Raw genomic sequence first — 144,179 nt, forward strand, 5'->3', positions numbered from 1 at the left:
AAGACTCAAAACCTGTCAGGTCTGGGGCTTCTGATGCCAGAGATAAACACTCTTCTGGGCACCCCTGCCACCACCACCTCCTGTTTCAAGGACGAATCTGAAGATGAAGCAGCATTTTTTATGATTTTTTTTTCCATCCTTACATGGGAAAGTTTAGGACAAACTTTTCACACTCTCCAGATTCACCCTGTGAAAACAGAAAGGCAGCAGGAAGGATAAAATCTAACTGAAAGCGTATTTCTTTTAATAAGTCTTCCGCCACACACCTTCTCTTTGCCTCTTGCTGGCATCCAGCAAGAACAGGTTTTACCCAAGCAGCCACTACTACTCAGCTAAGAACGAAACATGAAAAAGAGAAACCTGAGTTTTTTTGTTCACCCCAGCAGACCCAGCCACCAGCAGATCCCTGCCATTCCTGCTCAGCCCTGCCTTCAGCAGAGCAGCTAGATCTGTAATCCTGCCCCTCCTTTGCTGCAGCACACTTATTTCTTAGGTCTAAGCCATTAGACTGGAATTTGGAGGCACTGGGTGCCTTTTTGGAACTGTTGGCAGTGCTGTGGGTTTCTGGATAAATAATCTTGGGTGGCAGATGCTGCTCTGGCATAGAAAGGCTCCTTTGCCTTGCACAACACGGGTGATGTCTGAGGTGTGCTGAGCTGCTGCAGCCCTGAGAGAGCTGGCAGGGGACCTCTGAGAAATAGCACTTGAACACGTTATCGTTGCATTGTAAGGGGATGAAACCTGTGGGATCACAAGGCTTTGGAGCTGGCATCAAACAGGAGTATGGGGCATCATCTGGGTAAAGGAAAAGAGTGAGGATTAGAGCAACATCCAAGTAGCTAATTTAGATGTTCTCCAAGTGAACCACAATGCTCTTTTTGTTTCAAGAATCCTCTTTTAATTTCAAAGTGGACCTGAACTAAAATTTTTTAAAAAAATATAAGTACAAAGAAAGAAGTGAGCTTTTTTTATCAGGCTTATGTGATCCCAAAAGACTGGCCAGTGGCAGGTTGACCCAGCCAGTGCCTTCCCACTGATGGTTTGGGGTTTGTTTCACTGGGAAAAGCTGCTCTGGTTTCTTTGATATGGGGTTTTTTTTGTATGTTGTTCTCTGATTTCATTCCAGAAAATTATACATATACAGAAAAAACTCTCATTTCATCTCCCAGCAACTCGCACACCTCCTGGCCACTTGTGCCAACACTGTGGTCCCTGGGCTGGGTTTCCCACACAAGCCAAGGTCCCATTGCCCTGCGACCTGCAGAGACACACAAACCAGCCCTCTCCTCCACAGACCTCTGAGTGCCTGGAGCAGGACCAAGGGCTCAGCCTGACCAGAGATTGGCCACACAGGGTGGTCACATATTTAGGTTTTTCTTCGTTAAACCACTCACCTGCGGCATACACTGGAGCAGGGAGGGAGGCCAACACCGCTATTTGTTTAGCTGAGCCAGACTTAAACCACATCAAGACTTTGCACACTCTCACGAACAAACATCCTGGGTGTGATAGGGTGTGATGTTCCTTTCTCTTTCCACGTTTTCTAAGCACCTTTCACGGATGCTGTGGTAAAGAGCAACCCTGTGAGACTCACCCATCACCGCAGCTCTCACGTGGAATGTGGGGTTGTGACCAGGGACTGCCACTGCCTCTGTCCCCGGGAAAGTCCCCCAGGCAGTTAGGATTAATTATTAACCTGATTTATTGCTGAGTTTTGGAAGATGGAGCAGAAGTCATGTACTGGCCAGGTCTGACGTGGGACACCAGGAAAGACAGCCACCTCCACAGAAACCTCCCTGCTTGCCCATGTTAACAGAGCCATAAACCAGACCTCAAGCGGGGTGAGTTATTTTACTCATTAACCCTCAGTGCACCGTGGCTGTTTCCCTCCCAGCACCTCTGCCAGAGTGGGGCGGTGCTGGCTCCCAGGTGGATGCAGGAGAAGGTGTTCTGCCTTCCCAAAGTCAGCTGCTCCATCCCACTCCATCGGCCTCGGCAGCTCACACACTGAAACACTGGAGGCTGCTGAAACACCTTGAGCCACAGCCGAAAGAAATGCCCACTGCCCTGCTTGGAACTAAACACCGTGGGATTTGCATGCTTTCTTCTAAAAACAGAGGAGGAAGTTGCTTTGCAGGATGATGGCTGGGAGAGTTTCCCCCCCCCCCCCCCCTTGGGGGTCCCCGAGCTGCTGTTGCCCTTCGCAGACCCAACCTGCCTCTGGGCAGAGAGTACAGTGCTTGTGGCAGGGACACAGACCCCACAGCCACAGTGCTGGGCAGGATGGGGTGAGACCCGAGTGCCACAGGCTCAGGGAAGGCAGGGGTGTGACACAGTGTTGGTGGAGGCAATGCTGTGGCAGCTGGGTCCCCAGGTGGGATGCAGCCAGGGCTGGCAGGGAAGCACTCTCCTGGTCTTTGTGCCAGGAGCCACAGGAGCAGGGCAGAGGCAAGCACTCTGCAAATCTGGGTGAGCAAATCCTGGGGCTGGATCCACCCAAGGATTTGTCTCCTTGGGCTGCCCCTTCCTCAGTTTCTCCAGTGTAAAGGTCCCCTCAGCCTCAGGGCTGCTGCCCAGTGGAGATTCTGCCTCCTTTCCTCTTTGGATTGGAATCCCTGGGACACCTGGGTCTCCTGGGGAGCCCAGTGTGGCTGTGCTGTTGCTTTAAAGCAGCAGCTGGATCCAGCTGTGACTGCAAGTAACCCTCACCACAGCCTTGCCCAGGCCTTTTATGCATTTTCCAGTGGTTCCAGAGGCGCTTGGCGGCAGCGCGCAGGGGAAACCGGACTCACGCTGGCAAGCAGGGCTGGGAGGGGAAAGGGAAAACATTTCCCTTCCCAAAGGAGCAGGGGGAGCCCAATGCTGTGGCTCAGGCAGCAGGAACGGAGGGAGCAGACCACTGGTGGGGCTGCCTCTGCGGTGTGATGCAAACAGCCTCGTGGCTGGATGCAGCGAGCCACAGGCCCGGGCTTGTCTCTCCCAGCCTGGTGTGCCCCTGTGAGAAGAGCTCACCCCAACGTGCCTCAGTTTCCCCCTTGTAGATCAATCAATTCAGCCTCATGCAGAAAGCCCCAAGATCTGGGTTTGTCCCAAGAACCTGTGCCAGGATGGCATCCAGGCACTGAAACAAACAAGCCCATGAGGACACAGAATGGAGAAAGCCAAGAGGGATGGGAATGTGGGGTTGAGAAGGGAGACACTCTCATGATGCCCAGACACAGAGAGGAAAGTGGAGGAGGATGGTGCACTTGGCCTTGAGAAGGGAAAGACCTGTCCTCTGAAGGGGATCACTTGCATCCCAGACCGTCTCAAAGAGCAAAGGTGGAGGAGAGGGCACCAGGAGGGAGAAGTTCCCGGGCTGGAGTGTTGGAAAAGCAATGTCACACCAGAACCCAGGAGCCCTGCCGGCAGAGATGCTCCTGCCCATTGCAGGGACCATGGGCCTGTCCTGCCCAGCCTCGCCACCCTGACTGTCCTGCAAAGCCAGTCATGGGCACAGGCTGAAGGTAAAGCCCTGGCTGGGCATCAGCCCAACAGAACTGCTCTCCCAGCCCCAGCCTGGGAAGCGTTTGGCTCAGGGTGCCGTCACACTGCACTCGCAGCCCTGGGAAGCTTGGCTGCCTGGGGACTGGCTGAGGCCCAGAAGCCGTGAGCTGCAAGGCAACGTGTTTTCCGTCGGGCAGGAGAGCACTCGCGAAGTCTCTCATGAGTCAGATGGAAAGGGCGGCTCAGGAGTCACCTGAGCCCAGCGGCTGCCTGCCCACAGCCCCTCTCCAGCCCAAGTGGAAAAACATACAGCCCCAGCACAGCACATGCCTGCTGAGACCCCAAGCTCTGGCTGGGCCCCCTCCCAGGCTGGCAGATGCAGAAATGCTCACATTAGCCTTTTTTGGCCAAATTGGTTTAGGAGGGAGGCAGAGGCGACTCAGACATCCCTGGCTCTGTGGTTCTGCTGGTCATTAATCATCACTCAGCTGCTGCTCATCGCCAAAACCTGGGCTCTGCTACAGCCACTGGTGGATCTGTCTCTAACAAGAGAGAGAGAGGGAGAAAGAGGGCATGCAGAGTACAGATTTCCCCTCTTTGGCTGGGGCTACTGGACTGATGCCACAGCAAAGCTCCCTGTTTCTGCATGCACAAGAATGGAGGGCAGCACCCACAGTGCCACCCCCAGGCAGGCACACACCTGGCACAGAGGATGACCTTTGCATGGGCATTGCTCCCCAGCCCAGCTCAGGATGTTGGTGGAAGAGGTGACAATAGCAATTTGCTAGCCTGGGAGTATTTGAGCCATAAGAGAGCCCTCCAGAGAGGAGAAGAGAGTCGGCACACCCAGACACATTCCTGAGGTTTGGTTTCCATGGTGGGATGTTCACCCGACGGTGAAGTCATGCTATGCTGTGGGCTGAGATGGCCAGTGAGTTAATGCATGGATCCAGCTCCTTCCCTGATTCACAGCAGGCGCAGCCACAGCCCTGTGCCATCCGTTGGCCTGATGGTTCTTACGTGGCTCTGGCGCTTCTTGTGTCTTGGAGCAGGGAGGCTCCAGACACTGCTGCTGGGTTGATCCCTGCCTCACCATGGGAAAACAGCTCCTGCAGCAGGGTGGAGGGACAAACTGATGGCTCTCCTGGGTCCTTCCAGCCCACTTGTATCATCCAACTGTGCTCCCCATCATGTTTTACTTTGCTTTCATCCTACTGCTGCCACTGATGACAACAGGACAGAAAAGCACCACCCTAAGAGGTCACTCCTGCAGGGCCAAAGCCTTGGGGATCTACCCAACATTAAGGAGAGGTGGGGAAGGATGGAGAGCTGGGCAGCATGGAAAGAACAGGATGGAAAGCCCATTGGTCCTTGGGGAGAGGTGGCAGGGACACTCCCTGGTACCAGCAGCTCACAGTGCCAACACCAGGCACGTGGCTGTGGAGTTCAGCGATGGGGCTCCACAGATCAACAAACCAGAGGTGCGGTGGAGGAACTGGCTCTGGGATGGCAGCCAGTAAATTGATAGGATTATTCCCAGTCTCTGGAGTGGTTTTCTGCAGGTCTGGAGGTACAGAAATGTGGCCAGTCTGCCCAGGGCCATCAGATGCCCTTCCCATTTGCTCAACTGTGAGACTCTCTGCTTTTGGGCTGTGGCTATTTGTGTCAGAGGGAAATGTCTTAGCGTGACTTTTCAGCAAAGATCAACTCCCTTACAGTCCAGTCAGCTAAATCCCCATTAAAAAGCATATCCCCTTAGGATGCATCTCCTGATCAACCACCACTGCAGCACTTTCTGGACACACACTTTCTGCACCAGAAAGTGGCAGCCTCCTGCTGTCCCCAGCAGCTGTGGGCTTGAGGACAGGGGCAAGCTGAACCCCAGGGAGACTCTTCTCTTGCCCACATGCTGGTGTCTTGCATGAGCACATGATGCCCCTGGAAGCAGCAGGACACGTCTAACCCTCAGACACATCATGGGGGTCCTCTCTGGGTGCTGGCACCCCCATGCCAAGGCTGTTTGCTTTTGAGATAGACTCAGACTTTTCCACACATGCTTGTGTTCAACCTAAACCAGAAAACCCTCCCTGCTTCTCATCTCACATTCAACCAGGCCCAGAGGTCCTGGCTGGGACCACCAGGAAGCCACTCTCCTTTTGGGACTGGCCCAGAGCTACCAGCAATATCCTCTGCTCCAGGAGGTGACAAGCCACCTCCTGAGTCTGCCACAGCAGGTGACATCCCTGGGGAGCAGGAGATGATGCTGAGGATGTGTAAGGTGCTGGCACAGCCCAGCAGTCGCCTGGGTGTGTATCAGCCAGACCGGGAAGTGCACAGCCAAAGTGAGCCAAAGAAAACCAGCAGCTCCAGAGATGTTTTGCACCAACCAGGATGGAGTCCCAGCCCTGCAAACCAGCACTGGAGGAACTGAAAGGTGACACAAGACAGCTCTCTGTCTTGAGGACCCCACGAATCTTTCCAGGGCTTTCTCAGCCTCTCCCTAGGCTTTGTTTGACACCCAAAGCCACATGAAGGTTAAGTGAGGTACCTGGGGTGCAGACAGATCCAGCCTTCACTGCCCCCTTCCTGTTCTCATCCCTGACCCTACACAGACACCCAGGTGTGACGCAAGGGTCCCTCAAATCCCTCTGCCCTGAAAACACCAGTTCCCAGCCTTCCTCCTTCCTCAGGCCCTTCAGCCTCCACTCCACGCTAATGATATTCGTTTCACCACCTTTTCCTGGGGAAAAAGGCCCCTCCTGCAGCAGCTCTCCTCTGCTCTTCTGCTCTCCTCCGACGGCTCCCAGCTGCCCTCCAGCGCGGGTGACTCACGCTCAGCACACACTGAGCCCTTTCAGCAGCCCTCGGCCCCAAACAGTGTCCCAGTCTTCCCAGCGCCGGCGTGCCGAGCCCCCCCCAGCACCCGCTGCCGGCACAGGCTCCTGGCCAAGGGGAGACATCCACGCCCTCCCTGAGAGAGCGGCTTTCACGGCTGAGAAGCCAAAGACCTTCCCGGAGTAATCTGGGCCAGGATGAGGCACAAGCAAGAGGTCGACCGACTGGGATGGACTCACAGCCCAGGTTGCTTTGAGCAACAGCCAGCAGTTTAAAAAAATAAATAGATGTATTTGAAAAGAAAAAGGTTTACAAGCTCCTAACGGGACCATTCTTGGCTTGGACAGATGAAACCTGCCAGGAATCTTTTCCTCCCTTCTGCCTTCACCAAACTTCCTGTGACCAACAGCAGGGCTCTGTCTGCTGTGTGGGGATGGGGCCAGAGAAGGGGCCTCTCTGTTCCCCAGCTCCCAGCTGGCAGCAGGGTGGGCACCACCATACAAACCACCCCTTCACCTGGAAACGTTGCAAAATCCTCCATCAGATGAGCCACTGGAAAAGCCACTTGCAGTTTCTCAGGGCTAGAGCTGTGCAGAGAGCGAGCTGGAGGCACATTGCCTGCAGGACAGCACCATCCCCTGCGCTGCACTGGGTCCTGCTTGTGCAAGAGGACTTGTTGCCTTCCCCAGAGACTTGTGTCTAATAGCCTGGGGTGAAGTGCTGGAGCCTGGGAAAGTCCAGGCACGCAGTTGCAGGGCAGTGGTGCTCAGGTGTACCCCAAAAAGAGCCTTACCAACCTGCCACAGCCTAACCCCAGGGCTTTTTAGCTGTCACAGCTCTCCAGTAAGGCATGCACAGCTCAAGGGACACAAAGAGCAAGGTGAACTCTTGTGACACAGCAGGGAGGTGCACAAACACAGCAGAATCCTTCGTGCATGAGGCTGCACAAGTGTCTTCTGTCTCTTTCCTTCCTGCCTCTTGCTGCCCTTTTCACCTGTGATTTCCTGTTCAGTTTGCCAAAATGCCCAAATTACCCGACCAAACAGTCTCCTCTGTCTGTTGGAGGAGATCACCATCACCACAGCTCTCAGTGCAGACCAGATGAAGGGGCTTACTCACCCTCACACCCTGGGCAGCATCACGGGGTCACCAATGCTGCTGAAGCTGCGCTGGCTTACACCTGGGGAGCATGTGAACCTTCATCAAGCTGAGCTCCAGGCTTGGAAACAGGGCTAAAGGGAAAATCCTACAACTCTGACTGTGCTAGACTGCAAGAGGCAGTTGAACAGGCTTGAGGGGAATTTCCACTTAGGGTTTGCTACTGACTGACAAGCCTCTGCTCTTACCCAGGCATCTCTCCTTGGAGGGCTTGTTTATTCTCTTCCACAGGTAGGACCAGAGAGGTAAAATCTCAGAATCACAGTGGGAGGAACGTGGTATCTGAAGGGCTGAGATGTTCATTGCAGCCTCCCTCCCCTCTGGGTGTTTGCCAGGTTTCGGTAGCAGTGAAGTCCCTCTTCAGCTCCTATTGCCACTGAAACCACCACAACAAATGCAGTGAGTTTTATAAGCCTGAAGAGAGGCATGAGGGTTTTGCAAGCTGTGCTTAACCTGGGAAAGGTCACCTAGAAGTTGCCCTCCTGGCCATGAGGTCAAGCCACCTGTGTGTGGACACCAGCACCAGCAGCCACAGGGGAAGGAGGTGGCTTGTCACCAGATACTGCACGATGCCGTGGTGAGAACAACCCACAGAGCTGAACTGCCTTGGAGTAGATGGCAAGTGTTGCTACATTAGGCTGCAGAAACAGCACAGCAAAACCTTTTTCCACTTCTTTCCTCCCCAGTTGTCCTTCCAACATTGCCTGGGTTTGTTAAGGAGTGGGGAGGATGGATCCTATCAACCCCTCAGCACAGTCCAGAGAGTGAATGGGTAGGAGGAGACTCACCATTCAGGGGCAATGGCAACTGTGCCAGATGTTATGATGCCAAAAGGGGGGTGGTGGCAGTCACAGGGGAATGGTTCATGGATAAGGTTTAAATATATACAGAGCCCTGAGATTCCTACAGCCCAGAGGGACCACATTTCCCAGGCCCAGTGTTGCTGAAGTGTGGAAAGGGCCAGCGAACATTTCCCACACTGAAGCCCTGCAGGGCACTGTTGTGCTGGGGTGGACAGGGAAGGAGAGGAGCCTTGCCCCTGCTGGCAGCTCCATTCTGGGCTGGTCCCACATCCCATGTAAGTCCCAGCGTACTGGAGCAATCTGGAGGCACCTGCCACTTGCTCCCAGGGCTGAGGCAAATATCTCCACTGCTCCCACTGGCCTTGGGATCAACCATCCAACAGCAGAGCCCTGGGCCAACCCTCAGTGCTGCCAGCAAAATTATCTTCAATGATTGCAAAGGGAGAACCAACACATTTCACACCCAGGAAACACAGAGATTCTTTTCTCAATAATCTGGAAAAGCAATTGATATATGTGTGGAGGAAGGGGAGAGGCAGAAGAAGGTATTTATGGAGCTTTTATTCGTCACTGACTCCTGCACGGCCAGGCTGGGCAGCTCTAACCTGCTTGAACCCACTCCTTTGTGGCAGAATACATTGTTTGAGTAATACCCACCAAAGGCACTGATGCAACAGAAACCCAACCAGATGCTGCCTGCGTAAAGCAACGCAGCAGGGAAAAAGTAAAATTCAGGTAGCAGCAGGAAAAAAGCAAAATCCAGTCTGCAAGAAAAAGGGACAGAAAAAGGGACGTGCAGGAGGAGAGGCGTTGATCTGGTACTTTGTACCCCATTAGAGGCGTTGATCTGGTACTTTGCACCCCATTAGCTGTGGGTGGGACGGTAGGAAAACCGAGGCTGGGTGTGCAGTCTTTGGCGTGGGTTGAATGTTCAATGGATGTGGAGGAAAAGCCAGATCCCGTGTAACAGCTCTCAGCTGATGTGGGTACAGCACGGGCCAAGTTTATGCAGATGCAGGATCAAAAATTTCGCAATTTCACTGAGAAACTAACAGTATGTAGGAGATTCCCTCCTGAAACACAGGAGTGGGGAAGACAGGCAGTTGTCCTGACAAACACAGTCTATTTCTAGCTCTCAGGGTCACAAATGTTAAGTTCAAACTGCGTCTGGAAAGGATAATAAGCAGAAGCTAGTACTGATCATGTTAACCTTTTAAATCTCCAAACAATTTCCAGCCACAGCCCCATAAGCACAACACTGCAGGTCTGGTTCCCCCATCTCCACCCTCACTACCCCCAGGGCAGCCCTTGCACTTTCACCCTGCCCAAGTGATTTCACTCTGCTGCAAGAACACATGAGATGACACCAAGGGATCACAAGAGTCACCCCCACCAACATGAAAAGGGACCCTCAGGTTAAATAATAAGGATTAAAGCAGGACTCCCCCTAAAACTTGATCTATCTTTTTGGCTGTTGCCCAGCGGCCACCCAGCCCAGCTGCTCACACCCCAGCAAGGCTCAGGGCAGCCCCACATCTTCCCTGCTCTGTCTCTTGCAATCTCTTCATCTCCCTTGAAGCAGATGCAAAGCTCTCTCAGGCTGGAAGGAGTTAAAATAATGAGACCCTTTTAAACTATCACATTTGCATTTCAGACAACCACAGGACACTGGAGCCACAAAGGTATTTCTCAACTTCTTTGTGATGTGCAAGTTCTGAAAGTAGGTGTGGTGGTTAAGTTTCCATTCCTGATTCTTACCTTTACAGGAACAACCTTAATTTCATATTGATTCAGCCCTTACTGCACCAAGACTATCATATGACCTTCTCCATGGCTAAGCCTAATACAAACCCATTGGTACATACACACCTCCACACAGGTCAAACTCCAGAATCCTGCATGCAAATGGCACTGGGTAATAAACCAGGCTGAAATGCAGCTGTCATGTCCATCTGGTGCTATCTTAGGAAACCAGAGCTTTTTGCTTCTTTGCTTTCCCCTTCCTTTCATTTCAGAGCCACATGCCTGCACAGAAAGTCGGGCACAGCAGCAGCCTTTGGAGCCATTACAGCTCTATCTATGGCATCAGTTCATGACAAGACACAGAAGAAAAGCTCTTCATGATTAAAATACTGATATTCTGCTCCTTAGGGCTGAAAAGGAGCCTGCAGCAGCTCAGGCTGACTTGGAAGAGCTGCTGCAGTAGCAGGAACCTTTGCTGAACTGGTGAAAAGGGAACCTCACCTCTCAGTGCAGTACTGCTCTCCTCCATTCTGTCCAACTGGGGGTTTAAAGGTGCCTGCCAGGAACTCACTGGAGATGAGCAGATGACAAACAGCCCTCACTCCTTTCAGGGTTCTATGCCACCTCCTCTGAGATCTCTCCACAGGTGTTCAGGAAAACCCAGTTTCTACTATCTCACTGGCCTGTGCCCAGTGCCTCCTCACACCTCACACCTCCTGCTACTGCCACCCACCCACTTCCTCTGGTGCCCAGCTGCACTCAGAGGAGCTTCTGCCTGTCCTGAGTCTTACTGTGCTTCCACTCATCACATCTGATGGCCAGTCCCACGCAAAGCACGACGAACAGACCTGCACCTGCCCTGGCTGTGGCAGAGCTAATTTTATCTATAGTAGCTGGTATGGTGCTATGTTTCGGATTTGGGACCAAAACAGTGCTGATAAGGCAGGGATATTTTAGCTGTTGCTTACACAACATGAAGGCCAGTTCTGTTTCTCATGCTGCCCCAGCAGTGAGCAGGCTGGGGGTGCACAAGAGGCTGGGAGGGGACAGAGCAGGGACAGCTGACCCCAACTGATCAAAGGGATATCTCAGACCGTGTGCCAAAGTGCTCAGCACTAAAAACTGGGAGAAAGAAGGAGTTATGATGGTTGTCTTCCCAAACACCAGTTATGCATGATGGAGGAACTGTTCTGGCTCTCCCAGAAATGGCTGAACTCCTGCCTGCCCGTGGGAAGCAGTGAATGAATTCTTTATTTTGCTTTGCCGGTGCACACAGCTTTTACTCCACCTATTGAACTATCTTTATCTTAATCCACAAGTTTTCTCACTTCTACCCTTCTGCTTCTCTCCTGCTTCTCTCCCCCATTGCTCTGGGCAGGAGCGAATGAGAGCAGTGTGGGGCTGAGCTGCCCACTGGGGTTAACCCACCACACACCCCTAAAGGCTGTGGTGATAACACCCCCTCCATCATCTCCAGCATGCCTAAGCAAGGACATATTTCCCCAGGAGCTGATTTCCTAGCAAGGACAGGGTATTCCCGGCACAAACCACACTCATAGCCCAGAGAAAAGTCATTCAAAGCAGCACGTGGGTAACACCAGTAACCGTGCCAAGCTGCAGGACCAGTCAGCTTTGCAGAAGATAACACAGCTTGAGACTCGCTGCTTTGCCCAGCACAACTGTCCATGTTGGGAGAAAGAAGCAAAAGACTCTGGCAGCTCATCTGGCATCACACTGTCCCATTCCCATTGCCCATGAATGGTTTGAGAGGTGTCTGATGAAGCCCAGAAGTCTCAACCCTGGACAGGTAACACTTCAGGGCTGAGTTGCACTGAACTGTTCTCACTAGGAAATGGTTTTGTGTACAGTACTGACGTCAAAAGGTAATGAGAGATTTTAATCAGTCCCAGCGCAGAAGGAAGGAGATTCCTGTATAATACCAGAGATTACCATAATACTCTCATTTGAGATCTCTTTGGGATCAGGTCTGTGCTGCAGGAAGAGGCTGTGGTTCAGGTGAAAGGAAGGGGCTACAACCAGCAAGAACCAAACATCCAGCCAGTTTTCAAAGAGCTCCAGCCTGGGACAAGCACCTTTCAAAGCCTCCCTTTTCCTCTGTAATGCATGAACACGATCCAGCCATACGGAACAATTCCCATTGCAGGGAAAAATAAGGCAAATCCCCCTCCAAACAAAACAAAAAGTTAGAGCAACGGAAGGAAGCAGAGACAGGAAACTACAAGGACTTTCTTCAGAGAGGCCACTGCTGCAGGATAAAAGGACAGATTTTTATGCATGTGCTGAGATTCCTTCTGAAACTTACTTTAGGCACCTGAACAAAACTTACCAGCTTTGCACAAAGGTTCAAACCATCCCCTGCTGCCAGTGAGGAGAAAACTATCTGCCTCCTGACAGCTGCTCAGGGGAAGCTTGACTGGGTGGAAATACAGGACATATTTCCTTTTCACTAGCAATGAATAATGAAAATAATGAGATGTAGATCAAGGAAATATCTTTTTCAGATTGGACTCTACAGACACAAATGTGTTACTGTCACCAGAAAGGTGTAAGATCACTGGATTGATTATGGTTAAAAAGCCTTGGTCTCTGCCCTGTGCATGGCCATGACCCAGGAGCCAAGTCACCCGCTAAGATTTGAGATGAAATCGGTTGTCACTGCTGCCATTTCTGGGTTACTTGGGCAGTGACACACAACTGCTGACACTGGCTTCTGCTTTAGTTGTTGTAAAGGTGGTTTCAGAGAACCTTGGGAGCCCCAACAAGATTTGTGGAAATTCACAGTGGTTCAGACCCACCTTTCTGTAACTCTCAGCACAGCTTTGTGAAAACCTGCACCCTCACCACCTGCATCTTCAGAGTCACAGGATAACAAGGGTTAGAGAGAAAGAGCCTTATAATGCCTCTTCTTGCCCCTGCCCAAAGCACACTGAAGTTTTAACCTACAATATGGGAAAGAGCCATTTAGCCACTCAAAGTTTTTCATCTATGTGGAAAACAAAATGGGAAACCATCCTCTGCAATAGCCAGGTCCTGAATTTGAGTGAGATGATGACACTAAATGTCAGGCCAGCTCCAGGTACTAATTTCTAAATTTTGGGAGAAGCAAGCCCAATCCTTCTTGGTGTTACTGTGTACAGGCCTAAAAGCCTTAGTTGTGGGCCACGCTCCTCATGGCCTCACATAAGCACTGAGGTTGACTATGAGCCATGAGACCAGTTGTGATGGCTCATAATTCATGATTTGGCCCAGTTGCAGTGCGGCTACACTGGTGCAGGTGCTCTGGACAGACCCAGTCCCTGGATCTGGGCAGAAACAGGACAGTGGTGGCTGCTGCAGCCAGTATTGCTGGGGCATGGAGTGATGGGACCCTCAAGAACTGCTGTTGTACTCTGCCAGTGGATCATTCCCTGAGGTGGTGGCTCATGACTAGGAACTCCCTGGCATGGAGCTTTTGGTATGGTTAGACAGGGTGGAAATTTTGGCTGTTTCAAACAGCCCAGTTTCCACAGGCCTTGAGGATGGAAGGGGTTTGATCGAAACAACTGTATTCCTCAAGTGCCAGAGCTGCTGTGTTTCATTTCCCAGCTGCTCACTTGGATGAGGAAGAAATAGAAAGGAGCCAGTTTCATGGAAAATCATGACAGGCCACGATCAGCCGAGTTAACAAAAAAAAGTCACCTGCTTCAGAAGAGCCAGTCCAGTAGGATACTGCAAATTCAGACCAGGGGGAAAGCACTTGGAGAAAAGGGTAAAATTTTCAGAGAGACATCCTGCTTGACAAAGAATTCATTTGGTGCTAATGGTTCTGCTTCTTGATACCAGCATGAACCACGCTCCCAAAAGGCAGTGCATGAGCACACACGAACAATACAGTGATTTGTTCTCAGGAAGCATTCAACCTCTGCCAACAGTCAACCGGATCCAGACAATGGCGAGGGCAGTCAGACCGGCACATGGCACACCAAAGGAGGAGCTGTATCACTTGGCACAGAGCTGCTATTTCCAGCACTTACATCCCATCCTCATGCTAGCTCAACTTTTTCACTCTTCAGAGGAGGAGGACTATGTTCCTGTAATGAAATCTGGATCTACAAGGGCGAGAATTTTTCCTTGAGATCAGTAGAGGGAGGTGTCCTCGACTCCTGAAATCCCTCAGCAAGTGGTCTGATTTGCAAATGGCCTCAGCATTCGAAGCTGTCAGCTACAACTCAATATAAAAGGCACCTTAAACATCTACAGCACAAACCTTATGGTTTCAAGTATCCACTAATTTTTATTTGTCCTGTTTACTTGCTTACTTAACAGAATTAGCTCTGAGCATTATTAAAAGAAAAACAAATATGATGAAGTAACACTTTAAAGACATTTTAAGTTGAAAACCAGCAAGGCATATTGGAAATAATTTTTTAAATTAAATACGGTGCCAGGTCACTGAGAGTGAACAAAACAACTGACATTCCCTAGATCTGTTGACTTAGAATTATATCAGAACAGCATTTCCCATATTTGAAGAAGATAAGAACAAAGCACTAAAGCTGTCACCTGGATTTCTTCCTGCTTATTTGAAGGATTCTCACTTTCACTGCAACAAATTACTGCCCTACTTTCTTGGAAACTTGGACCATATGCCAAGCACTGCTGAGAGAACTTGTACTAAAAGGAGGACACATTCCAGAAAGTTATTAGATGTCCCAGAGTGTGCCACTGAGCCTGTTGTTCAGAGAGCACCAGGTCCTCAAAATGCGGAAATTTGGATCATGATCCTGTAACTGAATACAATGCCCTTCCACTGCAGGGCAGAAAGCAGCCCAGAGATGGGAAGAAACTTGCTTTGAAACATCAGATCCCAACCACTGACAACATGCCAGGGTAGAAGAATTACTGGTCTGATAATGCAGTAGGGCAAAGTTCTATCTTCTGCACCTAGAAGTTGGTTTCTTTTTAAAATCTATTAGCAGCAGATTCCCACACAGCTTGGCCAGAACGGTCTGGTCTTAGTCTGTTTTGTTTGTCTTGCAACATCTTGCTGTTTCTCACCCTTCATTAGGAGTCCCACTGCTTTTACAACTTCTATGAATAGCTGAGGTTGGGAAAGTGCAGCACAGCCTGGAGAAGCCCATATGGCTCAGTCACAGAGTATTTTGGTACTCAGTTCCCACAGGGTCAGTGGAAGTTTGCAAGGCTCCATCTATCCCCTCTTTGCTGGCCGTGCCCACACACCTCCTCAAGCTTGGTGGGCCACACTGCACAGCCAGGGTGCCTGGCAGGGCTCACACACTCCTTCCTTAGATTACACTGAGCAAGGTGCAACTCCAGCATTTCCTTTCTTGGGAAAGGGCTTGTTCCAATGTTGAGCCAGACTGCAAGCGTGAGCACGGCCCAAACTGCCAAGAAGCTGTGTCTCAAAGACTAATTCAAGCCCCAAGCTAAAAGGCAAGCCTAGATGTACTTAATGACCCGGGAGCAAGGCAGCCTGTTCGCTTGTCTGCTACCACTACTCAAAGACGTGCACGAACATAACGCAGTGCTTTTTATCTCTACACTGCAATCTCCACCATGATTTATAAAGACTAGACAAACTTTGTTTAAAGGAACCAACTCAAAGCCAAACCAAGCAACCACTGTCCCTCCCCATCACAGCAATATTTTCCCTTTCAGAGAACTTCCTTGCTTGTCTTTCCCTACACACTTAAATCATACAACAAATAATACTTCTGACACCAAACCAATGTCGCTGGTGGCATCCCACATGCCTGGGCTCTCCTCATGAGAGACCACGAACAATGAGTGGCTCACACCTGCTTTGCAACACTTCTGAGTGAACAACGCTACCTCTGCAGAGGCAGGCCAGGCTGTACAGAAGGGAGCTGTATTTTCCACTTAGATGGAGATAAAACTGTTGGAGACAGAATTTGTCAATAATAAACCAGAGTGAAATGTAAAGAAATGCACACAGTGGAAGTTCATGAACCCCAAAAAACAAACATGTCAGAAAGAGAAAGAAGGGGGAAAAAAAGTCCCTTTAGAAGCATTTTTATCTAGTCACTGACAGATAATTTTAAAGCATTTGTACAGAACGATGGTTCTATGCAAACCTATATATACCTACACAGTTTGTCTCAAATAACACTGTCCATAAATATAATTACACAATATACAGAAGTTACATCCAAAAGGCATGGTAGCACCACACAGAACTTTGGTCCCAGAAAAACTTCACCTGCAGATCTGTGTGTCCTATGCAATAACTGTACTTGCTTTTTGTAATCGAATTCACAGCCAAAGTGCAATCACACCCTCCCGTTGAGGCAGCAATTTCCACTGCTCCTGTTATGAATTTACCAGAGGGGTGTTGAATCTGGCAGCAGCCTCTATGTGGCTTATACAAAAGACACTCAACAACTGTTTAGTGAGGTGCTGAATTTGCTATGTGTGTGCTACTGACCTGCATTCGGGGTCCTCTCCCCCCTGAACAGTGGAGTCCTACGAACAAAGGCAGAACTGACATTTTTCATTAGCTTCAAACCTTCCTTCTGGCATCACAGGGGCTTTTTGTGAATAAGACAGGGAAAGGAGGACATGTTATTTCCTTGGCCTCTCAAATTAATGCTCAGCTGATAATTATTTCTAAGCATATCCACAGTTTCTCTCAGGCATTTGGAAAATGAAGTCTCTCATGCATTAATATAAAAAATACTCTCTGTTTTCAAACTCCATACTCACACGCCAAAACATATAAGAGTTGAACATGGAAACATATACATATACAGTTCTGCATTGCAACAGGCCTGAGTAAGAAACACACAAGCACACGTACTTCAGCTTGTTCCTTTCAGTCCAATTCAGCAAGATGCATTTTGGTTTTTCACAAATCTGCTGGAGCAGTTGTAGCCATACCTACCAACCACCCTCAGGTGACTGGAAAGGAGTGATAACATTTTGATCTCAATTCATTATAAAATCAGTGAGGTTTTGAGGTTGTTGCTTCCCCCACCCCCAAAAAAAAAAAATAGTCTGTACTCAACACTTTTCAAAAGCTGCTCTCCACATCAGAGAATCAGATCTGCTCCAATATGAAACTCAGCACTGCTGTAAAATAAATAAAATTCACTGCTGGAGCATTCTGTGTTATCCGTGTATGCAAATGAATGTGCTTAGCACTTCAGTGTTAACAGCCTGGCCATTGATACCACATGATGGAAAAACCTCTGAATTTCAGAGGAAAGAGAAAAGCTGCCTATCCTGGAAAACCACAAGGTGAGCTTTTATGGCTTTTCCACTACTGCCCTTTTGTGAACCAGAGGACATTTTCCCATTAATGGTGTTGATCAGCTCTGAGAGGAGGCAGATGGATCTAAGCACAGGTCAGCGATTTTCTGTGATTTCTTTGTCTAACATGGGGATCAATGTGATGGGGGCTATCCAGTGTCTCTAGTCACTTCATGTCCTAGGTAGTTTGGGAGTTAAAGCAACACCCGTGCTCTGCCTGCTTCGTGTTAGGTCTGCAGACACCCTGAAGGTACTGAGTAGTAAATTGTAACTCCCACATGAATTTGACCAGATTTTAAGTTAGAGGGTGTCTTATCCTACAAAACGTCCCAATTCCAATTTAAAGTCTATTATCCAAAGGGGTTTCCTGAACCTGTGTGTGGGAGTCCTTTCTGCAAACATCTGACACTGCATCACTGAACTCAGTGGGTCTCATGGCAACTACATCAGTGGCCTTGGCTCTTCAGTTGCCACAACACACCAAGAGGCACAATTCAAGACCTCGGCAGAAGCACAAAGCTTTCTTCTGGTCCTATGGAAACGACCAGTGGCTTAACAACTCCTCACTGCAGGGGAAGGCAGTGTCACTGCGGGAGTTGCTTTACCTTTCAGGCTGTGTTTGTTTCTCAAGGTGAAACTCCAAAACCAAATCCTTACCTTCCCCCTTTTAATACCGGTTAAAGCATTTGTTTTTGAAGTCTGCCTCCTTTTTGTACATCTCTGCCTCAGCAGCAGCCAAGTTCCAATGTAAACTGCATTTATGTGTCCTAACAGCTGTCACATGAGGGGATGTTACTGAAAATCCAACCTTTAGTGAAGACTTAGTGTTTCCTGGTCACTGTTACTTTTGAGAGAAAGAAAAACAAAGAGCACTAGCTTTGTAATCCACTGGCAGAACTAACTGCTGTGGTTTTTATTTGGTGGAGGGCTTCCTGATCTCTCTTGCCTAGCCAGCACTTCATATTCACCAAAGACCAGCACAAATTCCATGAAGAGAAAACCAGACATTGCTCTGAAGTAAAGAACATAAAAAACCCCCAACAAAGACCAAAGAAGATTGACCACAGTCACATGTAAAGAGAAAGTTGCTTCTGATCTGTTCACATTCTCATGGTTTCTTCTGTGAAGAAGCAAAGCTCTTCGTTCCAGTGGAAAAAATGGATTATTCTGGATTATTCATTCCACAAATGTGTTACAGTAGAATTAAGAAAAAATGTAGAACGAAGGAATAGGAGTAATTGCTGCAGTTAAAGCTGCTGATCAGATCCTCAGAGATGAACATGGATGCTGCCTTGGACACTGTCACAGTGTTTTTCATCTGCTACAGGTCAACCAGAAGCTGATGTACTACTTCAGAGACTACTCCAGTCTCTGGAGGCCAAACAGATCTCACCCCACACCACTGCTACAGGCAGTAAAGGCTCTGTACACTGTCCCTCCTAATGCAGATCCTTTGAACACAGATATCTCCCAACCCATTCACAAAGGCATAATTTAAAAAACAGCAAGTGACAGGCTGGTTCAGCAAACAATATGTTAAAAAGACAGTTGTTTGGTCAGACTCCTCTGCTGTCTCCCTACATACTGTCTCCAAGGGCCATTTACTCTGACACAGAAGGCAGAGAGCAAGAGTTTCTTCTCAAGGTGGCAATGTCACTTTAGAGTAAACTATCAGAGGAACGGGGACTATATCCATGTCCCATATCAGCCCTGGGCTGCTGCTGAGACCTTGAATTGTAATAACAAGGCCCTTGTCTTAGCCAGCTTTAGAGACCACAACAGACGCATCCCATCAGATAATCCCGGAATCACCGTGCGAGGCGAATGCCATGTGGTGTCAACGACATCACTCTGCTCCGTAGGTCACCAGTAAAGCTCATTACAGGAAGCTGGCTCTGTCCTTCAACAATGTGACAGGTGATTCTCGAGGAAAGGAACTGTTCTCACTTCCTGTAGGACTGGCTGCCTGCAGAAAAACAGCAAGAAAGAGTCTGTCAGCTGAAAGCAGGATTTATTACAAGATAGGAGCTGCCTGAGGGCAACACTTGTGCGACCTGTACAGGGACACAAACATCACAAAAAACATGCAGAAAGGCACTTTATCTCCCAGTGCTGCAACTTAAAAATGCAGAACATATTTATGGCAACCCCTTGTCTAGGGACACAGAAAGAACTGAAAAGGAGTCACCAGGGCCCAGTCGCACTCCCGACAAAAAACATTCCTCATTCTTCTGGTAGAGAGTTTTGTACTGCCCTAGCTCCAATGTGCCCTAGACAGAACTTGGTACACTGCAAACAGCTTCAGCATGCCCATGAAGGGTTGCCTGGAATAGATGCAGAATAAGGAACAGGGTAGATTAAACCATTCAACCATGTCCACATGGAGCACAGTTGAAAAGGTCTAAATTTGGAGGTCCCTTTGTTCCCTCTGGAACTCTATGTTCCAGTCATGCTGCCAGTGCCATCCCTGTGCCAGCTACGAAGTGGAAATCACGGTGGGTCTCAGCATGGTTGGTTTTATTTGGAGGAGCTTGGGTTTTGCTTTAAGGTACAGTTTTAGAGCTCAGCTAACAGCAGCTGGCTGCAACTCAGGCAGGAATCCAGCCCCAGGCCTGTAGCTGAACTAAGTACCTGTGCTTCCTCTGCATTCCTCAGGCATTCCGCACACTCCATGCTCCAAGAGGAGCAGTCCAGCTAGTTCAGCTAGGTTTATATAAAATCAACTTGTTTCCAGAAAATACACCTATAATAAATATTAAAATCAAGCTAAAAATGTGCCTCTAAAATAAGTGAGCACAGCAAGTACAATCAGAAACTCATCTTTTTCTCATCATGTCTGTCATCTGTAAAAACCTGCATTTCTCCAGAAATACCAAAAAATCCACAAACTAAAGATAGTCTTCCACTGGAACAGAGTCTCTTGATATGTAAAAACCTATGTACCTATGCAGCAGGCAAATGGAGGCAGCAACTGCTGAAATCTACTGATTGCTGATATCTGTGCATTTGATACCATTTTGGATTTACAGATGAGTCAACCAGGAAATTAAAGGAGCAGTAGCATAGAGCTTTACTAGGGAAACATTAGGGGCTCACCTTGCCTGCACCTTTAAGTAACAGCTGAGAATCACCTTTGAAAACCTCAAGTTTTAACACAGGAGCTTAAAGGCCCTTTTTAGTCCTTTAAAAATCTGGTTCTCATAACCTTCATCTCACTTTTCCCAACCACAAACATCTGTGTGAAAGCCCCAGCAGGATGGACAAGAACTAACAGGTGTTCTGTGACAGCAGACAACAAGGCTGGATACATGTACACAGAGTGAATGGAAGATGACTTGTTTGCAAAATAATTTCTTTGCTATTTTTAGCAGGAAGATTTTAACATTCAATTAGCATCAGTGCTGATGCTAAGTCTGTCTCATGGCACATGTGGACAGATAGAAAATGATAACCTGGAATCCCAAGATAAAAATCTGGAGAAAAGGTAAATGGACACATAGCAAGTTGGGATGCCTGCTATACGTTCAGCTTTGGGATGCACAGATGAAGAAGAGGAATATTGTAAGACATATCCTACCCAATAAAAGTTAGAAGAGCTCAAGAGTCTGGACTAACAAATCACATATACTGAATCCACAGAGAAACCCAAGTGACCTACTTTAATGCAATTTGAAAATAAAATATGTTATGCACTGTGCCACTGGAAAAGGATCTTGCTCCAGAACCAAGATGTATATGTCACATATTTCCTAGGACACACACACCCAGGAATGTAAAGCTGCCCTGGAGAAACTAGAATATGCGGAGGAGTTTTTGTGTGCACACACACAGACACACACACACAGTGCTTTTCCTTTCTTCATCAGGGCTTCTTTTCAACGGGCTAATGCTTTTGGGAATGAACCGAAACAGGAACCAGAGACAGACTCTTGGGTGTTACACCACAGCCAGTCAGGGCAGAACAGTGCTGCTGTCACAGGAAACAGAAAGCACTGATGCCAGAGGTGAAACATGGGGCACATGCAGCAAAGGTTAAGCCGAAAGAGCCGGCAGTATTACCTCAGCACAGGAATGTTCAAGCAAGTAATGTCTAGGTCAAAACCTCCTTCCACCACCAAGGACATTCCCTTCCATTGCGACACCTGTACTGCCTGAATAAAATCACACTATTTCCCTGCACATGCAACTGTGTGGAATGACAAAAGAGTGAGAAACACAGAAGATTTAGGATGCTCTTTCCAGCCCAGTTACTGATTTATTAGGTTATTTCAAATCTCTTAGTTTCATTTTCCATATTAGTAATGAGGAGCTAACCATATGTACATACCTAAAATTTCTTGGGAAGGTATTAGTTATTATGTTTTTGTGAAATGTTTCAAGGTAACAGTTACAGTTAAAGAACAGAATTGATGTTACATTGTGATAAAATAATCATCACTGAACTTGTTACAATGCATTTGAAACACGGATATACATCGCTCCTGCCATTTTCACTGATGGTGGAGACCCAGGTGTATTTGAACCCAGCTAGTCCTATCCACACTCCTGGGAAAAAGCTTATTAATTACTGAAGAATGCATCTTTCTTCCCTCTCCATCCCAAAACACCTCCACAGCTAACACACCACGTGTTTAGTGATGTGTGAGTATTCAAGATCAACATTTCCACTTTATTGGGCTTGTGTTGCCTGGCTTAAAGGAAGCGTCCATCCTTTTCCTCCAACCTCAAATGAAAGCCCTCCTCTCTTTTGAAGCACCTGCAGACTAGTACTGCTTAAACTTTTTCAGGCCACAACACAGCCATGTGGTTCTGAAGTACAAGCCTCCAGAAGAATGGTGACTGCTACAAGCAGCACACTTTGTTTGGCTCTCTGCTCACCAGGCTGCCCTGAGCCCACCTTCTGAACTGCCTGACTCTGGTCTACATTCAGTTGCAGTGTAGACACACCCAGGGATCCAAATTCAAGAACGTTAAACAAGTTACACAGCGGAGTGAACAAGTGTCTAAAGAAAAAGTTTGATGACACCTAGAGAAAGTCTAATCTGAGACCAGAAACTTCCAAAAAAACTTCTGAGAATTTGGGCCACTTTTCTCCACCCAGAGACAAGAAAAAGCATGTCTTGTAACTGCTCACATGACAGCCTGGAAATAAGAGCAGCGTTCAACAGGGTGTAATTACATGGTTGTACATCCTGCAGACGACAAGTACAATGTCATATACTCCTGGCACATTAGTAGCCTACGACCTCATTCCTAACCAGTTTCTACAGTGCTCCCTCCTTTCCCACCCCAAGGAATGACAAATAGAATGATGACTTTTTCCACTTACTCTGTCTGCTCCTTGTGGATGATCCTGAGGAGCTGGGACGGCTTGTTTGTTGGGGTCCAGACTGAGAGAACTGGGGGGCAATGGCTGGGACCTTTCCCTTTCTAGGGCTGGTACTCTGCCCTTCCGGGGTGCGAGGGATCTTAGGTTTGCTGGTGAAGGCTGAGGGAAACTCGCTGTAGGAGGAGATGGAAAGGGTTAGCAATGCATGGAGAAATATGTATGCATAGTAAGTCTGCAACCAAGTGAAACCTGCAGTACATGCTGTGCTGTGACAGCATGACAGGCTGCTCAAAATTCAGGGAGACTGCAAATGGAGAAGAACATGGCACCACAGGTACTGCCCTGGGATATGTACTCACTGTGCAGCCTCTAACCTGGCTCTGCTGACCTCTCTATACTACTCAAACCTCATTCTTTGCACAACAGGATTGAACAGGTTCAGTTAAGCTCCCTGCAAATCAGTAATTGATCTTTAGCCTGTTTTCCATTGTATTTATCACATTCAGTGACTCATTCTGAGGTGGAAAAAATACACAGATATGCTACAGCATAGGAACACATCCTTTTAGGGCACAGACACCATAATTTCTGCCAGGTATAGGTCACAGTTTTGGTAGACACAGGCAGCCTCCCTGGCTCCTGGCTGAGATAAGATCTGTAGAACTCCCTGAAGGCTTTGTCAAAAGAGCAAAAAGCTGTGATGGCATCTATAAAATAAATTCCCTAAGCACACAGGTTCCTTGTTCACACTGAGAACATAAAACATCTGCTGCTATTTCACAGTCTGCATGTGCTGCAAGAATACCATTCTTCAAAATTTAGTCAATAATGTGTGAGGATACACCGTTCTTCCTTGCTCCCAGAATGTATTCTTTCCCAGGTACAAAAATAGAGGCTACCAGGAAATAGCAAGGCTCTAAAATAATTCTGAATCTATATTAATGTTTGCAGTAGTGATTCGATTTTCTCTTAAAACGAGAAAAAGTTGAACTGAACTAATAGTTACATGAAAAAGCTCATCATATTTAAAAAAGGTAATGAAAGAGTCAAACGAGATCCAAAAAGGTGCCATCCAAAGAGCAGTGAGTAAAATGGAATGTCTCCGTGTTACTATCTCCACCAAAAGAACCCTTTGTGACAATCAGAAAGGGTGATTAGGAGGATTTTCAAGATATTTAATCTCTCCTCCTCCCCTGGGAATGCTGCTGAGTCAGTGCTGATTAGCCCTTCCACAGCCCCGCTTCACCTTGCAGGGAGATTTGAGCAAGTGTTCCTTTTGTATTTTAAATAGCATTACTGCCTGTATTTTGCATTTGTATACGATAACAACTGCTCTGCTAAGAACCATCTCTGCAGCCCTCTACCTACGAGTATTATCAGTGTTAACACTTGTCTCACTTCAAAGGAAGAGGTGGCAGATGGCAGCAGAAACATACTAGCAAAACAAACTCAAAAAAGTAAAATCGTCTACATAGAACTCCAAGGCGTGGACCACAGAAATATTTAAATATCTTTCTCTCCATAAAACAGTCTCATTGTTATTGCTTTTTTGTCATTTTACTCACTTCGGTAAAGTGAGCTAATTCAACTGAATTGGTTTTTCAATTCCCTTGTGCTCTTCATGATAATCTTATGTGTGCTATGATATTCTTAGGTAGATAAAAAAGGGAGATTCAACAGCCTCAAAGCAGTTTTTGAGCCACAAATTAGGGGTTTCTTTCCTAATTCAACAATTAGGAGATGAGACAGGAACACACAAAGGTGAATTAGACCATTTTCTCCAAGAATACACTTGGACTTTTGACCAATTTTGCCAGATCATCAGAAAAGCAAAGCCAATACAGATCTAGGAAGGCCCTGCAGTTTAAGATCTTTATTATGATAATACCGGACCCAGTCACAATTAAAAAAAGTGCTTTTTCAATCAGTCACAACTGTAAACTCAAGTCCACTATAAATTTATCCTTGACTGGCTAAAAACCACAATAGTGCTATATTCTTACATGATCAAAATGCAACAGGGAGGGAATAGCAATGCCAGGGCAGCTGCCAATCTGACATAATCATGGAATAATCATTTCTTCCTGTGGAAATTAAACAACTGCAACAGAAATGTCACTGCCAGAGTCTCATTCTTCTCTCAGACTGATTTTGTTGAATTTCACTTATCTCTGTGCAGTTAAATTCCCAATTTATACTGGTAAGTAAGAGGGGAAAGAGCAGTTTCTGTTTCCCCACTCCAACTCAGTCCTCCTTTTCTCATAAATACCTCTCTAGGAAGGTCTTGGTATTTACCTAACAGGTATTTGCCTCTAGGAAGGAGACATTTCTTACAGTGGACAAAACCATGAGCAAAGCAGTGATTTACTAGTTCTGTTTGTTATGCAAACAAATTAAACAAGAGTGAAAGAATGAAAAGGCAGGTCTAGCTATTGCAACATCAACACATTAACAAAAGACCCTTGACATAGAAAACCCTGTGTTGGCTTGGACTGTGTGAATGGCTACATTCCCATATCCGTAACTCGAGGCTGCATTTGGAAATACAATTTACTGTAGGAATTCTAAGGAAGTACTAGGTGAAAAGATATTATCTCCCTCTGCAGGATACTGCACCTGTGCTTTCAGTTCTATCAAGTCCATCCATGACTGAGATTTAGACATACATTTATGAAGAAAAATTAAAGATCACCGGGGACATGCCTTTTTAATAACAGGTTATGACTGTAGAGAAGCAAGTCACCTCACTAAAGTGGGGGGCAAGATGCTGCCAATTTGACTTGTTTTTTGCAAGCCAAAGCCTGAAAAATAATCTCTCTCTCCATCACAAAGGAAGCAATTTGGCCATAAACTTTTCATGGTCTCTTTCTATGACGTGCTCAGCTACTGTTACAATGGAGAACAGAAATAAAACCAGTAATGATGGGACAGAGGTATGACTACTAAGTACTTCAGCCGAAACCAGTGATAATTTGTTGACAATATGTAATTTCTCAGATCTCAGCATGGAAAAATCTCAATTGGGAAAAAACCTCCCAGCCAAACAATCAAAACCACACCAACCACCTAAAAAATCCCAAAACCACACACAGGCATCTGTAGACCTGAAGGAAACAAAATTATAGGCAGAGAGCACTCAGAAGTGCTAGAGCTTTAAGTGACACAAATCATCAAGACCTCTGAAAAATCAGGTCCATAAAGAGCTAGTAAAACCTTTCCTTTAACACATCTCCACCCGTTCTGTGATTTAGTCCTGGAATGTACTTGCTTTTAAAATTTCTCTACACTTACTGTTTAAAACTTGGCCCAATCAAATTCGCTATAGGAAAAAGCTGTTAATGTCTGAAGGACACATGCAGGCCCTGAAAACTTTGGTAAACCTTGGTCCAATTGCTAATGAATTCCTAGTTCTCATCCAATATATAACATCACAGTTGTACACATGACAAAGGCTTCACAGAGGGCTCAAGGTACCAGCAGGATAAGGAGAGCAAGACCTTTCATTTAACAGGAATAATTTCAAGGAAGAGTTGAATCTCATTGCTGGGTGACCTCATAATATTGCCTCCTTTGCTATATCCATCTAGAGGATAAATCAGAGACTCTGGTCAGCAGTGCTAGCAACTCAGAGTGTTTAAACACCCTGAACCCACTTTAAATGCTTCATTTTTCTTCCTTCAGCAAGTTAATTCCTGCCCTGTTCCCACAGTCCTACCTATTTCTTTAATAAATGATTTTTCATGGGCTAGAGTCAAGTCATCTAAGGAAGCAATCAGGAAGTTTTATTTGCAGAAGACTGCGTTGAGCACGCATGTGAAGTTCATTAATAATGTCTTGCTTGAGATTTCTCTCATTCTGAACCAGATGCTTCGAAATTGAACAGCTGCCTCTGGCACAGCTAAGGGTATTTTGTTTGGCAAGCGCCACCACAGCTGTCTCAGGCCAGACTACATCATACATCAAATGACTTCACAGATTGTCTTTACAGCAGCATGGAATTAGCTGGTAAAACCCATCAGACTCCTCTTATAGTTCTAGATATCCTCTGGATAAATCATACCTATACAATTGCCCATTGATGTTGTCCTCAGTGAAGTCTTGGGAAGACAAGATATTGTCATCAGCTGGGATGCTTCGGTCCATTCTTTGGCCTGGTGAGAATACTTCAGATGACTTCATTTCAACTGCTATTTAAAAAAGAAACACAGTTCAGGGAGCAGTTTTCTCTTTACAGTTTTACCAGAAATACAATCAAGTTGCAGTTCCTGCTGTATGAAGAAGTCCTTGAGGTATTAGCAGGCTACTGAGTTAGTGTGGCAGTGCACTACAACTCATCACCTGAGCAAAACAACTGCAACTGTGATACTTCCAGCCCTCTGTGGCTGGAAAATAAACTGGCTGCACTTTGTAGTAGCAATGGGATAGGAGCATCCAGACCATCACTTCACATTTATCAGCTAATGTCCACTATAATTAAAACCACAGCAACTCAACCACTTGCACTTCTCTGTATCCACAGTAACAGGCAGCCACTGCAGACAAAACCCAGTGTTTTACACTTCTGTCAGACTTGCTTTCTTCCATTAATGGGGAAGTGAAGTACAGTCAGTTTGCTGAGAGACACAAGGCTATCAAGATGTGCAAGTTCAATAAATGTTTAGGGAAAATGCCTAGCTCCATTCCTGCTGTGCTCAGGACAGGCTGCCGTCCTGATTTGCTCTCACATGCTGATATGAATGCAGATCAGGTCACTGTCAGACAAGCATTTCCCTGCCCAGCACGTGTTCTGTCTGACATTCAGCATAATAAGTGCAGTAAGACAACCAGGGTTCATCTTTAGTCCACAAGTTTTCTGCTCACAGGAGACAAGAAAGGAAAAGTGCCAGAATTATTGATTTACCAAAGTGACAAAAAGGGAGGACGGACCCAGACAAAGTCAGACCGACCCAAGAACAGCTGAAGGACATTAAGAACTGTTCTTATTTTTAGAAAACAAAATAGGATCAACATTTCCTGAGGTTAAATTTAGCCTTCTTGAGATAGATATGAGCTTGATGATGCTAATTGTTCACATGAAGCTTTTATTCTGTTTTTTCACTCTTGATGTCTTACTATTCATTTCATGACTTGTCTGCATGAAACTGAGTCCCAAAGCATTCACGTGATCCTGGAAAACACATATTCTGAAGTAAGCAGCTTTCTGGTGCTGCAGAACGACCATCAGACCAAGATCAGAACTCAATAAATTGCATATCTAGTGAACAGCAAAGATGTTTGGCAGGGAATGATGAGGGCCTCTAGAAGTAGTACAATTATTTTTACACCTTTCTGTCATGTACTGTTCTCTGCTGTATCTTAGAAGGCACTAGAAGAGAAAGGGTTTATTTTCCATTGTCTTAAATTACAGCCTTTCCGATTTAAATATTACAAACCCCACTGCTCTTTGGAAAACAGGAGCTATCCAAAGACCCAGTTCAATTATCATTATGTAGAATGAAAGTCCTGTCACTGACATAACAACCAAGGGGTCCAGCAGTGCAGTCTCTTTTTTCAGTTCTCTTCTCCTACTCCTCATTTCTAAGTCCCAAAAGATAAGAAAGACAAGCACATATGTCACTGGCTACTTGCAAAAACCCGGAACCAAACTCAGGCAATCCTTCAAGTAGTCTCAGTGTTATTTTATAGCCTGTAAGAATATGTAGAGGAATGTATAGAATTGCCTCTGCCACAGAAAAATTGTTTGTCTTTTCACATTTATAATGCATGTAAACTTGCAATATGCTCTATATTATGACCTCCAAGATTTTCTTACAAGAAAAGAGTATAATCCAGTAGTCTTATTAGTAGCCATCTGCATTTAATTTTGACTGAAAACAGATAAACTTTTAGACATAGGCTGCAAGCAAAGTTCTGGCAATATGAAGCATTAAAGTGGGCAGGAACTTCTTCAGCATGAAGGCTTTGAATCAATATTCACCAAAAATTAACACCATTTACACTGTTGACTTACTGAGGCTCTCTGTTTAAAACTCACAAATCTCTACAAGTAAACAATCAGACAGTAACAGCAGCATAGAAAAAGTGACAGAGATGAGTGAATGCATTTCACTGGCAAGATATTATCAAGATGTGGTTCAGAAGGCATGTTGAGCTCTGAATGGCTGCATAACACGTTAGGAATTGCATCCAATTACACTTTAAAACAGCAAATAGGAACACTTTTGATATCTTCTTGGCTTAACTTCCTTTAAAAAGCATGAGTATGTAAAAATTCATTCTTTACTTTCTTCTCTGTAGGAAAACTGTCAAGTCAGTATGCTTTTGACTAATTTACAACCTTTGCTGATCTGAGTTGCAGCCCTGGGATGAGCTCAGCTGTACTCTAGGTGTTAGTGTGCACAGCAAGCTGAGGACAGAAACACTCATTCCTACACAATAGCAAGAACTCAAGTGCCCATCTTGGTCAGGAGCTTCACCTGCTTCTATCATACAGCTTCCATTCAGCATGTTGTATTTATCAGCTCTAAGGCATTATGCAAGCAAATTCCTGTCTGCAAGGCCTTGGTCACTTTTCTCTGAATCCCTTTCATTTCCTTTAGGAAATTTAAAAAAAATAGAAGAGAAAGTAAAAAGTATGCTCTTCCCTTACTGCTTCAAAGCATATTTTTCAGCAAAGTAAAGGCACACTTTGTTTCAACCTATTAATAATTCTGTCCCGGATATGCTGCGAGATCCTTTATCTAAGATTGATGAACATTTTGCCTTAAATCCATAACTGGAAAATGTTAATGAATCTCTGCAAGAAGGCAGAAACTCTCACATTCAAAGTTTCATGATCTTGTGCATATCAGAAATTCAGAAATCAAGTATTTCAGAAGTCTATACCCTTTTAAATTCCACCACATGTTTCTGAGCTCTCAGGCCCAGCTGAGTTTGCATTCATTTCAGCTGAAGCTGCAAGGGCAGAATCTTTAGCAGCATCACCCACAATGCAACTACACAGCTTCAGGCTGCCCATCCTCCACAACCTTGGATGGTCTGAATACAGTTGCAAATCTAAGCAGAGAACTGCAGCTGCCTTCAACTTTAACACAGAGGTCCAGCCAACAGAGCCTGCAGGTGCCAGCAGACAGTGATTCATTTAGATCCAAACAAGGGTATATTTGATCAAGCAAGGGGCTTTGCCTGTTGGGAAGTGCACTGTCTCTGGGCTGCAGCTCTTTGCCTCGGCAGAGGACATTGCAGAGTGAAATACAGTATCCTTCATGCATCGGAAGCCCTTGGTTTGATCCTTGGTACTTCCACAGGAAACAAGATGGAGCCAGGCAAGTGAAACCATTGGTGTCTGCTGACCACAGATTCACTCAGCTCGAGCCAAAGTCTACTGTGTGCACCAAGGTCCTGCAGACTGACGCAGGGTCTATAAATAGAGGCACATCTCCACACTATAACAAAAAAATCTTAATCTACAATACACAAGCCAGGGCCCCAACAGCTGCCCCAGTCAAGAAAGGCATCAGCAATTAACAACAATATTCACAGACTATCCTTACATGAAGGGGAAATGCAGAGGTCAGAAATGCTGGACTGGCTCCCACCACAAATGGGAGAATGACCACTTGGAGGAGACTGCAGCTTCTCATCCCCATCGTGACAAGAACTGGTATCGTTTTCTGGCCTGGAGGAGAAAGGAGAATGCAGGGTGAATGCTTACAGTACAGTTGCATGAGAGTAAATTCTAATTTCTTCTAATTGCCTGTAATGACATAGTAGATATTGAAATTATTTTATATTTCATATTGCAAACCAGTGCTAAAGACATAACTGCTTGACTGTAGCTCCCCTAAACCAGCTGACATCAGATGTATTTGAAATTAACATTTTTTCCTACTGCAATAAAAGAGCTGAGGAAAGGAAACCGTAACTGGAAAGGAAACCATAACTCCCTGCAGTCTGAAGATTCAAAATACCAGCATGACACTTAAAGAAAAAGACTATAGAAATGGGCCTGAGAGATCTTCAAAAATCAGCTTTTTCAAGGATTTAAGATTCACTCCTGAATATTACAAGGATCTCACTTTAAAGAGCAGTATGCAACACAGACTTAAAACAAAGTAGGTGAGAAGTAGAACTCTTGATTTCACAAGTGAGGTGGATCAGTGAGAAACTGAAGCAGCTGAAGGACAGAACAGGAACACAACTGCTTAATAGTAAGCAATAAAACACAGCAAAATCAAGAGCAGTGCGAAAAAATGTGTGAAAAGAAGTTGGCAGACACAGAAAGTTTCCCTGCCCAATATCAGATTAAGGTAACTAAACTATATCTCTAGTGAAAATGATGCAGTCCAAGGAGGCAGTTAATGATTTCACAGCTCAATCAGTTTCTAAGGAACAGCTAGCAGAATATTAAATAGTTCAATCCCCCTTGAGTGATCTCAGCCAGCGAGTCTTTAAAGAGGAGGAAAAATGAAAAAAATAAAAAGAAAGAAGGCAGCTTTCCAGTATTTCCTGACTCTCTCAGCTCCATACAGCAAGAGCTTGTCCATACAGGGATCCCATGACAATTCATCTGAAGTAACTACAGCCTTGTCTGCACTGGGAAGTCATAGAAAAATTAGCATGGAATAGCTGCTACATGTGCAGTGGCTATTCTGCATTAATTTTCTGTGTGAATACTTCTATTCAGCACTAGAAATCTCCACCCCTCCTCCTCCTTTTGGAGGTTTGAACCAACAACTCAAAGAGATACGTTATAATATCTCCAACTGCTTCCTCTTTCATGATGTTTTTAAACGGAATATATTACGTGGAGTGTCACATGAAGAAATTCAAACAAGTTATATTCACTTCAGTTCTGAATGGAAGCATTTACACAAATTTTTAATGTAGTTAAAAATTAACTACTCTGATGAATCAAAAATTTCAGATAATTCAGATCAACTGTCCTGGATTGTATCAGGTAGATAAGTTGTATATGAGGCAGAAGTGTTTAACATAACTTTTCATCTGATACAAGCCACTTAAATACATCCAGTTCAGATATTGCTTTCAAATCAAGGCAGATAAGATTTTACTGTCTTCCTCTTGCAATAATTCCTAAGCAAGCATTTCCTCATTTTAGTCAATGAATTAGTACTAAAATTAGAACAGCATAAAAGCCATCAAAAGCTTGTTCTTTTCTGCTATAAAACGTAGTTCAAGAATGTCTTCATCTATTCACTCCAGTTTTCTTGTGCACAAATTAGCTGGATAGAAAGGACAAGCTTCTCATTCAGGGTGGTATCACTTGTTTCCTACTTAAAATGTGTGAGCACCAAACACTCATATTATTTCTACCATTTGGCCAGAGCAGGAGGGAAATTAATTTTCAGATATTTTCACCTCGTTAGATTTCTGCCGTTTACATTTTTCCTTCCTAGTTTGCACAGTGGGGCAACCTGTAAAGGCTGCTTCACACCTTCAAACTAACACTTCTCTTAGACCCAAAGCTACCAGAACCAGTATGGCAGAAATGTGTTTTTAATTCATCTCCAGCAGTGACCTGAAGCCGTCTTGCAGAGGCACGAGCTGCACAACTGTTCAGCTGAGGAGATTCCAGTTTCACCAAAATGTGCGTCACTCCAGTATCCCGGGACGCTTAAGCAAACACACTGCCCGGGTAGGTGGTGGTAAAGAGAGGCACGAGATTGCTTCCAGAGGTTATTTCTGATGCGTAAATTGCAGTGCACTACACAGCACCATGAAATAAAAAGCCACTCCCACAGGTCTGCCACCGTTTTTCTGACTTCCCATATGAAAGTCAATTCGTTCTCACAAGCTTGGTTTTCTCTCTGCTTACAAAGCAGGAATGTAATGCTTAGACATTTCAGTGGTAACTAATATTTTTTCCTGAAAAAATACTTTCTAAATAGGCTGTAAGGCTGTCCTAACAGCCAGTTCCACAGAATCAGTCCAGGTCTCCTAGTCCACCATGGGATAAATACTGCACTGGGAAAGTGGGACCTTGAACTCTGTAACACTGACCCCACAGTAAAGTGGCAACATATGTTTAGTCATATTTTAGCTAGTCTAGATTTTTAAGGCCTGCAGCTCTTTTGGAGGACTGCAGGAAAAAGATTAGATAATCACTAAGTTACTAATATGAGCTTATATTAATTAGTTGCTGTTTTCTGCTGACGTACAAACACACAGATTTAACACATAGGGAGAGGTCTTGCAAAAGCTGTGGACATTATGATGGTGCAGAAGGTTGACCACAGTGAGAAAGGACACAAAGTAAGAACACCAAATTCACATTCAGGCTATACCAGGCAGATGAAGTAGATGCCACGTTCAAACAGATGCCATTTTATCCAGGCTAGTACTCAGAATAAAAATTAAGACTGCAAGACAAATTCTGCCCTGGGATAGCCAAAGGTTCTTTTTTTTCTGCTTCGGAAGTGTATGTTTCCTTCATCTGGCTTTTTAAAAAACTAAATGTCATCCGGTCATTTTTCCATGCCCAGATCTGGTATGTTACACTTGTCTGTTCTAAGGCCCTGGTAACCTGATATGTTTAATCCCATACAAACAGTACACCTGCCAAAAAGACATATTTGGATGGCTCAGGAGGGCTCCTACTCAGATCATCTGCTTGTAGGAATGCTAATGCCAGCATGAGAAAGTAAGAGGGAATAAACATGGGCAAGATAAAGTTTCGACCACTCCTTGTCCGAAACAACAACAGACTTCAGTCAGATTCAACTACACCTGTGTAACTACAGCCTGAATCAGTCCTCACTGTCCTCTGTATCCATCTTCCACACTGAAAAGAGGAGGAAATGTATCTTAAGAAAATATGAATGTGAAAGCAAACAGTGGCAGGGGGGATGACATGGGACAATCATCAGTGCTGATGGGTTCTTCTAAGAACCACATCTAACTCCACTGCACTGTTCTGTTTCAGGTTACCAGTTCATTTTAACACACTTGGCTATATCGATACTGTGACTTTTGAGTACCTGTTATTCATCCTTTGTTAGACATGTAGTCTCTCAGATTAAGTATCCACAGAAATGAAAACATGAAATCCTCGCAATAACAGCTGCCTGTATCGTAGCTACCTAAATTTGACCAAATACAAAACTGAATGGAACTGAACGTAAAAAATCATTTAAATTTGAAATCTCACTGGTATTTTACTTCCACGGTCAGGACAGTGAGCAGGACAGGTATCATCTCAGAAATTAAGGAACTCAACTATTTCAAGTATGTGACCTCAGCCAATGGATCTTCCTCTGCCTACAATATTCCACTCCTTTTTTTGAAATTATCTTTAAGGAATGACAAAGGCAATGCACTTTTAGGTAGGGAAGGTTTATTTATTAGGCACTGTTGTGGTTTTCTTCTTTGTTGTTGTTTTGCTTTTTAAAGGAGCTTAAAAAACTCAACTTGGTCTCATTTGTTTGGACTTACATTAGGTAGGCAGTTCTGTGATAACCTGGTGTCACAGGTCTCTGGAGAGGCTCATCTATACTCTGATGGGCACCAGAAAATAGCTTCTTCTTAGTTTTTGGAGTATGAGTCATTATCTGATACACAGAAAATGAACAAAAAAAATAAATCAGTGAAAAGACAAGTAATTGGAGCCACAGAGAACATTCTATAGAAACACTGCATCAGAAACTATATCCCATTCTGGTGTCACTAGATAAAACTGCCTGGAATCATTGTAGGCTCTTCCACGACATTTTATCTCAGGTCATGTTTCCATCAGCAGCATTGGACTCTGGGATCTGGAAGGCATAGAGTTGCATTTACTATAGAATAGTTTGGATAGGAAAGGTCCTTAAAGATCACCTATTTCCAACTCCCCTGCCATGGACAGGGACATCTTTCACTAGACCAGTTGCTCAAAGCCTCATCCAACCTGGCCTTGAACACATTCAGGGATGGGACATCCACAGCTTCTCTGGGCAACCTGTGCCAGTGCCTCACCATCCTCACAGTAAAGAATTTCTTCCTTATATCTAATCTAAATCTACTCTCAGTTAAAAGCCATTCCCCTTTGTCCTGTCACAACATGTCCTTGTGAAAAAGTCCCTCTCCAGCTTTCTTGTAGGCCCTTTTTAAGGACTAAAACCCTACAAAATAAGGTCTCCCTGGAGCCTCCTCTTCTGCAGGCTGAACAATCCCAACTCCCTCAGCTTGCTTTCATAGGAGAAGTGCTCAGCCCTCTGAATATCTCAGATTAGTCACAGCACACTAAATGGCATTCATACAAACTTTATGCTTTTTCTCTTAATAGCTTTTTGCCGCTTGAAGTAAGACAGACAATACTTGATTCGGCATAACGCCTGCAGGAGCAGTTAACTTTTCAACTTCTTTTTTTTTTTTTCAAAATAATTTCAGACCAGCAGAATGTTCCAGTATTAACCTGCTCAGTACTTTGCTTTGTGTGCCCAGAGCGCCACTGATGTAGTACTAGAACCCTAAGGCTGCCTGTAGCTTATTATTAAGCCACAGCCTGACCACGCCCTGTGAAAGGGTAGCTCATTTCCCAGACTTGTTCTCCTGAACAGCAGCTCATGCAGAGACTGTGAAAGATTCATATTGCTATGCGGGTAGCACCTGGCTCTTCAAGCAACAAATCGAAGAAAGCGGTGAAACTACCGAAATTAAACACTTAATCCAGCAAATTAATTTATTTCAATAGTGTAAGGAGTGGTACTTACTCCCAAGTACTCGGTTGTTAGCAGTTTCTCCCCTGCAAGCTCTCCCAGCTGAGGCTGCAAAACCTCATCTTTGTCCAGATCAGCCTCCATGATGTCATGGTCCTCCTGCAACAGCAACACGCAGGTTTGCAAGGAAGCTTTAAAGCTGATAATATGGGGCTGGTACAAATATCTTGGAATCGGTACTTTGGGATATAAATATCGTACACAAAACCCAAATGTAATCAACTTCAAGTAAAAACTACCAAGAATTCACTCTCCAGTACCTATTTCTAGAATAACTATGGGTGATTAATCTTCCATGGAAGCTCTGCAGCTCCTACAGATCAGCAAGCTAGGAAATTTTAAAGTCTGAGGGACTCCTCCAGCAAACCAAAACTAGTAATACAAGAACAAGGCAGTGTTTTGCTGCTAAAAAGAATTCTCTTCTGTCCTGCACAAGATACCCTAAACAAGACCCACTCCACATGAAGAAAATGTGCTTTGCTTTTGAAACAGGTTGTGATAGCAAATGTAAATGATTGTCAGAAAAATTAAATGAGAAAAAGTACAGAAATCATTCCAATAAGATATATTGTAATAGTAATGTAGAGAGCCTGTCATAAACTCCTTTAAAAACAACAACCACTGGACTTCAATGAGCCCCAGAGCACAAAGAAAATGAAAAGCAGTTTCAATTTAGTGAGATTTAGACTTAGCTTTACATAGTCAAAGTAAGAAATACCCTCTGCCACAAAGATTAGCCAATAACATGGATGCTTGGACAGTGCTCTACAAAAAAACCGTGAAAAACATTGGAAGTGTGTACAGAGGAGGTATTTCCTAGAATGGAAATGGCTGATAACCGATTCCAGTCTTTGTCTGGTGCAAAACAAGACTACCATCGCTTGGAACAAGTAGGTGTTGGCTTCCCCAGAGCTCTGCAGGCTTGCCTTTTTTTTCAAGTTAATTGAACTTTGTATCAAATGGCTTAAACCCCATAATTTTTGATTTAGTTATTCTCATTGCTCATCACCTTCTCATTCACAGATGTCAAGCAGAGGTAAAAAGTACAGACACAAAGGGCTCAATTCAGTAGCCCAAGGCACCATCCAGTCCTGCTTTGAAATATCCTGTCTGGTCTTCCACTGTAGCTCTGAAAGGGCACAAGCCTCTCACAGGTCCCAAGTGACATCCCACAGCCTTGTGCAGGTGTTTCTGATGCTGTAGTTAAACTTTAGAGACATTAGATGCCTGCGTGTGAAGAATTGTAGTACTTACAGAAATACTGCCAAAAATACAGTGTTCCAAGGTTCAGAGTAAAATTTTTCCATAATGTATTTGTTCATGTATGGATTTACTAAAAAACTTAATTCTTCTGTACCTTAGTTTTTCTGTAATTTACCAGATTGTTAATCTTCTTTATCCTCCTAAAGATGTATTCTCTAGATGCTCAGCCATAGAAGATAAGGCTGTATAGGACCTCACGAAGATGTTCAATCTGCCTTTCTCTCCAAGGCAAGATAAATTACCATCAGCCGAAAATCTGGGTATGTGTGAAAAATAACCCAGATAATGGGAGAAAGATAAACACTTGTAGACTAGGCAACAATCATCCGTATCAAGCAAAGCAAAAAAAAACCCAACAAAAACTCACACTCCAAAGTCCATAATATATTGTACTGGGGGGGGAAAGGGGAAAATTGCACAGATGAGCTCTATAAATAGGTCTGATGGAATTTTCTTTTACATGGTTTGTTAATGCAGCCAATTTTGCTCCCTGATGTTATTTAAAATAACAGGTAACTGAGCCTAAAAGTGTCCCTGCTCTGTCTCCTTGTACAAAACAAGAACTTTGCCCGACGTGCCATCATTCCACTACTGAAATAACACAATTGGTGCCCTGTTCAGCACTGCTCACAGGCTGCAGCAGATGTTGGCAGCAAAGCCCTGTAATGTAATGGCTTGAAGTCCTGGGATTAAGCTCTCTCTCTTTTGATGTGCTCTCTAGCTGAAGTGTATTTTCACACTGCAGTTTACTGATTTTATTGCCAGGTGCTGAGTGACGGTGGATCAGAGGGTGTCTGATAAATCATCACTGTACAGTTATCTAACACAGCTCCAGCTTGTAACTAAACTTTTGAATTAGAGCTGCAGTATCACATATTCACTTTTACAAGCAGCTTTTTACGATGGTCCAAGTCAAATAAAAAGAAAATGTAAAGATCAAATACTGAAGATAAATTAAGTTAGTATTTAACAGACCAGTCAAGAGAGTATTAAGCACCAGAAAACACACACCGACTGTGGGTCTCAACACACCCCAGATGGCAACGTCTCAAAGCTGGGTATGTGCTCCAGGAGTCAGTGTATCCTGAGCTCTGCTCTAGTGAACTTAAAGCTCACCAGACAAACTCAAAAGCCAATTTATTTCTAATAAGAGTATACACATTTATATTTTTTTTTGGTTTATATGCTCCAGTGTCACACAGCACAGAATCTTAAATTTCTGAGTGTATGATACTCTTAGAAATCCCAGAATTTTACTCTAACAGGCTCAACTGCATCTTGGCCACAGTGTCTAGGAGGAAGTAGTCATTACCGCAAGATTTGCTCAAAGCCAGGAGAGAATTCATCAGTGCTAAATTAAACACAGATAAAAGCAAAAAAATTCATGAAAGGTAATTCTAATAGCAAGGGGAACTTTCACATTCTCTTGGAAACAATAAAAGCTGGGGCAAAACCTGCAAACTAAGGCTCCTAAGAATGTCTGTTTGTTGTTTCTCAAATTCTAAAGGTGTAAGTATCCGTACTGAGCAACGAATGCATTCAGTCTGCAGTAGTTTAAAAGTTAAGTAAAGGCAAGGCTGGTGATAAAGTTTTCCAAAACTTTCGGTTGCCAGATCACCATATCAGATGTTATCACAGAATGCCATCAGAGAACAATAACTCACTGCAATTCCAAAATACAAAAGGCCTCCAAGCACTGAGGTAGTGAGTCAACAAATCTTTGTTTATTTAACAAAGTAACAACATTTTGCTGCCATGTTGTTTGTAAAGTATATTTTCTAAACTGAGGGACTAAGAAACCAGGCGTCCTTGCAGCAGAACAGAATTATAGTTCCCAGGAGCAATAAGGACTTAAAATGTGTTGCAATTAATGTTACACTAGAAAAAGTTTTACACTTTGTTTAACAAGATTTTTTCTTTTTAATATACTGGCAAAGATAATGAAAAACCGGAATTGGACACTTCTCTGTTTCAAAAGCCTACTGTTATTTTTTGAATCAAATAATAAGTGCCAGAAGCCTGTTTTAATCACATGGTAGTTCAGTGGCAAAAACGCATTTCAAAATTATTTGACCTAGAGCCTTGGCTGGGATTGTGAGCAGCAGCAACTCATCTAGAGGGTATGACTGAACAGGAGAATTCACCCTTTCATTCCCAAGAGTAGGTATAGTGATGAAAGTGTTCAACATTATCATGCAATTCAATGCCACACCTTTCAGGAAGGAGTTAATTATCTATGTGCTTTCCCACCAAAAGACAGTATCCTTCAAAGAAGTATACTGAAGTTCAAGCAATAGCACCGCCACCTTGGATTCTCAGGATACATCTAAGACACTCAAAGCCTTGGAATATCAGTTAAAAGGGTGTTAAGCAGCATTTCAAACAAAGGGAAGTTCTAGTGATTAGTCCCCAGGAAGCCAATCTTGCAGGGCAAGCATTGATTTTGGTGGGAGGAGTGGAAAGATTACCAAAAAGTGACTTCAGGACTGCAGGAGGTGAAATAATTACAGTAATCTAATTCTATTTAAAAAAAAGTTAACTGTACCCCCTTAGAACAAAAGGGGGAGAGCTGATTGTTAAACAAAACTTCCTTCTAGCTCTAAACTTAGAATTTCCACATAGCTCTAAATTTAGGCAGTCACAAGGGTGATTAGTTCACTGTGTTCACCAACTATTGTGCCAAAACACAAACTAGATAACCATGTTATATTTACTATGATCTAGTTTCTCATGCTTACTTCATTTTTTAAAATTTTATTTTCTCACAGGACTTATTCCTTAGGTATAATTACTGTTTTTCTTCATTACATTCAGGCAATTTATTAAATATATTTCAAAGTTTCTAAACAGCAAAAGAAGTCACACCCAGAATAGATAGTGATACTTGAAGAAAAAGTGACAACCTGTTTATAAACTATTTTGGTAATAAACAGGTTCATTTGCTTCCTTTATTTTTAACTGCTGAAATGGGTCTGATTGAAAGCAAGATTTCTACTGCTACAGTAACTCCTCACCTCTTCACTTGTGTCAAGCTATAATCCTTTAGTTATCACAGAGGTGGTGAGTTGCCAAAAGAAAACAGCAGGACTTCAAATGAAGAAAAGGTAATGGAAACAGATCCAATTTTCTTACTAAAGCAAGAATAACTAAATAAAAGGAAAAAACAAAACCGAAATCCACCAAAAAACAAAGTCAGGTTTATTGACATAAATATTTTCTGGCTAGAAGGTTAAGGATTTTTCTAAAAGGTGTCAGAAGGCTTTTATACTTACTTCCTCGTCCTCCTCTTCCTCTTCATCATCAGACACAATACCATCATTTAATGGCTCTTCTAAAAAGAAAAAAACCACAAAATTATGTAAGTTCAGTTGTACATGCACAACTTAACAGAATCTCATTATTACCCACTTTGACAAGAGCAAGAGTTAGCTTGCTTCTCATACAGATGCCCCATCCTTTTCCAGACAACTATTGGAATCATTTGCTCCTATAAAGCATTCTAGAAATCACCAAAATCAATTCATATTTTGAAAAATGGCAGAAATATAAACACTCTGGAATTTTTATTTTCTCATAAAACCCACTGTGATGTCTCACTGTATTTACTGACAAGACTTGAATGGAAGAATGTGCATTTGCTAGTTTGTCTGTTTTTCAACTAATTTTTAATAAAAGACCCTACTTCTCCCTACAAACACTTCAATATTATACTGCTTCTGTACATAAAAAGTTAGTACTCACGTAGAATACTTCTTGTAACTTCTAGACAAAATTATTTCCTCGGAAAAAGCAGCCAGGCTTATGCTGGAAAACTGCATTTACTTGGACTCACCAATCAGACAAAGCCTCTTAAAAACACCATTCCCAGGTAGAAGAGGAGCAGTTCCATAACCCTGATGAACAATTTTTGTATGGTGGCAATACAGTGCTTAAATACTTTATTTGTTCTGTCAAAAGCTACAACTGTAATGTCTTTTACAAGCTAGAACTGTAATTTCTTCTCTTTTCGAAAGCCAAAGAAAGCAGTCAAACTTGTTCTATGTTTACTGTATGGAAGGATTTAATCAGAATTAATCTCCTTTTCATTATTTGCTCTCTCTTTTTTCAGCCTTCCTTTCAATCATAAGGATCAGAAAATAGAATAAATATTCTATGTCCTCATACCTGTCTGTATTAACGCAGCATATACGTCAACATACTCTCCAAAAAGGATGGTCTCTGATAAGCCATTTCAGATAAAGCTACACCTCAAGAGAGTAGGAGATGAGCACAGGCAGACCTGGTCCCTAAATCCTGTTTTACAAATTTGTATCACATTTTTGCAGTTGACAGCAGTCTCTCATTACTGTGAGGCCACTGGCATGAAAGTAAACAGTCAAGGTCATTCTATTTACAGTCCCAAAACTCTGGAATTGAGACCTACTCAGCCTTTTATATCTTCTTTATAATTGTAACATAAAAGGAAATTTTAAATGCATCTGACTTTCAAATCCTGACACTCACTATTCACCCTCTCTCAGACCATCACAGTATTGTTATTCTTTGAGCGTTCCAATGCCAAGTGAAAACATGAGCTTTTTTATGGCTTTTGTGAAAGATTTAAAGCTCTGATAGCTGCATCTGTTCTTCTGACCTGAATTGAGCTGCTTGATAATAAATTCAATCTGTCGGATCATCTCTGCGTTTCCTTCCTTGATAACACAGCGCAGAATTTCTTCCATTCCCTGGATGTAGCAGAAAACATTGCTAGATCAGTATTTCATGTGATCACACTGAAAGAGTTTTGTTAGCTAAACCCTCTCTTTTTTTTTTTTTATTGTCAGAAAAAACAGAGGCAGTGTGAAGCAAACCACTGTGTCCAGCTCCAAGTGCACCCTACACAAAAGGAATAAGCTGTCTAGATTGCTTCTAGGTTTAAACACAGACATATCCATGATGAACAGCAAATTTTCTCAATAGATTTGCTGCTTCTGCCTTCTGAACTCAGTACACAGTAGTCGTCAGAACAGTGCAAATTTTCATCCACAGAGACAACAGTGCAAGGTTCAGAGGGAAAACAAAAAAGCAGAACCCACTTTGACATTAAACCTGCTCTCTCTTTATGGCTCCTTATAGGGTTGATGTTGTGTCTTTAATCATTTAAGATTACTTCCAATCCTCTGCGCTCTGTGAGGTAAAACACCTGACAATTATGTCTGCATAACTCTCTGGGTTAGTTCTTCAGATACAAAGACATGCTGCTATCCCAGGAGCAGCTTCCTCAAATCCAGAAGCTAAAACACAGTCATTACCACTAGACTAACTTCCACAGGAGATCAGTTCCCAGTTCTAAAACCTTCCTCCTGCTGCCTTCCACAACTAACTACACCTATACCAGGAAGAAGTAAAAGCAGTAAGAGGAATTCATCCTTTTAGTGGCTACTCACTGGTGCAGAATGAGTTACATAAACGGAAGAAGTAGCAGGGCAAATGAAAGCATCTCCTGGGCCACTTGGAACATACAAAATGCTGGAAGGACACACTGTTCTAAAATATTCTAAGTTATAATTTAGACAGAATCCCTCACACTGCTGGGGGTCCACTTCTGGGAAAAAAAGCAGCAAATATGGCAAAAGCATTTGAGACATACATTCACACTATCCTGAGTATCTTGTGTGTTCCCTTCTCAGAACGTCCTGCTCAGCAGGTGCCTGTGTGGGCCATCTCTGGCACAGGTATTGATCTCCATGCAGCACTTCTTACCATTGCTCTGGCTTTTTCTCGGACAGAAGGGATGGCAAGAATGCTGTAGAGTGCTCCATTCACATATGGTTGGATCTGAGAGGAAGAAATAATCGTATCACTAAGAAAAACGCTTACGCTCATCCCAGTTAACTATAAACAAAATGTAAGAGTGAAAGTGCAGAACAACTACACTTCAGAGAGTTAGGCCAGGCTAGACAGGACTTGCAAAAATTCCCACTTCGGAAGCAATGAACTTTCAGGATGCAAATATACTGTGATACGGATATAAATCAGTATTGCTGTGTGCCAATTTCAAACCTTCTGCCTTCCAAAAATGTATTCTTGCAAATTGACTTAGCCATGGGAAAAAACAAAAAAGGAGAGAAAAAAGGAGAGAAAAGCAGAAAAAGGTTATTTTCTGATAAACACTAGTGGCATTACAAAAAATAGGACAAAGAACAGGGACAAGACCCTGTCAGTATGAACTCAAGACAAGCTTCAAACATTGTAGCCTTAGGCAGGATGATAAAAGCTGTAGCAGCTTCAAACACTTTGCTGCCTGTTACTGTCCCTCAGGAGAGGCAAAAAGCCAGCCAGCATGAAAGCTCTGAAATATGGTTAGTGAAAGCCACACGTTTTATCAGCACTTATGTGACCCTTTCAATTGGCCAGTTACTTTTGCAGCACTAAGATTTTCAATCGTCCTGTCTATACCTTTGGAAAAATGAACAATGAGCTAGACTGGGAGCAAGGGGAAACAAGGGAAGATAAGGGACTGGGATTTACACAAGGATTCCACAGCTCCTCAGGAAGCTCTCCGGACACCCAAGAGCACTGTCTTCTACCTTTGATAATAAAACTTCTGTCGGCTTTGCTGGAGCAAACTGGGTTGTAAGAATGCACCCCCGAGAGAAAGTTCAAAGTCATTTTAGGGCACAGACTTCAACAATATGGTAGCATTTTCTAAGTATTCCAGTCTAGGGACTGAGATGTTATTTTGTATTAATATGTATTGTATTAAACTTTCATCATTCACAAAAACCAAGCTAGTGAAAGAGTCCAATAAAGGTATGTCAAGTTTCATCTTAATAAAATAAAGAACTAATCTACATCTTGTAATGAATTTACAAAACACAGACTAAGCATTTCATTGAAATTTATTCTCTATTTTCAGTTCAAGTTATAAACAAAAAAACCTCTGATGACTCAGTCATTGCATGTAAACGTAAGACACTAGAGTTCATATTTCATTTTTAGCACAAGTCCCCAGACACTTTGCACAATCATCACAGAATCACTCTAGAATATCCTGGTAAAAATTCTGCCTCCCTGAATTCAGTCTGTGCAGTATTTGCCTGCATTTCCTCCTGCCTTGAATTTTACTCCATGGTTAAAGAAGTGCCCCTCTGCAGAGACAGCTGAAGCAGTGTTTTCTATATCACACATCAGGCATCAGAGTGATGTGCTGAAAAGTATTAGGTAGAAATAACCAATAATTTTTAGCATTTTCCTCTGATGTAGTTCAATTTAGCATCTTAGATGAAAGCGTGTCCAGAGACAGAAAGTCGTAGATAAAAAGATATTAGGGCTTGAATGTCAGGAGTGTAGTGTTTTCTTTCAGCATTCCTTAAAACTACTAGCAAATGTGCTTCTCTGCACCTAATGTTTTGCATAATGGAATTGCACCACACATTGCTCATCTCATGAACTAGTTAAGCTTGAGATGATTTGGTGCAAGATGAAATTTAAACAGCATCAGAAACTACAATCAAGAAGGCACATGGACTGCATGGTAACTATGCATTTAAAAGACTTCCATTCTTAGCTGCCCACATTTGTTAAAGGAAGACATACTTATGGCTAGAAAGACCAGTGCTCAATAAAATAAAATTTAAGGAATCGTGAATTTTAGGAAAATTTCATGCAACTTAATTACATGAGGGTCTAACAAGGGAAACAAAAGCAATTCTTTCTCCATTTTTTTCTTTTCTTGTTTTTTTTCTTTTTAATATTTAATTTTTCCTTCCACATTTTCATTAACCCAAAGTTTGCTGTACAAATACCTCATGATTCTCATGGCCAAGAAGATCAGAGAGAACTTTGAGCACGTGGCTTGCAATCCTTGCACACATTTTCTTCCCTGAAAAGGCAGAACACATAAATATGCTTAGAAAAATAAAACAGATCAGAGTAAGTTTCTTTATTAGTTTAGACAGAGCAATACTGTTGTTTGTTCCTGACAAATGCTGAATAATTGAGCTGAAATCAGTGAAGTTACTCTGGATTTATGCAGTTGTAATATTGGACAGGATGCAAAGGGGTTTTAAAAAGTTTAACAAAGGCATTTTTTTGTTTACAACAAGCAGATCGATTTTCCACTCCTTACCTTACTCTCCTTTTTAAAAGGAAATTTACTTTAAGCTCCTTTTAAGTCTCTTGGGCATAGATAGGACCTTATTTTCTTCGGGAGAATCTCTGCATTGCAGAAGTGAAGCAGGTAAGTATTTCACTGCACAAGGTGAAGGTTAAACTCCTCTCCATTACTCCTCAACCCAGTTCTTTCTTGCTTACAAAGAAATCTCTTACACAGACTGTGTAAGTGGACACAAAGTGTCCTCTGAAAAGTGGGCCTGGAATGTAGGAATGGCAGCCTTCATTGATATGAAAAAATAATCAAATCTTATAGGGTTCCATTGCTTATTTCCTTGCTTAATTCTTTAGAGTTTGGTGAAGCTAACCTCCATAATTGGGATTCTTGGGAAAAGAGATCTGCTCAAAAGCATTAGTTATAACACTCAAATATCTCTGGTCATATAAATCACTGCTACTGATTATAGTCACTTGAAAGAATCCTGGTATATCAGGAAAAAAAAGATTCACAATCTTCCCTCTCCATTTCTTGGAATAAAGTTGTAATACAAAATGTAAGACACCTGCACTTCGTAGACAAAGATTCATGAGCAAGGCAACAGAATATTCCAGGGTGTAATCAGACAGGCAATCTGTATCTGTTAGAACATCAACCAGCCAGAAAATGAGCCCATCTTTGATCATTGCAGACTGTAGTGCACGCCTAGGATTAAAAAACAAAAATCAGATCACAAATCACAAAAATCAGATCACTGCATAAATAGTTTTCAAATACATTTATAGCTAGTATAAGCACATTAAAAACACACTAGCCTGCCCAAAAAAATCCCCAATATACCCATTTTGGCAGAATCATTAAACTAAGTAATTAACAAAGCCTGAAGAAAGTGAAGATCCAGATTCCCATAGGTTAGAGGAGTAAAACATTGTTGGATAGGTTGGGGTGGTTTTGTCTTTGTTTTGTTCTTTTTAAACCTGCAAACTGCTGAGGTAAGTTTCTTCATTGTTTTCTAAGGCTTCTTACTCCACCTAAAATGGCATTTTCAATTGTCTTTTAAAATTGGTTTAAAAAACCAGCTACACACAACAGCTCCATAAAACAAATTAATTACTTCTCCTGACATAGGTAGCCACAGCACTGTAGCACTTTTGTACTGTTGATTTGACAAATGAGGTTTTTTGCTTGAATTTATTTGCTCTTTTCTCTAGAGATTCTTAAATCACATGTTCTCTTAACTCAACCTACATTTGCCCTTGAAGAGTACACTGAATAAAGTGCCAGGTGGCCAACTGTGCTCTACAACTGAAGTTCCACGCTTTACAATACAAAAAAGAAGTATATACTGGTAGAAAGGTCTCACTGAAGAACACAATTTTTAATAACATTATTTCCAAGAGGCAATAAGTTTAAATTGCAAAGATCAAAGCAGGTATTTTCCTAGTTTTAGTCCTGAAAGCTCACATACTTTCTCAGTGCTGGATATTGCAGCAGGCCTATGGCATGGACTAAGCAAAACAAGGGAGCACCTGACCACATGTTAAAAGAGTTTCCCTCACCTCAAGAATCTAGAGTTAACCTCCTATAAGATTAACTGTTACTCTTTAGAAAGTAAAAAACTTTCAAATTTTCAGCAGCTTAGTGCCTAGACCCCAAAATCCAAACTAACTTGTACTACCAACAACTGCTTTAATAGAAATACCATTTTCTCTGAGACTGGTTTAGGATTTTAAGCAGTAGGGTATGAAGATTTATTCTCTTTCATCACAGATACGTACAAGGTATCTTGTCAGAAAGCAATGCAGAATTTTACACAAAGCACATTTATGTGTGCTTCATCCAGACAAGTTCTAAATTAAGCAAATCCAACGGCAGCCCTCATTCATCAACAAACCCAAACAAACAAACTCAAACAAAAACAAATGAACACTTGCAGTCTGAATTTAGAAAAAACTTGAATGAAAGTATCAAGAGCTAAACAATTAGATTTAGTTAACTTACATTTAGTTAACTATTTAGGGCTGAATATTCTTCCTGAGTACTATGAAAACAGAGTTCCTAAGATCATATTTACTTGATAAATAGAGCACCATCATACCCTTTACTGCTTTTGGATATTTCTTTTGTGGTGGGCATTTGAGTCAGACTGCTAATGCAAAAGTAAGAAACAAGACAGGCCTTGCATAGACAGCTCCAGGAAAGAGGATCAACAGGATGAAGATGAAATCCCTGAAATATGTTTGCAGAAAGGATAATGAAAACCTTATGTCTGGAATGTAACACAACTCTTTTTTTCTGTGTAGGATCGTCAGAGGCTTCTACACTAAGATTTTCACTTTGTTCAGTTAAGGAACACATATAAAGCACACAAGGCTGTGGCAGGAGATGTGTATTTACTTGAGTCTGGACAGCTGGTAGGAAGTCAGGTTAATTCACTCAGCAAAACTGAGTTCTCCTCCATAATAAATGCCATTGCTTTCATCAGCCATCAGGGGTTCTGATGATTGTTATGGGAAAATCAAGTGCTCTTCTTTCCTCCTTGAACAGAGCCTAACTAGCCTGCATTTCCTCTCCCGCTGTCACCACTACACGCTGTGCTTTCATCACCTGAGGCTGAATTTCTGCAGAGCCCCCAGAACATTCTCCCATGTAAGGGAATCCTTGTCTTCAGCTTTCAGTCTCTCCTCCAGCATTCGCAGCAACGTTGGGTTCTGAGAAAGGTAGACACGACCTGATGCAAAAAGTGATGAAAGAACAGATGCTGAGATATCAGCTGTGACAGAAAAGCTCCCTATCCTTGGAAACGTAAGCAGGATTGACCTCGGTTTCTTCTTGAAAAGCCACAATCTTGTGCCAAAACCCAAACACACCTGCACAAATGAAGTTGTGTAGCAGACCAGTTGCCTTCAATCCAGACACTTGGGGCATTAGAGGCCCACACTTGCCAAATCAGTACCACACAGAATCCACAGTTCCTCTTTCAGTACATGCTTTCTGATCTATCACGGTTTTGTACACTCAAGGAAAAGAACAGAGGTGTCCAAAGAGCTTGGGAAAGTCAAGTGCCCTGCTGCTACTGACTTTAAGTGGGATTTCAGTTCCTAGCAATAGTTAGCTCCAAAAGTAGCAGCAAACCAAAGGCTAATTTGGGACAGGTGGAGATAGAAAGCTGGATATACATATGCATCTAGTTAGCAGTGATGCACAAAGATTTATTCAGGTGAGGACCACGAAAATGTAGGAGCAGATACAGTAGCCACTATTGCACAGCCTGGTACCAGGTCTGCTCACAGGACCTCTAATTAATGGGGGTTTTTCTTTTTAACCCTCATGAAGAGACTGAAGACTATATTAAAGTTCCCACAGACCACAAATCATCAAAACAAGTCAGAAATGTTGAATACACTGTGTCAAAATGAAAATTTTCTACATACTGAGTAAATGTAACAAAAGACAGTGAATCCCTAGAAAAAGAGTATAAATAAAGCTCTAAATTTTCACATACAGTGACATGCACTTGTGAAGTACCTATAAGCCAGCATTAGATGAAAATGCTACCTTATTTTTTGCAGTGAATCTTTTACCTTCTGCCAGTGAAGCAAAAGCATTGATGAGCCTTGCCATATACTGTCTGACTACCTCACTCTTGGAATTTAATAATTTGAGGACACTTCTCTGAAAAAAAAAAAAAGGAAACATTAATTACATCTCACTAAGGAAGGAAAGAAGCAAAGTTAGTTTTCTGTATTGCTTTGAAAGCTTAATTAAATTTACACAGCAAATAAACTTCGAATGCATATTGATATCTTAAGTAATGTCAATATCATTTAAATTTCTTTTTTATTGGCAAGGGGGTGAGGGAGAAATGGAAAACGAACAAATAAGCAAATTACAGCTTCTCAGCTCAGTCTGTTAAAACACTGGGGTAGAGTGGGAATTACAATGAGCCAACACAGTTCAGTTAAAGCTGGTATCTAAAATTAATATTCAGTCAGTGAAAAAAAAGCCCACAAAGCAAACAACTTAATTTTGTTGATGAACTTAAATGCAGTAAAGTTACCTGAATAAGAACACTTCTGTTTGACAACTAAGAGTGTGGGAGGCAGCTCAGTAACTTACAAACAACACCACATTGCAACTTATTTCTCATCTGTTTTATTTCAGGTATTACTTATAGATATAACTTCCCTCTTACAGAAATTTACAGAGAGAAAAACAGATCATTGATTTAATAATCCTTTAACTTTTTTAGAGGTACAAGTTACTGTTGCAATGACAATGGAGCCACAACATAACAAGTTGACCCCCTGCCTCAAACATCTGGGGAACTCAAATATGCACTAAAATCACTACTACAAATGAAAACAAGTTGCACTTTTGTTAGCAACGGTACTGGATTATCAGGGACTGAAACAACCTTTCAAAATCAACAAACCAGCAATTCCCCTTTCTATAGAAGGGTACCAAACCATTTTGAATTCACAGAAGCACCGCTGAACCTGTTATTGCAGGTGCATAATGACATATTCCACAGCAGTATTGGGACTGAAGTACTAATTGAGTTCTTATTGTAAATCAGTGAAATGAATTGAGTGTGTTATTTAACAATACCTAATCACTCAAACAGGATCTGATAAGCAAGAGCTAACTCATAAATAAGGGCTCTGGCTTCTGCTCAACTCACAGAAGTTAAGCACCAGGAGAGGTGATAAATTTCCATTTGTCTACAAGAACTGTGTCTACACTGAGAGCTCTTGTAATGCAAAGTTCTGCCATCCACATTTAAAGATTAGAATGTAGAAGTTAAATATATCACCTGAGTTTGACACTACTACCTTTTTTTTTAAATCCTCTTTCAAAGAGCAATAAAATTTTATGATCAGCACTTTATAGACAGAAATGAGCAGTATCACACAGAAGTTGGACAACTGACAACTCTCAGTTCCAGCTGACCTGACAGTTGCTGTGACAATCCAGGAGATCATTACTGATGTAGGCTTGCAGGACAGTGTCTCTCTGTTCTCCAGGATATGATGTTGTCAAGCGCTAAAATAAATAACAATAAAATAAACCAGTCAAAAAAGAAAAAAAAAAAGGTAGTGTAGATTGATGACCTCTGAAGATTTTTAAGGTGCTGATACTCCATAGCTGAGAAACCTCTTCTCATAGGGGGGAGGAATTCAGCCTCAGTGATCTAAGGGAAAGAGATGAAATGAACTGACCTGACCTCAGCTTAGCGATCCATTACAAAACTGTTACTTGGCAGCAGCTGTCATTACTGTCGCTACAGGAAGGATACAGCATTACTTCCCATGAAGTTAAAAAAGCCCCTCTTAATAGCTACAGATGTGGTGTTTTTCTAAAACATCTGAGAGAGAGCACTGGGACAGAACCATCACTGGTCAGACCCAATGGATGGGTTTTTATGTGAAAACGGACATTGCACCTTGGTCAGAATTCCACTATTATCATCTTTCATGTCTGTCACTTTGAACCCATCAGCTTCCTTTTCAGCAGGAAAATGTAACTTCCTGTTGTCACTTGTATTTTTTCTGAAATGTCATTACACAATCCAAGTCAAACAAAAGGAGGGCTCCTGTAAAATACCTTGACTGTAAAGAAAAACTGGTGATTAGAGTCAGATATGTCTTGTCAGCAATATTTGTATAAATGTAAACCAGTGCAATATATGGAAAAAGGAACTACCTCAGACAACCACAATTTATTTGAAAATATATCAGAAATTACTTCCACTGAATATCCCAGGAATCTGGGAATTCCTCATGTGAGGAATCTGTCTTTCCTCAGATGAGAAGGACAGGGTTACTCTACAAACAGATACCTACTGCCCTGAGCTATCTTCATAATCTCAAGAGCCTTAGCAAACTTCACTGACAAAGAGAGAAGTTGCCTGTAATGCTGAACTGATCACCAGAACAACCATTTCACTTGCAAAATGGGTCTTAGTTCTGGATTCCTTCAGAAGGGATCTATTTTTTTATTTCTCCAGAGGCCCTCTCCTTACCCAGCGCAGAGCCTGCAGTAAGAAGGCCTTGAGACGATCATTCCCTGTAATCAAATCTTTCTTCAGCTTCTCATAATCCAAAGAGGGCAACAATGGCACATCCTGCATCTTCCTAAATGCAAATGGGAAAGACATTTCATCAAAACTCTCTCTCCTTGTTCAGTGCAGCTGATGTTACTGAGGTGAGAAGAGCCAAAACAGGAAGTCTGCTTCAGGAAAAGAGCTTCCACATTTTGACACTTTTGTTACTTTTATTCTCTGTTAGAACAACAGACTTGTTAATCTTGGGTTTATTTTTTTAACCATGCATGCAGATCACTTACCATTGTAACTTGCAGACACTAAACTGACAACTAGCCAGCTCATGATCTGCGATTTCTAGAGGCACAGAACAGTACAGTAACATCTTTCTTTCCCCTCCCCTGTGTGGACCACAAGGGCATGATGGCACCAGCTCCTGGCTTTTAGCACACAATTATAAACAGATGCAGTAACAAGCTTCAGCTCCAACTCCACCTCTAAGCCCTCACACACACAGAAATGTCTTCTCCAAGACAAAGGTGGTGTGTGTGTGTGGGCTGAATGGATTTTCACAGCCTGAGATTTAACACAGGACCACTTTTCATGCATCAGTAGTATCTTGCTATTTTGAGTTTTAACACTCCAAATGAAGTTTCCCTTAATAAAATTGCTTCCAGTCAATGTTTTAATTTTAGTATTTAAATATAATACACTAAAATGTTTTACTATCTTTCCATCTAACCACTTTTCAAAACAAATTTTATGTCATATGGATAACTGTTTATCTTGTAAACAACAGAAGGATCAAAACAGTGTCTCAGAAATTTAATAAAACTTCACTTTGGATATACTATCCCTATTTGATATTATAAGCTTAAATTAATTAAGTCAGTCCCCAAAAAATTAAACCCGAAGCACTCAAAATTCCCCTTTTCCTGGATTTGTGAGAATCAAACCAATTACAACAGGACTGGAACGTGCGGAAACAGTAAAAATACAGAAACAACCTCACAGGTGTGGAATGGCAGATTTACTGGATTCGCAACATCCTGCTGTAATTAGAATGGAACTGAAGCTGCTCAACAGAAGAATACAGATCACACAGTATTTGCATGAATGTTCAGTGAGATCAGAGGAAGCACAGAGGGGGAGTGATTTCCATTTGCAGACAACTGGCAATGCACTTCAGTTTACAAACCCCTCCTTCTCTTCTCCACAGACAGAAATGAAGCTCAGCAACAAATACTTACACAGGGGCTAAAGATGCTCTTAACATTGTGGAAGCCTGGATCAGAAAAATAAATAAAAAAAAAATTACAACAGATTAGTCCAAATTTCACATCAATGTTACTAATGAAGTCCACAGTGAATTCTTTCACTGAGGTTCTGCAGTTCTTTTCCTATAAAACCTGTGCTGTAAACCCAGAAACACAGCTAAAGAAAGAGCACTTCAGTATTTATCTTTCTTTTCACTTTAAGTGCTTAAAAGGTAAAAAACCTCTTCTTTTATGATCTGGTTATGTTATCCTCACACTCATACTCCACAAATTATCTACACTTCAAGCATTTTAAAAAAATAATAATAAAAAATTAGTAGAAACTACTGTCTGAAGCCTACTGAGGAAGATGAAGAACTTGCTAAGCACATACATTGATTTAATAAATGTTCATACGTTTAAGTTGCAATATTTCATTGAAGACTCAGCACATATTCCTGTGTCCAAATTTATTGTAATTATTTGTTTCAACACTAATGTTATCAAGTGCCTGTTGCTACTAAAATATACTCCTATGTATAAATATTAATATGTAAAGAAAAGACTATGTATTCTAGTATGGATAAAACCAATATAGAACAGCATGTAATTTCTCTGTGGTTCTGCCTAAGATATGTTCAGTTTAATCCTGGATATATCCCCTCTGGTGCAGTGGGACACAGTGCATAAACAGGCACCACTGTACAACAAGTCAGAGCTTAGAAACATCAACACAACATAAAAGTTCCACATAAAAGTTGTCTGCCTCAGTAAATATTTTTTGCTAGAGTTAATTGTAAGTGAGCCAGGAAGCAGCAATTCTGGCATAAAAGTGCTTCATATCATGCATTCATGTCAACTACATGGCATATTTGCAGAATATTCAATGTCATCTCTTTGTGCTGATCTCTCTACTCACTTTCTAAAAATCTCTCATTACCACTTATGCCTGTAAAACTGGTCTTTTCTTCTGACCGAGGCTCTTTCAATGGGAGCTATATAATCAATGTCTATTGTCAGATTTAAAACTGTGGGATTTAGGAGACAAAAAGCATGAAATACCATAGAGAATACTGAATTACACCAGCTGACATATTCTTGAACACACTACCTCATGGGTGCCCTCCTAATACAAGGGACTGCTCTCTTAGATGTGAAATAAGCTTATACGCACATTGGAAAGCATTTTATATTGTCAATACTTGTTCACAATAGACAATTAACAGGTCATACACCTCAAAAGTAACCGTCTTGACAGCAGTTCTCACACCATAGTTTATCTTACACAATACAAGTCTTTCAAATTATCATATCTACCCCTAGACTGTTTTCTTCTTATTTATTTGTATTCATTTTCCTTAGCATTTTTGGTAAGTATAAAGAGTTAATTCTGTTTAAACAAAACTGTTTTCCCAGTCAAAACCTAACATCTTGTACCTGAATGTGCAATGCAATGAAATCACAAATCATTTTCCTTGCTTTCCTCAGCACCTTCCTCCATTAGAGGAAAACAGGAAAGAAAGTGATTATGGTACTTTAATGCAAAAGAAATGATGGAGCCCTTGAAGATGAGGAGGTCAAACAGAGAACAGTTGTGAGAAAAGAGCAGGACATTAGGGGTATATAGATGTATATAAAGGCTCTCTGCTTCTCAACAAAGTCCTTTTTACCCACCTCTTTGTTGACTTAGGAAAACCTGCTCCACTCAAAATATAACTAAAGGATATGTAATTGGTAAAGATACATGCATCACCCTTCCACACAAATAAAACTTCTTGGGAAGTGCGAGACTTTGCAAGCTTTTATAAATTTCAAACTGCAGAAACTTCAACTGGAAAAACATTCAGATTTTTACAAATCAATCAGACCAAGCAGGACAAAATCCTGTTAATTCCCAATTCGTTCTTTAGGCCGGCAGATGGAGCACAGCAAAGCATTTAATACGGTTTGCCTCTGCAGTCTACCTACACCAGAAAGGCACCAGAGAGTGAGGCAGGCCCTACACTGGAGCTCTGAGGGCAGCACCACTGAGCTGGAGAGACTTGTCACTTTGCTGATCAGACTCAGTTAATCAGTCTGGAACCTGCTCAGGGAGAAGGAAGCTCTCAGGGTTTTGGGGTTTCTGGGAAAGCAATAAGGATAAAGTTGCATCAGGTTCAATAAGGCTAAACAGAAACGTGAAAAGTTTTTGGGAGGCTAGTTTGTCCTTCACTGTGTTATCATTTCACAATCTGACTATGGCCAGTACTACTGATAAGCAGAAAGAATGGAACCATGTTACAGGCTGATGTTTCCTTTCTTCATTTTCATCTACATTATTGCCTTAAATATCTCCATTATTGCCATTAGTCATAAGTAAGCTAATCTGTATCCATCTAGTGTGGCACAATGAGTAAGGCATTGTCTTGGGTTTCAGGAGATACCCTGCTAGTCCTGATTCACCCACCAACTGCAGGCAAATCAAAACACATCATTTCATGTCTCTGGGCCTCAATTTTTCTCATCTGGAAAGCAGATGCAGGCATCAATCTCTCCAATAAGCTGGGATTTGAGATCTACCAATGAATGGCAGGGTGGAAGAGCTAAAAATTATTATTTTGCTATTAAACAATTGAATGCTTATGGCACAGCCACCACAAACAGAAAAACAACAGATCTAGTAGCTCCTCTTCACTATCAGTTTTCTTAGATTACAAGATTTATTTCCTCAGCATTTTCTTCCAAGCCCTTTCCCCAGTCTTACCTTTTCTGGAACAGATTAAATATTACTTTAACCTTTTGAGAAACAGTATTCCTTAAATTGCCAGTGAAAGACAGAGTGTGAAGAACATGAAGCAAACATGTTCCCATGTCCCAGAGCTCAAAGACTTAATCTTGAACAAAATATTTTTCATGCAAAACCTATCTTGAGACAGAATCATTTGTCATAATTGAAACACATGCAGAAGCTCAGTGTCTAAAGGAAAGGGAAAGAAACACAAGAAAACAACAGCCCAAGCACAGCTCATTCTGGTAGGATCATGGGGTATGACTTATGTTTGTGTTGGTTCTTGCCAAAGCCAAACCAGGTGCCACATGAAGTCAAATAATTCTGTCACGATGCACATTAGCCACAGATGGCAGCCCTTCATTTTTGAACAAAGCGAGGCATGAATATGAACAGCATGGAATAAACCAAAGAAGTTCAAAGGGAAAGAAAAAAAATCAATATTTATAAAAGAAAACAGATGCGTTTCATGTGCAAGCCAAGACCACAATTTGATTTTATCAAATACTGTAGCCCTGTATTCAAACCAACTCCCCTTTGCTATTTGATGTATATATTCATAATATGCTGAAGGTGAAGCTGAAAGCCAGATTCTGTCTTCAGTTCCCATTCTGAAAATGTGCTATAAGAATTCCATGTAAATTCAATGCAGATTCCAAATTAATAGTCAAAGATAAGTGATGAATATGTGATGAGTAAAACCAAAATTTGAGCAAATTTCTACATATCATTAAAACTCACAAATTTATGTTGAGCTCATTTGTTACATGCTAATAACAAGACTGCTCCACATGTAGTCTATGAGGGATTAGACTCTGAGCTTGTGTAACCTGGCAGGTCTTCCGGGGCTATGCAAAGTTATTTCATAAGAAGATCTGCAAATGTTTTTCATTTTTTTTCTTACTTATACTAGAGATATGCTGTTATGAAAACTTCCCACTTGCCATATAAAACAGGTTCTCTAAGACATCTGAAGTGTACATAGAAAAGTCACACTGTAATACTGGGTGATAATGTAATGAGTAGACAAAATGCCAGAAAAAAAGTATAAAGTACTATATATAAACAGTGAGAGGAGCTGACAGCTATCCATGTATTCAAGAAACACTTCAGAATTAGAGTCAGACAGCTTTACAGAAATTTTATAAACAACTCTACACTGTAAGTTATTACATTCTACATTGTATAAAGTTACATTTAATTAACACTATACTAATCTGTATAAGGGAAAAACTTTTTTTTAGCAGAGATAATTTCATTCTTAACTGCTCATCTGTAATCAACTTTTCTCAGTATCAAACCCCAGACTTATTTGAGGGAACAAAATCCTAAAGATCAAGGGAAAGGTGTCTGTTATGAACATTCATGTCATCAGTAGGAACAGGTTGATTGACACAGGTGATCTTTTACCATAGGTGAATAGGGGTAGTATTCTCTATATCAAGATAAAAGAATCACATAAAGAATTGTCTATTGCATTCAATACTTCTATGACTATTTCTCAAAACAAAATGTTGTTTTAAGGAGAAAGTTGAGTGCCCACACAGGTTTACTGTAATTCCAGGTGATAAATATGTTGGAAAAATAGGTAGTCTTTCTTGAAAGGCAAAATCTTGTTTTACCTAAAGAAAGCAATAAAAATATAAATATGCATTATTTTAAGCTGACTGACATTTTTCAGAATTGGTCAATCACTTTTATGAATTGATTACATACTGAGTTACTTAGAAGCAAACTCATTTCCTTTCTTCACAAAGAATGCACTGAATATGGGCAAAATTAGATACTTATGGTGTACTTGTAGTATTGCCAGAATATGAACTTCCATCTGGGTTACAGAAGTCACAGGCAGTACACAGAATATAATTTTGCATTTTCAGTTTTCACGGAAAAAAGATCCATTTTAATTGTATGAAAGAATTTTATAACCTTTACTACGGAAAGAAAGTTTGACTTTTGGAATTAAAAATACAAACACGTAGAACACGATACCCCTCTGAAGAGCACAACTCAACTTGCTGTATTTACCTTGAGAAATAATATTTATTTGCTTTGTCAAAGGTGTTGTGGGATCAGCTGGTGTTGGCACACATCAGGGACATTGTATGCTATGTACAGATGATAACATGGAAGAAACAATTGTTTTCTGCATGCTATAGGAAGCTGTAAAGTTTAATGTAAAATCTGTGGGCAAAGCTGCTCTTCTGTTGACATGCTGCATTATGTGTATTACAAAGAACATCTATTCCATTCCCCATGCAGAAATTCCAAGCCTTGCACAGTTTTTGGCTCTTCATAAACCATACAGTTAGTGTCATGACAAGTTAAAATGCAGAGAAAAATGTTCCACATTGTGAAATGAAGAGAAATATAGAGCATGACAGATTGAGCAGGCAACGTGAAAGGATATAAAGATAGAGACACTTACATATCCGTCATCACAAGGGCTCATAGAGTAATATCCCTTTATGGGCAAACAGGCACACATTAAAATAAAGAAGATTAAAAAAAAATAAGTTAACAGAAATAAATCACAGAGAAATGCACAGTCCTAAAAAAAATAACAATAAAAATCAGCTAAAAATTAACAGACTATTAGCTTTGAAAAGAAAAGTATAATCACCTCCTAATCCTCATACTGGTATGTCTTAGAACTGAAATTGGTGTGTCTCTCTTGTGATATATTTACAAGTTTCTCCTCTCAACACCTGGCAAACATACCTAGTCTGCATATTATTCCACTGTAATCATTAGTTAGAACAGCTACATATGAAGCACTGACACATGTATGTGAATATATGGCTTGTACTGTTCAGTGAGGCAGCTCAGAGAGAGATACCAATGGACATGGTATCGATCAGATCTCGGCTTCTGAGAAAGCAGCTGCCAGTATTCTCCATACTTGCTTTGACTGGTTTTTCTGATCAGCACATAACAAAAGCCAAGACAGACAATTTAAGGTGTTTGAGCAACATTAGCAATTCCTCATCTGAAAAAGCTCCAAGGATAAACTAAGAAAAACTGGAAGTTTTTAGTATCTGTGGAGGGAAGCCTAAGATGTAGTTACTAAAATAAATGATGGTGATAATTCACGGTTCAAGTAGCTTAGTACAAAATATGTCATGTTCTCTTTAATTAGACTAAAACACTTAGAACAGCTTTGTATCTGAAAAGAACAGTCTTAATTCAAAATAAAAGTACACAGTTCAACACAATGAAATAAGACCAATGCTAATTACCTTTGCTTCCAATCTTTTTGTGCAAACCTGCCAGTACTTACTTTAGAGGACATTTTTGTGCAGATGAATAAGCACATAAACACTGTATTTATGAGGCTGCTCTTTAACAGACATATACAGCCTTACATGAGAAGACATAAGAAACCTGCCACTTTTCACCGTGAGCAGAAAATAAAGTTCTTACTATTCTTTAACCAATTTTAAAAATCTGACATTATTCTTTTTATTACCCTGACACTTAGAATTCCCTGATGCAAATGAGTATTTTAACTTCTATGGTGCTATGCACATATATAGACAGTTCCTGGCGAAGACAATTTAAAATTCAATTTAAGACAAAGGACAGCATTGATGGAGACCAGTAAGTGAGCAAAAGAAACCAGGAGATAACCTGTGTCATGATGAAAGACATTTCAACACATGCATGACCTGAGCCAGTGAAAACGGACATAGGCATCTGGACAAAGACTACATTAAAGGTAAGTTTTAACAATAAAGAAAACCACAAAAGGTTGGACCAAACAAACTTTCAAAGTCCCCTCCAACCTGAGCTATTCCATGATTTGAGGACAGTAACAGGAAAAGTTTGTGGAAACCCCTACTGGTGGCAACATCTCACCTTTCGAGATGAAGAATTCATGTAAATAAAAAACCCCGCAGCAACTTGTGAAAAAGGCATCATATACTCTATCAGCAGAAAAAAGAACTTCTTGCTTACATAAAGAGAGAAGTTTGTTTCTTCATTTCCATACATAAATGGCAACATATAAAAATCACCCCATGGACAGGGATGCAGAAGACTCATATATTTCATCCTAAGAAAAGCTCACTTAGAGTAGATGCTGTTTGCTGCAATGCAGACATTATTTTTAAATGAAAGAGGGTACATCCACATCATGCCTGGTGAATCCACCTTGAGTTTTTAATCACTTTGAACCACTTAAACTAAAAACCTTCAGTTACCCTGATCCTGGGTTTCATGGGGTCTCCTGGTGCAGAAAACTTTCACAAGTAAGAAGCTGAACACCTGCCACAAACTCTTATGGTTTGACAGCATGTGCACAGTTGCAGTAGAAAGGGTGTTTGAGGACAAAAGCACAGAGCACAAGAAAAACAGGAGCCTCTGCTAGTCATTACAGTTATCCCAAGAATTAAAATAAAATTTCCTCTTGGTTTACAATTTGTAAATGACAGTTTCACTTTACAGAGTAGCTGGTGATTTTGTTCAGTGACAGAACTTTAAAAAAAAAAAAAACAAAACAACAAAAGAGACCTAAAACTTGCAAGGGACGTTAATTCACCTAATTGTAGCTACAGGTAAATATAATCAGACTGAATAGCAGCAAAAAACATAATGGGCATTTATTCTATTCCATGACACAGGTGCAATATATGCAAACATCTACACAGCTTTCAGGTCACAGAAAGATTCCCCATTGGTTAACACACACCTCTATTATTGACAGAAACTGTGTATCTGAAGAAACAATTCCAGTTTGCCCTTCAATCCAAAGTTTAGAAAATCTTATTACCTTATCTCTAATCCAAGAAATTCTAGGAAGGTGTACATCTTACTTCAATCCAAAAAGGCTCTTTCTGGGTTTAAGACTTGAACCCATGCTACTTTTGATAGGGAGTGAATGTGCTAGGTTTGTGGTAAAAAGCCAGAATCCTCTTGGCTTCATGATGTGTAATGAATAGAAAAAACCCACAACCCATGCTTCTTATCCACCAGACAAATCACTACCAGAAAGGTAAAAAAAAAATAAAATTAAACTTATCTGCAGAGTATGAAAGATATAAGAACCTGTGATAGCCCTGTGATAGAATACTGTAGTTGAAACTATTCAAATCTACCACCACCTACATCAGTCCCCTGTCCTACTGGATATCAGAAAGTTGGGAATCCAATTGAACCTTTAAATAAATGTTTCCTCAGCTTGTCAGGCCTGGTGCTCTGGCCTCCTATTCTTAAACCCAGACCTTTTGCTCTGACAATTCTCTCAGGTTTCTTATCTCCCAGTTCAGGACCATATATGCCAAATGACATGATGGAAGGTGGTGATAACATTCAACTGCAGCTAGGAAAAAAGCCTTATGGTAAAACAGGGCTTTAGAGAGACCTTGGAAACATCTCCCAACTGTAACACAGTTGTGTGGCCTCTCTCCCACTGTGTGCAGCAGATGCATCCTGTTAATGGATTGTGGGTCAGGCTCACGAGCTGACCCAGGAGGTCAGAGAGATGGCAAGAGACATGGAGTTGCACTGCAAAAGAATGAGATCCAAGCCAGATCATCAGAGAGCACAAAGCTGACATCAGAAGCCCTTGCTAAGTAAGAGTTCACAGTGTGATTACAATGGAAAATTCTTTTGCTTATTAGTGCCTCAGGTCTTAAAGCCAGTGCAGTTAGTAAGACTTGCTTCTGGGATTTGTCCTCCTGATACAAATTTCTTCCAGTATGAAAGGACAGGCCTTCAGTCATGGTGGGGGGCAAACCAGGAAGCTGATGTTTGTACAGTAACAGCACACATTAATAACTGATACATGTCACCTTTATTGTAATTTCAAAACCTGAGACCTCAAGGCTTTCTATTACACAATACTCCTTTCCTGACATTAAAAATTGAGCACAATGCATTGGGGAAAAAAATCAAGTTTGCATACAAATAATGCTACCAAGGATATAATCCAAAGTATTCTCCTTAATTTCCTTGGGCAATTGTTCATTTTGGTTAACAGCACTCATATAATGCTCCTCCCCTGTATAACTTCAAACTACCAGTGTAGTGTAGCTGATTAAAAAAAAATCACTGTAGAGCTCAAGTACAGATCTCAGAGAATGCTGCAGTTTTAGCATTTTCTGCTCTCAGAACCTGACCCAAAACCTGGATTGTGCCCTCAGTTGTACCAGTATGGCTGACTGTAAACTCAAGCACCTCGTCTTTCCAAACTATGTAATGCACATTTACTCATTCCCTAAATAACAGAGATAGGAATTTAAGGCTGCATGACAGCACCACAAAAAAAGTAATTTCCTTGCTAATGATTTTCTATTCTGCTCATCTATTTAGAGACATTGATCCACCAGAACCAATTTATTTAAGGATCTGGCCCTGACACTGGTGATGTCAAGTGAGAGAGGATCAAATCCTGAATACCCAAGGTAAAGTGGGGAAAAAAAGCCAAACAACAAACCACCATATTTAATGCCTGTCAAAACTCTTCAGACAATTACTTTTTCAAAAAAACCTCTCACTCATCTTGCCTATACAGAGACCTAATGGTAAGGATGAGCAAACAAGTTGCCCCTCTGCAAGTTTCTTCCCTCTGCAATTATACAGGTGACTGTCCCTTACAGCAGAGGGTGGTTTGTGAAATGGAGTAGCTGGAAGGACCATACTCTAAGTATTTATGAGCAAAAAGTGAGGGAACCTTCCAACACAAATCCAGCACAGATGCTGTGAACTTGTGCTACTGCTTAGTCTGGGTCACGGTGCCTCCAGCTTTATTCCAAAACTTATGCAAAAACCTGAAACCACTTAAGGGTAGAACAATAACATCTGAGTGTATAACAATGAAGTATTTGAATCCCTGAAGAAAAAGTAATGGGATGGCTTAGTGGCCTAGTGGCAAGCAGTCAGAATTTTAGTCCATCTCATCTGGCTTCCTGGATTAACAGTCAGGGAGTGGCTACAAATCTTTTGAGATTATGAGAAAGGAGTTTCATTTTTGTTCTCATAAGGTAGGCTATATGTATGTTTTTCTTCTTACACTTATTTGTGTTTCTACATGTTTGCTATTCGTGTATAAAACCAGAACCCTTTACTTTGGAAATAAATGAAGAAATTACAATCAATCAAGAATAAGATGAGGAAACCTGATTATGACACAGAGAATGTCTATATGCAAAGACTGTGATCAGCCCTCCAAAACTTGGCTAAATGCCTCAGACAGCCTGTGGGGATCTGCTTATAGAAATGACATTAGATTTCAACCACAGTAGCTACTATAACCTCATTGTCAAGGAGTGACCTGAAACAGTCAAGAAACCCGTAATCTAAACAGTCTCAGTGCTATAACTGGACTGGTCCTTCACCAGAGAGCTTGGATGGCACAGCAACTACCTCAAACAGTGTGGGTAAAGGAGCCACAAAGTCACACAGAAATAGTAATGCTAGTAAAGCCTAGTATAAAAATAGATACAACTGTGCTAGAAAAACACAGCTTTACTCAGTTTAACCTGGCTAATTTGGGACAAAAGAGAGGCAAAGATTTACCTCTAGCAGGAAAAAAAATCCACCACTGACACATCGTCTTTCTCTAACCTATCTGCACAGCTGGAGACTGTGTTAAAGTGGCTGGAGTGGCTTAAGTACAGTGGAAAAGGTGCTTTCAGAGAAGAAAGGCTTTTAGAGACACTTTCAGAGCAGCAGAAGTAATGATGCACAAGATCAATAATCATTTCACAGATGAGAATCTCTTAGTAGAAGCAAACAGAAGTGTGGCTGTAAGAGAGTGAGTGGTCACCTAATGCTGTCAGGCAGCATCAGCCACTCCTCATGAATGGTAACTTTTGTCTACCTTGTTCTTAAAAACCTCCAGTGACAGAGATTCTGGCTGAAATACTGATCATACTCTGCCGCCCACAGACTTCTTCAATGATCATTTATCGTTCTTAAAACTCTTAAAAGTCTCTTTTTTCACACAGAAGGAAACATGCCTATACCTAAACGCTAAACCATATCAGGACAGATTTTTATGCTAAAATAGCTATGTGATAGGTGTACAGAAAAACATGCAGCCTAGCAGTAACCCAGCCAGCTTTTGTCAGAGAAGACACAGCTTCAGCCACTCTGCACTCTCTGCAAAGTAGATAAAGAAACAAGTCAGCACCTTAAATGAGGGTGACATTCTTCCCTCTGGCCCCTTCCCAAAAGGGTTCAGGAGACTGAAGGATCAATTTATGATAGAAAGAAAAAAATAATGAGCAAAACCTTGGGCAAATGGAGCACCTTGAAAGCACAGGAGAAAAAGAAAAGTCTTGATCCAAGCAGAGAGCAGGAACAGAGAGAAGAGGGCACATGGCTGTACAGAATGGATTATCTCAGTACATGGAAGGGGAGACACATACAACCCCAACATCAGATGGCAAAAATACAGAAGACTACTGGGGTACCTAATGCATTGTCTCAGAAATAAATCTGAGCAGAGAGGAATTGCAGATAGCCCATAGTGTTGAGGTACCAGACAAACAGATCCTAGATCCTTCTTCAAACCCTGGAGTAGTGGCTTTTGCAGATTGCGTAAGAAAGCACCTCCTAAATTCATGGCAAGTCAGAGAGAGGAGTTTTGACCATTAAGTGGGAAGTGAAGGCATTTAAAACAGCGTGAAGAACAACAAGGAATAATATTGATATCTGAAAATATTAGCATGTAGCGAAGGAAAGGGAACATTTTTATTATCTCCTTATCTTTCTGTAACAGATTTCCAAGAGGAACAAAATGTACCCATAGTGTCATTGTTATTAGAAATCTTGGCTAGAATAAGGAATTTTATTTTCTTCTGCTTTTCCTTTGACTCTTCACCAAGCTCTTCTACTACAAATACACATGAACACCTGCCACAGCAAAAACAACAAGCAGAGTTCATGATTTTGGCTTGTCTTTGTAAAACAGTGGCACACAATATTTTATTATTAAAATATTTTAATGTTGTTTTACTATTAACACTTATTTGAATAATTTGAACAAGCTAGGTACAAAAAAAAGGTTGTAGCACTGAATTGCTCTTCTGCTATCATTAAGTCATTTAGAATCTCACAGGAATAGTTTCATAGATGCTAGAAACTATCCTAAACTGGTTCTGCTGCTGAAGAATAACCCTAAAGCTCCTTCCCTGCTCAGGCAGAAGAGATTGAGCAGAATATTAATGAGCAAGGTATAGTGCAGTCATCTGAAAAGAAACTGGAGGCTGGTGAAGTGGGGAAAAAACAACCCCAGGAATCCTGAGCTGCTTATCAATAAGATCAAAGATTTTTAGATAAGATGTTAAAAGTCCATCATGTAAATCAATAAGGTGGCTATGGTATATCTTCTAACTGCTCATCTAACAACTGGCTCTTACTGAAGAGGGAAGTCCTCCCTTCCTCCTCTTTTCTTCATTTGCTCTCATGATCCTGTGTGATGCTTCTCCTTTAGCTGGCTAAGCCAATTCTCTCTAGGGTTATAGGAGCATCACTGACAGCAGAAAGGAACAGAGCACGAGTCCAGAGCCGAGCAACCACTCCCCCTTTTAGCTAAATTAAATTGGCTAATATGTGCCATCAAACCCACTCAGAACATTAGCTTTAGGGTTTGGGTTTTTTTTTAAAACATTCAGTTAGCATTTTAACAGATACAAGCTTTACTGTCCTCACAACAACAGAATTAAATATACTTATGCAGCTACGAATGCATAACCATGTCATTCACCAGCAGCTGAGATCAACAAAACGTTATGTATTGCCAGGTTCTTATATTAGCTTGAACACATTATGTCTTGTCTTTACCATCTCACATTTATTGTTCAATATGCAGCTTAAGTAGTATTGTCTATTGAGACAGTTACTGTAAAAATCCCAAACATTATTACTTACAGTTCCAGGCCTTGTGAAGTCAATACTGTGTGCTACACTTTGTCTCATCTGATTGCTGAACAAGCGAACACAAACACTTTGAAGATACTCTGGCGTGATCTAAAAATTAGGAAACAAAGCAAGAACAGGATTATATAAAACTTACACCTTCTACCAGACAAGTATTTCTGTATTAAAAGTTGTTTGGTTGATTTTTTTAAAGAGAGTGAGAAATCACACACTTGAGACTCATTGACGTGAGCACAAGGAATATACTGCAACTACTGTTCCATTCAGAAATTAAAATAACTGTAAATTCCCTTTATCTGGGAATTGTTATGCTATTAACAAGACTAATGCTAAACACTTTCAGAGAGTCTAGAAAAAAACTAGAATTTGTCACACCTATGTTTCCATACAGATGTTCCTCAACCAAGAGGTTCCAAATCAAATCAAATTCAAAAATGAAGCAGTTTTGTGCTTTAAACAATCATATGTTGATGTGTTGTCTAGCTAGAGAGCAGAACTTGCATAACTGTCTTGTACAGAAGAGAGAATAAATATGAATTACACAGTACAACACTTTGTGTTTCAATGCAAAAAGAATAAATATGAATTACACAGTACAGCACTTTGCATTTCAATGCAAAACATCTCAGTGGATTTAGGGTTTTGCTTTGGGAAATCTACACCACAATATAACAGCCTGATTTCAGAACAGTTAACAACTTCCCCAGAACAGAGGCAAGAGCATCGAGATTACAGAAATACAAATGGGGACACTTCTGATATTCCCAGACCTACAGCAAGACGACAAAACCCTTCAAATTCAGAATGCTGCAGCTTCAACATGACTTTATTCAGTATCCAACTCCACTTTGGATTCAGGAATGACAGAAACCAAGATTCATAACAGAAGAGCACCCTCAGCTGGACACACTTGGGAAGGATTAAATGACTGCCCCGCACAAGGCTTACAAAGGAAATTAAAACAGGCATCTGCAACAAAACAGAACCAGCGCCTGGTTCCTCCCCGACAGAAGGTAACTGGATATCACCCTGGAGAGCACTGAGGTGTGCAATGGGAAGCAGCAAATGAATGACTATGTGTTTATTGTTTCTGAAGTCCATGTGAGCAGATACCTTCCCTAATCTGCTGTAAAGCATAATCCACACCTACAGGCAAATTCTTCCCTGCAGTAATACGTGAGCAGTCAGTGATCCCAGATGCACAGTAGCAAACCACAAGATGTTCCTGCTGATGGCAGAAGGACAGTACATATTGACTTTTCAGTAGGCAGCACAGGAAACCCCAGGTCATTCTTCCTGCTAACAATTCACAGCTCCTTTAAAACCATCTAGAGGCCGCTAACATCTGCTGTAAGAATAACCTTCAGGTTACACAGAAGTTATAGTACAGAGGCACGCTCGCGGAGAAGGAAGCACAACAGAGGAAACATACGATAAACTTCGTATAAAAAATACCCATAAGAAAATTGTACCTTCTTCAGTCACATACGTGTGGCCCATTTCACATGGTAACTCATTCTCTCCTACCCCAGTTCCCTTTATCAATTAAATTAAAAAGTTCAGCTTAGCAAAACAGAGAGCAAGGCTTTTCCTCACCAAAATTTTGGATGAGAAGATTGTTTCCAGCACCATGGAACTTGAACCAGACCTGACAGAAGTTTTAAACACACAACAACTGTTGATGGGCTGGATTGCAGTCAGTAGTCACAGAAATAACCTCTAATCACTGCTGATGCCACAGCTCAAAAGGGGACTCTCATAAGAGATCTGAGGTGTCTTGTGAGATGGTGATTAGTTTTTTCAAGATTTCTGAGCCAGCACAATTCAACTCATCTTTTGCACTACATTTATCCTTCCACACAGGGTCAAAGGAAGAACCTCTCATCTAAAGTGCTGTGTTTCATCAGTAAAGAGTCACAGTACTAACAGAAATTCTCATAACTACAAAGCTTAATTCACATTTTGATCTCCATTTTCCAGGGGGTGTGGAAGCAAGCACCCATCTGAGTCATTACTTACCATCTTCCCATTGACTGTGGCCTCCAAAGAATCCACCAGCTCTGCAGTGACTCCAATGAGATTGTGGTAGTCTACCTGCATTTTGTTAAATCGTTTCAGGTAGGTCATGGTCCTGTGCTCAGACTCCACTAACTGTTGATGAAGATGTTGCAACATTTCTGTCAACAGAATAATCAAAAGAGAAGTAGCATCACCTTTTCAAACAAAAGGACAAAAGAACCCACAGGCATTTTTACTGCTCTGAAGGCACAACTTCAACTTCCAAGGTGTGGAATTTCACTGCAAGGATAATTCAGCACCTCTAGTGTGATTCCATTCCATCACAACAGCTACAAGTATTTATTAAGCCTTAATCACCAAAGAAACAATTGATTCCCAGTTACAGCAGTAACATAACTATTAGACAGTGAACAGCACTGAACACATTTGTGAAGAAGATGCTGGTTTAAAGGTCTGTTACTAGGAGAAGTTCCAGCCTATCCATGACAAAACGAGGCTCCGGGCATCGAATCAGAACAAATGACAACACACAGCTGATTAACTGGACTTGCTGTCTGCAGAGCAGTCATGCACTATCTGTGACATTCACTAAAGTAACACAGGGTAGAAAACATTATCATGACCAGCAACTGGAAAGGTCAAGTAGCCACTCCAAAGGTAAAACACCAAAACAGGAGAAGGACACTACCCCGAGATTCAAGCCACTGTTTGCTAGATTATACCATGAGGCTGGGTGTTCTATCCAGTTAATGTACAGGAATTGGTATTTAGGTTATGTAGTGCTTTGTTTATTTTAAAGACTAAGTCTTCGATTTTTGGGGGGAAAATGGTACAATTCACAGAACAAAAGAACCCCAAATCCAACCCAAAAACATTCAAGTTATCCAGTTCCTCATTTGCTATTTCCTTCAACTGAATTCATTGAAGTTGCAGGGAATTCTCTACTTCAAAAAATTTTTCAGGTGACTCTGGTTGATGGTAAGCTGTATCAGTCACTTTTAGTACCTTCAGTTTCTGAAAATAACTCAAATTGGTCTTTTTTCAATAAATAAATTATTAATAATATCTGTTACATTTCTGACACATTTTGTTCCTTCAGGTTCAATTACTTTACAGACCAAAGCAAACTGAGTATCAGAATCTGTACCCTCCACCCCAGTGTCAGACTCATCCAAATCAGTTCTACATGGAACTCAGGCATGGAATCTGGAGCTGTGTACCACAGTGCACATCTCTGTGACTAGACAAAACTGTGAAGGGAGGTACAATAATCCTATTGTTACTGCTGATGTTTTGTATTTTGCTAGAACATTATGTTTTAAATTAGGTTGCTGAGAAGCCAGTATTGCTTTAGTGTTTTGAAAATGGCATCAGGCCCATTTTCAAACAGAGGGAATATTTACCATAGGATTTTCTGTGAAACAATGGGCAGGAATCAGCTTGACTCCAGAGTTTCAGACAAAAGTAGAATTCCTTCTCACAGATTTAAAAAAATTTTGGGTGAGGTTAGAGCATTCCAAACAGCCCAATATGATACAGTTTAGGTCCAAGTAGACCCAAAGGGAAGAAAAACAAAATAGCCAAGATAAAAACTGGAAAACAGAGAAACAAGTTCCTGTTCCTGGCTTTGAACAGATTTTGCCCACGATCTTCTAGGAAACCCTTACCCTCTCTCATGATTCACTATCTTTTTCCATAAATACATAGGTCATACGTCCCTGGAACACCAAAGTACTGGGAAACATAACTGATGTAAGTAGAAATCTGGGATCCTCATTTCTAAACAGTACAAAGTTTCACTGCACAGTTACCTCCGAGTTTAAAAAAGCTCTGCATATAACACCTTATGATAAAAAAGCCCTGGAGAATTAAGGTGTAGTTACTCAAAATCTGTCCCTTTGCTCCACTGCTCTCTGAACTGGGGCACAAACCTCTGCTGTCCCATGGCAGGTGGCACAGGGTGGTAATCCTTAGGAGAGGGAAAAATGGGGAGGGGAAGTCCTGTGTTAGGAGCATGGCTTCTTCTATGATTTCAAATGTAGGAGACTGCTTCAAAAATTTGTCACATCTTATGGATTTTGGAGTTTTTGAAATACGTTGGGTTTTTTATCCCATTTATACTAAAAGCAGTAGATGGCAGAACAGCTCATTTTTGCTACCAGAAAATTTAAGAAAAATTATCTTTTTAATGGGATCTTTTACAGAAAATGTGTGTTAATAGACTTTAGCTATAAACTGTAGCTATAAATGGACAATCTTAAAATTAAACATGGAATATACAGAGAAGGTACATTTTCTTCTACAAGTTAAGAGAAAAAAAACCCCACAGAATTATTTTACTCTCAAAGCCTCCTACCCTTTAAGGGTGGCTTCTTTTTGAAAACCATTCATGAGCCACAGCATTCTGTACCTCCAGGGTTTGTCACTGACACCTGATATCAAGCTGCAAATCAAACTACCATAATGATATTTCTCTTACACTTTCTAGAAGGGAGCCAAATCCAGTGTGAAATAACAACAGAAGCTGTGACAAGCCACAGATCCTGTTCAAATCCAGCAAATGAACTCGAAAAAAAAAAAACAAAAACAAAAAATGAAACACTACTAGAACAGCTCCCAGTAACATTAAGCAATCCTGCTGAGAGCACCAAACCTTTTACAATTCTGTAAGCTCTTAAAACCATCTCAACCGCAATCAATATTCATTAACTTAAAACTCAGACAAGTTAAGATACCTTCCAAAGGCAACCCAAATTATTCAGCCTTGATAATAATAATTCAACTCTGATTTTATCTTCATTCCACAGCCACTACTGCTACCACAGCTTTAATATGATACAGCTCCAAAACAAGAATATTTTTCTAAACTAACAGATTCGGAGAGCAACCATGGCACAAAAGGCAGCACTTTATTCCACTGCCTCAACAAGCAAACTGGAATATATTTTTATTTAACTGTGACACAACACATTTGATTCAGAAATTTCCAATGGATGTATCTAGAGCGTGACTTCACTCAGAGGAAAGTTGGAAGCACCAGATCACAAAGCGTAAACCTTCTCAAAGTTTGCCTGCTTTTCATTGCCCAGTGGGTAAAATTTCCAGTGAGGAAAATCCATCTTCCAACTAGAGTCAGTAGGAAAAACACTACATAACCAAAACTCAGTGCAGATCATCACTGACAAGTACCTCTTCTAAGCACAGAGGGCTGTTGGAAGAGCTGGTCCTGCTCTGCCCCGTTTCCCCTTTACACTCCTGTCACATCCCAATAAAAGCATTCACTTAGACAGATCAGGGAGCTACTAGCCCAGGTAAAAATCAGTATTTAGTGGCTTGTTTGAAACCTTAAATCATTACCCTCTGAGTCAAGATTGGGTAAAAGGAACTGGTGCCTTTCAGAGGCATTTCAGTTTACATTTATGTCACCTTGCAGAAGTGATCAGACTGCACCATAACAGGAAACAGAGGGTAACTCAAGACATGTGGCTTCTCTCTTTCCCAAACACAATTCCCAACACTCACAAATCCTTTTTACATATCATAAGCTTATCAGAGGAAGAAAAAAAAAAAAGCTCTCTAGACCTTTATTATTCATATGAAACATTCATACATGGAGGAAAAGAGAGGAAAATACAGCACAGAGGACTAACCTCCTGGTGTAGGAAGATGTAACACACAGCAAAGCTTGTCACTCTGCCAAATGAAGATGCTGGCACCAAGCATCAGCTGAACTACTGTGTGTTTCTACCAGTATTCTTGCCTGCTTTCTCATGTGTGGTTACACATATGCACATAATTCCATAAGAAGCTTCTTGTTCTAAGTGAGAGATTGGTTGTTTTCCTTTACAACAACTTACCTACTCCTAAAACAGGCTTCCTGAACTTGTGCTTGCTTTGTCTCTTTCTCTCTTAATCTCAGCCTACCCTCACATACTTTGCTAGAAGCACTGACACTAGCCAGGCTGAGCTCCTGCACACAATGCAGCAGAGCTCTGAGCAGAGGAGCTGCAGGTCTCAAGAGCTGTCAGACACTGGGGCTCCTTAGGCGACACTGAAACCTTGCTCTCAGAAGAGGCAGGAGTCTCCTTCTTGCTTATCACATCTCCATAAAAATTACTATCCATATTCTGACATATTTCCACATCAACAGTCATTTAGACTTTAGCAAATCCTGACAGACAGGTAGGTCACACTTCACTTTCTCTTGTGCAGCAGCCTGACACACTTCTCCCACCCTCCCCTTCCTTAAAACAGTGGAAGAGTGGCTGTGAACTCATCCACAGATTTGTAATGAGGCAGTGAAGGGAACAGCAGCTGAACACCCTTCCAAATACTTAATTCCCTCCATTCCTGTCAGCACAGAGGACACAAAGAAGGTCTGAAGCTCTCAGTGCAAGATGCCAACCATTCTGCAATTCCTTCCTTTCCAGCCAAACTGAAAACATATGGGAGAGCTGTAAGTTAAGCACCACTGCCACACAAATAGCTTTCAAAGTCATACAGGGATTGAAGTTTTTTAGCAAATGGGTAAAAAGCCAGACTGTGCAGGTAAATCAGGCAAGGTAAACACACAGAACTCTCCTGGGCACCCGCAAGAGCATTTGCACCACCCCACCCAAACTTGAAGTACTTCAGCGTGTCAGACTGATGACTGGCAACTATTTATAAAAGGCTGTTTCCAGGACTCTGACATACTGCTCTTCATTCATGTGTTGCCTATAAATTTTCTCTGCGTTTCCCCCTCACTGATAAAGGAAACATTCTCCAGCAGCGAGGAAGTGCTGTGGATCCCACGTGAGCTGAGCAGTTACTGCAAAAATAACCTCTTGGATCCAAAACTTTCATACGAGACAGTCCTCAAGTAACCTTTATGAAAAGTCCAAACTGACTCAACCTCCAAGGCACATAACAGATCTACAAATAAAGGCTGACCTGCATGGATTCAATTCCATGACAGTTCCCGTACTTGTAGAAAGCACAGAACCTTCCCAAATGAAAAATAATTAGGCCCAAAATAACTCAGGCACAATCATGTAGTAATTTATTTTTAATCAGAGTATGGAATTATTGCCTTCAGGAAAGTCCATCATGAGGAAAAAGAGTAACTTCTGGAAAATAAAAATCCACAAAGATCTTTCTAATATTCAGTGAAAGTCTAATGCAACACAAAGCTGAAAATAACAAAGAAAATATATGGAACTCACACTAGAAGAAAGCCTAACTTTCTCTTTAATTCAATCTACAAAGAGTAAATCCTCAGGGTAAACCTACAGATTAAATTAACTCGAGAGGAAAAGTCATTTTAAGAACCCAGCTGGTCTCATACAGATCTCTACCTATAAAGTGTTTGCAGAAAGTCATGTGAAAAAGTGAATGCAAGGTATTGGAAACTAAGTTCTATTTACTGAACTGATTTTTAAAGGCACATATTTCAAGTGTCATCAGCATCTAATGGGATTCATTATTTTTAAAGGGCCCCACGTCACATACACACTACAGTGCATATAAGCAGCACCTCGAAATGCAACACATCAGCCAGTCACATTTAAATTAACACATTATTATTCAGGAGATACTAATATGTACTATTTTAGGAGTTTAAACAGGATGAGTGAAATCAACTTAGACATGTTTAAGATCATCAGACAGTGATCAGAACAACTGTATGAGATTTAAAATGTGGAAGATACAGATAGGCCCAAGCAGGTAAGGGAAAGCAATCTGAGGCAACTTTCATCAGAACTAAAAGTGGAGAGCTGGTATGCACTTCTTATGGAGTTCTCCACTATTTTTTACCACGTTTCAGGACAGAATAGACATTAAATACAAATCCCACTACTAGGCCCTCTCCCATTTCTAGTACATGCCTATTTGATGCTCAACCCTCTGAGCTCAAGCAGTCCAGCAGTAACCCCAAGGCAGGGGTCTGGATTTCAAAGGACTTTCTGCCACGTACTACTAGTTTCCCCATCCCTGCAGGCACACCTCCTGCTACTATCACAGCCCCTAATAATCTTCCAGATTATCCTTACCACATCTCAGCATTTACCTTTGTTGCATTGTCCATTCTCTTTCTGTTGCACAAGTAGGAGCAGTTCAGGAAAACGTGCGTCCTTTCAGTACATGTTTGTTCCAGAGACACAGAATGAGAAATTCAACCAACTGGCAAACTCAAACAAACCAAACAGTCCTGCTGCCCCAGGCAACAGCCACAGGAGATGAAGAATAAAATAATCTACCATAAATACATGAAAATCTCTTAAATGCACAAAGCAGAATGTTGCATAGAGTGTTGAGACCTTTGGTTGACCTTTAAAGACATAAGATCCAGCCCTGATATATAAGATACAGGAATTCCAGTCTAACTGCATTAATACCAAAATGAAAAGTCAAACTGCTGATTTTACATAAAATCAACCTACAAGTGTTTTAAGACAAGTGACGTTTTTATATCTAAGAAATATCCAAGGTTTAATTAGGATTCAGTCCATTACTCCATGAAGAGGAATAAGCAAAGAGAAAATTTTCTTCAACTGTTGTATGGCAGACTCCCCCACAAACATCTGTAATATGGGAGTGAAAGTAGTGTTTTGATTGCTTCTCCCCATCCTGGTAAATGGGCAGGTATGAAACAGAAGGGATCTAATTTCCAGCTCGTTATTCAATTCAACATGCTGCTTTGGAAAAAAAGTAGGATATAGCAGGAAAAGGACTTTCAACTTATTTTGCATTAAAAAAAAAAAAAAAAAAAAAGTAGGATATAGCAGGAAAAGGACTTTCAACTTATGTTGCATTAATAAAAAAAAAAAAAAAACAGAAACAGAGACTCCAGTTCCATTCTGTCTACCTTATCTTTAACTGTATAGACCAAAACTGGAGAAGAAAATTTGCCATACAGCTAGTTAGTTTTCAAATTAGGTCTGACAACACAGCTTAAACAGTATTGTTAGAAAAACAATACAGTCTGAAGCACATGCCATTCAGTGAACCAATAATTTCTGGAATCCTTAAAATCCCTGGAAAACTTTCACTTAGACCCTGACATGGCTAATTTAAAAGACTAACAGCTTTAGAAACACTGAGAAACAAGTCAGGTCAGGTTGGTGCCTTCGGGTATGCTGTACTTTATACATGGAAACAAAGAATGGTCATATGATAAAAGTGCAGGTTCATATGTCTCTATGTATCCATACATTGTCTTCACATAACTTTTACAGAATTTTTTTTGAATGTGGAATATAAACAACATTTCCTATCATAAAAACACTGAACTGTAACATTACTGCAATTCTGCAATAAATCTTATCAGCACACTCTTGCAATAAATGATATTGCCTCTTTATAGTAATTCTAATTATCATCAAAGTGTTTTCTCAAAAGGATACAAATAAAGTGAGAAGCCGAGGAGTCTGTCTGGCTTTGAGAGTCAGAGACAGGAACTTTTCCAACCTCGTCCTCAAATCCAACGTCCAAGAATCCTTGAAAAGAAAAACAAATAATGACAGTTGTTCACCAAATATGTACACTCTGCAGAAAGTACTGTTTGGATCACAGCAACCTTCCACTAGAAGGCAGCCAGCACTGGATTGAAAAGATTTCCCCTTCACTGTTACTAAAGTGAATGTGTTTGCTCACTACCCATAAAAGACTAAAGAAGTTAGATGGGAGTTCAGGATTATTTCTAGACAAGAGTTCTTGAAGCACAATGTGGCTTTATTTCAAGTGCAAAACTATCACATAGTGTTGGTGCCTTGCAGGCACATGCAACAACTGCTCCAAAAGTAGAAGTACCTTTAAATACAAGCAACTTGAGAAAAAGATAAAAAATTAACATGAATTTAATATGAATTTTACATTTATTAAATAGAGTACAAAATGAATAATTTTGCAGTGCTCAGTTTACATCATCTTTCACTCCTAATGAGATCTGGGAACTGTAGATTTAGTCAATAACTGTTGCAAGCATCATGACATGACATTGGTGATCAGGGTACAACATTTCTAAAATAAGGATTTGGAGAAAAACAACTCATATACAAAAAACAGACCAACATAACAGACCAACACTGTTAACTGGAATGCTGTTCTCTGCCTGACGTAGTGTCTCATAGGCACAAGAAAATAACAGCTAAGGAAAAAAGCCAAAATACACCTTGGAATCCACCAAATCCTAATTTCTTCTATTTCCCACCTTCAGTGAAGCCAGTTTCTGCTTGAGGAAAAGCTAGTCAACAGATGAAAAAGCTCTATCTTAAAAGTAACAGGAGCTTCCTAAATTTACTGCTGTATACGTTTACGTTGCAAGCTGTTCTCACAGCTCAGATTTGCCCTTATTTCACCACGCTGGAGAATGTACAGAATTTACTTGCTGCATTTACCAATTCAGTATCCAGACAGCGGTGTACCACAGCACACTGTATATTACCTAAGGAACCTTGTCTCCTACAGAGAGGAGTGTGTATTATTTTTCAAGATGTATTACACAAACTGACAGGAACTCCTACTATATAAAGCATCAGATGCCTGAGAAAAATATATGCCATCAGAACACTGCTTACTAGACTAGTGACTCACTGCTGCTCTTTCTCAAACATAAAACAATCTGTGTTTCAACACTCACATGGAATGAGTTGTACAATTCCCACAAGAAAATATGAGTGACTGTGGACTAAGAGCTTGGACACTGGGTTACTATGAATAAACCTGAGGATCTTGTCTTAGATAAGGCATTAAAAAAAAAAAGCTGCTAAGCATAATTAAAAAAGAGTAGGCATATCCCATCTCTGAGGTCAACCAGTCCATCTCATTATTTATAGCTAGTCCCAAAGGAAAATGGCAGTATATGCCTTTTTTGGTGATAAACTGGAGCTCCTCAACAGCTGGTACATCCAAAGTCAGCCCTAGGGCAAATATCACTTAAGCTTTGATTTGATATCAAAAAGTGTGTGGCAATGGGGGCTGGAGGCATCTCCTTGCACCACAATAGTTGCCCACAGCTGCTTAGCCAGGCCAGCACAACTGCCCACGTGGTCAGATAGGGAAGCGTTCCCAGCAGATAACCCTCCCCACAGGGATTGCCACCAATACTTTGGAACATCAAGCCCCAGCTCTGAAAGTCATCTCCTAACCATCTGCCCAGAGAGTGGTCAGTATAAGGGTGTTTATTACCCCTTCATCAGCAGAGTAACTGTAGATCATCATCACACTGAAAGTGCACCTGGAAAAAAGACCTATTTTGAAATTCAAGCACACCAAACTTCTACACTCTCTTCTCACCTTGCACATGCAAGTCTAAGAACTCAACTCTGAAACATTCCTTCAAATGTAAAGGCTGAAACATATTTAACAAAAAAAATTAACTAGGAAAAATGCCTGTGGCAAGAGTCACCAAACCACAAAGCACAGCTATGCTCTTCCAGCACTTTTTTTTGGGAGGTGGGGGGAAGAGTCTCAAAACACAGACAACACTGATTCGTTTTCTGTTTCAAGAGGATTACTTACTAAATCGACTCTCTCTTTTCCACATTAAATGAAACCACTTTGGTCTCCTTATGCCTAAATATCATGCTTTAAATGCAGTTATATATACACAGATAGTGGTCTTGGGCAACAACCTCAAAGCAAGTAAGTTGACTTGAACTACTACAGAGTCATTCCCAGAAGCATTCATATTTCAGGGATGTGTGGAAAAGGAGAGGCAGCAATGCTAATTTATGGACACAGAGATGGCATACCACTCAAGACTCAAGCAAATATAAAATACATATTTAAGATGGCACCCTGTTATTGATAGCACTCTCACAACCCTTCCTCCATTAAATATATGTTTTTTTAGGATTGTACAGTTTCTGCTAAAAGGAACAATAAAGGCAAACACCAAACTAAACATTATTGAATATTTATCACCCCATGAGAAAAGTCATCATAAATACCATCTATGCAACACAGATACTTACCTGGAAAAGTTCTTTAAAAGAAGGGTGTACCATGGGGTTTGGAACAAAAGGCAAAGCATAGAAGGGAAGAAACTCTGTAGTCTGGCTCAGTGCAGCTCCTTTTGTTTCCAGGTATGCCTTAAAATGAGAAATCCTTTCCTCAAGTTTAGCTTTGTCCTAGGAAACAAAGTAGCATATTTAATTTAGAAAACTACCACTCTGAATGCACTGCAAAGCTGGAAAATACAAGCAGAGACCCAAGTATATTAATACCAAATCTGATATTCCAAAACCCAACATTTATTTAACTAGAGAACATTATATCATGTTTTCACCAGTCATAAAAGAAAATTTAAACCAATGTTGTTGTTTCTGTCATGTAGGTCCAACAAAAGAAGAGACAGAAAATTGATTTTGAACGTAAATCATTCCTGCTCACTTCAGGCTAGACTTCTAAAGCAAAATGCCATTTCCACACTCAGGCAAAGAGGAAACACCTACTAGACATGCTTTATATCAGTGATAAGTGAGAACCACAAAAATCCTGGTGCACAGCACCAGGCAGGGAAGCTGGCACACAGAACAGAAGTTCCTTAGAGGCTGGAAAACACACAAAAGGCATCCAAATACTCCTGTAGCAGCTGACAGGTGAAAGGCAGGAGCTATTAAGTCCCAGCTGATCTGGCTGAGTACAGGCTACTTAAATGTCTCTTCATCATAAAAGTCCCATGGAAGAGAGATTTTATTTTATAACAGCTTGGAATTATATTTTTCAATATGATATATTGAGCTGGTCAAGATTCAGCTTCCCCATTTAATCAGAAATTATTATATTTTAACTCACAGCTACAGTTCAAACTGGAAGCAAAGTAAGTGTTTTAAGAATCTTCTATGCTCTGCAATTACAGATGTGAAAGTATTGGCATGCTGGTATTTTCCAAGTTAAAATACTTCAGGAGCTCCAAGATATGGGCAGCTCCAACTTCCATCTCTGTGCTTCACAATACAAAGGGTCTGGTTCATCTAAAATGCAGATTATGGCCCAAAACTGGATACATGCTCCGGGTGTTCTTAGAAACCATCCCATCCTCATTCACACTAAAGACAGATAAACGAAGCAAAACAAACAAAAGCAATTTGGGGTTTGAATTGTGAACCAAACTTACAGGCTTTCCCATAGTTTGTTTCAAGAGGAAGGTGGCAAAGTGTATGTGAAGATAGAACTCCAGCTTCTGAGCAACAGGGTCATTGTCTCGCACTGAAGACAAAACGTGCTCCTCCCAGAGCTGGAAGAAAACTTTCTGCTCACCATTTTCAAATGCTGCAAGCAGATCTTCCTGCAAAGGGGAAAGGCATTCAGTGAAAAAACAAACACAGAAGAGCTACATTTGCACAGCAGTAATTTAGTGAATGAAGAATTCAAGTGCCATCTGAAAACCTCAAATTAAAGGTTTTATCCAAAAATCTATCACAGTTCAATGACTGCCTAAGTATTCTTTCACCATGTATTTTTAATATCTTTGAGAGCCTGAAGCAACCATGAATACAGGAGGTAAAGCCCAAATTTTCAAAAGTTCTGGGAACCCAGCTTTACTGTAAGAGAAAAATAAATGTCCAGAGTGTGTGAAAATCAGTCTTTTCAACCTACGGTAAGCTAAAAAATAAAAGTAGTGTGAATCAAAACTACTGTGTTCAAAAGGACTGGAGTTCTGAAAAAAAAAAAACTAAACCCAAACTTGAGGGTTCCTGTACTGGAAGAAGACTGCTAGAAGACTTCATCAAATAATCAAAAATCTGTTCAGACAGTTCAGATAATCTCATTGCTGTAGTAACTCACAGGGTCGTTAGTGGCCTTTAACTGTCTTTAGCATTACTCAATGTAAATTATGCATTACCTGAACAGGCAATGGATCTTTCAAGGAAACATCTGCTGGTTTAGGGAGTGGCTTCCCTTTTATTTTACATTCCTTTTTAAATACCTTCACTGTTTCTTCAAATTCTGCGAAATCCAAATACTACAAGACAAAAACATGCAGGAACAAAAATTTTTTTAGATGATTAATGCTTCAAAATAAATGATTAATCATTTTTTAGATGATTAATGCTTCAATGGATGACCCATGAAATGCCAAAGTTTCTGTATAGGAGGATCCATAAGTGCCAAAAACTGCAGATTGACAAACCAGGAACTGATACCTTTTGGTAGGAAAATACTGACTCTAAACTTCCTCCTGCATCCTAGAGACAACCAAGTACATCCTCTCTGAAAGAATGATGCCCCTTGCTTTAGTCAGTAATTTCATTCTACCAAAGAAGAAAATTAAGTAAAATCCATTAGTGTTATATTCTGTTTGAAGAAACAAGTAAATTACTTCCTTGCAAACAATGCTCTTAGAGGGCACAGCAGTCAGACAGCTTGAGCTCTTAGCCAGAGCCCTCATGTGAAGCTGTACAAGCCAATGACCAACTCATCAGGCACTGTTCTTCTACGGAAGAAATAAACAGCCCTGCCTCTTCCTCCCACAGTGTACAGTCAATATATTAGACACAGCTTTCCCCTCCTCCCCTCATCTCAGGAGTCTTAGTCATTGGCTGCTGAGGGAAGACATCACACTTCGTTTTGCAAACTTGACCTGGATTCCCAACATTGCCACAGAGAACAAGAATTGCTTTCTTCACAATAAACATAAATAGTAGTATAGTAGTGATTAAGAACTTAAATCTCTTTTTAGAACTGTTTTTAGATTTAAGCTGTGTATGACTTTGCCATATGGTTGACTCTTTTGGGAGGCAGTAACTGTCCTGGCTTTCAAGACACAGCCTGGTGACAGCTGGGCACAGTGGGAGCTGACTGCCACTCCTGATCACCCCTCTGCAGCACCAGCACCTGTGGAATCTGCAACAGGATGGATCATACAGGGCAGAGGGATTCAGTTGGGTGTCCACTCGGGGCCCTAAGCTAGGCTGCCAACACAGGGTCAATTAAAGGGATGAGGAAGCAACAAGCAGCAGAGATCACAGTTTGTGTCTTTGTTCTAATTCATAAACATCCCATTTTAGCCAATTTATCCAGAAGCACAGACTGCCATAGAGGTACCTGCCCTTCAACACTTGTCTCTCACTGTCTTTTTCACAGGATTCTTTCACACTTTATTATGATTTCCTCTTATGGGCAATAGGGGTAGAGGAGTGCCTAGCTGGAAAATCCTGCTTAGGCATTAAACCATGGAGATCAGTAGTCTCAGGAGTTGTCTGGGCTTTGTCAGCTCTAGGGTTTTTATATGCTTCTGATTGTATACACACATGGAATAAGGTGGCAGCCAAGCAAGATTTTAAAGATCTCACCTTTACCATAGGCCGGACCTGAGCCCCAAACTTGTCAGATGTAATCAACCTCATTCTTCCCTTAATGACAGCCTCATTTCCAATGAACAATAGATAATTTTTGATTGATCTGCTGTTTGACTGCTGACATTTTACAGATATTGAGCCCTTTGAACCTACAGAGCATGACAGGAGTCAGTATGATTTCAGACTGTAGCAACACTTGGCCAGATAAAAACTCCAGAATGTAGACCACAGTTACAATGCCTGGCTATGAAATTCTGCCTTGCTTATTTCAACAGCAACAACAACAAAAGGAAAAGAAATAATGAGAGAAAACCAACCTCTCTCACCAGTCCAAGTAACTCAGCCTCATATGCTAAAATGTCACCCATTGCTAAGCGTTACTGCTCCGCCTCATCGCTGATAGAGCTGGAAAATGGTAAAGAACGGGAGTGTCAGTGGCAGCACAGGGCTCACACAGCACAGCCCGTCAGCCATCGCATCTCCAAACAGCACGAGGAGGAGACACACACACAGACACACCCACAGAAACACAGTTTACCTGCCACGTCTCATCTGCCCCCATCCCCTCTCTCCCACATCCCACCTGCCCTCGTCCCACCTATCCACATCCCACCTCACCTGCCCACATCCCCCTTGCCCCCCTGCCCCACATCTCTCCTGTCCCAATCCCACCTGTCCCACATCTCCCCCGTCCCAATACCCCCTGCCCCAATTCCACCTGTCCCACATTCCCACTGTCCCAGTCTCCCCAGTCCCAATCCCAATCCCACCTCTTCCACTCCCCCTGTCCCAAACCACCCATGCCAGTTCGCCCTGTACCAATCCCCATCCCCGCTGTCCCAATCCCAATCCCATTCCCACTCCCCCGTCCCAATCCCACCTGTCCCACATTCCCCCTGCCCCAATCCCGTCCCAATTCCCATCCCAATCCCATTCCCACTTGTCCCGCATTCCCACTGTCCCAGTCTCCCCTGTCCCACTCCCCCCGTCCCAATCCCCATCCCCCGTGTCCCATTCCCCCCTCCCTCACCGTCCGTGTCTCCCCGGCAACCGCGGCCTCTCTCCGCGCCGCGCCCCCTCCCGCGCACGTGACCCCTCTCAGCCAATCGTAGCCCGGGAAGGCGCGCATCACGTGACGAAGGAGGGTCCCGCCCCCCGCGAGCGGCGCCCCCTGGCGGGCGGCGGTGCCGCTGACGCCTTGAGGAGGTTCCCGCTCTCCCGTGTAACTTCCACGGAGTTTGGGGGCAGCTTCATTTTTTTTAAAAAATGCCTTAACAGATGCGTTTGAATCCCCTTTACACCTTGAGCAGGCCAGGAGCTTTCTAATTTGGGAATTTCGTTTGAAACCTCCCAGTTTAGGAGGCTCGTTTGAAAAAGATGCTGGGCAACCAGGGCAGAGCTTTGCTGAGACCGAGCACGGCGTGAGGAGCCTGATCCATAGCCCTGGCACAGCCGAGATGAGGGATGCCAGGACCAGCCCCGTGGGTCGTTACCTCATGGAAGCCTCACCAGAGCAAACAGGAGGATTGGCCAAGCCCCTTATCGAGGCTTTGTCCCTTCTTCAATTAACAGTGGTGTTAATGAACCTCTTGCCATTAACGCTGGGTTCCTAGAAAGTATTTGCTCGACACAGTGAAATGTTTTATGGCCAGCAACATCCTGTCCAGGGTTTCAGCATCACTTTGTGCAGCCTTGTTTTCCACACCCAGACACAGCACAGCACCATCCATCTCCCTTCATCCTGGCTCCTGAAGGCAACTGCCGAAACTGAACACAGAGATTTCCATCTGCCCCCACCACCCCACCCCGGATTTTGACACCTGATGACCTCACAAGTCCCAAAAGCTAATCTCACCAGCCAGCTCAGAGACACTGCTCTCCACCAAGACCTTTTCCCAGCCAAACCTTAACTTGCCAACACCAGCTTGGGTGCATGCAGTTCAGGGCACAGCTTTCCTTGGCTCATGATCTAAGGACAATCTTCTCCTTATGCAATCAAAAACAATATTTAAAGGACAGAAAAAAAAAATCACCCTGGCACATTCTTGCCAGACCTAAAATTATCATCTTAAGAGGTGAAAAGTTTGGAAAGAGCGAGGTGATGGGAAGCAGAGCTATGAGAGATGGTGGGTGGGCACCAGCGTTCCATTCATGACCCGTGGGAGTTACTTCACCACTGCTCCCTGGCCAGCCAGCACTGTGTTGGTATTTGTGAATAAAACACTGAGGCAGACTGCTGCTCTTTGGGATAGGAAAGGGAGAAGGAAGGAAGGTGTTAAATATCTTATGAAAGGCAGAAGCAGCCTTGACAAGCCTCTGCCCCCTCTCACCTCCCATGCTTTGCTTCATCAAATTACAGTTGTCCTGGCAAGGGACAGAGTCGTGGTTTGAGCCAGGGTTGTGCCAAATCACCCAGTTTCTTCTTGTGTTCCATGTGATGGATGGAAAGGTGCCAGGAACGGGTGACTTCATCCATAACCTCTGTCTGTGCCAGAAGTCCCTGAAAACATCTCATTTCCCAACTCAGCTTGCTTCGAAGATGCTCTCAGCTAAAGAAATCCTGCTGGGAAAGGAGCTTTCCCAGGAAATCAGGAGAAATGTCACCAGTTTTCTTCAGGCTCCCCCCTTCTGCAGCACTTCCAGGAAGCATAGGGAAAGGCCTAGAAAGTGCTGGAAGAAAAGCAAGCAAAAGCTGGCAGGAATCGCTAGGAAGCACATCAAACTGTTCAGAAAGGACCCTGGAATTCCATTCCATAATCCCTACAAAATTCTCTGCAATTCCTAGAAAGAACAAGGATATTCCTGGAAAGCACAAAGAAACTCCTAGAAATTATTGGAAAATTCTTAGAATCTGGTGTGAATTCCTAGAAAGCCCTCTGAAAATCCTACAGAAAGTCTATCGAAATTTCTGGAAAGCAGAAGGATATTTTATAGAAAGCACCTATATAGAGGGAATTCCTAGGAAGCAATAGGAAATTTCTATTCTAAGTGTTAGTTTGTGTTCTCATTGCTCCCCAGGAGTGTGACAATTAGCATTCAAATTAGCTTTGGAGTTCCTGTGGGCACTGTTAAATGGTCAGGATGGTACATGATTGAGCTGGCAATTGGGATTTCTGGATTTCGTGGTTTATATACTGAATACCAAAGTTTTATGTCTATAAACAAGCACAAAATTTATATATATTAAACTTCTAATAATACAAACAGTAGATATATTCTAGATTTACCCATATCAAGAGTCTTTCTACAGCCAGAGGTTTCCTCTTTCTGTTCCGTACACTCTTTCAGAGATCCCACAATAACAAACCTTAACTATTAATTTCGAGTTTTACCATGCTGGAGCTTATCAGGCACTTGGCTCAGCTCCAGGGGGAGGCAGGTCTGGGTACCTTGACCATTTATATCCCCCTCACCACCATTGGGAGTGCAGCCTTCTGGGGTCCTTCTTGCTTCTGCTGAAGGAATGGGATGGGGCTGTGAACTCCTCCTGTTTGTCACCTGTCCCTCTAACTTTTAAAAGGAGGAAAAGACTCTTCTTAGAGAGGCGGTCCCAAGGTTTTGGAGCAGACCAGCTGCAGCTGCCCTCCTTTGTAAAGGCAGCTTCATTCTCTTCCCTCTCTCCTGCTTTGTTTTGGTGATGATCAGACACTGCCCCTGGGGAAAGAAGGGGATTTCCACAGATTTTCTTATTTCCAGGATGAGGTACCTCCCGCTGTCTTTCTCCTTTGAGGAGCCCTGGGCAGGATGGTGGGAAGGGCTGTGTGGGATCTGGGCTTTGGTTTATCATCATCCTTTTTCTCTCCCATTCTTGCAGAATTCCCCTTCCATCGAGCAGACAAGGCTGCTGTGTACTCTGCCTTGCACAGGCTTTGCTGTGTTCCTGTGGTGCCTGGGGAGGGAACTTCTTCAGGGAGGTGCTGCCCAGGGGGAGGACACCCACCCTCTGGCCAACACCTGGGGTAAGGTCAGGAAGACACAGAGCTTGTGCCTCAAACCTGAAAAGCAGGACCTCACTGTCCTGTGTATCCAAGTAAGGACATTCATCATCATCACCCCAGCTCCACAGTTTAGGTTTTCCTTGGGGCAGGTGTCACTGCCACCTCTGCCAGAGGCTGAGCATTCCTGGGGCTGGGCCACTGACCCTGCCAGTTGCAGATCCCAGACTGGATCATAACCTGTTGCTTGATTTAAAAACAGAAGGCTGTTCTCTGTGCTCAAGTAGAAGATTTTGCAGGAAATTTCTTCTTGCAGTAGCCTTTCCAAGTGGTTGCATTAAAAATAAAAGCAAGCAGGCAAGAGAGGAATATTTTTCAAAGCTTAAACATCCTGTTATTTTCTGTATCAAACTTCAGCTATGAATTGCCAAAAAATATTTTGGTTTGGATTTTCAATGAATACTTTGAAGGAGCTTTTAGGCAATAAATAAATAAGAAGTTCACTTGAAATTTTAGTTGATGACACGTTATTGTTGGTTGGGTTGGAACACAGATTGGCTCCTACTGGGCCTGGCTGGGGGTCAGAGAGGTTTGCTTGGACACTGGCTTTGCTGTGCTTAGGCAGGGCCCTTGCCTAGCAGCTCAGATGCAGATCACATACTGAATTACAAAGCAATGCTTCCCCAGGGCCCTCTGCACGGAAAACCAAGGCAATGGAGTTGCAAAACCTCTGCCCTCCCCAGCATCAGACTGCCATAAAGCTGCTTTATCTCCCTTGGATGGGACTTCTTTGCCTGCTGCTGAGCCTCAAGTTTCACCTCTCCACTGCCTCTCCCAGAAGCATGTGGTCATCCCAGCCCAGGGCATTTATATCAGACCTTTCTTCAGTAATTTCCTGTAAGCAAAGTCCCAACTAGGAGAAGCACAACAGAGACTTTGATTTTGTGTCATGAGATGCGTGAAGGAGATGACAGGATGAACTCGGCTCTCCTTGAGATCTTGAAAACTCTTGGCCTGCTCAATCCACAGCAGGGAGGGAGAAAGGACTGGCTGGTGGGTCCCCAAAAAGCTCCTTTCAGCTGCATTGCAAGATGGTGAAGGAGTGTCTCAGGCACTTGGCAGTCCAGTGTTGAAGGAGCCAAAGCTTTCTTCTCCCAGCAGGACTTTACAGATGAGGACAAGAGCATCCAGGACTCAACCTATTCCTCTGCAATGTCAGCCCCTCACATCCCTCACATCTCCCACCTGGAGAGGAGGCGCTGCTTTCTCCAACCTCCACAAAACCTTCTTGCTGTTGCCACCACCCTGGTGTGGGTTGGCCAAAGCCCAGCCCAGGCTGGAGGAAGAAAGGAGTCCTCCAGCATTTTCTCTGCTCCTCCATCCCAATAGATGAGCCTGTGGTACCTTTCCAGCTGTGGCAGAGATCGCATTTCAGAGATCCTTACAGGAATGGAGCTGACAACTAGGAGAGATGGACTGCTTTTGTGGAGCTGGGATGTCTCCATGGGTGATGACAGCAGCTCAGTGCCCCAGCCTCACCTGGGCTTTCTGGCATGTCCTCACCAAACACGAGTCATTAAGCCCCCAGCCAAGGCAAATACCAATGTGTGAGAGGGCTGGCTTGCAGTAACAGTGAGGTTGTCCAGCCAAAAATGGCAGGGAGCTGGGAGAAGGAAAGAGCTAGAGACGCTCCATTAAAAAACAATAAGGTGGAGAAAATAGTCTGGAAACTGGGTGCACAGAAACAGCAGGACAGAGAGCTTCATCATCAGGAGAAACATCCCTATTCCCAACAAACCTCACTGTCCTCATCGCATCGACACAGTGTTGGTGCTGCCACCAACACAGGGCAATGGCCACCTGTCCCATGCCACTGACACAGCCCAACTGCCACCTGCCCAATCATGCAGGCACAAATCGAAAAACCTCAAGGCCCACAAGAACAGCAAGCAGCAAGTTTCATCTGTGAACAAGCCCATGAACTCTGCTGTCCAGTGCAGATGCTTCCAGCTAATTATTTTCAGCACCAGGTTTCAGGCTTAAGCTAAAAATAAAAAAGATTTCAGTGTGAAGTTAAAGTAAACAGAGAATTTGTCCAGCCCTGCAGGAGCTATCTCAGCTCCTCCTTTAGGAGGACATAGTGGGGAAACAAAAAGTTAATCCATCTTAGTTCTCATTGACACGGAATGGAGAAAAACAATTAAATGGCAAAGCCAGCCTAAAGCTGAGAACAAAGACAAGGCACCAATATTTCAGGTCTTTTTCCTCCACTCTGAAGGGGAAAAATTTGCTCCACACTTCATCCCTTGCAGGTTATCTTGGGAGGAACAATGTCTCCATAATTTCTGCTGACAATTAACCTCACCCATGCAGCTATTCTTCCCTGGGTCACCAGAGCCGCTATTTATACCCTTGGACGGGGATGCTGTTGCCACCAAACAACTGCCCTTGGCCAGGCCTGCACCAAGGCAGTGAGCCCCAGGGTGCCCCCCCAAGCATCGTGCCCTGCTCACCAGGACCTGCTTCGCTTGGACCCTTAAAGTACAGACCCTCCACTGTCCATTTTCTGCTCATGCTTTGCAAACACAAAGAAAAACCCCAGACACAGATGTTGCTTAACCACACACTTGGACATGGTATCAGGCAGCAGGGCCCACCAGACCAAGTGCACAGGGTTGGGATGTCTGGGGTTATGGTCTGCAGGACCTTTGATTAGCTGATCTCCAAAGGGCTTGGGCAGAAAGAGAATCTGCCTTGAGTCACCTCTCTGCAATACATGGGTAACACTGATTTCCCCCATTGCTGGCAGAGACACCAATGACTCACCTGAGTATCTGCACAGTATTTTTTCTGAGCAAAACCCAGAATTTTACCTGTGTAGCCAATGCCAGGAACTGGAGTACAGACCTCAAAACAAAACTCCAGACCTGGGCTGCTGCCAGCTGGAACATTTGCCCACACAGAGCAGGATTTCAGAGGCCAAGTCAAGCCAGTCCCAGCAGCTGGAGCAGCGTCTCCTCCAAAAGCACAGACATGGGCCAGCCTAATCCCATCAGCTGGAGAAATGCAGTGAACCAGGTCTGCCAAACCAGTTATCTTCACTGAGGGAGCAAGAGCAAAGACTCTTACTTCTATGTGAAACCATCCTGGGGAAAGATTGGCACCCTTGGGTGCCCACTGATCCCATCAGAGGTTGCAAGCAAATACCACAAGCCTTGCACAGTCCTGCAACGTCTGCACTCCTCAAATCTCCCATCCTGCCACTCCGGCAGGGTCAAGGGGGGCCTGGAGCTGGGCTGAAAACCCAACCCCTCATCAACACTGAGGGCAGCAAGCAAGGGAAGAGCTTGGGGCGGGTTGGCACATGGCAGGGGTGAGGGTGGAGGAGGCTCCAGCCGCCAGGATGCAGGGAGATAAATGGCCAATGTCATCAGCATTATCAGTGGTGCCCAAATTTCGTGCTGAATGGTGAGGAGGAAGAGCTTTGCATGGCCCTGGAAGGGAGGGGAGAGATAGGGAGGGCAGCACTGCTGTCATGGGGAGAGGTGAGAGGACAAGACCTACTGAGTGCCTGCCAGGGTTGAGTAGCAATGCCAGGGGGTTGTTGGCCACCTCCTTGAAGACCCCTTGCCTTGGGAGCTTTACTTCCAGTATATCCACCCCCACTTTGGTGCCCAGCATGGTGCCAAGCAGGGGGCTTGCACCGAGTTAACGAGTGGAAAGGAGAGGCTAAGGATATTCAGGACCTCCTGGAGGGACTCTGGGATCTGTCAGAAGCAGCATGCTTTAGAACTGATTTATTTCTCACCAGGGTTAAGGGGGTTGAAGCCCATTAGTCAGGAGGGACAGAAGCATGCTTCCTGTCAGCCTGGCCTCTCCCTCTGACAAACCCACGAGCATCAGGGCCCAATTAGCCCCTGGCAAACAACCAGGGTGGGTCCCTCAGCAGCATCCCCAGACAGGCCCAGGAGAGCAGCACTTCCTCAGAAATCAGTGCTAATGAGTCACAAATGAAGGTATTTAAAGCACTGAGTACTTTCTCCAGGGAAACTAGTCAGACGCCTTAGCATGGGGGCAGGATCCCACAGCTTTCCAGAGCCTTCTCAGAGGTTTTCAAGCACCTTTCCAGAAGATTTCTGGAAGTTTCCTGACCATTCCCTTGATGTTTTTCTAATAATTCTAGAAGTTTCCTGCTGTATCTCCAGAACATTTCCAGACTTTGCCTACAGGTTTATTTGAACTCTCCTGGGGCTATATTGCCTCTTCACATTTTTTTTGCAACATCACAGGTAGGCCATTTCCAAATTTCCCAAGTGACACTCTGGCAATTGAGCAAAGCTCAGCACCTCATTCAGGTGCCACATGACACCTCAAGTGGTCACACAGCAGCATCCTCAGCAGCCTGATTAGTAAACTGAAGAACTATGTAGAGATTTCTGAGCTGGCTATTCCCAGCATTTCTACTTGGACTCTAAAAATCTCCCAGCAGTATCTGGCCAATCTGGCAGGTTGCTGAATGACCGGAGTTTTTTCTCCTCCCAGTGTCCTTCCCTCTCTACAGTATTTTATGACACAAGGCATTACTAACAAATTACCTGAAAAGCACCACACTGGTTGGCATCAGCAGAACATGTAAGGGATACAGGTGTCCATTCAAAGGGAAGGGATTACAGCACCAGAAGAGCTGGATGATGTACATTTGTCCAGCTTCTGTTTCTTGCACCACAACAGCAGGTCTTGCTTTGAAATACCGTGGAATTGGAGCAGCAATTCCCTCTTTGTTTCCAGTTTTACTGACAGGAACACTGTCTGTAGTCATTTCAGGTTCATTCTTGGCTCTGCTCCATGGGAGAACAGATCTGGATCACTCTGAGAACTACAAGCTATGACCACCCCCTTACAGAGACATTTCAACTAGAGGGACTTCTGGCTGCAGCCTAGGACTCAAAATTGGCTTTCAGTCCCATACCTCTGCTCTATTCCTTAGGTTTGCAGAGAACCAAGGCAGACTATCCTATTGCTATAGTAACATTCACCAAAATAAACCATCTGCTGGAAAAGCTCCCAGGCCCTATATGCAAGATTTGTCTTCCATTATTACCAATGCACATGAGATTGTGGTATGTTCATGTGGAGCAAAATAGTCCCCACACAAGTACAATAAAAATCTCATTCCAGGAGGAATGGGGAGTGGGGAGGAGAACAATGGAGCTTTGTCCAGTGTCTGGCTGAGAGCAGACCAGGGCTGCAATCTCTGGTGTGGTGTTCTCACACCCTTTGAAGTGTTACAGCCCAACAGGTGAAGGGCCAGTTGGACAGTGAACAGTGGAGCACCATTACTTCCTTCTGACTGCTCCTTGTTCCATATCCCTGATTAAAATATCCCCTTGGCTAATGATGGCCATCAGTGTGACAGCTATGTCTGGCTTCACCCCATCTAGTGTAACCAGCTGCCTGCTCATACCAGCTATTTTGCCCATATTTGGTGAAAGCAGGGAAAGCACACATACAAAAACGGGATTCTGTGAAACAAGGAGAAACATGCTCCAGTTTCCCCATCATTAACACCCAGAGCCTTCTGTCAGCCCTACACCATCACATGAATACCAGGGATGAGCAAGGCGGAAGACCAGCATCACGGAGGTACTATGGAAACAGACCTCCTCTGTGCAGCTGCTGGCAAGTGGAGACCTGACCTCTCTGTAGCACCACTGCTATGGCTGGGCCAGGCAGACCTTGTAACCTTGCTCAGCCTAAACAAGAGCTACAGAAAGCAGGCTGTGCACAGATCCTGACAACTCCACAGCAGAGCAGTCAGTCAAGCTTTGATGGAGCAAGATGCACAACTTGAGTCTAGTTTTTAACCTTTGGGGTGAGTGAGCGGAAAAAGGGTTGTTAGGCTTCCTTTTTTTTTTCCTTTTTTTTTTTTAAGTAGTAAGTTTTCTGTCAAGAGTTTTTAATATATTTATTTGAAAACAAGGTTTTGTGAAAGAGTACACTAAATAGCATATATCTGTTCTTCAGCCATAAAACACAGACTATCAGCTTTAGCTCAGCACAGATTGGGGTTGCATGCACTGAACAGCAGATCTTGATAGGAAGGTCTTCATATCTGTCTTTCTGATATCAAGTATAATGTCTTCTTTAGAGGACATGACCCTGGAGGAGGGAGAGAGAGAAACCAGAAAATTAAATGTATTTAACTAAGGCTTCTTGTGGTTGGCTCCACACACTCATCCAAGCCTGTCACTGATGTGACATTTATAGTTTTTAGCAAGCAGTTTGTTTTCCTGCCCTTCCACCAATTCAAGTGGATAATCTTTGCTCGTGGGAGCCCTTGGACATGCCAGCCCATATTTGGAAATAAAGCCTCTCAGTGAGAAACTTGTACATCAGTTCAGGCACTTTAACCAAGGAACCTGAGAACTCATTGCCTGGAGCAGATCTATCGGTATCGTTATGTTGGGCTCAGACAGCACCACGGAGCCCATGACTGGAGTGTCTTCAAATTCTGCTAAGAACTGCTGGGAAGACAAGACAACCCCAGAAAGCAGAGCAGTAGTTCTCTTTTGACCAATCCTGAGGTCAAGTAGATGACAGCTTTGTTACATAAACTACTTGCTTCTCTAGGGCCATCTTTCAGGACCTGACTAGTCCCAGCTCAGCTGTTGCCTGTGACTCCATGAGCTGCTCTAATTCTGCCCAGCCAGACTCCACTCAAGAGTAGCCAGGCCTGCCAGATTAGAGACCATATCCAGTACAACTGGGTCAGGCCTGACCCAGAAGAGTGGACTTGTGGACTTCTCTTTAATTGCTGCCAAACTCTTGGAATTGGGACAGAGAGTGTTTCAGAATCTGACACAGAAGCCGTCAAAGAGCTAAAAAAAGAGTGCTGGGTGCTGATAACTGCTTCAGTTGATCCAAAGAGGCTTTTTCTTCCTTGGGATTAATAAAGGTGACTCTGCACACTACACTGTACCTCACGTCTTAATCATCAATGTACTCAAAGGGCTCTGGTGGTTCAGGTTCCTGCTCCTCTTCCTCGATCTTCGGACCATGAGCCGCCACAGGTTCGACCAGCTCCTCCATATCCTCACTGGTGTCCTTCAGAATTATGATACCTCCGATGGAAAGCTGCAAGACAAGTGCAATGAGCATTTAGAGCTGCTTGTTTCTGCCTCATGGCGGAGTGTTTCTGGCCACAGAGTCTATCCTAGGCCATATGAGATGCCTCAGCAGGAATGAGTTTCAGAGAGTGAAGCATCTGACACTCACCTGGATCTCTGCCTGATAAGGAGATGGAACAGAGAGAGTCTATCCAGGCTACCTTCCACCATCTAGGTCTTGGTTTGATAGAAAGTGGCACCTGGATTCACACCTTTACCCCAGTCCCAGTCTGGGGCTTTCCACATGAAAACTAATTGAACTGCAATTGCTTTAAAAGGCTCCTCTTTTCAGGTTAACAGAGCTTAGTGAAGCCTCTCTGTGTGCCTGCCTCCCAGGAGGCTCTGTGAAACAGAGACTAATCTGATCACCAGCTTCCACCAAACGAGGAATCCTATTAGCAGAACCTCGCAAAACCAAAGGGGAATTAATTACAAAGATCACAACCAAACACCTTGGCAGGCTGAACAAAATCTGTGTGCCTCCAGGACTGGAACACAAGGTGCGAAAAGGCAGTGCTGTGTCACGCCTGGCTGGGATCAGGGCTTTGGCCACACAGGCCATAAACAGCATTTCAAAGAGGCCTTTTACTCTGGCATTCCCCAAAGCAGAGCAAAGGTCCAGAACAGCTCCATTCCAAGAGCCTCCTTGGTTGCACACCCTAATCCCAGCAAAAACTGCACTGTTCTGTTCTCTTCAAAACCTGTTTATGGGACTTTAAGGCAGGAAACTGCACTCCCCCACCGAGGACTCTGCTTCTTTTGAAACTGAAGCAAACAACTGTGTATGTCCACATTTCAGTGAGTGGACACTTACTGGAATGCACAGCAGATCCTTCCAATCCAAACAGCGATTGGGTCACCTCCACATTTTAAAGGGTAGAGACTAAAAAACCCCTCCACAGCTTTCCTAAAGGAGACATTTCGGAAGGGGATGGTGCACAGAGAATTCCAATGTGCTGATGGAATTCCAGGAAATCAATTTATTAAAAATATCACTGTTTTCCTGGGAAAAAATATTACTTCTTTGGAACACCATTTCCCCATGCATAATCCTGCAAAAGGGCTAAGTCAAGGGTGGGTGTTATTTCTTGAACAAAAATAAAGGGCAGAAGAATTTGACTGAGGAGATTTGGAGTTCATGAGCGAGCTTATCAGCTTTGCAATGTATCTGAGCATCTCACAGAAAAGCTAGTTACCCCTTGGGCTTAGTGCTAAAAGACCTTTTTCATTCTCCATCTTACATGCTCTCTCTTCTCTATGTTAACATGAGCTGAAGGCACTTCTCTAAGACCAGATGTAACTGAATAGGAAATCTGTTCAACGAAAACAACCCTCCATTTAGGTATAAATCACACTGCAGGATAATAAAGCTCCAGCACAAGTCCTAATATATTTCACTGCTTTGATAATGAACCTGTACAACTTCTCAATCTAGTTGTAAAGATCATGGCTCAGTCTTTATGTTTCCAGCAATGTCATTAATACACAAAGTTTCCATGTTGACTGGTTTCCACGTTGCAGCATTTGACAAGATGAAAGAAAAATAAAGCAGCACTAGCATGGTGAAAAGGTTTGCAGCAGCTCTGCCTTTCCCCCAGCTAGAACTGCACGTGATCATTTGGAGAGAGGGACATTAAAAAGCAAATGACAACAGCAAAGCTGCAAATCTCTGCAACACATTCCAGTGCTAATCAGCTGTGAGTGGTGTTCTCCTGTACACAGAGAACCTCTGGGTCCTCATGCACAAGCCCAGCACTGGGAGTGCTCTGTCAAGCACACGGACTGGGAAGGTGACACTTACTGGTTTGAAAGGCTGATACCGGCAGCTCTCTGTCATAGTGAGAACTTTGAGCTGAGCAGGCATGACTCTGGCTGGGTTGTCCAAAAGCTGAAAGTTGGGTTCAGGCTCTTTTTTCTTTTCTTTTTCATCCTTCTTTTCAGTCTCATCCTGGGGAAGGGGAGGAGAATATCAGCATGATTTTGGCAGTAACCTCTAACCCTTTCATAGCTCAGGAGGGTAAGGAACAACCAGGCAGCTATTCCAAAGTGTGGTGAGAAACCATTCTTCTGCTGAGGAACATACTAACACTTATTATACGCTGGCACAGGCAATGCCAGAGTGGGTCTAAGTGCTCTCAACAAGGCAATGCTTCACTCCCAACTGCAGACAAAAGCAAGGTCAGTCAGAGGTTGGCAGAGGAACTGTTTACCACTGCCTTCCTTTTCTCAGACTTTTCTGTAAACTCACTCACCACTTTCTGTCACAACTGAAGAGTCCTTCATATCATTACTGAGCACATAAAAATTGCCAAAGCTACCCTTATATTTTCCCAGCTATAGAGCTGTCACTTACATTTCATAGCAACTCACCCAAAATGACTTGACCTCAGTGACTCCCTAGGGAACTGCAGTGCAGCCCTCCTTTACCAATGACTCAGCAGCTAGAGGCAAAAGCTCAGAAGGAAAAAAACCAGCATCCTTTACATACTTAAGAACATGGGTCATGTTTTTCCTCTTGCTCAGGAACATCTGAGTTGCAAACAAAAAAGACCACAGAAAAGATGGGAACAACCAATAGGGAATGATCAGGAACATCACTGAATGCATGGCACGCCCTGTAATAGCAGACAGGACTTTCTTGGGCACAGTGGCTGCTCGTTGCTGTGCAGATCCCCTGGAAGCTATGGATTACTAGTCATGTAACAGGTATAAGAGAAAAACAGGAAAGCAATGACACCTCTAAAACATTAGGACAATGGCAAAACATTCAAACACAGCAGGTGGCAGCAAGCTCCCTTTTTACTATCCTTGTTTTTCCGCTTGATTCAGCCAAGAAAATTTTTCACACATCTGGACACGTACACAGACACAATATGTGAATCCCTTCTAATATATTACTTCCTCTCCACACCTGCACTTAACTGTAGGTTGTAGAAATTTTAGAAGAAACATGCATTTGTTCAGCACGTTTTACTTAGTACACAGAATTCTAAGTATAATTCAAAGAAAAGATAATGTTTGGTGACAAGGAAACTTTATAAAAGAGCAAAAAGCCCAGAGATTCTACCTTGCACGCATGAGATGATTAATTTTCTGGGCCAACTGAATAGGGTTTGGTGCCTACAACATGGCCACATTTATGTAGGTCAAGGAAGGTTATTTTATACATACACCTTTGTTCTTATGCCACATGAGTGGGTTTTCTTAAGCTAAAGAGGCCAAAAATTCTATGACCATGCTGGTTTTCTCACACAAATGTTAAAGTGGAATCAGAAAGATTTGTACTGAGCTTGTCAGCTTTAGTAAAGGTTTCCCACAGCATTCTCCATGAAAAACTGTCTGCTCATGGCTTGGCCAGGTCCAATGTTCACTGGGTAGAAAACTGGCTGCATGGCTGGGCCCAGAGAGTGCTGGGGAATGGAGCTACATCCAGTTGTCAGCTGGTCACAGTGGTGTTCTCCAGGGCTCAGTACTGGGGCCAGTCCTGTTTAATATCTTTATCGATTATCTGGATGAGGGGATCAAGCGCATCCCCAACAAGTTTGCAGGCAACACCAAGTTAAGTGGGCGTGTTCATGTGCTGGGGGGTAGGAAGGCTCTGCAGAAAGATCTGGACAAGAGGAAAAGGCCTTAAGTTGTGCCAGGGGAGGGTTGGATTGGATATCAGAAAAAACTTCTTCACCAAAAAGGTTGTCAAGCACTTGAACAGGCTGCCTTGTGGAGTCACCATCCCTGGAGGTATTTAAAAGATGCAGATGTGGCACTTGGGGACATGGTTTAGTGGTGAGCTTGGCATTGCTGGGGTAACAGTTAGACTCGATGATCTTAGAGGTCTTTCCAACCTAAACAATTCTATGAGTCTATAATGCATTTTCAACTTATAGTTGTTCCTGGAATATTTGCATCTGTTACCAGAACACAAAAGAAAGGGTCTTTTGTCAGTACAGCAAAAACTTTAGCTGCCATATGTTTTCCAAACTACAGCAACCACCATGCATTCATTTGTCCATTATTCAGCTTGCTCCAGGATGACACATTACTCACAGATGAGAATGACAAGTTCCAGTGTCAGGTCTATGAGCTGAAAGAAATCATCAGAGGACTAAAGGAATCACCATAACTACTGAGCAACATATGGATCCTGTACTCAAACCTCAGCTGGTTCTGAGCTGTGTTTGGATAAATGTTTGGCATTTTGATAGATGGGCAAAGCACATAAGAGACTGCTGCCAAAAAGGTGAACATTTCAGAATAAGAGGTTAAGCATGTAGAAACCCAGAAAGCTTAAATTCTTCAGTGTTCTCAACTGAATTAGACACCACCAAGCAACTGTTGCAACACTGACCTCTTTTTAAAAGGTCAGAGCTACCAAGGGCATGAAATTACTAAGACTATTCTACATTAATAAGAAAAGTACACAGATAAGAGATAAAATTCCCCTGGGTCTAGAAACAGTAAGCAATGAAATAATACTCATAAGGTTCATGCTGTTAAAGGCACATAAATTCATCAAAACAAGCTTCTGCCTTTAAGGAAGTCAGTTACTTAATACTGAGGAAGATTTATTTCTCAGAAATAATGGATTCACAAGCAATAGCACCTCTTGCTTTTAACACACACACATACACAGAGTAAAGGTGCTGACCAGTGTCTGCAGAACACTGCAATGTGTGTCAGTGCTTTGCTCAGAACTAGCACAGGTGATAGGGTGCCAGCTTTCATGACACACCTTCCACGTTTATGGGGGGGAAGAAGACATTTAAGTTTCAATGTTTCCACCCACCACTTCCATCTTTTCCTCTTCCTTCTTCTCTTTCTCCTTTTCCTTTTCCTTCTTCTTGGCTTTTGCAGTGATGGACAGCACAGCAGTGGAAACCTGGATATGGCAACAGAGGAGGCATTCAGTGTGACCACAGCATGTACACTGAGCTTCAGCTCCCCAGGCCGGGGAACAAATGGCAGTAACTTTCTGAGAGGAACAAGGAGCAATAGTGTTTGTCATGTTGCTAGCGAGGCTAAATGTGGGCTCTTGGCACATGTTACCTTTTGACCAGGGAAGAGCCAAAAGAGAAAAACAAGAAAGCAGCTGTGACCAGTGAGCTTTGCTTTTCAACAGACTTAGTTTCTGGGTTCTTTGGTGGCTTGGAATTCTGTCCTGCCCAGCATTCAATTCTGCTAAAATGTTTTACAGTTTTCACACCGTGTCATTCATCAGCATGACGTGCCTGAGGTCTCCACTGCTCCATTGCTCCCTAAGGGTTGCTCTGTCTGCTGCCATGGTTTGTTCAACAGCTTTTACCATCCTGCACCAGCAGACAAATTGCTTCCACTATTGTCCTGCTTGTCATCCCACAGGTTTCATCTCTTCCTCGATATTCTCAGTTCCACACTCAACCTTTTTGCAGTCCATGGACCTGACAGCTATTATTCTAGCACATAGGCCCACCACCCATTTGATAACAGACTATTTGAGAAGTGTCCCACCCAATATTCTCAACAGCTGTACTGCAGCAGCACTTTGGAGCCCAAGTCACAGACAAGGGCCCTGCTGTGCCAGATGCTGCACAACACTGACACACACATACAAGCCAGTAGGGCATGGAAAGCAGTTTTTTTAATCAATGCTTCTGGCTTGACCACTTCAGAAAAGGGAGGTTCCAGCAATTTAGTAGCACAGCATTTGTATGCCACAATCAGCAACAGTCCCAGGCACAGCAGGAAAAATTGCCTAGAATTCTCCTTCAGAGACTACAGCGCCTGCCAATTTTTCCTTTGCCCTGTTAGTACCACCAAAGTCAATGTTTATACTAGGAGGGAGAAGGGGTTAGTTTTTGCAACACAGAAAGCCGCCCAAATACCTTTTCTTTCTCCTTTTCCTTTGGTACCTCAAGAGGTGGGGGGTAGGCAAATGTGGACGGCTTACAGTTGGACTTGTACTGGACTTTTGGCATCTAAGACAAAGAGTTTAAAAACATGTTAGAAGCAAGGAAGACAGGGAAAAAAATCCACAGCAGAATAATTACTTTAGCTTCATTTTCCTTCCAGCAGAGACAAACACAGATTCTCTAAAGAATACAAGCTTCCCCTTTTCCCCCTCCGGAAGCTGAGAAACTGTTATCAGTGGCAACAGTTCAACTAGAACAATGTTATTTAATTATTCTATAATTCGACTCTGGCAAGCTCTCCTAGCCCTCTCCATACCCTCCATGCTATTCACACCATGCTTTGTTTTCATTGTTTCGAAGGTTTTGTGGTTTTGATGTTGTTGCTGGGTCTGTGTGTATTAACACAAAATTGGTTTAAGATTTAAGTGAAGATCTGCTCTGTCAGTGCACGCAAGGGCAAACCAAGCACTGCCTGACATTCCCCTCTTGCCAAACCACATTCAGGGGTGAGCTACCAGTGTCACATATTCTCTTACTCTTGGCTACTAAAGCAAGGGCAGAAAGCATCTTTTGACAGCCAATCCAAATTCTTAAATTGATTTAATTTCTGCAGTATCTCAACTCTCGTCTCTCATGACATATCATGGAGCAACAATAGAACCAGGACTGCTCTGAGGAAGCAAGGTGGGTGTGTTGCAGCCCATAACATACAGCCAGCTCGTTGCTAGCTTTGGTATGCTGCCTGGGAACTAAGGGATGAGGAGAGGGAGTCAAAATGGCAGTACAGCCAAGCAGGCAAAAAGGTGCTGAGCCAATCACCACTGGGAAGGCACAGAGACAAGCAGCAATGCATCCCCTGTAAAGTTTTCAGGGCAGAGGGGAAAAAAAAATTAATGCAAACCTCTGTCTTCAAACAGAGTGAGAATTCTGTGCTGTGTGTACATGAACTTGATGCTCAGTCCGAGACAGGTGAAGAAAAGCAACTTAGAGCCCTAAGGCTTTGGTCCAGGGGCTGCAATCCAGCCAGCTGGCTGAGGCCAAGAGGGACTCTGGGAGCAGCCAGCCCTAAGCATGCTCTGTGCATCCCAGAATAAGGCAATGATGGGAGAGATCTGCACACCCCTGCAGTGCCACATCCAAAAGCTTTTTGTGGAAGTTATGACCTCAGTTCTCCAGCACAGGAGACCCAGCATGGTACACAGCTTACAGGGGCCATACCACAGCTGATCAGCTGGAAGAACAGATGCATAAGTAAAGCGCAGTACTGACTGCTTGGTTTAATGTTTACTCCCCAAGGAATCCAAACAAATCCTCTTTTCCCACTGCTAGCTTTTCTAGGGGAGAACATCACATCATTTATTTGGGAGGCCAGGGGGGCAACACGCTTTTTAAAAAAATAATCCTGACCTTCAAGAGTGATAATGGGGCGGTCTCTCCCCACATATACTCAATAAAGTTCCTTTCTTTTTAAGCTATTTTGAAGTAAAGTGTTCCAAGTCTGCTTTCCACATTTTTCTTGTCCCTATTTCCACCACCAGCTCCGCAATTTAAGCCTGCTTTTCAGATTTCTTCCAGTTAGAACCTTTTCTGGCACAAACAAGCTGGAAACAGGCAAAGAAAACCAATAAATCCATGCACAAGCCTTGCAGACCACTCAAGCCTTCCAAGCAGCTATCACTGCTCGTTACGTACCTTAAGATCCTTGTTAAGGCCAATGACACATGTTGGGGTGAAAGCCAGTGACAAGAAGTGTGACAGGGGAAACCAGAACCAAAACTGGGTGAAGACCAGAACCCCCACCACAGAAGGCATGTGAGTATGTCCTGTCCTCGACTGCAGTGAGATAGTTACGTTATGGCCCCCTGTAAGGAATCATAAATGGAGGAAGTTAATGAATGCACTCCTGGGTACTCCAGAGACACCTGAGCAATGCATCTCAAACAGCTGCTGTGAAAGGGCTGCACAGCACAGTCCAGGCCACAGCGCTGCCAGTTTTCTCCCCTGGAACACACCTCCCTCCCTTACTGCGAGCTCAGCTTACTCAGTGAAACAGATGTGCAGTGTAAGGACCAAACTGCTCTACAGTACCCAAATATCATCAGTGAATATAGCCCTTCCACACTCATTTTACCAGGATACAGGTTAAACAGAAGTACAACGCAGAAGGCAAAGAGAGGGGGAGAAAAAGGCAAACCTTTGCCATATGCAGTTCTAAAACACAGCATATAGATGATCCCCAAGGCAATGCTCACGAGGACACTGCATATAAAGCAGTGCACACAGAAACTTTTCTTTCTGTGGCTGCCTCTTTTAACTATCAGTTATTCAGAAGAAATATGCCGAGGTTTTTATCCTACACCATCTCAGTAGAAAAAAATGTAAACAGCAGCAACTTCAGAAGTTGCTTCTAGAGGTTATCAATCTAAGCTGCACAGAGACAAGCTCCTGCAGTCTTTGCAGCAAAATTACATCTCTGCCAGACAACCAAGTCTTAGATTTGTACTTGCAAAGCAGAGACCAAAACAACTCCATATGTTGATGTAGTGCAGAAACATCCAGCTAGAAACCAAATTGAAAGATTGGGCTTGCAGACAGAGTGAGAAAGTGTTAATCTGATCTTCTGTCCTCTGATGAACACAGTGAATTGAGTTGAAGAGGGCACCAGGCAAGTCCATTACCGCTGACAAGACCAGGTGCAGGGAGGTTAACTTCGTTAAAATACAAACACCCACTCATCGCAAACTCAGGGCACTTTGTAGCTGAAAATCCCAAACTGGAGTAGCATTCTCCTGTCTCACACAAACAGCCACCTCAGTAGGGCCAGGCAGCAATGGAACTGCCTGAGTTTTAAAGAAAAACAAAATTATTTTCTTGCTGCCAAAACTAATGAAAGCCCTGACTGAAGCAGTAATCTCATCTTGAGTATCTGTCAGTGTTAGTCCCAGGAGAAGCACTGGAAGATGGAGGATTTTGATGCCCTACTGTAGGATGCTCTGCATACATCCTATCTCCTTGCTTAGCAATAGATCTCCTGCTGTTTGACATGAGAACTTCCCGCTGCCTCTTTGGAGAAAGACAATTACATGGTCTTTTACTACTGCTAAGTCTGCTCTGCTTCTTATGATTTTCTCTGACACCAATCTCTTGCCCTTTCACCTGAATTTGCCACAGAACTATGGAAGGACTGCCTGAGGTCTTGTGCTACCCTTAAATATGTCAAGGACTGCACACTCAAATTTCTGGTCTTCTCCCCCATCTTCACATTGAACTTTTCTTTACTGCATCACTGTATACAGGCCAGGCCCTGAATATCTGCAGATATTCTGGATCAAGCAGCCCAGTGAACCTTGCACAAGGAGCTTAACTGGACTTTATCAAACTTTTGCACTTTAATCTTCAGAATTCTAACCTTTATCCAATCTCTGGAATTTCCTGAATGAGTAACAGATTTCATATTCAAAAGATGCTGTCATGCTACTTTCTGCTGTCTTACACCCACAAACAGCCCACCCTCATTCCTGGAGTTTTGCAGGGAGCAGGAAAGGTGGGGAAACATAATACTGCACAATTGTGATTTATCTTCATGATTAAACAGCAGCCCTGACAGCCTGGAAGGGAACACGTTCCAGACATTCAGCTGAATGAAAGCTGTGACATGACGTCTGGAAAAAAATTTTCATAAAACACAAAAGAAAAAAATTCAGGGATCCCGGGGTAGTACTGTAAGGTCCATCTCCCAGAATTCACACTGCCAATGTGGCAAGGTTTGCTGGAATTCAAGTGGCTGTTCTGAAGGCTCTGAGGGTTTGCTGGCCCAAGCTGAATGTCAGTTAACCAGAGGGGGAGTGCAGCAAACAGACACTGATGGTTTATATACTTTGGTGAACTTGCTCATACTAGGGCAGTGTAGCCCAGGACGACACACCAGCAAAACAGTCATTAAATGAAGATGCTTTGTAGACTTTGGAAACTAGTTTCCAACCCTGGCCTAGGCAGCATCCCATTTTCAAGCAGCATCATACTGTTTCTTTCTCTATCAGCAAAGCCTTATAATCCACTTCATCTATGTAATGAGTGAAGACAACCTGGACTGGGAACAGCAGCACTGGAATGTCAAAATCTCACAGGACAAACCATCAAAACCCCAGCAGAGCTGATTTCAGCATGTGCCAGTGACCTAATTCACATGGGCACTGAAACACAAAGTAGCTCTAATATAATGGACAAAAACATGAGCACAGGATAATGTCTTTTTTCTTACCTACCACAGAGTTAGTCCCAACTTTACATGGAGAGTTCATGAACAGGGACAGGCAGGAGAAAAGCGGGAAACAGTAACACCGAATTCAAGACATGGGAGAACAGACTGCATGTTTATTTTTTGTACTAAAGTCTTTAACATCCAAAATAGAAAACATCATGTGAGATGCTTCTTTGAAGAGATGGCAATGAAGACATAAGCAACTCTTTCCTCTGCAATTTGAATGACACTTTCTTTTTCATCACTAATTAAAAATATCTCCAAACTGTGGGGAATCCATTACATTCACCATCAGGCTGTCAACAGCTTTTTTGTCTTCAGTCTGTACTGCCCAGTGCTGCTTTCTGTCCTCAAACCACTGTATTGACCACCCAAACCTTCCCTAAATATCAAGAAAAGGATTTTTCTGATAGGATAGGACTGTTTTTTTCCACACAGGACCGCTGCTCCTTCATTCTTCTCACTGATTGAGAAATGTGGCATTAAGAACCAAAGATGCCAAGAGTCCAGAGGGTAAAATAGTTTTCAAGCAAGTAAAATGCTGACATCTGATTAGATCAGTACATCCCCTTTACAGCTCACACTTCAGAATATAAAGCATAATGATTTTGCAAAGAACAGAAAACCTGGAACAAGAGAACATGTTTGTACCATGAAGGGGAGCATTATAAAAGTTCAGAGGGTTTTGGGGAAAAAAAACCCCAAACCCTAAGTTAAATTTAAAGCGTCTACTTTTTCTTATTTTATTAAAGTAAAAATGCAGCTGCTGTGGCCTATCAATTAGACAATTGCCAAATTCTTCATTTCCACTTCAGTGTTTCCAAGGTACCCTGCTCCTTCCATTAAACCACCAGTCTAATGGCTGCCTCATTGCCAGAGCTAAAATCCCACCTCCAGTGCATCATTTCCCAGTTATGCACTGGAAATCTTGCACTTCTAATCAAAGCCCGTTGTTGGAAGAGAATTACGCTTTTCTCCTCCCCTCACAAAAAAAGACCCAACAAAACCCCTAAACTCAATTGCCCCAACTATGGCAGATAACACAAAGAACCTTTTCTTCCTGGCAGTGATAATTAAATTCTATAACTCATTGTTCCAGATAAGCACTTGCAGTTCTATGGGAAAGATAAAAAGAATTTGTTCTTTCAGGAGGCTCTAATGAAAGTGGCAATAGGTTAAGAAAGGGAGTTTACAGCCTTCCCCCAGCCACTCAGCAAGAAATAAAGAGGGTAAAGTTGGCATAAATTCACATGTAGTTTATTAGAATTGGATGTTTCTGGTTTCCAAGTCATTATACAATACATGAATGCCACAGGAAGCAAATCAGGTTTTAGTTGCATTTTTATGATTTTATGAATTCTTAGAGGTCAGAATTCAAAGCAGGTCTGTACTGCTGAGAGAAAAATCTCAGAGCCAGCTGGGCTCTGGCTTCCCAGCAACAGAGTATGAGTATGGGAATGACCAAAATTATTCTAACAGTGTTGTGCCAAGAATGTTGCTCAGTCTGAGCTCCAGAAGGGGTACTCAGGAGGCAAAAAAAGATCAAGAAGGTGGTTCCTATTACTTTCCTCCCTGAGCAGCCCTAGTCACCCGTGATGACTAGGCCTGACTGCCACATGCCCACCAGGAACACTTTTTAACCATGCCTCCATGCAGACAGGTGCAGGCAGCCCTAAGTCTTTCTCCCCCCACCACCCAGCCTGGAGATGCAGCAATTTCACACACACACCACAGGGTGCTGTGCCCAAGCCACACCAGAGACAAATTCTAAGATTCTCTTGGTTATGTGACTTCAGTACTAACCCTGATCTCAGAGTACAGGAAAAACCAGCTTATTTCTGCCTATCGCAGGGGATAAGGAGGCAAGAGAAGGCCACAGCACAAGGGACCAGGTGGGAGAAACTGCATTTGGAAACCTGGAAAAGGGGTGCCGTTGACAGACACAGCACTGTACAAGTCTTAACTCCATCAGAAGGAAAAATTCAAAAAATTGCCTGTCCTTGTTCCTTACAGAAACCTTCCTTAATTGGCCCTGCAACTCAGCTCTTGTGAAATGCTGATGCCTTTAGAGAATCCTATTCCTGACTCACCATTTAGTCATTAACATAATGTTTTCTTCGCTAGAAAATGATGTTTCTTTCACTAGAAAATTATGTTCCCTTCGCTAGAAGAAGGTAGTAGGATGCTGTGAAATAACTGGGTCTTCTGACGTAACACTGACGCAGTAAACTGTGCTTCCTTTGTACAACACCTCTTTAGCATTCGTGAAAGTAGCAAAACTTAGTTATTAAAAACATATACATAAAAAACTTTTATATATATTTTAAACTGGTTATGTAAAATTTAACAGAAAAAGCAAAATATGAGGGCTGGATACCACATGATTTCCAAATTTCTGGAGTAGGTGCTTAATTAGAAAAATAAAGAAGCAATCTATCATGCTATAATAAATTAACATACAGGGTGACAAAACACACTTAGACAAAAAGTATTGTATTTTTCCAGATTTCTGGACATGAATTCTGCCCCAATGACTGGGCTGAGTCTCTCCTGACAGAAACTGCAAAACAGAGTTTATTTCTTCAGCTAGCTAAAATAACTTGAAATTTGAGATTTCTTGCTACTATTACATAACAGGCATAAACCCAACACCTCATCTCCCAAATGAAATTTGCTATTACAGCGATTGCAGCTAAACAAGTTTAAGAAATGCTGACAGCTTTAAATGTTTGGGGAATTACCTGCATCCAAAATGCCTTGTGCCAGGATTGCTCCAAACTTTGCCATAACGTCATCATGCTTATCATTGATCACTTTGGAATAGAGCTGTCTGAACTGGCTGACCTGGATAAAAATGATAAAAAGGAAAAAAAAGAGAGATTATAAAACTGACTGCACAAGTCAAATATTCCATCTTTAATGGAAGCATCCTGCATTTCTGCATCCTACGATGACATTTATGTTTTCAATAGCTTTAGTCACTGGTATTACCAGTCATTCCACTAATAATTAATGACAGAGATTTTCCCCAGAAATCCTGGATTTCTGCATCCTACGATGACATTTATGTTTTCAACAGCTTTAGTCACTGGTATTACAAGTCATCCCACTAATAATTAATGACAGAGATTTTCCCCACTTGAAGATACCCATATAGTGATTTTAAAATAGTCAGAATGGACATTCATTTCCAAACCACATTCTGCAGGCCTTACAGGAACACCCTGAGAATCCCTGAAGTGACACTGGAATAAAAGACCAATCGATGAGTTTGTAGCAAGAACTACTGTGTGTTCTTAGGTGAGTGACACTGCACTTTAATAAATTGCCTCCAATTCCTACTGCTGAAAACCTCAAACTTATTCAATTTTTCCTTTACAATATTTCTGCTGTATCGATAAGGCCCCTATGATGCATTATCAGCAATTTGCTGCTGCACTCCTACCTTTTAAGTGAAAACCATTAATGAAAACATATAATAAAGTAACAGTTTATGCCATGGTTACGTTCACCACAGTATCTTAAGTGCACATTAGTAAGGGAAACTGCTAAACCTTCACTTATATTATCATCATTGCCTTGAACAGCTTCATCTGTCACTGGTTCACTAAGGGTTGAAGAGAGAGAGAACAGTATCATATTCAGCAATGTCTAAAGTTTTACTGTAAATTAATAACTTGTCTTTTATTATATGCAGTGGAGCAGCAATATAGCTCAAGTATAATTCATATAGCTGAAAAAGCAGACCTGAAAATCCCAATCTGCAATCCAGCCAAAGCCTGGGAAGCTGCATTCCATTCACAGCACGTCTGGAAGAATTTTTTATACCTCTTCCTTAAATTAATTTTAATCCAGATACTCATGTGATGTTTCGTTTTCATTTTTTTTTTCTGTTTATGTACTAAGCCTTCACTTGACATACTCAAAAGCAAAGGAGGTATTTTCAAAAGGTGCCCTTCCAAGATATCTTGAACAAGCTTCTCCTCACTAGTGGTCCACTCTGTTGTACTATTCAAAGTTCTCTACCTATAGTCCTCTACCTCTGCAGCCGCAGAGGAGAGGATAAACTCATACCTCATGGCAGTAGAGAGAGACTGACCAGTTCCTTGTATTGCAAATGTAGTTAAAGTTTCCAAATATAAAACCCTAATACCAGACAACCTGGTATTTCTTTTCACATCCAAAGAGCTTGTGCTCTCCAGGGACACCAGTGACCTTTGCTCAGTAATGAATGCCTGAAGAAAGGTCCTTCCTTCCAGCTGTGAAACACATTGTCTGCTGCAGGCAAAGAGGCCAGGCTTCAACACCACCACTAAGAAGGTACTTTTGCACAGCCTCTGATGCTCCCAGTGCCTAATTGTACCTGTAAAAGAGGCTTTAACACTGACCATGACACTCAGGACAGCACCCAGCAAACTGCCAGTCCCCATCCTTGCAGGACACTGCGAGTTCCAGAGCTGTGCCAAGGGTGGGCAGCACAGAGAACCAGAAGCAGTGTCCAAGCATCCCTCCTACCACACATGGCCTGTCTTGGGGTGCACTGGGGAATCTCAAAGCGCTTTACAGAAAGTTTCCACACCTGTGAAAAAACATTCATTCATACAACTGAGTCAGTGACATGAGAACTGTGCTGGGAATAACATTTTATTAAACCAAAATTCATCAAGGTAAAAAAAAATAATAAAATATTAAAAGTGAATGAAGAGCTGTCTCTTCATTCTGCCAAATCAAACTGCCAGGGTTTCTTAGCATGGCACAAGATCAGATTCCCAGTAAAAGCACATCAGAGCCATGAGGTAATCCTGCAGTTGAGGTAATGATAGCAATGAACGTCACCACATTTCACGTGTGAATTTTTGACCAGAGGCAGCAAGAAGTTGAGACCAGACTTTTAAGAGATTATGCTCAATATTTGGGATGGAAAGAAGACAGAGGCAGATTAAGACTGCGTGTTTTCTGCATTTCTCAATGCAGGTTAAGTCATCACACCACTTAAAACACAGGTATCCTAAAGGAACAGACACTCTCTGGTTGACATTTTTCCTGACTTCACTCTTTCAGGCACTAATCCAGTTGTACGACTTGTAAACTCAACTCCTTCTGCACTGATAGCATCTAACCTTAGATTTAAGCCACTTTGTGACAGCAGAAGACACTGATATTCATACAAGCAAGTCATAGCCTGCTAAATATGACTGCATTAAAATTACTTTATTTGTTTCATACCAATGGACAATCTCACCACCATGAAGCTCCAGAGTAACCAGCCACTTTCAAATAGGAACAGTGAAGCTGAACAAAACAACACTTCTCTGGTGGAGCAGGATGCATTTATTAGAACTGGCAGGGGAAAAAAGCAGCTATTTCCATTTTTCGGTATAAGTAAATCCAACAATTTGTGTGCTAATATTATTTTTCTATTCATTAATTCCCTTTTGCATTAAAAAGTTTTTAGTTACTACTTCCCGTCCTCAAAAGGAAGTGACTTAAATTTCCTTGAAATTATTAAAACTAAAAAAAGGAGCAACGTACATTTTCAGGGCAGGCACACGGACAGATGCGTGGCAGAGAGATATTTCACACACAATGCAGGATTTATTCTGGATATGCAGACCAAACTCTGCTCTTGCTTCACTCCATTTATGCATTTTCACGCTCTCCTGATTTTTATTTATAAAAGTTTACACTGAGGTTTACATGTTCAATATAAATGGTTTGGTTCCTACGCCTGACCTCCTGTACACTGGAAAAATATCTTAGTTTGCATTTGCAGCCTGGAATGAAGCCTCATGCAGTGTCAAAGACAGCCACATGCACACCATGTGATCCAAAGCCTTCAGGTGTTATTTGGGACTGATTACACTGAAACACAGAAGCAATGTGTGAAACTATTCCTGAGCTGAGCTGAGCAGTAGATTCCAGTGCCTCTGTTTAGAGCACATCATTCCTGCGACTCTGGGCTCAGCTTCTGGGTTTGGAATATTTATAAAAGCAAGATGTTACAAAGCTCATTCGTTGGACTGTAATCCAGAATTTACACCGTAATCAAATCTTCACAGAGCGAAACCCTGGGCAGAGTGAGAAGATGTTCAGCAGAACTGTTGATGTTCACACTGGCATCTGAAGGCTGATGGAGCAGCACCTCAGAACAGAGGGATGGAATGCCTCACTCAGGAAAGGTGAGGCAGGGCTAGCAGGGGAAGTCATCCACCTCCCTGGTCATGGTGCACTGCCCCTATGAGCACCCTTTCCCCTCTATGCCTTCCACAGCTCCTACTCACATGGACATTAGTCCAGAGCACACAAACCCACCAGGAACCCACCTGCTTTGGCACCAGGACCTCGTGCAGGACAGTGAGGTGACCGGGACACAGACAACTGCAGGAAATCTGGCTGCCAAACCTGAGCAGATCAATTGCCGTATCTCGAGGTGACAGGGACAGGTCACAGCAGGGGATCAGCTGTGAGCAGGCATTCAGTGAACAAGCACTGAACAGCTACAGTAAGAAATAGTCCTTATACCATCTACTTACAAAAATACAAAATGTGTAGTGCCATATCAAGAGCATTCTGTGTTCAAATAAATTCTGCATACCTGTGCATTGTGAGCCATGGATCACTGCCAACCCTGCAAAATGCATTCAGCAACCATGCCCTTTCCAGAGTTAAACATCAGTGGAAGCAAAATTGTTCTGTGAAAGGGTGGAAGACTACCCCACCCAGCCTAAAGGGCCAGGCAAACCCAGATCAAGGGATTGTCTCAACACTCAAATGCACAGTATGCCTGCATGCTTGTTCAGGCTATTTCTATAAAGCAAATGCTTCACAGGAGTGGGATTTTAGACTGGATCAGGTCCCAGCTGAAAACCTTCCTTGCTGTTGGGGAAAGTCTGGTTTGGCAGTTTTGGTTGTAGTGCTTCAGGAAGGTATTATCCTCATGTGGAGCCACTGCTCCATCTCTTTGGAAAAAGTGCTGGGGCACCAAAATCCTACAGAATGGAGAAAGATGTCAACAGACAGTTCTTTCTTAAGCTGTTGAAGCAAAACTTGCCAGAGTTTGTCTAGCATAGCCCTTTAATCTGCTACTATTTTTCCTTCAAAGCACAGCAACAAGCACAACCCAAACTACTGCATAAGTTTATTTAATATGCTATGAAACCCACAAGCTGTGTTTCTCCCTTGAAATCTTCAAGCACTTCAAAAATTTTATTGCATTTGGAAATGCTACCAAGAAATTTATTTGGGCAACTTCCAGGAGGAACACTAAAATGAAGGCAGTGACTCATTTCATCTTTACTAACAATACACAACCCCATTCTGATAATTAGTGCTGGCCAAAATGACATGGCACTGAGTTAAAATGAAACCAAACACAGAACCTTGGAAACACTGAGGAAACAACACAGACTTTAAGATATAAGAATGATACAGCACCATTTGCTACAAACACGAAGAGCTGTCATTTATCAGGCTGATTACCACTTCTCCCTCTACCAGTCAACTTTCATGCACAACAAGCCCATGAGATTGTTAAAAACAAGACTTTATAAACAGTTAATTACAGGAAACAGTGGCAGGTGATGTGCAAAATGCTTTTGGCAAATGCAAGCTCTTAAGAACAAGAGCATTAATAAAATTTAATAAAACAAGTTTTAAACTGTTGCATGTTCTATCTTCTTCAAAAGGTGAAGTTATTCTCTCTCACACTTGCTCTCTTGAAGGAGCAGACAATGTGCAGAATCATCTAACTGTAACAGGCTCACATAAAGGTTTTGCGAAGGTGCTCCTAGAATATTGCAAAAATCATTCTTGCACCCCAAAAAGACCTAGTGTTTCATCTAAGTGGGCAAAAAAAATCCCAGCAGCAATATGGTCCTGGTTTCTTCATGAAATCTTAGAGATAACAGGCCAATATGATTCAAGGAGGATGGAGGAAAAGGCTTGACCTTGGTTTTTATCTTCTCATTTTACCAAGATGACTATCCTACCACAAAACCAGGAATTGAATTTACTTTTTCAAGTTGTTAAGACATGCAGTTTGTTTCCAAAATTGCTCTCTTAATTGCCCTGCAGGTCACAAACACATAATGAAGTTGTCATTGATTTCGGTTACAATGACCTCATCACATATGTAATTTAGGATTCCATTTCACAAAATAAACTTGTTAATATTTTATATCCTACACTAATATGGTTCTTAAATGTATCAAGAGAGGTCAGGATAAATCACATTGGCTGCATACGGAGGAATTGTGTTTCAACTCCAAAGAGGCCAAACCAACTCTACTCAACACCTGCTACCCCTTTTGGCACTTAAGCAATTTGCAAGTTCAAGGGGCCTCCATATAATGGCAATTCTTTATTTAAACTCTTTATTTAAATATAAACTCTTTAAATTATTCATTTAAACAAAGAGTGAGCACAACAAAGAGGAGAATGAACACAAAGGAAAGGTTACAGTAAAGTTGATTCAAAGGCATACATCTACTTTCTCTCACAATAAAAATGGCTTCTTTTAAACCAAAATACTTTGCTTCTTAAATCTCTGTTTATTCCTAGCATTTTAGCATTGCAATGCTCAGCTCTCAAAACTCTGATGGTATTTTACATCTGGAAATATCTAAATAATAATATTTATATCTAAATCTATTCAAGGAAGATTGTTTGCTACCGTCTTCACCCCAAATTATCAACAGAGAATTTAAAGTATTTCTAACCCGAAGCTCACAGAAAAGTTTACAAAAAAAAGTATAAAATCTCAGAACAGAAAAAACTGAACGGTAATGATGGGAAGCTGGTCAGAGTCTATTCCACAATCTTTCTTAAAATCACCATTTCTCACATGCAAAGCACCATGAAGTATTTAGGAGCAGTGAGATGGTGATACATAAAATTTATCTTCTCTGTAACCCCATCAAGACCACTTGTACAGCTTCTGGGATATGAAAATCATCCCACTCCTCTTCCCAGCTGGTTTTTCAACACTGCAAATACCCACATCCATCAAGTTAGACCCTTTGGCACACAGTGCTTCAGAGTGTCACTTAGGAATCTAATCGGATCAAAATATGTCCCTGCAATCCAAAAATGGCTCCTTTTCTGAACTCCACCCTTTCACACTGGAGTAAAATAATTTTTTTTTCAGACTGGCAGAGAGCTCCAAAAAAGTTTCCCATGGATAATAAATAACTTAATTGGCAGCATGATCCTCAAAATATTCCTTTTACTTTTGGGCAAGAAACTACAATGGTTATAACTAACTTTTGGGGTATTTAAAACAAGCAAAATTTGTATATTCTGTACTTAGTTCCTAAATTGGCAGCATATTTCAGGGATTATTTATTATTTTATAATCTGTAATTTTGGGGGTTGTTTTTGTTTGGTTTTTAATACCTGCAGTGCTTCTATGACTGGGCAATGAATTGCCTTCTGTATCTATATCAGGTAACAACACACAAATTTTGGCACAAACAAGGCCCAGGCATTAAGCTGTTTCAGTTTCTCTGTCCATTTTTAAACAAGCCACTGACCCCTACACGATACATCTCATCCTGTATTGGCTGTCCAGCTATTTTAACCACCCATTTATCAAGTCCAGGTATCACGTACCTTGGAAGTCAAGGTTACCAGGCCTCTCTGGGGGAAGAGATCTGCCTTACTACACATCTCAAGTAATCTGTATTTTTCCTAGCCCTTTTTCTATCTACATTTTTCTTTAGGACAAACAGGCTCTTTCACCTATCATCTCAAAAAGCCTGAAACTCCAACAGTCAGACTCAGCCAGCGACCCACAGCAGTTTAAAAGTCTGACTGACTGACAGCAGTCTGCAATTCCGACCCCAAGAGGATCAGGGTGCTTTGCAAATTAAAAATAATCTGTTCTCATAATGCCCTTCCATATATGAAGGTATCATCCTTAATTCTTTCAGGTGGGAAACTGAGGCACAGGTGAGCTATACAATTTGTGCAGCATTAGAGGAATACAGAATAATTAAACCTGATCTCCTATACTGAGGCCTGGCATTCCAATCACCTGAGCGAGGAAGAAACAATAAAACCAACAATTAATTTCTCTTTATAGAGAGATAATTCAACTTCACATTACAGATACTGTGTATCTTGGAAGATGAGGGGATCCAACAGAAGTCTAGTGTTTTCCACTGGCTTATTCAATGGAACTGCTCTTCTTGGCTTATTCAGTTGAACTACAATTCTGATAATATAAACAATGTTCCCAGATTCTGCTCAGTGAAAACTTTTTTCTTTCCTTTTTTTTTTTTTTGGTAATAATTTAAAAAAACAAACTGTCTGCCAGCAAATCTTCATGTTCCGTGACTTAGAAATACCCAAACACCTGTATTTGTAGATTTCCTTCATGGACTTTCCCAAGTAAAATTTTCCACTGGACAAAGAGGGTTTTTTTCTTTCTCCTCATTCGAATGTAGTAAAAAAGGTGGCTGTTTTTATCACAGTTCAATTTCTAAAATGACATCAATAAAAGCAACCCATATACAACAGATGAGTAGTGAAGCACCAGCTACTGTTCTGCCTCAGCACTCACCAGAGCAGGTGAAACGTGGAACCTTAGAGTTCTCTTAATGTGGACTTTTAGTCTGTACAAATGTTTGCATATCATCATCTGTCACACATTCACAGGGCAACCTACTTTTAAAAGCTTAACACAGCATACACAATCCTTTTTGCTTTCTGAGCAGAAAACTCCATTAAAAAAAAATATTTGCTATAAAGCCACTAAGCCAGTTCTGACTGCACAAATTATTTTACCTGAAAAGTGTAAGACTAACTACAAAAAAACCAGTTATAACAAGACTTTCCTGCAGGGTGACTACATCCAAAACTAAGTTTACTATCATGAGAACCAACGTCTTTACTAAATAACAGTGATCACATAAATCATGAGCATACAGGCCTCAGTGCACGCTAATGGAAGACAGTCACTTTCACATCATTGCAGGACGCTTTGAGACCTTTTAAGAAAGAGCATTTATTCTTGCAGTGTCCAGAGTTAAAATGCAGTCATCCATCAGGCATGTTTCCATCAGCAGGCATGGCTCCCCCATTCAGAGCACGTGCTCTGATCCATGCAGGAGCTTCCTGCTGCACATCCAGCTCTGGTTCTTTACAAGGCATGTGCACTCTCTTGCCAGTGCTTACGTGCAGTGCCAAGCACCAAAGTTTTGGCACCCAAGACCATTTTCCCACCTGATAAACTGGTATGTAAGGTATGACACCCTACCTTTGGGCAGGTAATCTCAGTCTGCTGGATCATGATAAGAGCAGATGCAATCAGAGCTCCCTGACGCACGTAGTTCACAGGATCATTTGTCATTGGCTCAAGCAAATTAATTGCTTCCTAAAACAAATGAAGAAATAAGGAGTCACAAAGTTAATATTTTTATTTTTAGTACTGCAGTGGAAGGTTATCAGATTGATGCTATCAGATATACTTTTAAAATACTCTGCCTGTTCTTGGTAAGTGAAACAGAAATCTATATTTCTCTAGACTTTAATCTAAAAACCAGGAAGAAAGAAACACAAACACTAAAAAACAAGTGATGGATGGATGGAACAAGATCTACCTGTAGAAGATGGGCAACAGCTAAACAACAGGTTCTAATGCATTCATCACATTAGAATCCAAATTCTTGGCCTTACACTTTGTTGTTAGAATCTGTAACATTTAGCATCACATGACAGCACACATTTCAAACCTACAACAAGTAAGGCTATCTCTGAGCACCCATATAGTAAATCTAGGTTTTTAGCACAGTTCAAAATGCTCTTCTGCTTCTTCAAATTCAGTAACTTCCCAGCTAAGTGCAACAGGAACATGATCCACAATGACCTATCAGTAACTATTCTTTTCAATGAAGTCACTGATTATGAAAATCTCTCCTGTCCATACAGTGCTCTTACTTACACTGAAGACACCAGCAAATGCAGTTGAGTGCATGAGACTCCCAGCAAAGACCCCTCTTGTTGTTACTTCTGTGAGGGTGAGGCTTTTAAAAAGAAGCTCATTTTATACAGAACCACTTCTAGAATAATATCAAGCCTTTGCTTTGACTGCTTTTGCCATCTGAGCTATGTTAGAGGCTGTGCTTCTCCACCTGAAGGTGACTCATTCACTCTTTGGCAAGCATTCAGTACCATGGATGGAACATCCACTGTAACAAAGAGCTGAACTTTCCGATCTCCAAAGTTGAATATATTTGGGCCTTCAAAACCTAGTGATATAAGCTCTGGAAGACATGTAATCAAATGGTTTAGGTCATCACACAATGCATCTGGAAATAAAAAGATTTATTTTTGTGATTAAAAGCATTTCCACTTAAATTATCTTGTCAGATGCAGCAGGTTAAAAATAACTAGCTCCTTGATTCCACCTTCCACTCGAGAATAAAGCGACCTGGATAAAAATAGGACTTTCAGTTTGCTTTCAAGCCTGCATGCTTTAGATGCTGAAGATGGCAGGCAGTGCACGTCAGCATTCTGTGCTTTTGGCAGCACCAGTGACACACTGGGGAGCACTCACGCAAGAGCCACAGAGCAAGAGTTTAACGCAGGATGAGGAAGGGATGAGACACATAAGCGACAGATTTATCAAAGACTCTGAAGCATAAAATATCAATTTCATTTGGACAGTCTGTGCACCTGTTCTGAAAGTGTGATTCTGTACCACTACAGATTACATACACATGTGGGTGAAGCAGAGGGAGCTTATTCCCAAATTTACTTCCTGCTTGTTCCAATGAGTGCTCACTTCCCACAGCAGAAGTGGGAATCCTTCTACCATAAAAGGTCCCTGTTACCATCTGTGCGAATGAACCTCCACTGACACTTATAAAGTGAGAATAAAATTACTGGTTTTTAATTACACATGTGAAACAACAATACATTTAATTAAATTTCATTGCACTTGTCTTTTCTACATGGATCTTCCATGAATGGTGTATCATAGGAAAGAAGAAAGGAGCTAGAAGTTATGCAAAACACCTGCTGTTTTCCTGTCACCGGCACTCCAAAGGCAAAAGAGTATTGATTTTGGAGTACTGAACACTCATTTAAAGTTCAGTGGCAACTTGACAGTAAGAAAACTCTAAGAAAAGTTTTGAAGACAAAATTCCAAGAATGTGGCAATAATGCATGAAAACTTGCTTCTACTTTTATCTATTCTGAACAAGCAGGAAAAGAATTTCTATGCCCAGAATAGTTAAAGTACTGCTGTACTCTAGCTGGCTAGCAGTGTACATGTGTAGGAAATCTATCTGTGTGTGGAATGGTACCATACAAATGTGCCTGTGGCAGGAGAGAGCAGGAACAGTCTTGGCCATGGATGCTTCTGGCCCTCACCTTGTTTCCAGTGCCTGCACAGCAGATTCCCAAAGCCATGGCAGCCCCATAACGCACATGGGGATTGTAGCTCTCTGACAGCAAAGAAACAACGCTCGGACACTGCTCAGGAGTCCTAAAGAAAGGCAAAAAAAGAGTGTTGTTTATTATTATTGTTCTTCAAAATACAGAGACTTCACTCTGTTCATACTGGAAAATTTCATATTGTCCTTTCATACATATCCTTTTGCATTTTTCAAAATGTAACCAGAGGGGAGGAACAAATAGGCTAAGAGAAGAACAGGGATGTGCACGATTAATAAACTTCCCTATCACTGCAGATATCACACACAGTTCCCACTGCTGAGGTCTTCCTTTTTATTGCTTATTTTATTCCTTTGAGAGATCACCAAGTAGAATGATATATTTATTGAGATCGAGGTCTTTATCTCTAGAAATCATGATGATGTGACAGACTTTCCACTAGCAGAAGTTTACTCTCCATGAGAGACAGCACTAAATCTTCCATCAGGAGATACAAAACCCAACTCCAGTATTCAATCAGCCTTCAAGGTTAGTGGGTCTCAAACTCCCTTTTGCAATCACGGCTTCTGACGACTCCTCCTCACCCCCCCACTGCTGTAAATCAAACCACGAGAGGAGATGCTGACACAACACACACTTCCAATCAGTTTATGAGCACTGTCCCCCGTTGCCTCCTTCATGCTGTGATGTTGCTGCCTTTTAAGAGATCTGAAATGGGTGTATGTGCTCCATTGCTCACCAGCTGGGAAGTGTCCTCCTGGTCATTACAGGAACAGAACTTCCAGCCACACGCTGGGGGAGACGAGAGAGAATCTTAATTTCCTACAGCAAGAAGCACATGTTGCTAATGCAAACAGTTTTGTAAATATTGAGTATTTCAGAAGTAGGGCAGAACTCACAGGCGTGGATATATTAATTTCCTTCCTGTCTTCACAGTCATGGTAATCACTCCATTAAAACTGAAGCCACACAAACCACTTGATAATATCATACACTGCCAATTTCAGCATTTCCAGTTCCATGACACCATTAACACAAGAGCAATGTGGGAATGTGGTTGGCAAGTGCATGCTCATGAAAAAGAAAGATGGGAAACTATACACTGTGATTTAATTATATCTGTTTTCAAAGTGAATATCATCTGGCTATTCACTCCATTGTGTCTTGCAGCCCAGACTAGCATTTTAATTGTCACGTTCACAATCCTAGAAGCAGTCTTGCAAGCCATTTATTTCAACTATAAACTGATTTCAGACTGAAATGTACACAGGAAGAAGCCAAGAGCACCTTAGTTCTAGCTTCCCTTCTTACATTTGCTACACTGAAAGATGGAAGCTGGAGGGTGGCAGCAGCACCTGTTTTACATAGAAATTATAGTGTCATGTAGGACCATCAAGTGTCTATCAAAGCACTCAACAACTCAAGAGAGAGAAAAACCATTATAGAGTACATTCCAGCATGGATTTTATTTAAATGAATAGCTGAATCATAGAAAACAGAAATAAAAAAGACTTTAAGCAATAATCTAGTTAATTTCTTCTTTTATTGTGACTGGGGACAGAAGACATGCCCATATAATGACACACTCGTACTTCAGTTATAGTCTACACACACAGTCAATTAATTTCTACTCTAGTTATTCCCATTTCAACACTGGGAAAGTGTCTCCTCTGATAACTAGTCCTAAACTCCTCTTACATTCCTCTGTCCTACTCCAGCTGATCACAGACAGGCAGCACCATCAACCACATAGGTTCCAGTCTTCTTCCAGAACTGCTGAATAGACCCAAAGGCACCCAGGCTTCAGAGACTACTCAACCCCTCAACAGTAATGGCAGCAAGTGCCCAGATCTACCTCACCCCTGCTTCCAACAGTCTGGTTTTTTATGTGTTTTCCCAAAACATTCACCTGGGGAAAGAATCCCACCTACCGCCATCATCTTAAACACACCTCCCTCATTCCAAACAGCAGAAAAAAAATCCATATAAAAGAAGGAGGAGCAAACACAAAGTTGCAGGAAACTCTGCTGCCTCTAAGATGCAGCCATGATGACAAATGTTAAGAAAGGGGGATGAGCTGGGCAACAGAACAACACTGTCCTGCAATCAAGCAGTATAAGTGAAGACTATAAACTAAAAGACACATTTAAAACTACCTGTCAGTCTCTTGCTCAAATAACAGCCTGGATGCTGACAATGTTTTTCTAAAAATGAGCTGATGTGGAGACCAGAAGACACAAATCCTATAATAAATGAGCCCAAGCATTCAGCTGCACAGACAACTTTGGCTCTTGCACAAAGACTCTTAACACCTTTGTGTTTACTTTACTACAGCAAATGTTAAACAGGCAGATTGTAAGTCAAAGAAGAGAAAAACAGTTTCTGGCAAAGATGTGATTATGCACTTTGAGGCATTAATCATAAAATTCTTGTTCAGAAAGCTGGATTTCATAGAATCATCAACTTGGACACATATTTGTGTCTGCAGGCTCAGAAGTTCCAAAACAGATTTTATTATAAAATCAGGATTAATGTACACTAATTGATTTTAGAATTCTTAGCCAGATTTAAATTATTTGTTGCCATTATTTTAAATGACAGGGGACCTTATGTAAATCCACTTTAGGAGTTATAGCTACTTAACAGGTCCCACCACTTTCCCCAGTAACACACCTTTTTCGAACCTTCAGCCTTCAAAAAGCATCTTCCCAAATAACAGAGATCTAGAAGGCAGGTCCACAAGTGGGTCAAGGAAGCGAAAGAGTCTTGCAAAAGTGCCTATCAGAGGAATAGGACTTTAGTGCACAAAAGCACCGTTGGCATCAATGTCTAAGCAGTAACATTTGCTCTTTTATTGCTGAGATGCTTTACAAAGTCCTACACAGTGTTGCCAAAGGTCAGCCCATATAAACCCAAACCCACGCTTCATAAAATTCTATAAAATCCAAAACAATTCTGTGAAGTGATCAAAAGAAAAGCTGAATGCCCTCATAAGCAGTCACAGGCTGCAATTGTGGCATTACTTCCAACTGGTAATCTAGCTGGGGAATATGTTTAAAACATGATCACATTATCCTTCCCCTGCCCCATCTTTCACCCTTCACTGAGAGCACAGCAATCCAGAGACACAGGTCCTCCTGCTGATGGAGAAAGTTTCCACTTCACTGGAACCAACCCCCATGCAGGTTCCCAAACCAAGTCCACCCCTCTGGCTCCCTCCTGGAAACCTCCACCTCTCTGCTGATGGCTCAGTCTATGTGGTTACAGAGTAGAAACCTCTGATGGGAGAGGGAGAGAGATAACGAAGAGTGTAAGAAAACTTAAAAACAGTTCTAAAAAACAGAAATGGTTTGTCACAACCAACACTCCGTAACCCAACTATTCTTACTCACTCCTAATACGGGCATCTGTCATTACTGCGAGTTAAACACAGAAAGTAACATCACATGAAATACCAGGATAACATCTGGAGATTTTGTGGGCAGTTTTATCTCCAGAGCCCAACTTTTCCTCCCCTCTTAAAAGTAACAGTAAAAATTCTAAGCCTGGAGTATATTTAATATATTTTGAGGACAGAAGCAACGTATCATAGTCCTCTAGTCTGATCTTCCCATAACACAGTCCAGTAATTTCATCTAAAAATTCCTACATTAAAGCCTAAGGCATGTCTCTAAACCGGGCTCTGCATCTAAGAAAGATAGGCCATGTCTATTTTTAAAAACCAAATTATCTTTAATGTACTGGTTCCTTCCTTTTTTCCTAACACTGGTTTTGCTCAAGCAGTTTAGTTTTGCAATTACATTTTACTACAACAGCAAAATGATGACAAAAGAATGGTCTGATTATTTCCTTCATTCTCATCTGAAAATTGCTCAGCTGCTCCTACCTAAGCCAGGAAACCACAGACGTCAGTGAACCCAGACCTGTCCACAAAAAAACCCCCTACCTCACAACTAGCTTTGACTTCGTTCTGTTACCAGGAAACTAAAGGAATCAAGAAGCCAAAAATGTCTAAAAGTTTATTCTATGGAACTTTAACACAGTAGTCAGCTACAGCTTTGTTTCCACCCTACACCAGGGTAAGTTTTACCATTGTGACAAATGGACTGCAGATGAAGGACTTCCTCCAAGATCCAGTTTGGTTTGTTTCAGAAGTCAAACAAAACCATAAAAAAAAAGATGCACCAAGACAGCAATAAGAGATTCTCAGCAAAACATAATCACTGGCATTTTATTAGTTTTATTCATCAACTGGTTGCTCTCGAAAGCTCCACAAGAAACAAACACCCTACGCTGCTAAGGATTTCAAATCTTCCTAGAAACCAGAACTAGAGAGAGAACATAAAGAAGCTGCCTAACTCCTGCCCAATTACCTTAACCTTAGCCTAAACTTTGAACTCATTCCTTTCAATGTTCATTCCTTGCATATAATTAAATATAAGTGACATTTATATACATACAAATGTCATATTCTCTCTAGGAAAGCTGATAGGGAGCTTGTAAGTGCCCTAGAATTTCTGAGAAACTAAAGAGAGTTTTGAGATCTTCATTACTTCTAAAGAGAGAGGAAAGAAAATTTTTCTTAAGCCTCTAATGCAAAACTTAACAAAATGAAAACCAGGATGTTGATTCTTACTAAGACAGACTAATAAGAACAAACTCACCCAGGTCAGCAGGACACAGAAGACTCAGTTTCCCTTTCAATCCATGGTGTTGACTACGGAAGGTTCTCCATACTTTGCAGAGAATTGTGAAATTGTATTTCCTTTTCACCAAGATACATTTCTTACTGTAGCATTATTAGGAATCTATAATACTGTTTTGTTGTTTGTTCTTTTTTTAAAGTCATTACAACTGCAACATCTGCAGATATCACAGTTCTTAGTAAGATTTGCCTACAAGAGCCTTATTGGGCTGCTGAAAGTTGAGGAACACTGTTGGGTGTGTCAACTCTGTTTAACAATCCACTTTAATCTTTTTTTCCCAAGAGGCATGCAACAGGACAAACTAAAAACTCAGACTCCCATATCCTGGAGCATATTCCACTTGAAGTTTCTCACATCACAGCCCAGTTAGAATCACATCCAAATACCTTTGTGCAGTTTATCTCCAATTCTGTACATCTTGAAGGTTAAAGAATTATTGCAATTTTTCTTTATATTTCAGCAATATTTAAACATGAAACCCTGCATATATATAAGGTAGCATCAATAAGTAAATAAACAGAATACTGCAAAAATGCCATCACATTGGTCTTGTTACTGAGACTGAAAATTGAAGCACCACTAACACACATTTATTTTTTAGTCTAAATATTTAAGGACTATACAACTCATTGAAAAATGAAACGTCAGAGAATTGAAGAACAATGTCAAATATATCTTCTAAATTCCTCATTAAGTGTCCCCAGTTATAATTCAAAAGATTCTAAATATTTATGACTTTCTAAACTATTGGTCATGAATTAATTATTTTATACAGAACTATTTCCACAAGTTGCTTTATTAGTGTAGTGATAATTTAGAAAAAAAAAAAGCTCAACAAAAGTTTAATTTCATCCATGAATGAGTTAATAAAGGAGGAATGCAGATATCTAACTGCAGCCGTTTCTGAAAGGGGGGTGCATAGCAGAGGGGGGGATACAGAGAAGATTAAAAACCTGCAGATTAAAACACAACAAACCCATATATTTCAGTGTAGACTAAATACCCCATCTCCCTCTCTGGACAAAAATGACCCCAGTTATTCCCAAGCCAGGAATTTCCTACAACTATCTCATGTGCAGCATAGCCTCCTTCTTCACAATGTTCTTCTCTGAAATGCCTCCTAGTTGTCTAAGCAAGAACTTCTAGGAGCCTCCCACTGCCAGGAGGTTGAAGCTGAGCACTGCCCACAGCAGGAGAACTGGAGGGATATGCACTGCCTGAACAACACTCACCAGGGACAGCTCACATCTCATGGAGACGTGGCTCCACTCAAATAAAATAGCACTGGCAATTTGAAAACAGAAGGAGCAAAAAGGAGTGGGAAACAAAAATAGTATCTATGCATGGTTCAATTATTCTGGTTACAGTGGACCAGGAGTGGGTCTAAGGTTTATCACCATTAAGACAGGAGAAGAGTTGGATATGGGGGTAGAGCAGCAGCCTGCACAAAAGCTTGGCCAGAAGCATGCAGTGAAAGACCTGCTGCAGATATAGAGGAGGATGTGTCTCTCAAAAATGATTCAAACCTGGGAAACCCCCAAAAACATCACGAAAGGCAGATAAGTTTTCTAGCTCTCTGAAATTAAACAGTGCACCAAGCAGGTATACGTGATATGCAAGCCTACATGCCACTAAAATGATATCATCTTCCTCTGCAAGGATAACTGATATCTTCCTAAGATAACTGTTTTATCTGTATTTAAAGAAATCATTTCCTTTTCAATTAGATATGAATGCATTCAACAGCTTTCATCAGAACAATCTGCAGCTGGTGCTTTGTCAAGATGCCTCCCTCTTCCCAATCTAATTTAGTCATTCTACTGGCTAAAAGATGATTTTGCTATATAGGTGACATTATAACATCCACTGAGGCATTCCAGAGAAGCAGAAACACTTGATTTTCACTTAGACCAAAACAACCCTTTCCTGCTGTAGCCAACAGTGCTGTTCCTTGGATGGTAAGATCTGCAAAGAAAATTTATTAAGAGGTAATACAGAACTCAAGTTGACAAAATTACACTTCTATGACTCTGGTACTTCCTCCACTCTGAAGTGATGGAGGGATAGAGTCTGCTGCATTGTGAAAATGTTAAAATAAAAACACATAAAACTCTTTCAATATAATGGTTCAGCTCTGGCACAGGTCTGCAGCAGTAACTGATGCTGATGATTAGCAGACAGTCCCGAGAGATGCATTATCTATTTTTTTTCTACAGAATTTTTGTGTTCTTTAAATTCAGAGATGTGACATGAAGATCCGCTTGTGGCAAACACCTACTGAAGATAAACAATTAATCTGTCTTTTACTATATTTTGGTGGGTTTACTCTGGAACATTTCTTTCCATTTATGATGCAGATACACTGCCAATAGCTCCAGCTCTACAAAGTGGCAATAATTCCAGCCACCTTTCAACAATGTAAAAAAACAGTTCAAGTGACAATGATGACTGAAACCAAGCTTCATCTGTACAATCAGAAAGAGTGAACATTGGCTGTGTTTAATCCAATGGAAATTTTGGTGAAGACTTCAAGTATAGTTAGAGTAACATCAGGAGAGCCTTCAAGATTTATAAAATATAAACCAGAAGTTGATTAGACATAGTGGAGCTTAAGAAAAACTGAATCCAAATACTCATTAGCCAAATAAGGTATTTTCCTGTCTCAATTTTCACTTCTTACATGTTTTCATGTGCTCTACTCCCTCAGTACTGTCGGGGTGACAACAGGGAGGTGGCCAGATAAGAAAACAGAACTACCATAGCTGGATGAATCTTTATTTTTCTAATATATACTTTTCTGAAGAATAAAGATATCAACAGTCCATTGTAAATGAATACAGCATGTAATCTTATTGAAGGTTTCCTTTAAACACGAAAAGTAAAGAAGTGAAAACTACTGAAAATTCTCTTGTATTATCTGAACACACTTGAAGTGAAGTATTTCTATTAATTTCTGGCAGCAGCTTTCTTTCTTTGGCTCTCCAGCAGCTGAATCCTAAAGATATGAATTTTTTGATTCACAGTTCACTGAGGAGCTGATTTCCAGCTCAAGGCTGGTGAGCACTAGCAATTCATGGAATGTAATGGCTGGTGTCATACAGGGGGGCAGACCATGATCTCATGGTCTTTTCTGGCCTTAAACTCAAGGAATTATTATCCAATTTTGCAGCTAATGTCCTTGGAAGTGAACTCTATTTCCATTTTAATGCAGAACTATAAGATGACGATAGAGACAATACACAGATCTGCCTGAAAGTTGGAAGGTAACAAAAGAGAACACTCCGGGTAATAAAAAGCAGCTGCACGAAGGAAGTTTTAAAGTAACAGTGCACATGCTTAAAACAGTGTGCTAGACAATACTTTTACAAAATTAGGCAAGAAAAAGCTTGGAGTGTTTACAGGGCAGCAGAACTTTTTAGGGTTAACTGTGCTTCTGTCCAAAAAGCAAGTGAGCAAGAGAGCCCAGAGAGCGAGCAGCACACACACAGACAGACACAGACACAGTGCACAGAGATACAACACAGCCACAAGGAGCACACGTTATAGCACTGGAGCACTGACTCAATTAACCCGCTCTGGCTTTTTTCCAGACAAACCCCCCACTCACTCACTCACTTCCCTGCCTTTCAAGCTGGATACGCTGGAATGAGTCAATCAACAAACAAGGGCAGCAGCAAACTGCGAGCTTTGCTTATGAACAAAGATAAAACTGCACACAGACTCTGCTCATCACTCAAATAAAATCAACAAAGGATGGAAAAGAAAGGACAGCAAAAAAGAACACAACCTTATTTCTATCTTTTTTTAAATGTGGTAAGAAAGATTCCTCTCGATTTCAGAGTTGGAGAAAATATTTTGGTGAGAAATATTATTTTCCCAAAATACAAATTCTTAATCTTGGTGATAGAAGAAATATAAGTGCTAAACAAAAACACATGAATAAACAAGCTTCAGAAATATTATAACAGCAAAAAGCAAGCGATCAATTTGTTTTCTAGAAAGTAGCAAAAAACTCTCAAAATTCACCATGTGATGAAAAAGAAAATTACAAAGGATCTTCCTGGATGCAAAGTGAACTCTACTAAAATGCAGAGAAAGAGGTAAGGCTTTCTTCACCTGAATATTGCAACAAATCAAATCTTCTCAGTAACTGAGAATTTGCTCAGTTTAACGCCGGAACAGCTGTTTGAGTCTGCTTGAAGGGGGAAATGCAAGTCTTAAGTCGTTAGCAGAGTTGAGAGAGACACAGAAGAGACAGAGAAAGAAAGAAAAAGGAAGAGAACAGGCTGTGCTTAATAAAAGCCCTGCTCAGATTACAAAAACAAGCGTTTTACTCACCCCCACCCCTTCAAGTAATGGGTAAATTTAGATGTCTCAGTTCGATAAATCTTTACGGTCCCCTTGAGACTGTCACCAGTGTTTTATTGTCTGCAGCTTCCTGACCCTCACCTGATAAATTAGGAACTGTAGAGATTAAAACGGAAATCTCATACATAATTTCTGAAGGTATTTTTGGGTTACCCTCTGTGGAGAAATAGGATTCTTAATAAGGGGAAATATGGGAACTGCTGCCTGCCTACGCACACGCTGCTGGAGACAAGACACTCGGGAGAGGAGGAGTTGCAAACACACAACTCGAGCATCTGCCTTTGCATCAGTTTGTACTCACAAAGAGCAAATCTACATACGCTGTATCTAAACGGAACTGTCTGGCATTGAGATTCATCTATCACTTTTTTACTGCTGTAGAAAGAAGAAGAAAAGGAAGCTAATGCACTGCTTACTTTTCACAGCTACTGAATTTTTCCCTATAATCTTCTGAAACCTGAACCTCGCTACAAAGGGGAGACCAGACCACTGAACCCTACCAGAGATGGAGACGAGACAGGACTTTCATTTTTAAGTCTATTTTGCACTCAGCAAGGCACAGGATAATAAAACTGGATACCAGCTTGGACATGGTCACAGTATCTCAAAATAGCAGATGACCAGTTCACTATACTGACCATGCTGGCCTTTCTTCAGGACCATCCTGGACCAGAGAGGAACAGTGAACTCTCGCACCGTACACGATTCCTGCGCAAAACACAGCTCCTGAACACATTCTGCTGCACACAAAAATGTCCCATCCTTTACACTTCTTGAATGGGTTTGGAGCTGGCAATGGATCTTTGCCGGCTCTCTCAGTAACAGGAGCACCCAAGCAGGACGACCCAAGTGATGAACAAGGAAACAAAGTGCGCTGGGCAGCGTTGCTGATCCTCCTGGTGATAATCCCCACCATTGGGGGGAACATACTTGTCATACTGGCCGTGTCTCTGGAGAAAAAGTTGCAATATGCTACCAACTACTTTTTGACGTCCTTGGCAGTGGCAGATTTGCTCGTGGGTCTGTTTGTGATGCCCATTGCCCTCCTCATAATATTATTTGGTAAGTACAGCATGTTTGTTTCATCGGGCTTGCATATGGGGTACAATTTGGGGAGGTCTAATTTAAACAGAAAAACTGTTTGCTTTCCACCATTACAATTTTAAAAATCACTTGCATAACAGCTGCTAAATCTTTTCTCCCTCTCACCTTAATAGAGCTTAATGCTTTTATGAGAAGTACAACTACTGTGCATATTCCTTCCTTTGAAACAAACCATTCCAAAATCACCCGAGACTTAGAACTGATTTAAATAGGAGCTGGACACAGGAAATTAGATTTTGTACAGTGTAATATAATTTTTAACAACATCAACACAATGCTGGTATTTTTGTATTGGATATCATACTAATTGTAGGCAGTCTTCTCTTAAAAAACTTGAAATTAAGACTAAGTATCTGTTCAGGACACTGAACAGGTTTTGAACTTTCTAGGAGTCAGGCACCTGATTTTACTTGGGTATTGACTCCAAGCTCCATGAGCAGAGATGGTCCCTGGCACCATCAGTGACAACAAACTTTACCAGTACCAGTTTCAGAGAAATCTGTTTTCTCCCACCCTTGGGAAAGCAGCGGGTCTGTAAAGCATCACAAAGAATTAACTCATCTGTCAAGCCATAGAAGCCTCAATCCATGTACCTAATGTTTGAAATTCAGATTTGTCATTTAGTCTGTTTCATATGAAATAAAATAGGGGTTTTTTTCTACCTGAATGTACACTGGGTGTGACATTTTCTTTCCCACTAGTCCTTACAGAATAAGCATGATTTTTCCAAAGTCTCTCATGCCCAGCTTTACTTCAGATATTGCTTCTGACAATTAACCAGAGGCAGCTCCATGGGAAAGTCTCTCTCTTTTACTCCTAAGGTTTCTTTTAGAATACATTTTAAATGGTTTATTTTCATATCATAAATGGAAAAAACCCAATAAGACAGGTTTTTCAATAAACTTACAGATTTACATAATTATCTTTAAGGTATAGACAGATACCACTGGGCCCTAGATAATGAAAGGCTGCAGGAGTTCATTTTTCCTAGGCCAGGCTCTAAGAGTTGCCAGAGCAACAAGCAAACACAATCATAAACTTTATTTCAGAAAGGCGATCAGTAGCTTTTGTTTGCTGCAGAAAACTGGTATCACTTTATTAACAAATGTGTTTATTCACTAAATGCCTTGAGAATGAATTTCTGTGTAATACAGACTGCTTCTCCCTAAACAGAAATGTAAATAAATTGGAGCTCAGAATTCAGTGTTGAGACAATAAAATGGTTTTTTCAAGCAACAGTTTCTAAAAAGAAAACTGAATGTACATAACTAAGACAGTAACTTTTAACTCAAAAAACCCAGCTACTCATAGAAAACCTTGATATGTTAAGTATGTGTAAGGAGGCAAGGAGCAGATATGCATTTACATATATACACACAGATACTGTAACTGCTTAATTCCTGCTAAAGGTCTCGTTAATAATAAAACTACTAATCACAACAAGTACTAGTATGGACTTGCAATCAACATAAAGGGAAGGCAAATTCTGGATTTTGTGGAGTTCTTTTTTTGGTGGAGGAGGAGTTTTTATGGCTTGGATTTTTTTTTAATTATTTTCTTCTGCTAGACTAACCAATCTTTTCTTTATAACTTTATAAAGAGACTATTGCTCCTTAATCTCTCAATTAATCCAGTGCTATGCCCTGGCTACAACAGTTTAAAGCATGCTAGGAATCTTAATTCAGAAGTCAAACAAAAACATCTTTCATGATGCAGGAAATTTATCAGAAGGTAGTAAAATCAGTTCTAATTAACGAAGACTGCAACCCACCTTCCACATAACAGTGGTTAAAACTCAAATTTCTCACACACAAGTCTCTCCTTGGCAGCCAACCAGAAAACTGCTTTGCCTCTTCACCGGCTGGGAGAAGATGCTGAGGTGTTTTTAGGAGTTCAAAGTGTGAGCAAAACACGAGGAGTTACTGGAATGAAGCTAGAACAGACATTTAAATACATGACAAGTCTAAATCTTGAAGCTACATTAACCAGATAACTACTTGAACAAAGAATAGTCATTGATAGCCAGACAGCAAACTAAATCCTGGCACTTCCACACAGGAATGTTTCCACAATAATGAAAGAGCCGGGTGCAGCTTCTAGATACCGAATACAAATATTATGCTTCCCATTTGGGATTGATATCTAATTATGTGGAGAATATCTGAGGGAAAAGGTGTGAAATAAAGTGCAGTCACACTAAGATCCCGACTGCACAAATTAATGTGTCACAGGGTGTTCAAAACCTGCTACAGATATCGGTACACTTACAGAAAAATCATCAGAAATAGATTGTCTCTGTAACAAAGAGCTGACTCTCTTAAAAATAAGTAAATAAATGAATCTGTAACTCACTCCCGGGTGTAATGCCATGCTCAGTACATTATTTATTCTCAGCAGAGCAACCAAAATATACTCTGGTACAAGCACACACAGCAATTTTAATTTAGGAGCGCAAGTGTCAGAATACATAAACATTTCATAGCTTTTATTCCTTTCTAAATTCTTCTCATTTCTTAAAAAAAAAAAAAGGCAGGCCCACTCGGAGATAATTTCATTCTCTGAAATCCAGCTTTCAAAACAGTTACCCAAATTTCTAACACTCAGAACTACAGAAGGAAAGCAAAAATGTTGCTATTCACTGGATAGTGAAATTAGCAAATAAACTTGAGAGATCCTCCCATTTGCAAAGCCTGCACCAGGAAGAAGTCTGGCTTGATGGGCAATGGATTGATTGGAGATAGTACATCTACCATATTTTAAAATATATTCTGTACTCCTGATAGTCATCCACTTAAAATCAGAAGGTAATGCTGCTTGTCCTAGGCTGCAAACCATTATTTTAATCTATCACAAGCAATCATCTTCCCCCATTACTGATGATGAACCACAACAACAAATCTTCCCTTCTCGCTTGTGCAAACTACCAGAGGAAACTATTTAATCAAGGGCTACTTTCCGAAATCTCAAATCTAAAGATAAGTGACAATAAGTAGGAAAACAAAGGTTTATTTCTCACAAAACAAATATAATTTAAAAAACCAAACCATTACTTTAGTTAAATTAAAAAAAACTAGAGACCAGTCTGGAAACACAAAGCCTTGGCAGCCCACAGAGCCCAGTAGTGACATGACTGTGAACACCACACACAGCTACAGACACACACCCCCCGATGTGAACGCTGAAGTTTACGATTAAAGGAGCTGGTGGCTGAAAGTATCCATTTCCGTCTCAGCAAAAGCATTATTATCTAACAGCAACACAGCCCCTTCTTTACAGGTAACACATTTCTGCAGCCCTTATAGCAGAAGAACAAACAGTTTCTAAGTCTATTTAAAGAGCTCTCTTAATCATGCTTACACATGTACACAAGTAGTGCTTTCTCTCAAGCTTTCCGAAAACCTTTTGGCTTACAGCAAGAACAGCTCTTCTACACTGTACTTTGTTTTAAGGATTACACATTTCTAAGGTATTTCCTATAAATAAAGCTTTTCTTAAATAAAGATTAATCAAGGGTAGACAGTTGCAGTAAAAGCTAATCTTATTTCTCTTAAGGTGCAAGACAAATCTTAGAGCATGTATTCTATCTTGTTTTGACTCAAAATAAGGAAAATCTGCAACAGCAGCACTGTTGAAGTACTTGGAGGATATGAGGCAAAGTTTGTAGGAAAAAGGAATTTCTTTTTAACTTATACCACCTGACAGTTGGAGAAATCAGACAAGTTTTCAGGCAGGCACATTTGTTGGGTAACCATGGCATTTAAAAGTAAATTTTAAAAAATCCAATCATACATCAGCATTTCAATTCCCAAGAGAATCTCAGGGACAGAGAATCCCAGTCAGCCCAGTAAATGCCCTGGTCTGCTCCGACAATGTGGATCTCTACCAGGAGAATCAGAACTCGTAACAGTCCAAACTAAGCATGACCTGCTAATGGCTTTGCATCACCTCTTGCAGGACATACTCTGAGTATATAGTAGTATACTGAAGTATATACCTTCTGAGTTATAAAGTAGGACAACAACCAAGCACGTCACTATCACATTCAAGGGTCAGAGATGCTTTCTGAGTCCTAAAGGGAAATTAATATTCCATCTTTTACCCATTCCTAAGCCAACTGTGATAGACACTGGCACCAGCACCAGGAAAGCACAATAACTCAACCCAGAGCAGTCCCTCAAACACCAGGCACAGAGTTTCTAACACAGGTGTAACCAACAAATCAAAGTAAGCTATAGCAAAATACACCACAGATTGAATCCTAGACAACTATGTGACTCTTCTGGACTTTGATGTATCAGTTTCATGATATTTGTTTCATTTAAATAATAACCATCATCTTCAGTCCTTATCAGTTCTTATCAGTTACTGCATTTAAAGTCTACTTTGATTTTGTTTGGAAAAGAAACATCATCTCATACATGCAAATATAGTAGGACATAATGCCATAATCATGAACATGATAACTGACTGCTTTGAGCACCCAGATCAAAACTAGACAAAAATAAAGAAAATATAAGGTCGCTCTGTTTAGTTGCACTTGTCAACTCACAAAAGGTCTTACAACTTAAAAACATACAACGTTGCTTGCATCAGATCAGTGTTTATATGTAACTATATTTAAATAAAGGAAAAGGGCCTTTTGTTGCAAGGCAATCAAGGGTTTTCTTCTTTAAACAGTAAATTAATTAAAAAATGAAAGAATTTATCACACTGTGATTCTCCAGAACACAAAGGAGTTATAATCAAGGGAGTGGCACCCACGTACTCTTTAAAAGAAGTATCAGCTGCTCACTTGGAAGTCCAGCTGTGTTATCTGCCATCCTTCAAGTTGTAGACCACACTTCCCATTGTTCATGTTTTATCTGAACTAATCCTTCATCACAAACTCAGAAGAAGTTGTCTTAATTTTCTGGAGTGAGCAAAAACATTTCAAGCCCATCAAATCAGTTATTTCTTTTAACTGTTTTATTATTATTATTATTATTAGAGCTGGTTATATGAGCCAGAATACTTTTGGCTTTCCTTTTTAAAGGAAATCCATTTCAGAAATGCACCACACCTTACTGCCAGCTAAAAGTGCAGACATCAAAATTAAAGATGAGTGTTTCCTAATATACTAATTACCACTTTCTCATACCTGCCTGACAAGAGTAATTTTTCTGAAGCATAATTTCAACAATGAAATTTATTTTTAGGAAATAGGTATGGTAGATACTAAAATCTACCTGGTTAATAAATTGAAAACAGACTGCCTCTTTACCTTCTGCCTCGCTGCCTACATCATCCTCAGCTGAAGTCCTCTGCTTTGGGATGGCTGAGGATCAGTTCAGGGCTGAAGGTTTCCCAGCGTAGGTAACAGTGTAGACAAATACTTGTTATGTGTGTCTTTATAAAATTTTCAATACTCTGGAGTTTATAATTCAAGCCAAGGCAACACCATTATAATTTCTATCAGTCATATTGTGAAAAAATGTTTTGTCTCAAACTACTGCAACGTTACCACATCGGTAAGGCTGGACATTACAAAAGTCCAGCTCATTTGGCACTCTCAGCACACAGATCTATTTATTCCGAGCAAGGAAATTAAAACCAATCTGATTTATTAGAAATGTCTTCTTTTTTTCCCCCTTAATGATCATTCAACAAAGAACTGATTTCTCTGGCAATATTATTAATGTGCCTACTGACTGAGCATGGCTGAATTTTATAAGGGAGGAGAATATATTTAGTAGATCAACTTCTACCATTAAAAACAGAAAAATCTTCCTTGTTCACACATTCTTCCTGAGGACTACAGAACATCCTCATAGACACACAACACTGAAGTGCACATCAAAATGAACACTCCTAGCATTGGATTGCAATACTAACGAGTGAAAATAAACCAATTAAGAAAAAAATAATCAGAGTTTCATTTGGTATTGTAGATATTGATAGGGGAGACACAGCTCTCAAAAATACGAGCCTTTTGGAAAGCTGAACACTATGAAACCTTTACCTCGGGCACCATGCAGTTGACAGACCCTATGTTTGCTATAAAGATTAACATTAAAGATGGATAACTACTGTAAGAAACAGAATGTCAGACTTAAAATCCAAGCCACTGCTCTTGGGAGAAGAAAAAAAAAAAAGGACACTCATGAAAGCATTCAATTTTTATAAAATCATTACTGAAGCAGAACAGCCCTGCTTTGCCACTGTAGTGCTCAACTGTATCTGCTCAAGTGATACAGCAAATTCATTTTAAAACTGTGTGAACTAGACTCTTCAAAATCACCACTAAGGTTCAACCGTGATTTTACAATGACTAATACACTGGTTATGACCCATTATCTTCTCCATTTAATAAAACCTTGAATCATAGGACTATCAAGGAGAAACAGCTGAAAAGAATCATTTAGCAGCAGGCTTGCAAGAACTCATTTTTCATAAACTTTTTAATCCAGAGTCCTTGCCACAAAGAACTTCTGATCTAAAAGGGACAAAAAGACAGGGAAAGGCAATATGATGGTCAATACGATGGCAGCAACCCTGGCAGTTAAGAGCTAACTAAAATCTAAGACAGAATCCAGCTGAGGCAGTGGCAAAGCTCAGTTCCTGTAGTACTATGAACTTCTCAAAGGCACTGATGCCACACTGAAAATTCTCAAAAAGCTCAGATTCTAATGAGTTTTCTGTTCTCTTTCAGACAATACCTGGCCTTTACCAACTGCCTTGTGTCCCATCTGGCTGTTCCTCGATGTCCTCTTTTCCACAGCTTCCATCATGCACCTCTGTGCCATCTCACTAGACCGTTATATTGCGATAAAAAAGCCAATCCAGGCTAGTCAGTACAATTCATGGGCTACAACAATCATCAAAATCATCGTGGTTTGGCTCATTTCAATAGGTATGTGAGACACGGAGACTGGAAAAGGAACACAGAAGCTTTTCATGTCTAAAACAATAGGTGAAAGCTGGGCAAAATGGAAAATTTAGTCAAGTATTATTGATTAGCAGACCCCAACACCCAGGCTGGCCTAAGTCCACCTCTTGGATCACATATAGATACATCATAGAAATCTGCCTGAACTGCTGCTCCTTATCAGGCTCACCAGAAAGGCCAAGGACTGAGTCAGGATAATCATCACTTTTCTTCACAGTCCTGAAAGTTCCAAAATCAGAAGACTATATCCATGTGCATAACAGGTCTCCCAGGAAAGCAAGATTCATGTTCCTGTGGTGGTATATTCTGTCCCAAACACAGTTTTAAGCCTTGATTAGATGCTGGTAAAATCTGTGCCTTACAATTGCCCCATGAAGCAAGTACGGAAAGGTTTTAGTTACTTATACCAAACACTGAAATCTAAATGAGTGGCTGGGAACATCCACACTGAAGACTAAGACACACTGCCAATACAGCATATAGAAAGATTATTATCTAACAAAAAACCCCCCCAAAACAACAAACCCTGAACAGGTTATATAAAGGATAACAATGTACAAACCTTTATGATATTAGCATCTCTGTGATGTGCAGGCAACACTTCACCTGTCTTTGAAACAATAAATCTGCCAAATGTGGAAACATTTAATTCAAATAACTTAAGGCACACTGCAGGCAGCCATAGTGCTGTATGCTCTGTGCAAGAGAAAACAAAATTATTCTCTTTATTAAGGGATACGATGCATAGGAGAATGGGTACATCCACCTTCGTGGTTGAGGCAAATGTGCCTAAACCCAAAATTTCTGACTTTAAAAAAAAGGAAAACTTAGTGTGACAAGACACTTACAAGTTGACCTTTTAATGTCTGATTTATTGCCATTAACCACTGCTGTACTCTTCAATTTCTTTTTACCTAACACAAACCTACTCTGCAGCTGAGCCAGATTCTCCAAATCAAAAGTTAATTTGGTTCAATCCTTATATTAAATGTTTGCTGTATCTGAAGGTGTGCCTCTAATTGAGAAAGGGATCAAGTTGCCAGAGGGTAACCCATTTTTCTCACTGCCTTCAACCAACTTCAGTAAGCAGAGCAGCAGAGGAATACAGTAAATCCCTAGATCTCATTAAGTGGTATCAGAAAACAGCACAAATAACCTTCACCAGACAGCAAGGAACCTGTTGTTTTTGTTGTAATGTCAGACTGCTGGCAAATGAAGTGCTGACTGTAATTTAGTGGTTATAAAAAATTCATTTAAAAGACAAGACTGCTAACATTTTTTTAAACGAGTGGTGAATTACAGAGCTAGCCATCCTCATTTAAACACTCCTAAATATGCAGGAGACTTTAAACAACAAATCCATCTCAAACACATACTGCATAATTCTGGCAACTATTTAACTACTTGTATATATGAAAGAGTCAAGCAGAGTGAAAAAAATCAGCTGTCTGTGTCCAGTCACTTGGTTAATTTAAGAAGGAAAGACAAGATTTATGTATTTACAAAACTGCCCTTCAAAAAGTGCAAAGGTTACTCTGGAGAAAAAAAAAAAGATGGCATTATGGAAATACATTTCACTGGAGAAGAAAGCCATACTAATTCCAACAACCAGAGTCAAAGCAATTCATGTGTTTTACACTTGAAAAGTTGGCCACTTTATACCACTTCCTCAATCACTAAGGGTTAGGCCCAATCTCCTTAGAAAGGGCACTCTTAAAGCTCAGCTTGCCAAGTCTTACAAGTACTGTTCGACTCACGTGGTGTCTGTCACCCTGTGCCTGCTCCAGAGCTCAGGAAATACCTTTCTTTAGAAACCCCGAGGCTTCAGACCCAATGAAGAGATCGCAAGCAATTACCATATGCTGAAGTACTTGTTTTTTCTCCTGTAGGCATTGCAATCCCGGTCCCTATCAGAGGCATTGAAGACGGAAACGGCAACTCCACAAACATCACGTGCGTCCTGATGCCTGATCGCTTTCATGACTTCATTCTGTTTGGCTCAGTGGCTGCGTTCTTCGTTCCCCTCGCTATCATGATTGTCACCTATTTTCTGACAATCCAAGTGCTGCGCAAGAAGGCCTATTTGATCCACAAACCGCCCCAGCGTTTCACTTGGTCAACGGTGTCCACAGTATTCCAGCGTGACACAACGCCCGCCTCCTCACCAGAGAAGGTGGCCATGCTAAATGGCTCCAGGAAGGACCAGACTTTGTCCAGTGACATGCCTCTCTGCAGGACATCTACAATTGGGAGGAAGTCCATGCAAACCATAACCAATGAGCAAAGGGCATCAAAAGTTCTGGGGATTGTATTTTTTCTTTTCCTGCTGATGTGGTGCCCATTTTTCATAACAAACATAAGTTCAGTTCTGTGCAACTCCTGCAAAAAGGAGGTTTTCCAAAAGCTTTTGGAGATATTTGTTTGGATAGGATATCTATCCTCAGGAGTGAACCCTCTTGTATATACACTCTTCAACAAAACATTTAGGGAGGCTTTCAGCAGGTATATCACTTGCAACTACCAGACCATAAAGCCTATCAAGGCCCTGCGGAAGCGCTCCAGCAGGATCTCTTTCAGAAGCTCTGTGGCAGAAAATTCCAAGCTCTTTGTCATGAACGGGATGAGAAATGGGATTAACCCCATTATGTACCAGAGCCCAATGAGGCTGAGGAGCTCACCCATGCAGGCATCATCAGCCATTCTGCTGGACACCTTGCTGCTCACTGAGAACGAAGCTGATAAAACAGAAGAACAAGTCAGCTACGTATAGTGGAACTGCAGCTGTGTCTGTATATAGCATTGCTGTATGTATTATTCTAGATAACTGTGCTATAAGAGGGTATAAATACTATTGTTTTCTGTTATTTATGCAAGCAATACCTTATAAATTTATATTAATTCCTCTCCTCCAAAGACTTCTCTACTTTAACCCCAACCTCATGGTTGCCATGGTGGCAACCACAACTTCATTCCATGAAAAATGACTCATGCAGAACTGTAGCCGAAGGAAGAGGGAAATAAATAAAACCTAAATCAGTCTGAGTATGTGACTTCAGTTCTCATCATCTTCAGTCTCTTCAAAGCACATCTTTGTAAGAAAAGCATTTCTGTACAAACACTATATATAACATTGTGCATAACACTGTGTATAACATTCACTATGGCAAGAAGACAAAACTCTGTAGGTTGATGGTCTACAATGCAAGTAGCAGGAGGATGCAAGGTCGTTGGTTTTAATTTAAATCTCTGTCCACAGACCAGCCCACAAACTCACTGCATTCCCTCCTACAGATACATTCCTCTGCTGAGACTGAGTATCCACATACGAGCTTTTCTTGTTCTCTCAGGGTATGTAAGACACAAGAAGAATCACTTGCTCCCAGAGACGGTTGTACATGCACGTTCCACAAGGCATGATTAAACATTCCGTGTGCAGAAATCATCTCTTTTCTGTAGGGGCAGGCAGAATCTCTCACCCACCTGGATTCCATATCCATTATACTCACACATGCATAAGCCCAGTATTGTCAGATTTGTTGCAGAAAACTGCCCTTTTATCTTTTCATGCTAAGAAAATGAAATATTTAATAAAATCAGAATGATAGATGATCAATGATCACGAGTAAAACTGGACAGGCAGTGCCTGGAACATCCCTATAACTTACATGAACAGACTTCCTTTTTTATGACTACGGAAACTTCAGCAAAAGCTTTCCCTCATCCCATGTAGCTCACAGAAAGTACAAAAATCACAGACAGAATAGCTATTTCAAGTGAAAATAAGAGCAAGTGTTTTAAGAGGCAGCAGAGACAACAGTTCACTGTGGTTTATCTTAGCTCAAAAATATTTAATTGGACTAATTGGCATAAGATTGGAGCCACAGAATCATAGAATAAAATCACAGAATTACAGCTCTCAATCTGCATGCTCTCCAACCTGCTCTAGACTTCTATATGAGCACAAAATTCAAAGAAAGAATCGGTCCTTACAACCTATAAGGGCTACCGAAGTCTGTCATTTGGGAAATCAGAAGCTTCTGACAGTTCCAGACCATCCCTCTTTGGGAAAAGAAACCAGATTTCCCCAAAGTACTGGAGTTCTTACAGCAAACACCTAGATCACCATTTTTTCAATAGTTTCCATTTCTAGTAAGATTTTCAGCTTGGGCTTTGTTTTCATTTTTCATGTTTTCAGCATTCTAAAATTATGTACAGCGAAAGGCTTAGGTTTTTTTCATCTGCAGAACAGAAAGTACTAAAGATAACGTGTCCATTTTAACATCTATTTTTATATATTTAATTTAAAACATATGCAAGCTGCAAACAGAGCAACTGCCAGAGAGTTCCAGGAGAAAGCATTAAAAATACATTTGTGGTACTTACTGTAAAAGTTGTCTTCTTCCTCTCCTTTTTGGTGATAGTCAGTAGCCATTTAAGTCAGAAAAAGCTATAACTTCTCTCACTCCTCTTTAGGCAACCAAAATTAGTTTAGGAGGATTCTGTATTTAAAAACCAGAATTGATGGACTGCTATAGCTATGAAAGATATCTACTCTTAAAAATGTTTGAGAATCAAAAGCTTTTAATAAGACCTAGATTACTTTGAAGCTCAAACAGGGAGGGAGTAGCATCAAAAAATCACCAAACCCTCCAAAACTTCCAGCTACATAGCTGAAAACATCACAGACCAGTGCCTTATTTAACCTAGAGCAGGTGCTCTGAGATCAGGTAAAGGTGCGACCACATCCATGCACAGAGTGATCACAGCAAAAAAACTTAAAAGTATCATTTGCAATGCAGGAACCAGCCTTCCTGAGGAATAACACCAAGAGGCAAACAGGTACAGTACAGTTCTTGAGGGGTTATTGCCCAGCAGTCAGAGAGCAAGAAGTCATCTTTGAAAACTTCCTTGATACTTAAAAAAATCCACATTAATTAAACAAAAAATGTTCATATAGCAGGCAACAAACATCTAATTTCAGCAACAACTTAAATTTTCCCTTTCCAGAAGAAACATGGCAGCTGCCTCACAGCATCTAGAAAAAAGAAAGCGGTAACTTTCTTCTTTTCTGTTTGACCCTGTTCTTGTACAGCTGTCAGTCTGCAATCTGTCTTACATGAGGAGTAATTTGCCCTTAGTGTCCCACAGAGAACAATTTCAAGGACTCTCTGTAATCAGTGCTTAGACTCCACAAACAGGAAATAAACCTTGAAGAAGTCTCACCCAACAAAGATGTATCTTCTCAAGCCAGTATACTGATTTCTCAATTCTAGTAACTGTAAATAGAAGCTCAACATGTTCCAGTTACTGAATTTAGTCAGCAACAATAAACCTCAAGCAAAAGGACAAGTGACTAATCAAAACCCCAGTCTTCCTACAGAGAAAGGAAATTTCTCCATAGACAGAAACACATCAGCAAGAATGCAAGAACATTCCAATTAACACACTAAGTGTAAGAAGACATTGTCCACGGACAAAGCAAACAAGCTGAGACTTCAGGTAGCAGCCTTGGAAAGCAGAAAGACAGAGCAAAAAGAAAGATGAAGAGAGATGCACAACTATGAAACAAGACAACAGAATGGATGGCAGAGATCTTGTTTTAGCAACTGTTTCTACCAGAACAGATCTGAACAGAGACGTCACCTTCATTAGCAAGACAAAATCAGAGTCACTGCAAGCTACTGTAAGAAAGCACAAGTTTGTTGTATGGTAACTAAGGACAACACTTTGTGTGGTATTGACAAGCGAGGCAAGAGGCTCAGGACTAAAGCACCATCTTTAGGTAACACAAATTTGTAAAATATATTTTTACGTACTGGCTGTGAAGTGAGAGTATTCTTATACCTTCCAGCTTCTTTCATAAAGATAGCAGCCTAAATAATAATCAATATAAGCTTTGCAGTCACTTGGTAGTAGAACACAAGGACATTTTTACAGGAGAAATTCCCATTTAACACAAAAGAAACAAAAAGGGATTCCTTTTCCGGGAGCAAAATGCTCCCAGTTCTTTCAGAATCTGGCCCATGCCAAGTCAACCACCTGGCCAGCTCTGTGGCCTCTATACACTCCATAACTTACACAGTTACCTTGTTCAACTTTTCTCATTATCACAAAAACTTTTATCTGGCATATTTAATTTCTTTTTAAACTACAGAAAAGCCAGACAAACAAAAGTCAAAGCTGATCTGCAACATCCAAGCACTACGGGAAGGAACACAATTTAGAAGAACAGTGGACAAGTACTCTGTTTTTGTTGTTTAATTATTTAAAATACATTAGAAGATACTTAGTCAATGTTCTGGCTGTCTATGTAATTAAAAATTACAGCACAGTCATGGACATAAGGACTCAGCAGTCTTGCAGAGAGGAAGATAATGGAGTTCAAAGACTAATAGAATAAGTGCCTTGAAAAGCAAATGAAAGGATTACCTTAAAAAAACTAAACAAAACCAAAAATCAACAAAAAACCAAACACGAAACTCAGCAAACCAACCAAACAAAAAAAACCAAGCAAAGTCAACCAAACAAAATCCCAGCCTTTAAGTCACCCTGAGAAAGAGAGAAGCAAGAAATTCAGCTAATCTCAAAAGTGGTAGAAAATGCATTTCATGAAGCCAGTACTAAACCATCTTGGGTTCTGTACGCTGCAAGCCTTTAGTTCAGATCCTATCAGAAAACTTACAGGCATCTAGAAAAATGTATTAATCACTTATCTTATATCCTCCAAGAGTAAAACTCTTCCTAACCACATCACATTAGGCCATACTACTATCAATTTTCAAATGCAAACACAGTTAAAAAACCCCAGTGCCAAGCAGAAGTCAAGGCACTGAGAAGAGAGGCTGATGCCATAAAGCTGTTCACCAGCACACAAGAGGCACGTCTGATTTTTTTATAGTGCTTCACAGAAAGTCTTGTTCTTCTACACTGTTTTCCTATTGTGGAAAAATCCGTATCGCTGCAAGCTGGTATAAGAAAGCAAAGGCATTACTCTCCTAAATCTTTTTCTAGGTTGCTGTATGTAACATCAGACTTCAAGGCAAAGTAATGTAAGGACCGTAAACCTCGTAAAGGCACAACTGAACAACCTGGGGCACTGGAGCCCAAGGAACACAACACTTGCCAGAGCTCTTCCGGCTTTCTGTCTTCCAAGCTGGAGCCAGGAGTCCCAGAGTTCTGGCCAATTCTCAGCACTGACTTAATATTACCATGGAGCATTAGATTTTTTTCTTCATATTGATAAAGATGCCTACATACAACTGCTAAGAAGCCTGCCTTTGTTTCACTTCCCCTTTGCCTCTCTAGGCAACCATCAACATGGCAAAAACAATAGTCAGGAGAGAAGCAACTCCCATAATTTTGCTTGGGCATGACACCATGGTGTTTACTATCAATGTCCATTCCCAGGAGACACGCTGTTTTCTCCAATGGAAAAAGAAGAGTTTTGTCCTGCAGAGAAGAAGAGGAGGCCTTTTCATTTTAAAATGGGAAGCTAGGTACAAAAATAGGAACGACAGCTTGCTAAAGTGTCCGTTTTTAATCATTCATGTCAACACATGCCACAGCTCAGATTCCTTGCATCCAGGTATCAAGGTTCTTTCCAATCTGAAAAACAACATCATGCTCTTAAAAATTAGGAGCTTCTTCCTCTTTACAAATGCCCTACACAGGTACTGACAACTCATTTTCAAATTCATTAAACCCCACACAACAAATGAGCCCTTTATTCTGCAAGACAAATATCAATATTCCCTAAAAATCCAACAGGAAGTTTTTGCCATAAAAAAATAATTAGTCAGCTTCATTTAAAGGCTCAAAGAATCTCAGCATTTTTGATTACTTAATTTGAAAGTTCAGTTGCTGAACAGTAGTTTTAAAGCAAATTCAAGGACTTGGTCAAACAACCAAATCAGTTATAATTCTCACTGCTTGATATGTCCAGTTAGCCAGTTAGAAAACCTTTGTGTGTACAGTCCTAGAGAAGGAAAATATTTTTCTGCAATTAGAGGGGGAGAACATAGTAGATTGGTTTCTCTCTCTCTTCTCATGCACATTGTGATTCAGTGATCTGAAATCTTTATATAGAAGCTTATAGGCTTATTACAGGCACTATTTTAGGCCTTATGGAGCAAGCAACTTCCTGAAGGATTAACTTTGGAGTTTTCAGTAGGGTACGGGCTGAGCTGAAGGAACTATGTCAGGTTTGCACCAATCATTAATTTACTTATCTGTGTAGACATTCCAGTTTATAGGAGGAAGATGAAACACTTCTAAGATTTTCAAAAGCTCTCAAGTGATAAAAGGCTCTGAGCCCTACATTCCAAAGTAAATAAAAGCTCATGCATATAACTAGTCTAGAACAAAGAGAAAACAATGGCAGGGAAAGAACCAATGCAAGATGTCACACTGTATTCCTTGAAACAATGAATGTATTTGTGTAATCTGAATGTACAGTTATAATCCTCATTAGAAGTTGATTAATTTTGCCAGATGCCAAGAGACTTCTCCAACACGTTCCAGTTTGGTCAGTAAAGACACACAGCTTTGTTTCCAGTTTCAGACCTGCAGCTAAAGGCTTTTACAAACCAAAAAGACTTAATTGAAAGTCTGTGGCTTCTTCTGATTATAATAAGATTTCTGTTACTTCCCTTTCACTGAAAGGGACTCTCATTCTCCTCTCCCTGGAAGACTGAATAAGACAAAGATAAAATGGGTTAAAGAGTAAACAAAACCCTTTTAAGCTTTCCTATGCAAGAATTAACAAGCAGGTATGTTTCACTAAATTCCTCTTCTTCACAATTAAAACACTGAAGAAGTCACTGGTACAGATCACATCAGAGTGACTGTCAGCCTCATACTCAGTTACCCAGATCATCTGCCATCTGCCTTCTGGATAAAGGTAGGCCAGAGGAGTTAAAGAAAACAAACTGTCCAACTCTTCCCGGAATAAAATCCAAGTGTATCTGATCTGTTTGTCTTAAAACAAATATATAGTGTTAAAATACCAAAGGCTATGTAAACACAAAGAATACAAAAGCAGGAAACATTATTATTTCACTTGCATCATCCTAAAATGACAAACTGAACACAAGCTATGCAGAGTTCTCCATGTTTGGGTAGTCTACACTTATCAGTTGAGACTACCCCTTCCTTTTGGGAATCTCTAGAGGCTGCATTGTTCCCTCTCCTGCCCTTAGGCTTTTCCCAACAATACTGCACCATGGCAAAAGCAGGATCCTACAACTTAAGTCCTACTTCCCCATGACTCTCACTCCCCTGGACTTCAGAACTCCTATGAGAGCATTAAACTTTTATAGTTCATGCTTTGAAGCACTGATGCATCCCACATTGAGGCTTTCTCGCAAATCAGATTTGTTCTATCCATAAAACATTTACCTCCTCATTTTGTATACAAACTAAAGTGTTTAGATACACTGCAGCACTGCTCTAACAACATAAAAATAAAGCTGACTACATAAACTAATCACATCTCACTCTGCCATATCAACAAAGATCAACTCATGATATAAAGTGGTAAAAATTAAGATAAAAATAATTGTTTCCATTTCTAAAAAGCAAAACACTTAAATTTATCATGTTTTCCATCTCATCATAATAGTTTTAAAAAAAATCTGACCAGAAATCACAAGCACCTTAAATGCTGTTTTCCAATAGCGACAAATATTTTATAAACCACTTCAGTAGAAAAAAGGAACAATATATAAATATCAACAATAAGGTAAGTTTGCCATCTATGATCACTGGCAAAAGGATCAGGACTGGGAAAACAGAAACACATTACAGTAGCCAAGTCAACACATCACTTTTCTGCTTGCTGTTTCACAATACAGCTTCTTGTCCAGCCCTGCATCCACCCTGCAAGCTCCAAACATCTCAAGCTTTATTCATGCCTCTCTACCATCTTACAATAACATTTTACTTTGAAGTGTTTCCTGTAAGAAGTGGCCGTTTTTAAAAGAGGGAAGATGTAAAGTCAGAGGTCTTTATTTTACTGTCTTGTTAGTTGGGAAGAGGAAGAAAGGAGGAGGAGGCTTTGAAACAATTCCCTTGCACAGAGTATTTTCTGATAATTTAATACAGTGGCATGAAAATGATCTGTTGCAAAATATATAACTAGTGCCTAATTTTTGTTTGGCACAAAGCCAAGGGGGGAAAAAGCCACACCAAATCCTATAGCCAGCAAGCTGTGCTTTCCATCCCCAGTCTGAACCCACGGACTGCTTCTAAACAATTAACACCAAGAATTAGCAGCAACACCACCGCTGGTCAGGGTTCAATTCTACCTACAGGGTCCCCTGTAAAGCTTTGGGGAGCCCAGGAAAAGGCCAAGGAAGGTAATTTTTGTACTATATGAACAGGACCCTGCAATGTATTCTGAAACTCAAGCAGTATGATTGATACTGCTCTGCTGTCTTGGGTGACCTGCCTGCAGACATTCCCACAGCCAGGCAAGTGTGCATCCAACACCCCAGAGTGTAACTGGTACAGTAGCACTAACCCCTGCTCTCCTAAACCTTTCTTAAGTCTTGCAGCATAGCTGATGTTCTGAGCAATGCCCAGAGCACATCAAGTGTTCCTTGGCTGACCCTCAAAGTACCAGAGGAACTGCTGAGCAAACACAGCCACTGATGCTGTTGTAGAAGCAAGAATTTCACCAACTTTTCATGTTTACACCAAGCTGTAACTGGGTAATTTGGTATCTTTCATAACACACTAGAAAATTTAAGCTTGTAGTTTTTACGTAAAATTTAAGAACCTGGACTAGAACACCCAATCTAAACCTTGATTCATGAATTTTGAATAATGAAGAAGCCACACATATTCTTTTGGGGATTTTTCCAGTAATTCAAAGTACGAGAAAAAAAAATTTCCATGCTTAAAAAATATCAAAAAGTTAGTCTTCAAGTTCAAGCAAAACCTTGTTGCTCTAAAAATTAAATACCATGTTTTATTATGTTCTACCACGTTTTATTCTGATATTGTGCTGTTTTCATTAACTGTAGCCATAAAAGTCAAGATGTGCTCTTGAATGTACACAGGGTTGTATGTATGTGCTAGCAAGGAAGACTCACAGAATAAACAAGGACAGCAAAGCCTTACAGAATGTTCTGCTATGCAAATGTATTACCTAAAAATAGCAGGTTTGTGATGCTTACAACACTTTTAGTTCAACAGATAGTTGTAACAGCAGGAGAAAAAACCCTAGATACTTATGCCACAAAGTGAGTTTGTGGGCTGTAGTTCTGTCATGTTCAATCAATGGTGCTTTTAAGGAAATTACCACTCTCTGACTGGGTAACCTCCACCCTTACATAGATTTTATTCCTATAGGAGGAACAGACAGAAGGACAAGTCTGAGCTACTCCTGCTGCTGTAGCGTACAACCCAGCAGATGAACTCACAGCTCCAGCATGTTCAACCCTGCACTAATGCCATGAATTCCCAAAGAAAAACTTAGAATGCATTAAACAAATTTATTCTCTTATTTCAATCCCGACTTCACAGTTCCCTTTCTGTAACCACATACAAAGAATTCAATAAGAACTCTTCTCACAGGAGCTCCAGCCATGTTTCTTCATCTACAAGAAGATTAATTTCTGGGGCTTAGCCCACTGTGTCACAGACCTGCTCACCTCCCATCACAAACCACTTCATTCAAAAGCTTTGTATACCCAGCAGCTGACAAATAACTGACTGTTGACAGTATTCAATGCTGTATTAGCAGCCTTTAAGACAAGCAAATGCAGTTAGACTTCAACAAACAACAGTACTAAGAAAGAAGTGTCACTTCAGTAATGAAATCTGACTCCCAATCACTTGTTCTTTATGTCTCTGCACACCTGCAGTGTTGAGTTGGACCAGAGCACAGTTAGTACCAACCTGCAGTTTCAGCAAACAGGAAAGGTAACTGTAAAACCAGCACCCAGATCCCTACACAGACAGACACCTCTTTCCAGGAACTGAAATACAGCTTTTGGTTTACAACTAGAGAGAGTAATGCCAGGGGTGCTCTGTGGGGCTGTCTGAGCAGAAAATCCCTTCCATCATTGCATGGGAATGCAGGGGTCTGGGCTAGACAAGCCAAGGGCTCCCTCCAGAGCAGTGAAAAGTGTTGGCAACTACAACAGCCTGACCCAAACTTTTTGCCAGTGATAATCAGCTAAAAAGTTTTTGTCCTTGGCTACCAAGTAAGGTGGGCACTGGAATTTACAAGGAAATGCTCCTCCCTACTGTACAGGTAGGTGTTGGACTGCACCTCTCCAGAAAGGGAAGGGAAGAGGCAGAATAATATCTTAACCACTGCAGAGCAGGTGAAAGAGTCAAAGATGATGGCACTCATTTTCTCATTGCTGGATATGGAGAGAATAGGCCCTGAACTATGTTGCTCCAACCAGATGCCAGCACACGGTAAATGGTTTAGCTCAGAGCCTTG

At 41.6% G+C, this 144,179-nt stretch overlaps 3 protein-coding genes across 6 annotated transcripts in view; 1 reads left to right on the plus strand and 2 right to left on the minus strand.

The window, feature by feature from the left end:
• Positions 1 to 18,196: 18,196 nt before the first annotated feature.
• Positions 18,197 to 81,075, minus strand: ARMC9 (armadillo repeat containing 9). Of its 4 annotated transcripts, none has more exons than XM_017810809.1 (26): positions 81,008 to 81,075; positions 80,295 to 80,382; positions 78,522 to 78,641; positions 77,793 to 77,963; positions 76,648 to 76,803; positions 74,077 to 74,169; positions 72,741 to 72,765; positions 66,692 to 66,849; positions 64,664 to 64,762; positions 57,216 to 57,251; positions 52,015 to 52,049; positions 50,744 to 50,855; positions 49,672 to 49,764; positions 48,303 to 48,393; positions 47,326 to 47,449; positions 45,284 to 45,423; positions 44,414 to 44,490; positions 42,369 to 42,443; positions 41,260 to 41,350; positions 39,899 to 39,957; positions 35,358 to 35,462; positions 34,099 to 34,214; positions 30,198 to 30,322; positions 26,705 to 26,828; positions 22,645 to 22,817; positions 18,197 to 19,281 (listed from the first exon to the last, which is right to left on the minus strand). In XM_017810809.1, exons 2-26 carry the CDS (start codon positions 80,343 to 80,345, stop codon positions 19,259 to 19,261), a joined length of 2,472 nt encoding a protein of 823 aa, XP_017666298.1. In that variant the 5' UTR covers positions 80,346 to 80,382; positions 81,008 to 81,075; the 3' UTR covers positions 18,197 to 19,258. The 4 variants fall into 4 exon arrangements, with proteins under 4 accessions (XP_017666298.1, XP_017666297.1, XP_017666299.1 ...); XM_017810808.1 differs by having other exon boundaries at positions 26,705 to 26,831; XM_017810810.1 differs by lacking the exon at positions 57,216 to 57,251 and having other exon boundaries at positions 26,705 to 26,831.
• Positions 81,076 to 89,851: 8,776 nt separating this feature from the next.
• The window catches only part of PSMD1 (proteasome 26S subunit, non-ATPase 1), a 71,608-nt gene continuing 17,280 nt past the window's right edge, over positions 89,852 to 144,179 (minus strand). The window contains exons 17-25 of the mRNA XM_017810714.1: positions 114,599 to 114,713; positions 112,482 to 112,598; positions 103,966 to 104,068; positions 98,656 to 98,825; positions 96,937 to 97,029; positions 95,862 to 95,954; positions 92,880 to 93,026; positions 90,892 to 91,046; positions 89,852 to 90,071 (exon numbers count right to left, since the gene is read on the minus strand). Coding sequence (XP_017666203.1) covers positions 90,900 to 91,046; positions 92,880 to 93,026; positions 95,862 to 95,954; positions 96,937 to 97,029; positions 98,656 to 98,825; positions 103,966 to 104,068; positions 112,482 to 112,598; positions 114,599 to 114,713 — 985 coding nt within the window. The 3' untranslated portion in view covers positions 89,852 to 90,071; positions 90,892 to 90,899. The remainder of the gene's footprint in view (positions 90,072 to 90,891; positions 91,047 to 92,879; positions 93,027 to 95,861; positions 95,955 to 96,936; positions 97,030 to 98,655; positions 98,826 to 103,965; positions 104,069 to 112,481; positions 112,599 to 114,598; positions 114,714 to 144,179) is intronic.
• On the plus strand, positions 123,969 to 134,752 carry HTR2B (5-hydroxytryptamine receptor 2B). The gene is made up of 3 exons (XM_017810715.1): positions 123,969 to 124,758; positions 131,489 to 131,689; positions 133,615 to 134,752. Exons 1-3 carry the CDS (start codon positions 124,449 to 124,451, stop codon positions 134,493 to 134,495), a joined length of 1,392 nt encoding a protein of 463 aa, XP_017666204.1. The 5' UTR covers positions 123,969 to 124,448; the 3' UTR covers positions 134,496 to 134,752.

Source organism: Lepidothrix coronata, unplaced genomic scaffold (genome assembly GCF_001604755.1).
Source record: "Lepidothrix coronata isolate B3197 unplaced genomic scaffold, Lepidothrix_coronata-1.0 Scaffold29, whole genome shotgun sequence".
In the NCBI taxonomy this organism is placed as follows: domain Eukaryota; kingdom Metazoa; phylum Chordata; class Aves; order Passeriformes; family Pipridae; genus Lepidothrix; species Lepidothrix coronata.

Bases quoted from the DNA above. Each gene is read 5' to 3' on its own strand.
- ARMC9 (XM_017810808.1), bottom strand. From the start codon at position 80,345: ATGGGTGACATTTTAGCATATGAGGCTGAGTTACTTGGACTGGTGAGA. The intron at 49,765-50,743 runs GTAAGGAGAGGG...TATTTATTTTAG, and splicing joins TACTGCAGGCTCTGCGCTGG to CGCTTGACAACATCATATCC. The intron at 34,215-35,357 runs GTAAGTACCACT...TCTGTGTATCAG, and splicing joins TAACAACCGAGTACTTGGGA to ATAATGACTCATACTCCAAA.
- HTR2B (XM_017810715.1), top strand. From the start codon at position 124,449: ATGTCCCATCCTTTACACTTCTTGAATGGGTTTGGAGCTGGCAATGGA. The intron at 124,759-131,488 runs GTAAGTACAGCA...GTTCTCTTTCAG, and splicing joins CCTCCTCATAATATTATTTG to ACAATACCTGGCCTTTACCA. The intron at 131,690-133,614 runs GTATGTGAGACA...TTTCTCCTGTAG, and splicing joins GGTTTGGCTCATTTCAATAG to GCATTGCAATCCCGGTCCCT.